The sequence below is a fragment of the Heteronotia binoei genome, chromosome 4, assembly GCF_032191835.1.
Source record: "Heteronotia binoei isolate CCM8104 ecotype False Entrance Well chromosome 4, APGP_CSIRO_Hbin_v1, whole genome shotgun sequence".
Lineage (NCBI taxonomy): Eukaryota > Metazoa > Chordata > Lepidosauria > Squamata > Gekkonidae > Heteronotia > Heteronotia binoei.
In genome coordinates, this window is record NC_083226.1 from 101,455,006 (window position 1) to 101,567,951 (window position 112,946).

Sequence of the window (112,946 nt, forward strand, 5' to 3'; positions counted from 1 at the left end):
TGCTTTATGGTTTTACTGTTTCATTGTTGATATTCAATGTTGTTAGCCGCCCTGAGCTCGCTTTGGCGGGGAGGGCAGGATATAAATACAAAAAATAAATAAATACTTTATCAGCAACAGGAAAACCATGCAAGCCTCCCCAGTGTGGAAACCACCATAGTTATCCAGCAATTTTAGCAGTGAACACAAGTATTAATTGGAGACTGCACTTGATAGGGAGTCCCACCACAACAAGTGAGATTTACTTCTGTGTAAACATGGACAGGATGGGGTTTGTAACTTTATTTTCTGCATCTGTCTATGTAAACAAACCCATCATGCTCAACAGTTGATATTCTATAGAGGCCAATCCTGATTTTTTTTTTTAAAGAACTGCCCTCAAATAGATCGATAGGACACTGGTTGGTTTCACAGTTATGTGCCTGATATTATTATTATTATTATTATTATTATTATTATTATTATTATTATTATTATTATTATTATATCATATCATAGAGTCGGAAGAGACCTCCAGGATCTAGTCCAACCCCCTGCACAATGCAGGAAATTCACAAATACCGTGCCCCCCCCCAATTCACAGGATCTGCTATTATTATTATTATTATTATTATTATTATTATTATTATTATTATTATTATTATTATTATGGCTGCTGCCCACACCGCCTGGAAATCTCAAAACGGGATGTTAGGGACAACTGCCGGCCTCCAGGATAGACGCCAGATCTTCAGCGCGCTTACTCAGAAGCCAGTCCCGTTGTGTTCAGTGGAGCTCACTCCCAAGTAACTGTCTCTGCCTGGGGCTGCAGACAGTAGCCCAAATGTGTGGCAAAGGAAGCCTCTTCGGGGAGAGGCGGGAAGCACAGTCCACACTGGCAAGTGCTTGCTTGGCTGAGTGCGGGGCGGCTCTCGGTTGGTGAGATCTGCTTGCGGGGTAGGAAGGGGCGGGGGAGAGAGACTAACTCTAGGCGGAGCTTGAGTATCCCGAGATGGAGTTCAGCTAATGAAAATTTCACATCCCGACAGCCTCTCATGTGGTTGCTTTTTCCGTTAGCTCATCTGCTCGCTGACCGGCTCTCAGACAGAATCCATTGCTGCAGCAGCGCCTTTTCTTCGACGCGCCCGGGGCGCTCGTCTCTTCCAGGGCAAAGAGAGGCGAGCCAGAGCCGAGGCCCGCTTAGCGAGGGACGCTACCCCCTCCTCCTCCTCGGGGGAGCACGGCCGGCGGGACTCTCTGGTCCGGCTCCTCATCGCTTTCGCGTTCGTTAAGAGACGATGTCTGAGTCAGAGGACGGGAGTGAGTTTGGTTACATAGTGGAGTTGTTAGAGAAAGGGAAGGTAAGGCAAGGCGGCGAGAAGTGAGAAACTGCAGCCTGGGTGGAAAGACTTGGGTCTGTTCCGCGGTGGCTGATCGGGGCAGTTGCCTTGGTGGGGCACAATGCAGAGTCTAGGTAGCGGCGATGGAGGGCTGCACTTGTCACGGCGGGTCGTGCTCAGAGCTGCTCAGCTATGGAAATATCACGAAGTCTAGCTACAAAGAGGTGTAGCAGCTGCTGCTGCGCTTCAGGAGCGACTCGTTTGCATTTCCGAGCGCAGCGTGCAAGGGATGGGCCGCAGTAGCAGCCAGTTGGTCGAGCGGAAGGCGCCTCTCCTCTCCTCTCCTCCCCCACCCCTCAACAGACTGGACTCTGCGAATCAATAAGCCGCTAGCCAGCCGAGTTACAGTTCCACTCTCGTCCCCTTGACGAGCCAATAAAAGGCTCCAGCTAAATTCGGAAACAAGTCATCAAGCCGGCCTTAGGCGGGCCGGCCAAGCCCAGTCCCGACCCAAGCTGGAAGACACAGGTGGCGATGCTGATTGATCTTCAGGGTGGGGGTGGTGACTGGACTGAAGGAGCTGAAGCGCTTTCAGTTACCCACAAAAAAAAAGTTATGCAAATTCCAACTACCTATCAGGATCACCATCCTTTTGCAAAAATACCGGTACCTTAATCTACCTCTCTGGGGTGAGGGAGAGTCCACCTGAGTACATATTTGTGTGAAGTGGGCACTTGATCGTTTTAAGGAGGGGAAACTGCCTGTGAAGAGGGAATACCTACCTATTGAACTCTTGTTATGCAAATGATTTCCTTCTGATTACTAGTCTATATTCTGCCTGGATCATGGAAATGCCAAAGGGGTGTTGAACATGTGTTCTAACCAGGGGTAGTTGGGGGAGGGGTATTTGGCCAGGCCTGAAGCACAAAGGTCACTTGTTAATTTATTTATTTTTTTGCATCAAATCAGTTTTTCAACTTATTTTTTTTGGTACATTATGTGTTGTTTTAAATATGGCTAGGGGCCTCAAAAGATGGAAGTGGCTCTGGTCTCTCTGGACAGACATGGTTCTTATCTATCTCATAGTATTTGTATTTATTCCACATCTGATAGGATAGACCAGGGGTGACCAACGGTAGCTCTCCAGAAGTTTTTTGCCTACAACTCCCATCAGCCCCAGCCAGCATGGCCAATGGCTGGGGCTGATGGAAGTTGTAGGCAAAAAACATCTGGAGAGCTACCGTTGGTCACCCCTGGGATAGACTATGATGTATCAAAGATTAATTTTAAAGTCAAATGAGCAACTGCTTGTCTGGAAGATTGATTTACATTGGTATGACATTGGTGAGGCTTTCTATTTCCATTTGCTGGATAATGAGCTTGTTCCTTCTGAGTTGCCTTACTGGTTTGGAATGTATATCATATGGCAACTACATAATGTTGTTCAGTGAGGGGTATGACTGACTGAACACAGAGGGTCTGGGCAAGGGGATAGGTATCATGTTGCAACAGTCTGAATGCAAGCAGTATGGCAGGGAAGTTCTCAAACAGAACTGGCAATTAGTAAAGTCATGGTTACTCACAAAATTCTTATATTAAAAGGGGCATATTTGTTGCTTATGTTAGAAGGGGCATCTATATGTCACATCTGTTGTGTGTGTTGCTTTAAACTCGTAATGCTTAAGAGTGAAGGCTTGATTATGGGATGGCATTTTGGCCCCTAATGCTAGCAGCTGAAATAACCTTTCCCAGATTTAAATGCCTAAAGGACCCAACCAATGGTATCCTCTATGCTGACGAATCTTGTGAGCAAAAATTCTACTTCAGGAGCTACTGGCATTAAGGTTGTGAACGAGTGTAAATTAGTTTGCCCTGGGGCCATCCTTCCTGAGCTAAGACAAAAATGTGTGAGCGGGAGGCTAGAAAACTGAGCTAGCTCACACCAACTCAGCTTAGAGGGAACACTGAGACTGTACTCATAGACTTTAATGGCAGATGCAATAGATTGCATGTACCTTGGTTCAAACAGAACCCCTGCATGACATAGAAGGTCCTTCTGGGAGGAAAGAACGAGGGAAAAGAAAGGTTAAGGACCCATTAATTCAGATTCTCCTGACCTTCTATATGTGGGTTGTATGCCTCAGGTTAAATGCAGTTGGAGAATGTCCACCCTCCCCCTCATTTCCCTCCTCATTGTGGTGCATTCACCGACCTCCTGAGTTTGCTTTGAACTTTTTAGAAAACTTGCAGCAAAGCCTAGATGGCTGCCATGTGGGCAGGAATGGTTGGATTTTCCCAGTTCCATCTCTGTGGCAGCCATTTTCCCTGACCCTTTCCCAGCAGCAACCATTGCCCTTCCCACCAGGAAGCTTTTTAAATATATATATTATTACTAGGAATAAGGCATGTTGTGGAGGAAAATACAAAAGGGCTCTAGAAAGAGGCTCTGCGTGAGTGCCCCCAACCTTGCTGTCTTCCCACCCAACTGAAGGCATTCACTCCTCTCCACCACCAGGGAGCTGATGTCTGTCATCTGAAGAGCAGCTGTAATTCTGAGTGATCTCCAGCCCTCACCTGGAAATTGGCAACAATGGTTCCCCAGGAGGAAATAGCTGGTTTGGAGGGTAGTGTCTATGGCATTGTACCTGTCTGAGATCCCACCCCTCCTTAAACCCCCCTTCTCCAGGCTCCACCCCTCAAATATCCAGGAATTTCCCAACCTGGAGTTGACAACTACTAAGTCACACTAAATGTCATAGGGGAGCTGCTGTTGAACAGGAGCAAGCAGCCAGGCCTAGTTAAGTCATGTCAGCCAGCTGGCAGCAAGTCACCCAGAGGGTGCTGCCAGGTCTAGGGTAGCCAAACTCCAGGTGGAGCCTGAAGATCTCCTGGGTGATCACAATTGAACTCCAGACAACAGATCTCTCTACCCATCCTGGAGAAAATAAATGCTTTGGAGGGTGAACCTGTATGCCATTCTATTCACTTGAGACCTCTTCCTTTACTGACAGAAGTTGGTTGCCTAACAGCAGCCTCTGGCTAGGGGCAAGGTTGAAGGGAGGAGGAAGAAAGAGTGACAGGAAAGGCAGTACCCATGGCCTATGAGGAAATGCTGCCAGTGGAGCCAGGTTTTGCCACCCAGTCACATTACAGCAGCAGTGGCTCTCTGGCTATTTCTGTGGACTTCAGAGACTGTGTGTGCTGGGAGGCAGTCTGTGTGGGCCATTGATGGGGTGGCAGAGGTTTGTTGCCTTGCAATGGTTTTGAGAGGCCGGTTGACAGAGAGGACACAGAAACATTGGAGATATGTCTGTCTCTGAGGTAAGAGTGTTTTAGTGGGTTGTTCAACATTTCTGGGCCTGCAGTAGGCAGGGGCAGGGGAATCAGCCAATAGGAATGAGCTGTGATGGACCAATTATTTGTCATGTGCATGGAATGCACCCATAAGCCAATGGGAGAGCTCCATTTGGCCACCACCATAGGGGAATTATATATAATGATAACAATTTATGAATCATATTCTTTGAATTTCCAGCTTTCTTTCATTTTTTTAAAGGAGCTCTCTAGCCCTTTTAGTCATAGCTTTGTACTTTCCTCCTTACATCTCTGCAATGAAAGGGGCTAGACCAGGGGTATCAAACATGTGGCTCGGGGACCGAATTAGGCCCCCAAGCAACTGGCTGTCATCTGCTTCCTTCTCCCTCGCTCTTGCTTCCTTCTGCATCTCAGCTTGGTTTGCCAGGCTTGCTCAATCACACAGAAGCTACAGAGCAAAGCCTCTACTTTCTCTATTGGCTGAGGCTCCTCTCTTGGGGAGGAAGGGAGGAGGAATAGTTTGCTTTGCTAGGCTTTCTCAATCACACAACAGAGCTACTGAGCCAGGCCTCTTTCCCTTCTATTGGCTGAGGCTCCTCCCCCTCCTGATCTCCTGGGAAAAGAAGGAAAGAGCCAGAGCTTCCTTTGCCTAGTTCCCTGGATAGCATGGGAGAGATACAAAGGAAGCACCTTTAAGTCCAATGAGTGCGCTGTTTTAAGTATGTTATATTTTAAGTTTTTTAAAAAATCGTTGTGTTTGTCTGTGTCCTTTATAAAGTTTACATATCTGCTACCTGGTATTACATTTTATGACACACATCTGCTACCTGGTATTGCATTTGATGACACACATCTGCTACCTAGGGCAACTAGAATGATTACAGGGCTGGAACACTTTCCCTATGAAGAAAGGTTGAAACGCTTGGGACTCTTTAGCTTGGAGAAACGTCGACTGCGGGGTGACATGATAGAGGTTTACAAGATAATGCATGGGATGGAGAAAGTAGAGAAAGAGGTACTTTTCTCCCTTTCTCACAATACAAGAACTCGTGGGCATTCAGTGAAATTGCTGAGCAGACAGGTTAAAACGGATAAAAGGAAGTACTTCTTCACCCAAAGGGTGATTAACATGTGGAATTCACTGCCACAGGAGGTGGTGGCGGCCACAAGCATGGCCACCTTCAAGAGGGGTTTAGATAAAAATATGGAGCAGAGGTCCATCAGTGGCTATTAGCCACAGTGTGTGTGTGTGTGTGTGTGTATATATATATATATATTTGGCCACTGTGTGACACAGAGTGTTGGACTGGATGGGCCATTGGCCTGATCCAACATGGCTTCTCTTATGTTCTTACCTGGTATTGCATTTTATGACACACATGGCCTGGCCCAACAAGGTCTCATTTATGTCAGATCCAGCCCTCATAACAAATGAGTTTGATACCCCTGTGCTTTGAAAGCTGCAAATTCAGAGAACCTGATTCACATATTGTTATAATGATTCTCAATAATTGCTGCTATAAAAAAACAGCAACAAAAAGCAACCAAGAAGTCCCAGTTGTGTAGTATGTGTGTGCCTTTGTGACTGCTGCTGGGAGACTGGGAGTAGAGAAAATGCTGAAAAACATGCCATAAAAATTCGCCTTCTATCAAGAGAGCTTCTTAAACAGATATTGTGTCCAGGCAAAGGTCTTTCAATTCAGTTTAGTTTGCCCCCAATCCATCCCTCAGAACAGATGGATAATCATGTAAGCGAAACTAACAGTTTCAGGCGTATTTTACAATTTGGAGATCAATCTTAAATAATTTCAAACCTGCTAATTCTGTAAGACTTCCTATGTTGTGCAGTTGCTCTGATATTTTTCCAGCAAGACATTAGTCGTAACAATTAAATGGAGCTAATATTTGTATGGCATCCCCAGACTGCAAACAATTGTGAAACTGCACATCATATTTTTTAATAGTTACTATAATTCAGAGAGGCAGCACCGCTTTCAAACCAAGGCTTCAGCATAAAGTCAGGAATCTCCCTGCATACTTAGTATGTAGCCTTTTTTAGAGTCACTGGGAACAGCATTACTTGGAACATTCTCCACTCCCCCATTTTGCAGACTTGCTTACCAGGTCTTTGCTCTGGAGAGGATAGAAAAAGGTTACACTGATCAGAATGAGTGGGAACAGTGCTTCAGTCACTCAGGATAACTGTATCTTGAAAGAACACTTCAGCATACCTCTGTAGGAAATATTAACTTGCTATCCTCTATGCTGAACTCTGGGAGAGGTTTCATATTTCAGCGCTTACATGGGCATCTTGCTTTTTTATTGGTAAAATGTTAGCTCTGAAAGTATTAAGATACAAAACTGCTGCACAGGATTAGTGAGTCTTTTTTGTGTTTTCCCCCACCCTCTGGTTCCACAATTGTAAAATTTCAGATTTCAGGAACCTGAATGGCTATGTGCTGTCTTCCCATCCTAGGTGAAACAAGAGGTCTTAGTTCCTCTCTGAGCTCAATTGAGCTTCTTCTTTCCCTGCCATTCTGAAGTAAGCCTGAGGGCTGACGGGTGGCATATCGATTCTCAAAGTAAATAAAAGTGTTGACAGTGACTAGGGATGCCAGCCTCCAGGTAGGACTTTGAGACTCCCTAGAATTACAGCTCATCTCCAGAGTATAGAGATCAGTTCCCTTGGAGAAAATGGATGCTTTGGAGAGTGGACTCTATGGCACTGTACCTGATTGAGGTCCCTGTCCTCCCCAGGCTCCATCCCCAATTCTCCAGGAATTTCTCAGCCTGGATCTGGCAATCCTATCCCCCTTCCTCTACTGGTGGCCAGGGGGGACCCGACAATGTGTCTCAGGAATATGTAAGAGGCATGAGAACAACCTGATGTAAGCATGTTTGGGGTGGATAGAAAGAGAGAATGTTGTTTAGTCAGAAGCAAAGAGGTGGCATAGATCTTAAGAGGATGAAATGTGATTAGGTTAGATGAGAAACTGGAACTCTAGTATTATCTCTGGGCTCAGTAATTTGATCATTGTAGTTGAAGATGTGCTCTAACAGAAGAGAAGGGGTGAAAGGACAAAGGTCTTGAAGGAAAAGGTAGACCAGGAATGAATTGCCTTCAAGACTAGCTCCTGGAAAAGGAAAAGTATTGGCCTTGCAAAATGAGATGTAGGATAGAAAAAGATAATCTCAATGAGAGGTACTGCGTAAGGCTACTGGTATTGTGAATTAGGTTCCTTTTTTGACAGCCTGTTCCAGAGGGGTACCATTTTCTGCCCCAACGGCTTTCTTTGGATGCTCTAATGTAATTTTCAGTATAGTGCATGTACCACTTTACCTTTGTGCCTGTCATGTCAAAATGCTTACAAAGGTGTCAAACTCATTTATTACGAGGACCATATTTGACAAATGTTACTTTGTTGGGCCAAATGCCTATGTGCCATAAAATGTAATGCCTGGTATCAGAGATACAAACTTTATAAATGACACAGGCAAACTCAATTAATGATGTTATTTGTACTCTTTCCCCTCAGAGCAGCATGCACAAGACAGCCCAGTTGCCTCCCAATTTACATGCCAGCCCTACTCTCTCCTTCCCTCAGCAGCCTGTCCCTTTGTCAGCAAACTGTTGCTCTGCGCACCCACTCTTACCAACTCCCCTCACCGTCATCACCGTAGTGTCATCTGCTCAGATCCACCCCGCATTTAGAGGGTTCACCAATTTTGGCTGAGGTGCAGCTGGAGGAGGTGGGAGGAGAAAAACACAATGCCCTTTTCCCACCTTCATCGCTATTCCTCCACACTATTTTATCTCAGCCTCTTAGCCCCACCACCAGCTGTTTCCTGACAGCTTTGACCACACATACCTCACCATGTGTGCCTGCTCTCCCCTCAAGTAGCCTTCTGCCTTCCCTCCCTTGCACCAGTTGCTTGTGGGGCAGACAAGAGTCCTGGATGAGCTGGTTCCATTCCCTGGACCATATGTTGAAACCCTTACATTATGTGGTCACTGACTAGCAGGATTAGTGCAAGTGGCACTATATGAAAGAATGCCTTTTGAACTGACAGGCTACTTTTTCTTTGTAATATTTCTTATCACCACCTCCTCTCCCTGCTTTTCTTTGCTAAATCATAAAATGAGCTATGGGGAAAGGTGCTGTGTGGAAAAACCCTAAATTATAGGACAAATCTCCAATTAAAAAAAAAAAAGATTTGGAGGCCATACAGGAGATACACATGCATGATTGATGCTTAGGAAATGTTTCTCTGAAGCCTCCTTTCCATGTAAATATTTTACATATATCCATTTTTTTTAAAAAGACATACCCCTCTCAATCTATTAAATGATCATTTCTCCCAGCAAATGAATCTTACAGATCAATGCATTACAGATATGGAACTGGCCAGTCCTCCCTGCTCCACCTTAGGCAAAGATGACTAAAACCTTATAGGTTTACACACTGTTCTGAAAATGGCTTTTCCCATCTGAGTAGTAAAGGACCTTTATAGGGAAAAGAACATTTATGAAATGAAACTAGTGTGGATTTTAGAAACTTTTTGTGCCAGCTAAATTTTAATTCTTACTTTCATATCTGCACACTGGTCTCAGGAGCTATACTTTGCAGGGTTAGTGCTTATCACTCCTAGAAGTTCCTTATAGCTATCATGTGGATTAGTATATGCTTAAGTAATAGCCTCATGTTGTTATACAACACTTCTAAATTACTGGCACTTTCTATGATGGATAGTGACAATAGCAGGAAAAAACTGTCATCTTTCAGGAAATGATTAAGTTTTTTAAAGTGTATGTTAAAGTAGAAACTGATGACATTTGCATCTTAAGCTCTAAAAACTCCTCCCCGTTATGATGTCACATTTGTAACTTGTGGGTTTCTTTCTTCCCCTGTTCCTCTTAAAATAGGTAGTCTGCAGCATATCACCACAGAAGAACAGTGGGCATTATAATTTTGTTGTCACTTATCTTTCTTCCCATTATTATTCAGCTGGAGGAGGAACACTAAGCATACCCATATCCATCTATTTTCTCTTCCCGTCTTCATATCCATATCCATCTATTTCTTCTTCCCATCTCCAATGTTCCCTTCTCTACTGGGATTTTCCAAAAGCTATCTCCACTCCCATAAGCATATTCCTTGTGCCCTCTCATATAAATTATGTTATTTTTGCCCCCAACTATGCATAGGTGTGCCCAGTGACAGAACTAGTATTTGTGTGAAAAATGAGAAAAGCTGTACATCTCAAATTCAGAAAAGAAGACTTAAACATTTTTTATTCACATTAATGTGCCAAGTCTTTGTACATCCTCACTAATGACCCACTTAAAGTGCCATCATAGCCAGACTTAAAGAGAGACTGTTTGTAACTGAAAAGGAATGACACTGGAACGAAGTAGTTTCAAACAAACTAGTCTAATAAAAAGCTCAAGATAGCATTTAGGGGATTGTTCAATATAATTGCATTAAGAATTTGTGCATTTGTGTATTGTACTCTATGTTACAGTATTTTTGAGTTGATCTTCCTGCCTCTCTGGGCCCCTTCCATCAAGTGGTGTGCTAACTTGTCCTTGGCTCAAGGCACAGAGATGGCTTTTGGATCAAGAGGCCATGACATTTAGCACTTTATAGACATTAGCCCTCCCCCTAATCTGCTTTGTGTTAGAGAAAACAGAAGCACATTAACATGTCTAGATCAACAGCTGCTTTGATGCTCTAGCTTTCTGATGTTAAGCTAAGTCAGGGGTGGCCAAACTTGTTTAATGTAAGAGCCGCATAGAATAAGCATCAGATGTTTGAGGGAAGGAAGGAAAATAGATGGGGGAAGGAGGGAGGGGTAGGAAAAGAAAGCAACTTTAACTTTAAATGCATTCTCTAAACTGCTGACTGGCTTGGCGAAGGGATTTAAAGAGACTAGTACCTTCTCCAAGCCAGCCAATGGGGCAGTGGGGGCTTCAAGAGCCACATAATATGTGTGAAAGAGCCACAGTTTGGCCACCCCTGGGCTAAGTCTTCAATATGATTTGAGGTGGGGGTTAAACTACTTCCTCAGCTTATTCATATACTTATAGTGGTGGTGGTGGGGAAACTTGCTTGTCTGCAACGTTCTTTAAGAGTAACATTCTTTGTCTGGAAGCTGAAGTTTTAAGTCCATACAATATGAAACGCACTGTGAAGATGACAATTCTGGTGTATTGCTGGATATTTTATTCGCAAAACTGCAAAAACACTGGCATAATTGTATAGATGTTAAAAAACCAACAAGAATTTGGCATTTCTCCTTAAAATTATTTGTATGGTAACAAAAAAAATTGGTTTGCCATATTATTCACCTTCTCCCAACACCCTTGAGACACATCTGCAGATTTGCTTGAGCTATTTGGTTCCTTTTAACAAGGTCAGCTATGGGATTTGTTATTAAAAAACCTTTAGAAAAAACTTCTCAAGGTATTATAAAACTTTTAGAACCACTTAAGAACAAACCCCAACTAATAGCCACAACAAACAAAAAAGCTTTAAAATTTAATAGTTAAGCTTCCTGCATTTTAGTTATATCTTCTGCTATTGCAATCAAGTTTTGCTCTTACTGTATATATTTTGACTCATCAAAGCCCAAAACATTCTACAGATTTCATAGAGAAATGCAGTTTGTATTCTGGAAGTCATGTATGCTCAAAGGAAACAAAGTGGTGTTGGGGTGGTGGTGGTAGAAGGAACAGTGGGAGAGCTTCTGGAGTTCTGGCCCTGCTGGTGGTCCTTCTGATGGCACCTGGGTTTTGACCACTTTGATATCCAGAAAGACACCCCTGTACTGATTCCCAAGCCATGCACCCCTGGAATGTGATATTGCAATGTAACCCTAGAATATTAATATGACACAGCAGTGCCCATTTGAATTGGAATAGTCTTTCTTGCGCATAAGGGAGAAAAATCCAGTTCCTTCTAGGCCCCAGGCAGGCTGGAATGATTTCAAGTCTGGTTCACAGGCTGGACAGGCATGGTGGCCAATACTGAACGGCTAAGAAGCATCCATCTTTCTGCTCCTGGGAATGAAGAATTCCAGGCCCAGAGAGGGACACATAGTGGGCAAAGCTGTAAAAGTTCCTTCACTTCTTTTGGCAACCTTTTAAGTCCTGTTATTAAAACATAAAAAAATAAGGGTTACCAGGACTCCTGCAACACAAATAAATGGCTTGTATATATATGTTCTCTTATTCTTCAGGGCAAGACAGCAGAAACACAAAGGCTAAAGGTTAAGTGGCCATCTTGAAGTGAATGTGTGGTATACCTGTACACTGGTCTCACATTTCTGCCAGGGAACAAAGTTTCTATTTTTCTTTAATTATTGCTAAAGCTATCAAAGTCAACCAATCTTCTGAACACTTGATGGATGCCTATTCATGTTTGACACTAAGGGAGAAATCTATCACTTTTGGGGAGCTTCAAAGGAATCAGTTTGGAAAAACAGGGCCATAAAAAGTCATTTGGCCAGTATAATTAAAATTCCTCCATTGGGGTATGGACCTATGACACCATGATCTCTGATTGGATATTCCACATATGACACTCTTGATTTTCCATTGGTGTGACACTCTGCTTCCTCATCGATTGATGTGACGTAATTTACCCTAGAAAACAGGCAATCCCACCTGTCAGGATTAGGGGAAAGAGAAAAAAGGAAGAAAAGGGAATTCCTCCATCCTCTCCTCCCTCCATCCCTTCCTACCCTCACCCCCCTTCTTAAGAGAAATCTCCCTCCAGAGGCCTTGTGTTTTCTCTGACTGAGCCTACCCTGCAAGATCTAGGTATTGTATCACCTCCCCCCCCATCCGTACTTATTCAGCTAACCACTGTATTCCTCTTGTATGCTTGAAATTGTTTGATTGGAATGTAACTATTTGAAAACCTATATTTATAATAAAATCCATTATTAACCAAAGGATTTTCAGTGGTCTATCTCCGTAAACATTGACAGAGATCCTCGCTCAGCTCACCTCTCGTAGACTCACCATTTCGAGCTAAGAAATATTAATATTCCCCAATAAAAAGTTAGTTGAGGTGTAACAACTTTTTTACACAGCTTTTTGGATTGGATGGGCCATTGGTTTGATCCAGCATGATTTCTCTTATGTTCTTCTAAAGTGCAACACTGTGTATTTAAAAAGTATGCTCCACTACCTTTAAATTTTATTTATTTATTTATTACTTCGCATTTATATCCCGCCCTCTCCGCAAGCGGACTCAGGGCGGCTCACAACATTATTTTTAAAGAAGAAGGGTCGGCGCTTGTTTCCCGCCTTTCGCCGCCGATAGGAGCCTCAAAGCGGGTCACAACCACCTCCCCCTCCTCTCCCCACAACAAGCACCCTGTGAGGTAGGTGGGGCTGAGAGAACGTGACTGGCCCGTGGTCACCCAGCAGGTTTCATGGAGTAGGAGACGGGGATTCGAACCCGGTTGATCACGCCAGATCCGAAACCGCCGCTGTTCCCCACTACGTCATGCCAACTTTAAAGACACCTTCTATAAAGTTTGTTTAAGACTACAGTCCTAATTTAAGCCCTATATGGTCAAGGACCTGCCTACCTGAAGGACCATCTCTCCCCATATGAACCCAGAGAGCCCTGAGGTCAGCTGGGAAGAACCAGCTGACTATCCCCGGGCCGAAGGAGGCAAAATTAAAGAACACCCGTACACGAGCCTTCTCCATTGCAGCTCCACACCTATGGAACCAGCTCCTGGAAGAAGTGCGGGCCCTGCGGAGCCTTGAACAATTCCGCAGGGCCTGCAAGACCTTCCTTTTTAGGATGGCCTTTACCTGACTGAATGACTGATGATTCGCCTTAAGTGATTTCGCCATAGTATTTACACCTAATAGAGTAGCACTAGGAATGTTAATTTTAATTGGAATGTTTTTAAGTGAATGTGATTTTAAAACCTGTTGTATAATTTATTGTATGGATTGATGTTGTTAGCCGCCCTGAGCCTGCTTTGGTGGGGAGGGCGGGATATAAATAAAATATTATCATTATTATAATTTGTAAGGGTCTGGAAAGGGGGGGGGGGACAAAGCAGGTATTTACTATTTGAGAATGACCTCATAAATTATGCTGACCCACACGGATATAAAAAAAAGTAAAATCCATATCTAGCTAGGTTGCATTAAAAGTAAAATCCTCTTCTCATTTTTTCTGTGAATTCCTGTCATGTTGAACTCTAGCAGTGGAATTACCAAAGGCATTTTACGTTTCCTTGCCAGTCTCTCTTTTAGATAACCAGTGATAGAAGTGCTCATGGTTGCCTGTTTTGCTTCACATTCAAAACAATGGCTAGGAGTTTTTGCACTTTGGAGAATAGAGGAATACTTAGGACGACCCCTTTCCTTCCAGTTATAATCCTTCAGGTGGGTTAGATAAAAATATGGAGCAGAGGTCCATCAGTGGCTATTAGCCACAGTGTGTGTGTGTATATATATAAAATTTTTGGCCACTGTGTGACACAGAGTGTTGGACTGGATGGGCCATTGGCCTGATCCAACATGGCTTCTCTTATGTTAAATGAACCTTTATACAACATGTAAACTTTATCAGGAGAAAAAAACCCATAAAACCTGCAAGTTACTTGTGCTGTTAGCCTAGTGTTTATTTTTCCCCACATGACAATTCCCCCTACATGGAGCTAACCTGCATGCCTTGCTTTACTGATCACTGTGCCCTGTGTTGGCTGCAGATGCTGCAAGGAGTAGGGTATTGTCTGCCTCCAACAGTGATGCTTCCAGAGCAGTAGTGCTCTGCAGTGTTGGGATGGGCAGCTTTTCTATGCTAAATGAAAAATTATTAACTCAGGACACACTAGGAGTTTTATTTAGAAATATTTTGTGCCCTGCATAAGTCTTAATACTTGATTGCGATTTCTGGAGCCTATCACTACTTATATGAGTGTTCTTACTGGGGGTTCTACACAGCCCACATAAGCTGAGGTTGGTTGCACACTTCACTAGAAATATAAGCTAAAACCTGGTTGTACAGTCAGGGCAGAAGACAATGGATTTTCGGAGGGAGTATTTAGATTTATATTACTTCATTTGCTGACATAAGATAGATAGATAGATAGATAGATAGATAGATAGATAGATAGATAGATGAATTTATTGTCATTGTTCTCAACAAAAAGAGAGCAACGAAATGAGGTGCTCTTCCACAAACATACCAACACATCAAACACACATATTCATAAACCATTTAAATTGTATCAGGGGTGGGGTGGAACCCTGGGGTATGAGAAAGTTTACAGTCCTGACTACATCCTATTTTTTCCATGACATGGCCCAGGACTGTTTACCCCAGGGGTGGCCAACAGTAGCTTTCTGGATGTTTTTTGCCTACAACTCCCATCAGTCCCAGCCATTGGCTATGCTGGCTGGGGCTGATGGGAGCTGTAGGCAAAAAACATCTGGAGAGCTACCGTTGGCCACCCCTCCACCCTAATACCTGTATAGTCAGAAACCCACATTGTACTGGTGTATTTTTGAGGTAAGTGTGTGTGGGTGTTAGTAGTCATCCAAAGCCTCTCCACCCTGACACAGGGCTTCACAATTTTTTTTCAGCCTCAGGAGTCACCCCAAAAATTTAGGAGCAAACCTTATTTTTCAGCCTTTGGCATGTTGTACTTTAATGACATAATAGTCCCTGTGGATTTATTAAGTGAAGGCTGCAATTCTCAAGTAACATACATTTTCACCAATGAGGCTGGGTCTAAAAATGCAGCGCAATGAGGTGGTAACATTGACTGTACCACTTCAAACTGTAGATGGAAGTCACCACTTTTAATATAAGGTGAGCACTGAAAAATGTTGATACTCCACTGCCTGTTATTTCATGTTGTGTGGTTTGACCTGGTATGTAGTGTCAGGAACCCGGGCTCTTCTGCTTTGCATCTTGCCGAACATGTGCATAAATTATTCATATAGAAATCAGCAGGACTTTTTGTGTAGAAAAAGGTCCAGCAAGAACTCATTTGCATATTAGGCCACACCCATGATGTCACCATTGTTTTGCAGGAACTCATTTGCAAATTAGGCCACACACCCTGCTGCCAAGCCAGCTGGAACTGCTTTCCTGTGTGTTCTTGCTCAAAAATAGCCCAGGAAATCAGAAGTGCTTCCTGCGCTTGTTAAAATTTAGCCATGCAGCTTTGTAGATCTGAGATCTTAAAACTCTAACAACAATTTTTGATCAACTTGTTCCAAGTCCCACTTAATGGCTTTTTTCATCCAAAGCTGAATATGTCTTTAATGTTTAATAATAATAATAATAAATAATATTTTAGTTCAACTGTTAAATGTACATAAATTTACAAACAAGAGCATAGACATAAAGCCTTGCGAAACAGGTTAAATGATGGTAATAAAAACAAAATGCTATTCCTGAGATTCTAAAAACAATTGTTTGTATTTTTAAAAGACAATACCAATCTCACTTCCATGTTTAAAAAGTGGAACCTGTAGGCAAAGATGTAATAAAATTCCTTGAACCGTACAGTGCCATCCTATACTGGTCTATTCAGTGGGGCTTACTTCTAGAAAAGCACTGTTAGGATTGCATGGTTAGTCACAATATGGGTAGTTGTAGAAGGAAACCAAAAAGTGTTTTGATGGCAGTTGTTTTAAAGACCTTTTTCAAAACATGTAGGTCAAGTATGAGGCAGACTCTAATTCAATTTATTTTAATTAAGACTTTAAAAATGCCAGCCAAGGACACTATCTGTGAGTTCTAGATAATATGTGTTTTAGAAGCTTAATCTTCATAACCGCAGATGGCATTGTTCCCCCTCTCTGGATGGAGATTATGTTTTGTGCTGAATATGAACAAAGAGAATGTCTGCTGCCTACTTCAGATTGATTGTCTTAAATATATTTTCTTACAACTGCTAGCTCTGCATTAATCAGGCTATACTAAGTAATATAAACAAAAACACTGTTATATTAAGTAGTTCTTCTTTTGGGCTTTGCCTTGGGAACATCAGAAATCATTTTGATATTTAAGCCTAGTGTGGGTCATTTAGCGCCATATCCATTAGTTTTGTTCAGATAAAATATGAACTTTGAGTAAGTCTATCTAAAAAGTTCTGTTTTTGCCTTTAACTAATGCTTTTTTCTTTGGTCTAGAAAACAAAAATATTAAAGAATCTGTCTTATGCACTAAATAACTTTAAAACTGTTCTGCTACTATTGTCTGATTTGAAGCTACAATAATTTTGCTTAACCGCAGAAGTAGGAGTTCATGAAGAAAGCTGAGGGGAAGGGAAGGAAGCTGAGGAAAGATAAGATTTGTCCTCTTCTTGCCTTTATTTCCAATCCTAACTTTAAGAGATAAACATTTATATGCCATCTTTTCAGACACCTGCTGAAGGCAGCTCACAAAATAAAACAAGATAAAATAATTAAAAAGTTGCTGTTAAAAAAACAAAAGATAGAACATCCAGCAATCTAGTAGATCCTCATACTAAAAGCAGATTTTTAAAAAAATTAAAAGATCGATCCCCTAGTTAAAACCCTAGGTGTAAAAAAATGTTTTAGCCTAGCACCTTTTTTGTTTAAGGGCTTGGTCTTAAAGAACACCTCAGGAGCTACCACTGGCAGTAAAGTGAGAATTCTATTCCAGTGGGTTGCTAAATTTTAGTTGGACTGGAAATCCCCCCCCTGTTGGTTTATCAAGAAAATGTGCCCTTGTTAGATTATTCTGAGAGCCTTTATTTCTGAAGGTGAAAGCTAGCTGGAAGCAGAACTAGCAAGGGAGTGGTTTGCAAATCTTGTGCTAAGGGCAAGTAATTTACATCCAGTGACCTCAGTCAGGGCTGTTTGTTATCACTGAAAGATTCAACAATGAGGATGAAATGGGTTCCTTGTTCCCCATTCCTTATTTAATACTTAACCACATGAATGTCTGATGTAAATTAATACTAGTTTTTAAGTATGATGGGGTAACACTACAAAGGGGCAATATCAATGCTTCTAGGATTTGGTATTTGCTTCTGTCCTTGTAAAAGAAAAAGGCAGTATGATATCTTTAAAAGTAGTGAATGCAGCTAGGAGCACAGAAAGCTCTCCTTTTACCCTCAGATAAAGTGAGAAGTATGCAGAATAGTTATAACAAGCTAGGAGCTCCACAAGGAATTGAAGGGAATAATAGATTGGGATCTCTACAGAGAATAGTATCATGAGATTTCTCATGGGTTGCATCCTCCATTCTAGCATGCTACTGCATCTGAAAAAGTGGGCTTTTACACCCAAGTTTATGCTGGAATCAAATTTTGTTATCTCTTAAAAGTGCCAAAAGACCTCTGGTTCTTTATGTAAACTATTAAGGGCTCTGTCCTTGGCAGCGTAAAGAATTCTGGGAAGGATGTAATTAGTTAGAATCAGGAAGATCTTACTTTTCCTCAGGAAGATTTTTACTAATCCTCATGCTCAGAACTCTTTTAGTTTCAAAGTGGTTGGAACCCTGACAGGCTTATAGCATCCTGAAATGGCAGATGGAAAGGGAATTCTGATTATAATCTTGTCTTTCAGTTTAGGGCTCCAGCAGACTGCTTCTCAGTCCACTTCCCACACTTAAAAACAAAGCCCCTCCATACTTAATCACTTTTAACACATCATATCTTATGGAAAGCTATTAATATGTTCAGGTTTGGAATCATTTTAACTTTTAAAAAGTATTTCTTGCACATACCTAAGAGTGGGGATTGTTTTAGCATGAAATAGCCTCTACTTGGTCTCTCATTTTTCTGTCCTACTGATGGTCAAGAGACAGAGTGACATATTCCACTGAAGCAGAATTTGGAGGCTAAACAAGAAACAAACATAAATACAACAGTGCTTTCTGTACTGAAGGGTTAGGGTGGAACTTCCTTTCTCACAGTGATAGTCTGTCCTCTTTCCCACTGTTGAAATCGTAAATTGTTGAGATTGTAAAATCCTCTGGGCAGGGACTAGTCCATTTTTGTAAATTAATTTATTGTATTGTTCTATAACCTGCCATGGACATTGGCAGTACTATATAAATAAATAATTCACCCACTGTAGTCTTCCACCCAGGGTTGCCATCTTTCTCCAGTCCAGACGTCAGTGGTTTTCAGCAGCTGCCAGCAACAGGTAAAGCTCTCCTTGTAGACGGAGTCTCAATGCCAGGAAACGCTCCACCTGTTGAATTTCTGCCTGGCAAGGAACTAACAGGGGAAAGGCAGCAGCAACCCTAGGTGAGGTGTGCTGGATTTGGGGGCGGTCCCGGCGCGCAGAGTCCTATTAGAAGGCAAGGAAGGGAAACCGTTTCGTTTGACTTCCTTCCTACCTTGGACATGGCTGGTCCACTCCCTCACGTTACAGAGCCAAGCGAGGAAAAGCCGCCAACGACGTCGAGTCAAACGCCTCAGCGCTGCGACAGGGGTCGGACGACAAAGGCGCCAGGTGGCGCCCCGCCTCCATTGTGTGGTGGGCGTTGTTGCCAGGCGGCCCCGAAACCCCGCCCCTCCTAGCCCCGCCCCTCCAGGACATTGCCGGAGTTTCCTTGCGGGCAGAGGCAGCAGCTGCTGGGCGCCTCGTAGCCGCTGGGCGCGCGCTCTCTTTCTCCCTTCCCTCACGCCGCACGCTCTCGGGGGGAGGGCGGACGGTCGGACAGAGCCGTTCGGGGAGTCAGCCGGCGAGTAAGAGAGTCGTGGACGCGCGCACCGGGCATCGTCGACTCAACAGCCCGGGAGCGGAGGCGGCTCCAGGATGGAGGGGGATCGTCTGGAACCCGCCGTGAGTGCCTGTGAGGGGGACTAGGACTGGGCTGTGGCGGCTGAACCTGCCGATCTCCCTTCGCGGGTGTGAAACGGGAAGCACGAGCGAGGCGCGGTTCAGGCGCTGGAAGGGCAGGTTCGTGGGAAGAATGCCAGGAGATTCCCTCCGCTGCGTGGAGTCCTCCCCCCACCTCGGGCAGTAAGGAGCGCGAGGATCGCGCCTCTCACGAGTTGAGGGAGTCTCCTGGCAGTCGCGGTGCTTCCCCTTCTCCTCTCTTCCCGTTTGAGACGGCTGTGAAAAGAAAGAGCGCAGAGCGTGTCCCAGCTCACCCCGCTCTCTCGTAGAGTTTGACTGCTCCTTTGCCCTTCCTGCACTGGGAAGCTGCCTCGTGTGCGTGCGTGTGTGTTTAATTTAGAAAAATCTCCAGCTCTTGCAGACTTGGGTGTGCCTTACTCCTACCAAAGCTTTGTGCAAACTCATCCTCCTGCTGCAGTTGTCCACTTGGTGGACTCTGCCCTAAGGAGGAGCTGTCATTTGTTGCAGCCTAGCCAGGGTCGCTTGAAATCTGTTAGGAACATTGGTGCTGCTTCTACTAGGACACACACACAGAATACTGATAATAGTGTATGTTGATATGGGTGCTGGGAAGCTGCTATTTCTGGCTGTTCGATGGGTGCTGACACACAGTGAAAATAGATGCATGTTTGTGTCACACCCAAAATTCATAGTTCACTCATGTAAAAATCAGTGGTACATTATGGAGAATAACTATGGTGCTGCAAAACTGGCTGATGTCCAGGAACACCAGATCTGGTCTGTAGTTAATATTAATTTGGAATAGCCTTGTTCTACACCCTGTGGCAACGATATGAGTTTCATTCCTTACACACAAGCATGAACATATGAAGCTGCCTTATACTGAATCAGACTCTTGGTCCATCAAAGTCAGTATTGTCTTCTCAGACTGGCAGCGGTTCTCCAGGGTCTCAAGCTGAGGTTTTTTCACACCTATTTGCCTGGACCCTTTTTTGGAGATGCCAGGGATTGAACCTGGGACCTTCTGCTTACCAAGCAGATGCTCTACCACTGAGCCACCGTCCCTCCATGCATTGGAAGAGTACAGGTTAACTGTTTTGTAAATCACAGTGATTAACTAATCCACATCAAGAGTCTTGCTCTTGAAACATGTACATTGAGTAACCATACTTCTTAGCCAGTTGCAGCTAGGTGTGGCATGAACTGGGATGACAACTTGGGATATTCTTCAGGATTGCTTTGGCAGAGCAATCTTTCCACTTAGCACAGATTTTTGCCAAACTCAACTACTAAATGCTGGAGAATTGCAGATGGCGCGATGGTTACTGCGTGGAATGCAGGCTACTGTTATAACTGTTCTGTCTGCTCACAGTTTCTGTAGTGGTTTGAAACCCATTTGATCAAAACAGCAGTTGGATCTAATTAAGGGATGTGTGTACTATTGGAAGAGATACTGCTGCCATTCTTCTGTCATCTTCTTCAAAAACTATTGTCTTTGGCTATCCTGTGTATTGGTGACTTAGACACAAAGCTGCTTCCTTCCCCCTTTCTTTGGAGGAGTGGAAAGTGCAGCTTTTGCTTCTGGAGAATGAATGGTGAGTTGATCATCACTCACTGAATTGTTAACAGCACAGCCCCACAAAGCTCTGTTCCCAAAAGGCAGGGCACTGCAGAACCATCTCCCAGTTTATTCAACCAGGCTATAACTTACTCTGACTGAACTGTAACTGGGACAAACATCTCTTCTCTCTTACTTAACAATGTGCTTTGTTCACAGTGCTTTGGAAGAGGGACAGAGCAAACTGATGCACACACACCAATGTGTGTCTAAGGTTATGCAGCTTATTTCCCATACCAGCTTTCAAAATACCACTTTTCTAAACAGTGCAAGTAAATAAAGTTAATGATGCAGTTGATCATAGCTTCATACATTAATATGTTCTATAAATAATATGTTATTTGTGTTCTACTACTTTCCATATAGTGTTTGTTTTTTGTTCTTGTCATGGGATTCACCACCCTGCTATGGCACTGGTTGAGAATACAGTTCTCAGAATAAAACCTAAATTAGGAAATTGATGTGCTGTTGTTTTTGATTAATGTGCATATGTTTAATGGTCTGCTTTGTGAAATGAAATAATTTGTGGCAATTAAAATGTTGTAACAGTGCTGTTAGTAGTATAATGTACATAAAGTTATTTAGGGGTTATGGTTTATTTAGACAGACATTTTGCAAAACAACATGCAGAGGCATTAAATAATTTTGATTTGGTTTCATATTTAGGATATTTTTGTGCCACCACTTTAGTGTCCAGCTTGTGGTGGCTTACAATTAGAACACCACCACAATATTATAAAAAAAACAAGCCCTTTAAAAAAGTTATTGGATACAACAGCATAAAAACTATTCATACAAAAAAGCAGACCATTAAACCCTTGACCTGGATAGTCCAGGCTAGGCCGATCTTGTCAAATATCGCAGCTAAGCAGGGTCAGCTAGTAATCACATGGGAGAGCTCCTAGGAATACCAGGGTCATGACATGGAGGCAGGCAATAGTAAACTACCTCAAAGGTCTCTTGCCTTGAAAACCCTATGGGATTACTGCTGTGACTTGATGGCTCTTCCCACCACCAAAAGCTGGTAAGATAAAACTCCTAATTAAAAGCCTGGGTAAAAAGATACGTTTTGACCTGGTGCCTAAAAGGGGGTAAAATAGGCACCAGGAGAATCTCAAGGGGGAGGGTGTTCAAAGGTGAGGGATCACCAGAGAAAATGCCCTTTTTCTAGTTGCCACACCTCCTCCCAGGCAAGGGCACTGAGAGCAAGGCTGGAGAGGCAGATCTTAATTGGCAGGTTGGATAGTATGGGAGGAGGCAGTCCTTTGGGTGCCCTGTCCCCAAGCTGTTTAGGGCCTTACAGGTAAGAACCAGCACTTTGAATTGTGCTTGGAAATAGGCAGCTAGTAGAAATCTTTCAGCACAGAGTGATATGATCCCTGTAACCAACCCCTGGCTGCTGCATTTTGGATCAATTGAAATTTCCAGATTGTTTTCAAAGATAGCTTCATGTAACTGTGCATTACAGTAATCTGTTGCAGCTTTGTTGATGATGGTTTAAGGTCTGCTTGTTGTATGAAAGACAGAATACTGTCCTCAAAGGGAGCATGTACATAGGAACACAAGAGAAGCCATGTTAGATCAGGCCAATGGCCCATCCAGTCCAACAATGGCCCATATATATATATACTGTGGCTAATAGCCACTGATGGACCTCTGCTCCATATTTTTATCTAAATCCCTCTTGAAGGTGGCTTTGCTAGTGGCCGCCACCACCTCCTGTGGCAGTGAATTCAACATGTTAATCACCCTTTGGGTGAAGAAGTACTTCCTTTTATCCGTTTTAACCTGTCTGCTCAGCAATTTCATCAAATGCCCACGAGTTCTTGTATTGTGAGAAAGGGAGAAAGTACTTCTTTCTCTACTTTCTCCATCCCATGCATTATCTTGTAAACCACTATCATGTCACCCCGCAGTCGTAATTTTAATGTTATCTGAATATGAAGCAGGAACATTACAGTTGATAACTGTCACTTTCGTAGCCTAACCTACTTTACAGGATAGTTTTGAGGATAAAATATTAGCTGATTGAGTTCTCATTTGGGAAAAAAAATGAGTTATAAAGTAAATTTTAAAAGTATTTTGCAGTCAGATCAAATGCATTTTTTGCTTGGAAGCAAGTCCCATTAAGTTCATTGGGCTTATATCAGGTAAGCATGTGTAGAATGGCAACTGTGGTAAATTTTTACTTCATTTTTTGTAGGGAGGGCGGAGCAGTTTGAAAAATAAGAGGTAGCTTTCTGAAGGATACCTTTTGTATCTGTATTTTGGGTTTTCTGAAGGGTACCTTTTGTATCTGTATTTTGGGTTTATTTTCTTCTATTGTGCCCCTTGCCATTCAGAGAGAAACATGTGTACAGGGGGAGTACCATCTGTCCTTTAGCAGCAGATCTCTTATTTACAGTGCAAGCCAATATACCTGAGAAGTCACCTGGAGCTTATTCATTAACTTTCTGTTTCCAGTTGGTGATATAAATAGGAAGGAGAAACTTTTATTTCTACCAATCCACACAGTTCTGAAGACTCAAGGGCACTTGTGTTCTTTTTAAAAGTGGTGGTAAGTTCCAGTAGTTCCTGCTTTTTGCTGCATCTAACTAAAAATGTGTTCCTGGCAGTTTGTAGACCCTCAGGAACAGCATAGTGGAGGCAGCAGTGAGATGGAGGGCAGATATTTACACTCTCTCTTAAGAAAACTTAAGTGCCCTTAAGTCTCTGGATTGTGATTGGGTATAGGCCACTGTGGGTCTTGATGCTTTAGTTGCAACCTTTTCTTTTTAGTCATACTAGTTCAGTACCATCCCCTCAATCTTTCCATGTAAACAAGTATGAAATAATAAAGTACCTCTGGACATAATGGGGTGCCTTTTACTCCTCCCATGTATTTGTTTAGCAAGCAGGACTTCTCTTGGTACGGGTAGTTGGGCTTCCACACAGGTCTGTGTTCCAGCACTCTCTTTTTTTAAAAGAAAAGATAATGTCTCCTGCCTTTTGACCAAATTCTGAGGTAAGTTCAGTCCCCCCCACAAAAAAAAAATAAATTAAAAACTTAATTTAATTTAAAACTCTATTCCTGGTTGCAGTTAACTCATTTTTGTTGCTCTTTGCTGCAGCAGTGTTATTTTTAGTTAGTTTAAAGTAACTTTATGTTTGAGTATAGTGAGGATGGATTCCCAGTAAACACAGATTTTTGCAATGCATACTGGGTAGTTATCAAACCTAAAAAAATTGTGGTTTGAATATAAAGCTCTGTTTGTCTCCTTATTGGATCTTATTTCAAATGTTTTTTTATGCTGGCCTTTTTCTGACCAAAAAGAGCCCCGTGCTGCAGAGTGTTAAAGCTGCAGTCCTGCAGTCCTAAGCTCTGTTCACGACCTGAGTTCGATCCCCAGTGGAAGCTGGGTTTTCAGGTAGCTGGCTCAAGGTTGACTCAGCCTTCCATCCTTCCGAGGTCAGTAAAATGAGTACCCAGTTTGCTGGGGGGAAAGTGTAGATGACTGGGGAAGGCAATGGCAAACCACCCTGTAAAAAGTCTGCTGTGAAAACGTGAAAGCAACATCACCCCAGAGTTGGAAATGACTGGTGCTTGCACATGGGATCTTTCCTTTCCTTCCTTTTTGTGACCAACTCAGGACTCAAGGTAGATAACAACAATAAAATTGCATAAAATCACAATTAAATAAAATATATCTAAAGCTACATTAAAATTGCCATTCTAAAAACATTTTGTATGCAGTTGGAGGAAATATTACCTTTGGACTGTCCCAAAAGCTGTGCAGAATAACTTACCATGGCCTTTCTTGCAGACATGGGGTAGTCACTGAAAGAGTCCAGGCTGTTGTAGAGCATGTCATAGGCAAAGGGGGCGTAGACAAGAAATCATTGTTGTGAAGAGTAAAACTGCCACATAGTAACATGTAGGGAGAGGTCTTTCTTGAGATATGGTGATTCCAGATCATAGAGGGCTTTTATGTAAGCACCGGCACCTTGGATTTCCACGAGGGGGATACTCCATTCAACAAACTGTGGATTTGAATTTGGATGTCACACCAAGCCACAATTAGTACAAACTTAAGAAACTGGCTACAAACCCTAGTTTGAAATCCTGGTTTTGTGCCAAATGACAAACTAATTTGTAGGACTGCTTGCACTTACGTATCACAATGAAAATTTAATGAGGCACAGTTTATCATAATGGCTGAATGTGTCCTGAACTTAAATCTGATTTTTTTAAAAATTTGGCAAGTAGGTTTTATTATCTCAAATTACATGGACCCACACCATTTTGGTATATAGGCTCTTTTTTATTTTTATTCCATCTTGCTTTCTTCCAGGTTACCATTAAGAACATTGAACGAGAACTCATCTGCCCAGCATGCAAGGAATTATTTACCCATCCGCTTATTCTCCCTTGTCAACATAGTATCTGCCACAAATGTGTAAAAGAAATTCTCTACTTCACATTTGAAGATTCATTCAATGATGCTGCTTCCGAGACTTCCAATCACAGTAGCCCTCGTATCCGGATTAGTTCACCTAGCATGGATAGGATTGACAGGGCTAGTAGATCAGGTATGTACAAGAAGCCCTGTTTGATCAACACAAAGTCTGAGTAGTGGAATCTGTTTGTAAATAATCAAAGCATTCTAAAAAGTATAACTTCCTTTGTAACTCATTTGTTATCATTAAGTGTTCTTAGAGCATATGTTTTGAGTGAAACAGATCCCATATAGTGTCATCAGGCCATTCTAGTAAGTTGTGATTCCTTGAGGTGGCATCACTTTGCTTAGAATATGCCTCTTTTTTACTGTTTTAATTTCTGGTTTTTTTATTCGTGTTCATTGGCATTTTTTATTTTAATTTTTTTTTCTGCCTGGAAATAAGTTCCTCTTATTTTAATAAAAGCGTGATTAAAGGACAACAATGGCTTTTCCTTTCTTCCCATCTCCCAGAAGTTTTTCTCCCTATCCCCCTATATGCTCCAATAACCTGAATGAAGAACACAATTAGCAAAATACCATTGGGGTTTTAAAAAGTTTATTGTTTTCATCTGTATTATTGTATTGTTTTTAACCTATGTATAGTTTTTACCTGATTTACATCACCCAGAGCCTGGTTTGGGCCAGGATGCGGTGATTCAGAAGATAACAGCAATAATAATAATAATTATTATTATTATTCTGTGGTTTCTCAGTTATATATGGTTTCACCACCAGTGTGGTGCTGAAACTCTTCACAGCAGCATTCTTTCTTGCTATGAACTTTACTGATGTTACTATGATAGATGCAGAATTGAACAAGAATCTTCAAAATAGTGTCTGTGAATACTTAGATATATGAGATTTTATTTAACAGAGAAATTTTAATACTGTTACATCAGCTGCTACACTGGTGTTCTGCAACTGGTTAGTTGGCATTGAATTGTTTAGTTGAGGATTTCAAATTACCTCTGCAAGTCTAATCTAATAATAAATAGTTGAATAAAGGTATCCCCCCCTCCTCCAGCTAGATACAATGAGGACTTTCTGTTGGTATTAAAGGACGTTGTATAATGAAATAGTGCTCCCTCTTATATCTTATTTGTGCTGCCTGATCTAATGCAGGTTTACTTATAAGTAAGTGTGCACAGAATTGCAACAAGTTGTTCTTCTTTTCTACTGTATCTAATTGCAGTGGGAAAGAGGGCAACTGGTGCTTTATCTTGGGTATATTGTGATAGAAAATCCTTTCTGTTTCTTAAAACAGCTCTCTGTTCATTGTTTACAGCCTCACAGAAGAGGTCTCTTGGGTGGAGAGGTAGAAATGCTTAACTTTTGTAAAAATGTAGATAGTGTAGTATTTGGATCTTATTAAATATCTTTGACCTATAGTTCTTTAAACATCTGTGGTCAAACTTAGCAAGTGGCTAGAGATAATACTATTGGGGGGAAGGGCAACTACTTCGATTTTTGCAAAACAGATTTAAAGGTGAACTGGATTCCCATGTGTTAATGTCTCTTTGTTCACAATCTAAAATAATTTTCATGCAAATAAAAAATGTATATGCGATGGTTCCATTTTCTTTTTTAACTAATTTGTTCTGATATTTTTATGCCAATAAAGGCGAACTTGAACTTAAAAATTATAGTAGCCTTTTAATTTGGCTTTGCTTTAGCAATTGTAAAGTTATAGTTTGTAGCATTGTTGAGTATTAGTGATGTAATATATTCTGATCTAGCACATCATATTATGAGAGGAAATGTATTGCAAAACACTTCATGTAATAGTACATTAGTTAGTGAAGCAGAAGTTATCAGTGGCAATTGTATTAAAATGGCGTATTGTGCACTGATTGCTTTAAACGTGTACTTTTCCTGGAAACAGAGGTGGGTCATTGCCTCATTGCAACATTGATTTCTGTTGGAGGGATTACAGACACCCCTTTAGGTTGTTTAAGAGGCTGTTGCTAGCCCTCCATTGATTGCTACTCATGTGCCACTCCTAAACACTATATGGCATCACTGTGCCTATAAACAATGTTTCCTGCTGCTACTACACCAGCATGTGTTGATTTACTACTTTTTTTGCTTTGGTAAGCCTTGGAATATAAGAATGTAAGAGAAGATATGTTGGATCAGGCCAATGGCCCATCCAGTGCAACACTCTATCACACAGTGGCCAAAACCCAGGTGCCATAAGGAGGGCCAGAACTCGAGAAGCTTTCCCACTATTACCCCCCAAGAATACAGGGCATCACTTCCCCAGACATGGTGTCACTTCCCCAGACAGAGTATATTGTGGCTAATAGCTACTAATGGACCTCTGCTCCATATGTTTATCCAGTCCCCTCTTAAAGTTGTCTATGCTTATAGCTGCCACCACTTCATGCGAATATGAATTCCATATATTAATTACTCTTTGGTTTCAGAAAGTCCCAGGTCCAATTCCCAGTATTTCTAGTTAAGAGGACCAGGATGTAGGTAATGTGAAAGGCCTCTGGCTGTGATTCTGAAAAGCTTCTGCTAATCTGAGTAGGCAATGCTGACTTAGTTGGTCCAGTGGTCTGACTCAGTTGGTGCATACACACACACTAAATAACACACTTTGCAGCTGGATTTTTACTGTGTTAATAATAGCAAAATCCACTTGCAACCAGTTGCCATGTGAATGCACCCAGTGCAAGGCAGCATAATGTGTTCAGTCTTACTCTGTTCTCTTGAAAGACCCACATAAACAGCCTGGATTCAGTGATGTCATTGTACAAATGCACAAATGTGAAAGTTTTGCACTGATTGTTCATGTCAGTTTTTTTCTTTTATGAGTGTATTTGAGAAAGCTTGGTATTGGAAACAGCTTACAGCACTAAATTGAGGAATACATTTACCTTTAAAGCAGTAGTTTGCAATTTGTGATGCAGGACCCAAAAGTGAATCAAGACTCTCTTAAGCAGTTGGGTTTTTGATTTTCAAACAATTTTTATTAGCAATATATGTGAATATATTCAATTTCTTATATCACTAATAACTACTTCCCCCCATATATTACTTTCTACCTCCCCCTCCCCCCATTACTTGACCCCCACCGGTATACTAAATTCAAAACATCATTATAAAAGGTACCCCTAATTAATAAGAACCAAAGTTCGTATCCTCTCCCCACTTGTACTTAATCATTATTAAAGATTGTCCAATGTCCTTTTATTTTCCATTCTTTTTCTACATATCTTCAGAACTTCTTCCACTCCATCTTAAATATTTCTAAATCATAGTCTCTTAAAGTTCTCATTAACTTATCCATTTCACTCCATGTCATAACTTTAACAATCCAATCCCATTTCTCTGGTATTTTTTCTTGCTTCCACAACTGCGCATACAATGTCCTAGCAGCTTAGAGCAAGTACCAGATTAAAGTTCTGTCTTCTTTTGGAAATTTTTCCATTTGTAATCCTAACAGAAAAGTCTCTGCAACTTTGTTAAATTCATATCCCAAGATTTTAGAAATCTCTTGCTGAATCATCTGCCAAAACTTTTTAGCTTTTTCACAAGTCCACCACATATGGTAGAAAGAACCTTCATGCTTTTTACATTTCCAGCATCTGTCTGGCATCTTGTTATTCATCTTTGCCAATTTTTAGGAGTTATATACCATCTGTACATCAAAACAATTTTCTTTAATATTCTGACATGTTGAGAGTTTCATAGAGTTCTTCCACAAATATTCCCAAGTTTCCATCTGTATTTCTTTATTCACATTAATTGCCCATTTAATCATTTGAGATTTCACTAGTTCATCTTCTGTAGACCATTGTAGAAGTAATTTATATACTTTTGAAATTAATTTATCATTGTCTCCAAGCAGAACTTTTTCCATTTCTGTTTGCTCCTTCCTTATTCCTTCAGTTTTAATATCATTCTCCACCAAGCTCTTTATTTGTTGCATTTGAAACCAATCATATTTATTATTCAACTCTTCAGCAGTTATCAGTTCTATTTTGCCACTTTGTATTTTTAATAGTTGACTGTATGACAACCACTTTTCTTCCCCTATCTCAGCTGTTATTTTTATTACTTCCGCCGGTACTATCCATAACAGTCTTCTCTAATCTCCATACTTCTTATATTTCATCCATGTAGTTAACAAATTATTTCTTATATAATGGTGAGAGAAAAAACCGTCCATCTTTTTTTCCATAATACAAATATGCATGCCAGCCAAATTTATTTCCATGACCTTCCAACACTAAAAGTTTTCTGTTTAACAGCGTTATCCATTCTTTTATCCACACTAAACAAACTGCTTCTTGATATAATCTTAAATTTGGTAATTGAAATTCACCTCTCTCTTTTGCATCTGTCAAAATTTTCATTTTAATCCTTGGTTTCTTCCCGGCCCACACAAATTTTGAAAATTTTCTTCGCCATTTATCAAATTGTTTACTATCCTTCACAACAGGAATAGTTTGAAACAAATACATTATTCTTGGTAGAATATTCATTTTAATTGCAGCTATTCTACCCAACAATTACAAATTAAGCTTGTTCCATTTTAGCATGTCTTCATCCATTTTACGCCATAACTTCTCATAATTATTTTTGAACAGATCAATATTCTTCATTGTTATCTCCACCCCCAGATATTTTACCTTGGAGGTGACTTTGCAGCCCGTTAGTGTCTGCAATTCTTGTTGTTTGTTTATCTGCATATTTTTACACAGAATTTTTGATTTTTCTCTATTAATACAAAGTCCTACCAACTTCCCATATTCTTGTATTTTAGCTAACAACAGAGGTGTAACTTGTATGGGGTTTTCATTTATAAACATTATATCATCAGCGAAAGCTCTATATTTGTAAGTGAATCCTTTTATTCTTAATCCTATATCTTTTTCTTCTTGTATCTGCATCAATAATATTTCAAGAGTCATTATAAACAACAATGGTGAAAGTGGACAACCTTGTCTAATACCTTTGCTGATTTTCATATCTTCTGTAAGATCTGCATTTATGCATAACCTTGCGCTTTGTTCAGAATATATTGCTTTTATCATTCTTATAAAGCTTTCTCCAAGCTCCATTTTTTCCATTACTGCAAACATAAAGTCCCAGTTTAAATTGTCAAATGCTTTCTCTGCATCTGCAAAGAATAATGCTACTTCTTTTTCTGGATGTCTTTCATAATATTCTACAATATTTACTACAGTTCTAATATTGTCTCTTATTTGCCTTTTGGGAAGAAAACCAGCTTGATCTTCCTTTTTAAAGTTTATCAAATGTTGTTTAAGCCGTTCTGCCAAGATTCTTGTATATATTTTATAGTCACTATTTAATAACGAAATTGGTCTATAATTTTTTACATTTGTGACATCTCTATCTTCCTTAGGTATCAATGAAATAACAGCTTCCTTCCATGTGTTTGGTATTTTTCCTTTTATTCTTATCATATTCATCAACTTCTGCAACTTTGGTATTAATTCCTCTTTGAAAGTTTTAAAAAATTTAGCTGTATATCCATCTGGCCCAGGTGCTTTTCCATTTTTCATTGCGTTGATTGCTGCTTCAATTTTTATTCTTTCAATTGGATCATTCAAAACTTTTCGCATATTTTCAGTTAAGGGCTCTATTTTTATCTTTTGTAAATATTCATCCATCTTCTCATTCTTTATTTTAACACCTTTAAATAATTTGGCATAATAGTTAAAAAATTATCTTTTTATTCCTTCTTGGGTAATCACTTCTCTTCCATCTACCACAATTTTATTAATAATTTTATTTTCCCTCTTTTTTTCAATTGCCAAGCCAAATACTTTCCCAGTTTATTTGCTCCCTCAAAGGTTTTCTGCTGCAATCTTTTCGAACTCCATTCCACTTCTTTATTTAACAGATGTCTCATTTGAGTTTGTAATATTGTAATTTCCCTTATAATTTTCTTTTTCCCTGGCCTTTTTCTCAATTCCCTTCTTTTTTCTTTATTTCATTTTGAATGTCCAACATCTGTTTCTCTTTTACTCTCTTGTCCTTATTATTCAAAGTAATCAACATTCCTCTCATTACTGCTTTATGAGCATCCCAGACCATCTGGAAATCTATGTCCTCTTTGTCATTCATTTGGAAAAAAGCTTTAATTTCATTTTCTAAGTATGTCACTGTTTCTTTATTCTGTAGCAAATCTTCATTCAATCTCCATCTTCTCAACTTCTTGGACAATTTTGTAATCTAAATTATTGGGTTATGATCAGCCCCAATCGTAGGTAAAATCTCTATCTTCCTTGTTATAAGACCTAAATCTTTAGTTCCCCACAACATGTCAATTCCAGAAAAAGTTTTATGTCTTGCTGAAAAAAAACTATAGTCCCAAACTTCAGGGTTAATTTCCTCCATATATCTTCCAGATTTTCTTGTTTAACCAGTTCAAAAAAAGACTTTGGCAATTTTCCTTCTTTACTATTATTTTTCCCCCCTCCAGATCTGTCCAATGAATTCTTAACTGTTTCATTAAAATCTCCTGTTATCAAAACTTGGTCATAAGTCAGTTCATCAAGCTGTTGTATAATGTCTTTAAAAAAACCATCCTTTGCACCATTAGGCGCATATAGTCCCAATAACAACATTTTCTTTCCATTTAATATTGTTTCTACTGCTACAAATCTTCCATCTTTATCCTTAAACACTAATTTGGGCTCCAATTCTTTTTTAATATAAAAAATCACTCCCCTTTTCTTCTGTTCAACCAATGAAAAAAATTCTACTCCCAATTGTTTATTCCATAAAAATTTATAATCCGTTTGTTTAATATGAACTTCTTGTAAGCAAATTATATTACAATTTTGTTTCTTAATCCAATGAAATGTTGCCCTTCTTTTTTGTGGTCCATTAACATTCCAAGACAATAATTTGTAATCCATCATGGTGCAAATTATTTTCTTCATAAAATCTATGCATTTCCTGTACATTTGTAATTGTAATTCTTTCCCCCTGAAGTTCAAAACTCAAACCTTCAGGTATTATCCATCTGAACCTTATTCCATTGTCTCTTAATTTTTCTGTCAGCTTTTTATATGTTCTATCATTTACCACTTGCCTTGGCAACTCCTTCATGATTCTTACTCTGCTGCCTCCCACTATCAGTGTCTTTTCAAAATTTTTATTCATGATCCTTCCCACCATTTCCTTTGTCATAAATCTTATGACCACATCTCTTGGTAAGTTATTTTTCTTGGCATAAAGTGAATTCACTCTGTACATATAGTCATACATGTTTTTAGTCTCTTCAGGATCTTCCTCTAAAGATTCTGCAATTATATTTATTATTTAGTCTTTTAGATCGCCATCTTCCTTTTCAGGTACTCCTCTCAGATGTATCTGAGTCTCCATCAATTTGCAGTCATGGATTGTCACTTTTTCTTGCATTTTCAACAAGGAGGAATCATACATTCATTCTACCTTCTACCTCCTGCACTTTCTTAGATGTTTCCTCTGTTTCCTTTCTGAGATCTTCCATATCCTTTTTAATCTCTTCAATAATTTCTTTTTTCGATTCAGTTATCATCTCTTTCATACCTCTCATCATTCTGGTCTCCATTGCCTCTAATTGGTCCTGCATTTTTTCCAGTGATGTAGCCCTAGTACGGGGTTGCTTGTGTTCTGACATTTAAAAAACAGCGAAAATTTGGACCTCACCAATTTCAATTTCAACTATCAGATTCAAAAGAATAGGACTTGCCTTTTATAACAAGCCTAATTTCGCTGTCCTCAGAGCTCCCAAAGTCAAGATATTTATTTTTAAAGTTTTTAAATCTTTCATAATGGTGGTCACGACTTTTTACTGCTCCTTAAATTTTTCCCCCTTTCATAAATGTCTAAAGTCCACACAAATAATATGTCCAATAATATTTATCATCCTCTTTTAAATTAATTCCAACAATTTTTAATGTCCCAAACACTTTAAAAACATTATTTTAATTTTAACCTCCAAGCAATGGCCGCTGATGTTTCTCAATGGTGTTATATTCCTACAGTAGGTTTTCCAGCCACTACTTCCTGCTTTACTTGCCACTAAGTCTCATTCACCCTGGTAAGGAGATCTTACGATACTTGACGTACTTCCTGTATTGCTTGAATGTGCTGCAGATCTGTGACGATGGTGCTCTTTTTTTAAAACCACAAGTAGACCAAACAATAAATTCCTTTCCACTTTTTAGCACTCTCCTTTATATTTACAAAGTCCAAATTTCAGCTCTTCCTCCCTTCTTCTTCCAAACTTTCTAGATTTTTATTTCCCACCTTTTAAATTTATTCCATTAAGCTGTAAATAGGCCCAGAATGAAAGATAGTAATCTGTACCTTCTCTTCCAATTATCCAAGTTCCCACCAGTCTTACATAACTTTAGATGTTTAGCAATGTCCAAGAAGGTTAGGATTCTGTCAAGCTTATGTCAAATAAATGGCTCTGAAAACTTCTGCAGATGATGAAAATGCAACTCTTCCCGGAATGATGATGAAAATGCAACTCTTCTCAAAGCCTCAAAGGAGCACCCCCCCCCGGGACTCCCTTTTAGCCAAGGTAAATCTCCTCAAAGTTTCCTGTGCATATCTTGGACTAATCTCTGACTGAGAAAAGTAGGCAGTAGGCATTAATTTGCCTTCCACTACCCCGAACAGAAGTTCCAGCCTGCTCCCATTATGAGAAGCAGCTCAGCTTGACATTTTCCTCCCCCGGAAGTCCCTTAAGCAGTTGGGTTTTGATGGAGATGGAGATATAGGGTGAACTAGGAGAGGATATTCTAGGAAGCTTGATCGTGGACTTGAATTTGCTTCTGCATAATATGAGAAGTGGCCATGTTGCTCAATAATGGTATCTAATTATGAATGTGTATTGTGTTACGCACCATCAAGTTGCTTCCAATTTATGGTAATCCAATGAATTAATAACCCCCTAATGCCCCAAATTCCCTATAACTAACAGCCTTGGTCAGATCTTGCAAACTGAGGGCTGTGGCTTCAAATGTAAACTCGTTCAGTATTAATTGGTATAAGATTTTCATGCTTTGTGTTGGAGTGGGGAAAAGTAGTATGCGGTTACATTACTAATGGGGTCCTGAAAAGTACAGTAAGCTTAGAAGAAGCATCAAAAAGTTTGAGAACCACTGCTTTATGCGAAAGCAAAGCTGAGTATCTTGGATCAAAATACAACTCACTGAAACTTAGTAAATTTAAAATTCTCAGATTGTGAACATTCTTGCTGTAGCTCAATTCTGTCTCAAAAATCATTAAGAAAAATATTTTGTCTTGTGAGAGCAAAAATGATTTATAAAGTATACAGGAATCCAGTTGACCTTAAAATGGTCACCTTTGATTTTTTTTTTTAAAAACCCACAATTTTTTTCTTATGGTCGGTCCTTCATAATGCTGGTGATATCACTGTATTAAAAAATCCTTAAGTTCAAGATTTTTAAATCTCCTTTCTAGTTACTCTGATATTTGTTCTGAGTTACACTTCAGAATGTTGAGAATTCTGTTTTTTTTGCATCCATCTCATTGCACATTTGTTACTGGCCTTGCTGGAGAGCACCTTTAGTTTCTAGTTCAGTCACAAGGGAAGCAGAACTAGGAAGGTGGTACTGATAATGTGTTTTTAGCCACTGACAGGCCTCACAGGAGGAGAGCTCCTGAACCGCTAAATGTTATTGTGCTCTTTATTTCTTAATGCCCCCCCCCCAAAAAAAAAATTGCTTCTAGGCTCCATTGTTCAAACTCCCTGTGAGAATTTTGCTGAACTCTAAGATTTGACAAACTTTCTAATATTTTTCCCCCACAAAAATGGGGAAATAACCAAAACACATAAAGCAGACAGATGGAAATCTTTATCATGTCACTGTGACCATATAGGATAACATAATTTAAAAAGCATGATGGGAGTATGGTTTTATTATGTCAATTATAATTCAAGAAACATTTTAAGGTAGATGCTGAGCTGGTATAATTTAGTACACGTTCTGATGATGTCAGGGATGTGTGGCATATGCAAATGAGTTGTGCTAATGAGCTCTGGCTCCTCTTTTTTCTATGAAATGACCCCTGGCCACAAAGCTATAAAATTGTGTTACTCAAGTTCAGCACATATACAGGAGAAAACAGTGGGTGAAGTACAGTTCTTCTCAGCCACTGGAAACAATACAATTTAAGATATGAAAGGCAAATAGAGAATAAGCAGTTCTTATTAGCCCTGTAAAGAGTATCCTAAGAAATTTGTTATTGGAATCAAATATGGAGCACAATGTGGAGGCATTTGCCTGTCCTTTAATTATAGCCTCTTTTTTTCAACTAGCTAGGATATAACTTCTAAAAACTGTACAAAAGTACAGTTCATGCATGACATAGCTGTTTGTCTGAGCAAAGATTACATGAAAGGGGATGGAAAATCTTGGATCTTTTGGATGTATAAATTATTGTAATGGTGTCACCAGTATGTATATAAAATCATGCTTTCATCATACTTTCTCTAACTTTTAAGTTACTGAAAGAAGGTGTCACAGTTCTGTGGAACTTAACTCCATATTTTAGCTTGAACAAGAAGGCTCACAGGTGTTAACACTAAGGGAGCATGCTACTGGCTAAGTATTTCAGATTGCATTGTCTAAGCTTGACCACTACACTGTTGTGCATGTATATGTGTGTGTAACTTATTTTGGATTTTGTCTTTGCTTGTGTAACTGGCAAATAGCTTGAACTAGAGTGACATTGGTTGCCTGCTATCCTAGGCAGCATTAGACTGTTTTGGTGATTCTTTTGCATGTTGCATGTTATATCATTTTTCTCCCCAGACCATTGTGTTCTTCAAATTGTATGTGGCATGCTTAAAGTATATTTCAGTAAAGGCTTTTAAGTTATTGTTTTGTATCATGCATGTGCTGCTCATATCCTTGTTGCAGGGTTTTCTGAGATTAAATTTATTTTAAATACAAGCATAATTTTAATTTATAGTTTGGGATGAATTATAAATGCATGAATCACTATAATAACACATTTTTCTGTGAATCTAAGAATAGTGAACGTTCTGAAGGTTCCTTGGAGCATTTTATGGGACAAATGTCTTTGTTTTACTTACTTGCTCTTTATCTGAGAACAGAGTTTTAAGTCATGAAATGTACATGTGCAACTTATAGAAAAGTATATTTTAAGACAATGATTTTCCACCAGAAGGATATTTCATGATAATTAAAATTGTCTACATAAACACCTTTAGCACACAGTTTTTAATTTAGGCAAAGGCAAGACTGACAGTTGTCATGTGCTCTCCTGCTGATTTGGAGTCACTTGAATGCTGGGATATTGTCATGCAAGAAAGTTTGTTTCTTGTCTCTGTGGGTTGCTCACATTGGATTAAAAACTGAAGTTACCATCTTGAGAATTCCAGTTTTTGTCTTCTAAGAATCAAATATTTGATATTTGATATTCTGTATTTAGCATTTGAAGAGGGCTCATTTCTTGGCTGGTCCAAGTAATTGATCCTTATGTAGTGGCAGCTATATATGAGATATTCCTGAGCCATCCTCTTTACAAAGATTAGCAATTTGAATGTGTTATGTAGCTGAGTAACATTTGTACAATGCCACTTTGAATGGTACTCACTAAACAGAATTTGTAATCTAAATTCCTAAAGAAGTATCTAGCAGGTATCACTTACTTGCTTCTTGATATATCAGGCCGTTTATTTTACTGTATGGTAACTCAACCAGATCTTGCCATCCAAACAGGTTGGAAACGCAATTCATTGACTCCTAGGACAACTACTTTCCCTTGTCCTGGATGCCGGCATGATATAGAACTGGGAGAGCGTGGCATCAATGGCCTCTTTCGCAACTTCACCTTGGAAACGATAGTGGAACGATACAGGCAGGCAGCAAGGGCGGCAACAGCTATTATGTGTGATCTGTGTAAATCCCCACCACAAGAATCCACAAAGAGCTGCATGGATTGTAGCGCAAGTTACTGCAATGAATGCTTCAAAATACATCATCCCTGGGGAACTTTGAAAGCCCAGCATGAATATGTGGGACCAACTACCAACTTCAGGCCGAAGGTAAGTATCTTGTAGTACCAGCATTTCTGTTTAGTGTGTGTATAACTTGTGTGTGAACTGTTGCAGAGAATTTTCCCCCCAAAATTTCTTGTTCAGTTCCTAACTATCTATTGCTTAGCTTTTGACATGTTGCTACGAGGACTTTTTTTTTTTTGAGCAGGAGCACACAGGAATGCAGTTCTCGCTGGCTTGGCACCAGGGCCTGTGGCCTAATATGCAAATGAGTTCCTGCTGGGCTTTTTTTTAACAAAATAAGCCCTGGTTACTACAGTGGTTGAGGAATGAGCCCTTATGTATGCACATACCTCCTATGTTTGTAGGGTATATTTTGGAGAGTGTTGTGTTTTATATACTTACATGTCAAAGTAGAATTTGGGTGTAAACACAGTTCTGAATTTGTTATACTCTGAAAATAGTACAAAGCTAGCACTCTTGAAATAGTCTGGGCTGGCTTTAAACTATTTTTACATTCAGATGTTACAAACACATTAAGATCTAGAGTAGCTCAAGTTTCCTTTTAGACAGGATTATTCATATAGATTGAAGTTGCAGTTTTATTTATTTTGGTGCTTGTTTATTTAGCATTAACAGATTATGACATTTATAGTGTTTGAATGTGACTATGGACTTCAAAAATGTTTAGTATCTTTTTGCTGTGTTTTACTTCTAGTTTCAATTTAGAAGTATGTTGCATGGGAAACATTACAAGTTAAAGTAAATTGAAATAAAATATCCATCTTGACACTGTAATTACAAGGCAACATAGCATTGATTGCCTTGTGCTTTATCTATCTATTTATGACAGTTTAAATATTGTTCATCGCTTTGTTAGGACTGTAATACTTCATTATAATTACATATGCTAAAGTATGCATGCTTGTATTTGAAGCATTATAAAACAGTAGTTTTTTTATTTACGTACCTGAAATGTAAATAGTTGCATTATACTTGTCCAAGTGTTGTGTGAATTACTGAGGAATGGCCTCTGTGAAATAAACTTTGAAGTGGCAATCATACTGACTGTGGCTCTGCTGCGAAGCTTGTGGTATATCTGAAGAGAAGAAAACAATTTTTTTAAAAGAGAGAGAGAGAGAGAGAGAGAGAGAAATCATCAATAGGGTACAGTAATTTAAGACTACCTGAATTCTTCTGATAGCTTCAGGAGCTGTGAACAAAAAAAATCAATGTGCAAATCTGATAATGCATTTTCAAACTATTTCAAAATGATTGAGAAGATTTTTTGCCTTTTCACAATCTTTGAAAAGGGCTTGTGGAAACACTAGTATGGACAAACTTATAAAAGCACTGAGCTAGTATTGTGTTATCATCATACACATAGCATATTAATTGGTCACGTTTAAACAGTAAATGTGTGTGTACACATTAAGTGCTGTCAGGGTGCTTCTGACTTAAAGTGACGATGAATTAATGTCCCATGAAACAATCTATTGTTAATGGCCAATCATTTCCTCAGAAAGCACTTTCCTGAGGGCACCTTCTTTGCAGGGGGGGGAAAGACCCTGTAAATCCAATTAGGCCCCATGAATCCAATCCTCACCAAATTTAGAGGGCAGATAGAAGAGAATCAGCTGGAGATCCCCTGTGAGTTTGGTGTCTCTGGCTTGCATAGGATCCAATCTATACACTCCTGAACCTATGCCTATCAAAATAACTGCAGTTCAGGAGGTTCCCCCCGTTATTTTAAAGTTTGGCAAACATTTAGACTGAGCAAACACTGGCATTGGCTAGAAACGTGCCCATTCACAAACTGGCACAAACAGCTGGAATGTTCATGGAAAGTTCATGCTGGCTGACCTTCCACAAACTTCACTTTGCGAACCATTAACTGGCCAAAATTCATAATGAATTTTCCTTTGTGAGCCAATTCATGCCCATCTCTAATGATAAGGTGCCATAACAAGGTGAATATGCCATGTGATGAAGAGATGAACACACCTTCTGGCTGCCTGTCTCATTACTGGGTTATGTTGGGTTTCTTACCAACTCAAAACCAGTTCACTCTTACATTTCTAGTTGCTTGATGATGAAAGGAAATCCCAAAATTCTAATGGATGCTGCCACGCAATAGTATCTTAATTTTTAAATTTTCCTTCTACTGTCTTCATTGACATTGTTTTTACAATAGCAGGACTGTGGATGTCCTTTCCTCTATTTTAATTTAATGTCAGAAATGACCCATACGGAGGAGGCGAGTGGGAATGAGAATTGTTCCCCTGTAGGTCTCTGTCTAATGAAGCTGGAAATTAAAATTTGCCAAGCAGTATATGTTAGCCTATGTAGTTTAGTAAAACAAACAAGGCTATTGGCTTTCACTGTTTTATTGAGGCTGTATTTCAGTTTCATTTCCCAGATGGTTAGTAACCTGTTTCTAGTTTCCAACACAAAAATAATTGTGGTTGCTCTTTTTTTAAAAAAACAACACAACTTTCTGAATTCAGTTTTCTGTGCATTCAGAAAAGCTGCCCTGTTGTTTAGAAAACCTTTTAATGGTGTATGATGTGACAACAGGAGATTTGACCTTCCCCCATGGGTGGAATTGCCCACCAGTGGTGCAAGTAGCTCTTCAGACCTACACCTATAACTGTGAATAACATAACCAAAGGTTGTGCCTGCTCTTGGAAAGGACAGAATCCTAAATGAGATAGTAATAATAGGATAAATTCACATTTGCCAAACTTCCGGAGGACAATTATTTTAAATGGTTATTTGCAGCTATTAAAACAACCAGATGGGATCCTGTAATTGCTGCTAATCCCCTTAAGTGAATCAACCTTATAACGTTAAGTTTGAGGCTGTGTGGATTTGCTATTGAAATTTAACGATAACATCTTCCAACTCAGTGTTCTGGCTAATTATAGAAATTCACTGTAAGGGTTAATGTAATCAATTAAAAAAAAAAACCCTTGTAGCACTGAAAAAGATCTGGATTAAACAGCAAGTACCCTTCTGTTAAGAAAAATACATTTTTTTAAGGAAAATAATATATTTTTGTGACATTTAATGTTTCCATTTTTCTCCAATGAGATACCTGCCTAAGGACTGTTCTGTGCAGCTTCTTTTGTAAAATAAAAATATATCGAAGCAGGTCATTGTAACTTGATGAGAGGCAAAGGCATATCAACAATTTAACTAGATAGTTTCCATATAAAAGTCTTAGAACTAATGAAGAAAATGTGTTGCCTTAGACAATTACTCCTTGGACTTAATGTAAGACACTAATGGAAAAGATGCTTTCTCATCTTGCTGTTCTGCTTGCAGTCCCACTATACATGAAGTTGTAATTTTTAGGTTATTTTCAGATGAGAAGTGATTGCTTTTTTAAAAAGCTATCCTGGTTTTTCCTTGGACTTGTATGCTCCCCCCAAGTCACACATACTGTATATCTTATTGTGAAGTACATCTTCATGGCTTGTTGCTATACTAGGAAGTTCTGTTGATATTCTGTTGTCACTTGAGAATCTTGGCCTTGCCTGAAATTAAAGCCCATGTGGCTGATTTTTCAGGGCCAAATTACACATCTGGAATTTGAATCAAATCAATGGCATGCTAGTTTATATAATGAACAAGCTAACTTCAGAATGTTATTAAAATATGTGAATTTTACCAAGAAGAATCAGATACTTTTCTGTTAGTTCTAGTGAGTCACTAACTAGACAGAATTTATTTATAGAGTTGAATGGTTATAGAACATAGCTGGTTTCTTTGATGAAAATATCTTTTTGTCATTTTCAAATCCCACCCCTCTTGTGTTTACAGATTTTGAAAGCTGATCAACGATATTACTTGATCTTTTCTATGCTTTTGAGTAGCTCTCCCCACCTCAAAAAATTAATAGGATGGAACTTAGAGATGTTTTTTGCCTACAACTCCCATCAGCCCCAGCCAGCATGGCCAATGGCTGGGGCTGATGGGAGTTGTAGGCAAAAACATCTGGAGAGCTACCGTTGGCCACCCCTGGCTTATATGATTTTTAAAGATAATATTTGCTTGCATTTATTACAAAGTAGTTATGGTTCAGTGTCTTTATTTTGTTAAAATAAATTTAATAAATAATACTGTTTGTATATGGTTATATCCTGTGGTTATGTTCCTCTAATGGCAGAGCCTGCTGCTGGTAGGAGTGTGTTCTGCTGGTGGGGGGGTGTTTGCTGTTAACAGAATGGAACTTTAGGATCCAGATTGTAGTCTGTAAAATCTGAGTATGTTAATAAGAACATAAGAGAAGCCAATGGCCCATCCAGTCCAACACTCTGTGTCACACAGTGGCCAAAAAACCAGGTGCCATCAGGAAGTCCACCAGTGGAGCCAGTAGAACCCCTCCCACTGTTGCCCCCCCCCCCAAGCACCAAGAATACAGAGCATCACTGCTCCAGACAGAGAGTTCCATCAATACGCTGTGGCTAATATCCACTGATGGACCTATGTTCCATATGTTTATCCAATCCCCTTTTGAAGCTGTCTGTGCTTGTAGCCACTACCACCTCCTGTGGCCAGTGAATTCACCCTTTGAGTGAAGAAGTACTTCCTTTTATCCATTCTAACTCGACTGCTCAGCAATTTCATTGAGTGCCCATGAGTTCTTGTATTGTGAGAAAAGTTCTTCTTTCTCAGCCTTCTCTATCCCATGCATAATCTTGTAAACCTGTCATATCATCACCCCTCTGTTGGCGTTTCTCCAAGCTAAAGAGCCCCAAGCGTTTTAACCTTTCCTCATAGGGAAAGTGTTCCAAACCTTTAATCATTCTAGTTGCCCTTTTCTGCACTTTTTCCACTGCTATAATATCTTTTTTGAGGTGTGGTGATAAGAATTGTACACAGTACTCCAAATGAGACCGAACCATCGATTTATGCAGGGGCATTATGATACTGGCTGATTTGTTTTCAATTCCCTTCCTAATAATTCCCAGCATAGCATTGCTCTTTTTTATTGCAGTTGCACACTGTCTCGACATTTTCTGTGAGTTATCTACCATGACCCCAAGATCTCTCTCTTGGTCAGTCTCTGCCAGTTCACACCCCATCAACTTGCATTTATAGTTAGGATTTTGGCCCCAATGTGCATTACTTTACACTTGGCCACATTGAACCTCATTTGCCATGTTGACGCCCACTTGCCCAGCCTTGACAGATCCCTTTGGAGTGCCTCACAATCCTCTCTGGTTCTCACCACCCTGTAATCCGCAAACTTAACCACTTCACTGCTTACTCTCAACTCCAAATAATTAATGAACAAGTTAAAAAGCATCAGACGCAGTACTGAGCCCTGTGGCACCCCACTGCTTACCATCCTCCACTGAGAAAATTGCCCATTTATACTCACTCTCTATTAATTAGCCAGTTTTTGATCCACAAGAGGACTTGTCCTTTTAGCCCATGACTCTTGAACTTACTGAGGAGCCTTTGATGAGGAATTTTATCAGAAGCTTTCTGGAGGTCAAGGTAAACAACATCTGTTGGGTCCCCTTTGTCCACATGTTTGTTCACCCCCTCAAAGAACCCTTAACAGGTTAGTGAGACAAGATCTTCCCTTACAGAACCCATGCTGAGTCTTCCTTAATAACTTTTGTTCATCAGTGTGCCTAATTCTGTCTTTAATAACAGTTTCCACCAACTTCCCTGGTATTGAAGTCAGACTGACAGGCCTATAATTTCCCAGATCTCCTCTGGAACCCTTTCTAAAGATGGGAGTGACATTTGCAACTTTCCAATCCTCAGGAATGGAGGCAGATTTCAATGAAAGATTACATATTTTTGTCAGGAAATCCACAAGTTCACCTTTGAGTTCATTCAGATCTCTTGGATGTATGCCATCTTGGCCTGGTGACTTATCAATTTTTAAATTGTCTATCAGTCATAGGACCTCCTCTCTCATCACATCAATCTCACTCAGGTCTTTCAACACCCTTCCCAAAATCAGTGGTTCTGGAGTGGGCAAACACTTATCTTCCACAGTGAAGACGGAGGCAAAAGATGCATTCAGCTTCTCAGCCATTTCCCTATCCTCCTTCAGTAATCCTTTTACTCCTTGGTCATCCAAGGGCCCCACTGCCTCCTTGGCTGGTTTTCTGTTTCTAATGTATTTGAAGAAATGTTTATTGTTGGTCTATATGTTTTTTGCAATATGCTCCTCATAGTTCCTTTTAACCTGTCTGATCACAGACTTACATTTGATTTGCCACAGCCTATGTTTCCTTTTATAAACCTCAGTGGGACTAGCTTTCCACAGCTTAAAGGAATCCTTCTTACCTTTTACAGCTTCCGTTACTTTGTTTGTTAACTCTGCAAGCCTTTTCTATACCTATTTGTGCCTTTCCGGGCTTGTGATATATATTTTATCTGACTTTCTAAGCTTGTAGTTTTAAATAGCCTCAAGCTTCCCCAAGGGTTTTGACCCTATTTACCCTTCCTCTTCACATGCCTCCTCATCTCAGAGAATGTACCCCTTTTGAAGTTTAAAGTGGTTATGTTGGTCTTTTTGGGCAACTTCCTATTTATACAAATGGTGAAATCAACATTATGCTCACTGCTCCCAAGCAGTGCAATCACTTTTACATCTCTCATCAGGTTTTGGGCATTACTTAGGACCAAGTTTAGTATCACCTTACCCCTGGTAGGTTCTGTGACCATCTGCTCCATAGTGCAGTCATTGAGAGTGTCTAGAAACTCAATCTCTTTCTCCCATCCGGAACACATATTGACCCAATCAATGTGCACGTAGTTAAAATTACCTATTATGACACAGTTTTTACATTTAGCTGCTGTCTTTCATTCTTTCATCATTTTATAATCATCCTCTACCTTTTGATGTGGTGGGTGATAACAAACTCCCAGAGTTAAGCATCCTTTTGGGCCCACTATTTCGACCCAAAGCATAATACAGGCAATAGTAAAACCAGTAAACAAGTACTCATATTTCTTGACAGTTCTTGAAGTATATTTATATTCTTTTTTTCTTTGTCAGATTTTGATGTGTCCTGAACATGAAATGGAGAGAGTAAATATGTATTGTGAAATATGCAGAAGGCCTGTTTGTCATCTTTGTAAACTGGGTGGCACACATGCAAATCACAGAGTGACTACCATGAGCAGTGCCTACAAAACACTCAAAGTAAGTATTTGGAATAGTCCATTTTTTAAAAATCTGGCTGGAAATGGGAAAAAAATATTTGCAGCCCCAGCCCCTAGGAGAGGGGAGGGGGCAGCAATGGTAAGGGATCCCTCCTCCTCCAAGTAGAAAACCATCATTCTTAAACTTTTGGAATAAAATGGCCACAGCTTTATTGGTTAAGCTGTAAAAAGCCTTGGCACAGCAGGCAAAGATGAACATGAATATAGATCTGTGATCTAAATTTGCTTTTACACCAAGAAGCTGGGGCCCTGATTCACCTGCAGGTACCATTTGCAGTCCCATGTGGGTGGGAAGAGCCAGAGGAGACTATGGCGGCCATAGCTGGCCACACTGAGAAAGTCAGAATGAACCACGCAGGCAGCTGGGGGCCTGGTAGCTGCAAGAGCACAAAAATCAAGCCTACCTTCCCTCAGGTAGGCCTATAATAGGTCTGAATTGGGCCATGGGGAGAGGGGAGAGGCCATCAGGAGAGAATAATGTGCTGTACATCTGGCCATTTCACCTGACCATGCAGGATTATATTTCTTGGTGTAAAAGCAAACTTAGATCTGTATTCACATTCATCTTTGCCAATACAAGTGATATTTGTTTAAACTGTGCGTAGGGTTGCCTTCTCAGGCTTTGTTCTTGGGCCTCAACTGGAGGCAAAGCATCCTTTGGATAGATGAGATATTTGTGCCAAGGAGTGTCTCTGAAAAAAGATACTATGCAGTCAGTAGCTGATCACTTCCATTGCTGCTGTGGTTGGACACAATGTCACCAGAGATGATGTGGTGGTGATGAGGATGTGAGGGGTAGTCACAGAATTATTGGCTTTGTATGGGATGGTTGCACAGGTTATCAGTGGTAGAAGCTCATAGGATCAGCACTGGCTGTGGCCCTTCAAATATACTGGTCAAACTTTGGTCATATCCAAGCATTTGTTCTTTCCTTGTGAGATTTTGGCTGTGAGCAGCAGACCCTTTCTCCTCATAGTCTCATAGAAACTTTTGAAAATTCTTATTAATTTATGGAAGTGTTTGCCATGAGGCAGGGCAGGACTGCTGTTTGAGGAACATAAGAAGAGTCCTGCTGGATCAGACCAGTGGTCCTTCTAGTCCAGCATCCTATCTCACACAGTGGCCAACCAGTTCCTCTGGAAGGCCAGCAACAGGGCATAGAGCCTGTAACCTTCCCCTGATGTTGCCTCCTGTCACTGAGATTCAGTGCTTTACTACCTCTTAATGTGGAGATACTGCTCAGTCACCAGGTCTAGTAGCCACTGATAGACCTGTTCTCCATGAATCTATCTAACCCCCTTTTAAAACTATCTGTGACCAACACTACATCCTCCGGCAGTGAATTCCACATTGTAATCACTCTCTACAAAGGCCTAAAGTCCCTTAGGCGCTTGTAATCAGTTGCACTGCACTTTCAATCCTGGCTGTATTTTTGAAATAGTCATGGCAACTTTGTTCTGAGTGCTTTAGAGTTAAAAGGGTTTCTGTGGGCTTTAACAGTAAATAAATAAATAAATACAGTGGGTTGGATCCTGTTAAAGAGATCTGAGCAGGCAAGGAGGAGGATTTTTGCGGATTCACCTCCCCGCCCGCCCCTCAGACAGCATGGAAGCCCTTCATACTGCTTCTGGGGTTCCCTCATCCCCAGGAGTGGCAGAGGGGGAGGGGAGGCAGGGAAGGCTTGTTCCCATGCATAGAAGTCCTGCTATGCTCAGGGATTTTTGATGAGTACTGATCCATTTAATTATTTTATTGAATATTGTCAACCCTAAGTATGACTTGTAAAATTCTCAGGGTTTTTACTCATAAATCATCTATGTTTTAACTATATTTGAGCATATGCCAGTTGATAAAGGTTTTTCTGTCACATTTGATGGAACATACACTTCAAATACTTGATAGTTTTTATGTATGAAATATATTGTATTCTAGAATAGGTGGTTTTGATGGAAGGAGTTCAGAGTTAGTACTCTGAGGCTCAAAATGCACATTATGTGTGACACAAGCCAGGTCATGGATATCTGACTCTGCTTTGCTTACATGTTCATGCTAAACTTTAAAAACCTCTCAGTTGCTCCATGCAGCTCTGAACACTGCGAGGAGGAAGGATGAACTTCAGTCTTCCCTCCAGTGCTGCTTTTGCCAGCAGAAATGGCCTGGGGTTGGGCATGTATGCCCCTTCCTTGGCCTTTATGAGTCCAGAACACAAAAGCTGGTGTTGTGTATCTTTCTTGTGATGGCAGAAAGACCTTTAAGGATTGTGTGAGGATTGAGAGAAGAACTGTAAGGGTTGAGAGAAGAACTAGGGAAGATGACTTCTTATTTCAAAAAACGTTTTCTTACCTGTGTTACCTGCACAGTTTTAGCTCCAAAACTATTGCTGGACTGGTGATCCATAAATGACATAGTGACTCATGGAATGGGACATGTTCCCTGTTGATTTATAAAGTCTATTGCAAAAGTTGTGAAGCACAGAGCATTGGAATTCTTATGTCTAGATTAACGTAAAATGTATAAATACAGTTTATTTTTTTCTCATCAGTATTTCTTATATTTATAATAGGAGAAGCTTTCAAAGGATATAGACTACCTCATTAGTAAGGAGAGCCAAGTAAAAAGCCAGATTACAGAACTTGGTCTTTTAATGAAAGAAACAGAGGTAAGAATTTGCTTACTGACACAGCCAAATTGCTTTACGACACAGCTGTTATTTTTAAAACTAAATATTAATAGTAATTTCTGCAAGATAGCTAGGTTGGGTGTTGCATTTTGTTGACCATCTGGCATGATCAATATAATGACCTAGATAATTCCAAGTGGGCAGCTGTGTTGGTCTGAAGCAGTAGAACAAAGCAGGAATCAAGTTGCATGTTTAAGACCAACCAATTTTTATTCAGAACATAAGCTTTCGTGTGCTCTCTTAAGCACACTTCATCAGACGAGGGGATCAGGTATTGTGAGTTGAAATACAAGCAGTCTGGCAAACTAACTGGTCACATAAAACAGTGTGGCTAGGCCATTTGGTCTGGATAGCCATAAAAGATAATAAAATTCTCTGCCAAATGGTGTTTCTGCAAATCTAGGTGAATCACAAAAGGACATGTATATCCAACTTGTAGTCCACCCAATCAACTTATCAACATCAATCTATACATATTAAACATCATTCTAGTCTGCCATTAGAAAACAAGAATACATGAAATGAAAATGGGTTAAGTATATGTAATAAGATAAATAGCCAATATCCCTTATTTGAGTATGTCAATATAAAACATTATTCTGATACACTATTATAAAAGAGAAATACATTGGAATACTGTGGATGTATAGCTATACTCACTGAGAATGAGTTTAGCATATGTAATGAGATAAAAAACCAATGTCCCTGTTCAGACTTGAGAGGTGTTTGTTCCAAGTTTCATAATAGATAATGAAATTTAAAAATCTAGTTTTGTCTTGAACGAAAGTGGCTATCACTAACATATTTAGTTATACATTTTGGATTGTCATAAATATTAAGTCATTTGTCATTTTGAGAGGCACATTGAACATGAAATTGTACACTTGAATTGCTGTAAAGAGCTAGCCTTCTGTAATGATGAAGCAAAATATGTAAACTTTGTTCTTAGTATGGGTTAGTATGGTTTCTGTCTTCAGATGTCTCACAACTGTTTTGAGAAACTCACAATTTCATCTTAACACAGAAACACCTCTTGGTGAATTTTGTAATATCTGAATTGCCAAGAGCAACTCTACATTCAGGCTAGGACACTTTCTTCATTTTTAATGAGGTGTAAATTAAGCTGGACTGACTGCTGTCCCCCTGTAGCTTAGAGAGTAAAATATCTGAGGCTGCAATCCTTTACAAAAGCCCCGTTGAACTTGGTGAGACCTGCTTCTAAGTAAGCATGAATAGCATCAAGCTGAAAATATTATTTGCACCAAACAGTGAGATTTCCTATTTCATTGATCTGGTAGTTAATTAAGAAAATTGTTTTCATGACAGTAAGCATTCATTTATAGTGGAGGGACAGGCAATGTCCAACACGTGTGCCAAACAGTAGCATGCCAGCCATTTTCCTTGTTCTCCACCCAAGCAGCTGAGGTGTGCTACTGAGGAACCAGCAGCACTGCTGGGGCAGGCATCATGGGAGAAGACTACAAGCCAGGCTTGTACTAATGGGGCTCAACCTGCCCCCTGTATATCTAGACAGATATAACTCCATTTTCCCCTTCCCCTCCACTGATTGGTACACCAGCATCCTCAAAAGGCATCAAAAGGCACTATATTATTTGATTGCAGTCCAGGAATGTTGCCTACCCTGATATGTATAAATAAGCTTGTGTTTATTTTTAAATAGTGCAATGGTGAAAGAGCTAAAGAAGAAGCATCAAGCAGTTTTGATAAGCTGTTTGATGTTTTAGAAGAAAGGAGAGCAACTGCACTCAGGGCTATTGAAGCTTCCAAAATCCTAAGACTGGAGAAACTGCAGTCTCAAATAGAAGAATATCAGGGACTTCTAGAAAATAATGGCCTTGTGGGATATGCCCAAGAAGTTCTGAAAGAAACAGACCAGTCTTGCTTTGTTCAGACAGCAAAACAGCTCCATGACAGGTATGTGATTTGTCTTCTCACATAGCTTTAGTTATTCTTCAAAATATGCCTAATATTAACTATGGCTTTGATGCAAAGTATGTGTGTATATTCTATGGTTTTCCTGATCCCTCTCTCCCTAGCTATTTCTGAAAGTCATGGTACCCTCTGTAATGATCTTCAGTGCACTAAGAGTAGCTGCAGCTGGGAAGGGGAAATTGATACCCTGTAATGCATTAGTGGAAATGCTTTCTGCTCATCCATAGGTGCATGGGATTCAGCCATTTGTGGAACTATTAGCTGATTATGGAATTATTGCCTTGACCTAGCTAGCCCAGGCAAGCCTGATCTCATCAGATCTTGGAAGCTAAGCAGGGCTGATTCTGACAAGTTACTTGGATAAGTGACCTCCTTGGAATACCAGCACTTGGGAGGCGGGGTCAGGCTTTATTCAGCCACTTCTCTGAATATTCTCCATGTCCCCTTGGGGTCAGTCACCAGAGGTCGCCATGACTTTCAGGTGTGCACACACAAATGCATGCACATAAAACAAATCAAAAAGATTATGGAACTCTTGTGTAGCTTATTCATTCTAATGAGAGTTTCTATGTGGCCATGATTAGAATAACCTTCAGATTCTTAATTCAGTTTAACAGTGCAGTTTTAAGTAGAGTTAAACCCTTCCTTCTAATCCTGTTGACTTTAAAGCACTTAGAAGGGTATAAGTCTGTTTAAGATTGACTTGCAAAGTGCTCAGCTGGCAGTGGTTTCTATTTAAAAAGACACATTTTGGAAATAATTACAGAGTGAGTAAAATGAAAGGGTGATGTATTTGAGAACTTTACCATTTTGAAAACTCTTTTCTGATTCTCTAAAATCCTGTGTGTATATCTGGTGAATAAAAATTTTCCATATACAGAATTCAGAAAGCTACTGAATCTCTGAAGAGCTTCAGACCTGCAGCACAAGCTTCTTTTGAAGATTTTGTTGTTGATGTAACAAAACAGCAGGAGGCTCTTACAGACTTGTCTTTCCATTCAAGTGGTAAGTTTACTAGGAAGGACTTCCCCTCACCCTGCACTTTCCAAACAGATTTGCTCTCAGATTCGTTGTTTGCCATTCTTCAAACATCTATATAATTTATGGGAATATCATAATACTAATGACATACAGAGGCATAATTAAGAATTGGGAAAGTTTGAAGGAAAGCAGATCCTGGGTATCTGAGAAGTAGACTGTGTTTCATGATCAGACCAACCACAATGTGTCAAGAGGGATAACCACATTGGTCTGCAGTGGAAGAGCTAGATTCAAGTCCTGTAGCACCTTAAGAGATCAGGGTATAAGGTTTAGAGAGTCAAAGCTCCCTTAATTAGATGTATGCATGCACAGTTGCTATGCGTGTTGGAGGCTGTTTTTCCTTGTCTTGATGAGCTGATGTCATGTAGACTGGTGATGTGACTCCAAGAGAACAGAAAAGTATTTTCATTATTTTCAGAGCCTTCTTACAAGGTGGAAGAGAAATGGCATGAACAGCGCTGCTGTTGGGGATTGACAACTTAGGGTAAACTGTAGCAGTTTTTTCATTTTGTGAAATAACAGGAACTTCCCCTATAATATATTTAGGATGGTTATGCTTTTATTAATCCTACTAAATAATTCACCTATTTTTTGCACTCTAAAACTGTTCTTATATGTTTAATTTAGGTGTTGATATTCCAGAGATCAATGAAGAACAGAGCAAAATGTATAATAAAGCTTTGATCTGTTGGGATCATCCACAGAGAGCAGGTTCAGCTGACACCTACATACTTGAATACCGTAAAGTTAATAAAGAAGAGGCAAACCCAGCATGGCAAGAGACTGAAGTTTTCAGCAAGAGCAAAGTAATCTCTGACCTTGACACTAATAGCAGCTATGCTTTCAGAGTCAGAGGATATAAAGGATCTATCTGTAGCCCTTGGAGCAGGGAAGTTATCTTGCACACTCCACCAGCTCCAGGTACAGTAAGTCATTTAATCAATTTCTGAACCGCTAATGCTGGAAGGTTACAGTTCTTTTTAAAAAGCACAAGCAAGGAGTACATAAGGACTTGTGGGATCACTTCATTTTCCTCTGTATGCCCTTCCTGGTATCCCATTATTTCCTCCTGGGAGCCCTCATATTCTCCTTCCTTTTCCTGCTTCCTTCCTATTTGCCAGCCAATCTTTCCCCCACATCCCAGACTTCAGTTTTATTTGCTTAATTTATACCCCACCTTTCTCTCAAATGAGGACCCAAAGCAGCTTACATCATTCTTCTCTCCATTTTATCCTTACCACAACCCTGCCAGGTAGGTTAGGCTGAGAATGTGTGACTGGCCGCAGGTCTCCCACTGAGCTTCCACAGCAGTAAGGTGATTCTGATCGGGATCTCCCAAGTCCTAGTTCAGTACTGTAGTCATTACACTTGTTTTTTGGAGAGCCGGTTTGGTGTAGTGGTTAAGTGTGCGGACTCTTATCTGGGAGAACCGGGTTTGATTCCCCACTCCTCCACTTGCACCTGCTAGCATGGCCTTGGGTCAGCCATAGCTGTGGCAGAGGTTGTCCTTGAAAGGGCAGCTGCTGTGAGAGCCCTCTCCAGCCCCAACCACCTCACAGGGTGTCTGTTGTGGGGGAGGAAGGTAAAGGAGCTTGTGAGCCGCTCTGAGACTCTTCGGAGTGGAGGGCGGGATATAAATCCAATATCTTCTTCTTCTTCTTATGTGGTGGCTGCTGTTGAATAGTAGTCAGAAGCTAAGTCCTGGGTGAGTCATGCAAGTCGTAGTCTCCAGTGGTTGCTGCTAGGCCTGACCCTAATGAGTCTTTTGACAGAGGACAAAATAGCCCCGAAAAGTGTCCTCCCCCTGCCTTTTGCTGACAACCAAGGCTATATGGCTTGATGACTAGCAATACTGTTCCTTTTTTTAAAGGTACAGACACTGCTTTTATTATTTTGGTTTTGTTTGTTTTTAACTCTCGTATGTATTTTATTTTAGAGTTCAGATATGTCTGCAAGCTTGGGGCTTTTCACAAGTTTGTAGAAAGATTTGTTCATGGCTCCAGTTTCCAGATTTAAGTATCCATGGTGGGACCACACTGAGGATTAGATATATTTATACTTCTCTGTGTACATGTGCTAAGGATACGCTTTTTCTGCCCTCTTTCATATCAACCTCAAGTCCTAGACATAAGACCAAATTAGTTGTTCTTACCACACACCTGAAATACATAGAGACTTAGTAGGTTTTTAAGGGGAGTTCCCAGAGAACTAGGAAAACCATCAACAATTTCTCTCTCTGCCCTTTGCTATCTGGACCTGAGGCAAGAGTTGTCATTGAGTGGGTGTCCTTGGTTGATCATTAGAGAAGACTATCACTAGCTGTATTTAGCCTCAGAATGTTTATAGAGTTTTTTAAATAGATTAAAGCAAACAACTGGAATTGTATCCTAAAGAGAATTGGAAGGTAGCACAGAAATCAGATCATTAGTTCATTGTGCTCCTGGTGATTCAGCCTTTGTTAAAGAATGAGCTATTGCTTTCTATGCTAGTCAAGACTTCTGAATAGTTTTCAAAGCAATTGCCATGCATCAGCCTAAAAGTGTCGGGGGCATGAAAGGTAGTCGCCAGGTCTTCATCACATAAATTTGTAGCCTTTTCACCATAGAGAGTTGAAGTAAAGTGATCTTGGCTTCTGGCTGGAGATCGAAAAGCATTCCATTTAAGACGAAGGAAGGTGGGGTATAAATGAAGTAAAGGTGGCAGCAGGGGTGACGGAAAAAAGGTTGAGTGGTTGGTGCATGGGAAGACAAGCAAGGAAAGGGGAAGAGAGTATATGGGGACTGCCAGGAGGAAGGATAGAATAAATATTTGAAAAGGCGATATGGGGGGGAAATGAGGTTATCCCCATTCAAGTTCTTACAGGTTCCTTGCTTATGTCCGCCTGGAGGACTTCAGCACCTGGGGAGCATGGAGAGGATCTCTGTCCCCTCCATGCCCGCTGAGCTGTCGACTGGTGGAGCTGACCTGGCCCAGGTTTGAAGAGGTGCTTGCACTTTAAACATTATTGTCATCATCAAAGCACTTTAACTACCAGCACTTTATTCCCATTACCACCTAACCTAAATGACTTATTGCTGATTATGAGCTATTTATGTTTTACCAGCTAAATTTAACTGAACCTATCATATTAGTGGTTGGTTGAAGTTGGGGTGAAATAATCTGGGGGAATTAAATTCAGGCTTAATTTATTATTATTGAATTAATTAGCTATTAAGAAAACTGATTAATATTGACTGATTAAATTAGGAGTGCAAATTAGGAAGTAGGGGGGATTTAGAATTTAACTAGCTTTAAGGGATAATTTGATTAGCTAATTGATCAGTGGATTAGATTAAGGGGTTTTAGAATTAATCAGTCATTTAGGGGAGGTTAAATTGGCAGGGTTGATAGAGTGATGGGGGGGGTGGGACTCCTAGTTAGCAAGGGCAGTGGTGGCAGAGACCAGAACTGGAATACAGGATTATAACAGGGCATCCTACATTAGTTTGAGGTGACTGTGGAGACCAGTGGGGTGGGATGACTGGCCTGGGGATTCCAGTACTCCTGGGGAGGGGAAGATATGACGGTGGGAACAGATATAAATGTAACGAAAGGCGGTGGAGACGTGTGGGTACTCGGCCCCCTTCCAGTCTGTGTCCCATCCCAATGGTGACAGGGGGTGGGGCCAGGTTGAATTACTTGCCTCCATCACTGGTGTTATGCAATGCCAGGCCCATAAATAAGAAGACCTCAATCCTTCGGGATTTCCTGAGTGAACAGGATATGGACCTGGCATGCGTGACTGAGACCTGGGTACATGATGGGGAGACGGTAGCCCTCTCCCAAGTAGCCCCCCCAGGATACTCAGTCTTTCACCAGTCACGGACTAGTAGGCGGGGGGGAGGAGTGGCACTATTCATATGGGAGGCTTACTCCTTCCGGGCTCTGCCGACTCCAGAGATCGACGACATTGAATGTGCAGGTCTGAAGTGGGATGTAGGAGAGGGTTTGGTGATCTAGGTTTTTAAAAAAGTTTTATTGATTTAAACTACTACAGGACAGCAGCACTGCAGATTATACATAAAAGAGAGGGAAAAGCAAGAAACGGGAACATACAGAATGGGAAAAACAGAAACCAGAAACCAGTACGAATATATCAATTATAACTCCAGCTCTCAATATAATATAATGTTTCTACCTACAAGTATAAACATCTCCATTAAATGATACCTACCTTTCTTCTTTTACCAGGACAAAGAGAAAAAAAAAGAATGGTTCTTTTAGTAAACTAGTAAAGCATTGTACAACTAAACAATTCTTCTTAAACACAAATATACCTGTCTCATCCTTTAATTTTACTAAATTAACTTGCAGTTATGACAAGCACAAATTAGATTATTAGTTTAACCAAAAGCCTAACCACAGAAGCACATGAATATCTTTCCTCTATTCATATGAAATTGCATAACATATCTCAAATATAGTCAAATACTATATAAAATGTTTCTCCTGCAAGCATGTTAAATCAATTCTACCAAATTACCAAATTGTTCAAATTCCCCTTTGAGGGTGGGTCTCTGAAACCATTGTGTTATCTAACTTCTACCATAAAACCTATTTTCACCCCTTAGCAACAATCTCTCTGAAAAGGCAGACTACCAATATTTACCTATTCACCAGGGAGAAAAGCAGAATAAAGAGAACAAAACATAAAAAACCCAAATTCCGAAGTCTTTCTTCCCCAGAATTAAAAACTTTTAAGTTCCTTTAGTTTCTACATCCAAGTTATATCCAAGGCAGCCCATTTGTCCATAGCTTATCTTCTAATGTCATCTTACATTCCTTAGTCCAAGTTCCTTATTCAGCCGTTCACCAAAGCAGAAAAAAAGCTCCAAAAATCTTTTTACAGATTGTTTTCCAACACCAGATTAGACAATTGAAATGCAGTTTTCTTCTTCTCGACATGGCCCGCCTCCTCAACCACCAAAGAAAGAGTTCTTCGCCATATCCCCTTCTCCAGTTGATCTTGTTGACGGTCAGCATCCAGTGAAGAATTTAAAATGCGTCAGACGTGGCCATTTTCTTTTCCCTTTGTTTGTTTCGCATAATCACCATTTCCCCTTCTGTTTTCACTGCCACTGATTCACTCTTATTAATGCAGGGCTCCTATAGAGTTGCCCTTTCGTTAGCTGTTAAATCCTCTTTGCTCAAATAGTTAGCTGTAAACATGAAGTAATCCTTAAGAAGCTGCTTAAGTGAAATAAAATCCTCCTTTAAAGATCTGAAATCTGCACTGGTAACTTTTCCATGTGCCATTTCATTAAATGATGCCATTTTAAAACTCAAATTGTGCATAAACTCAGTCTCTCAAATCAGATTATTTTTCACTTCTCTCTTGTAGATTCTTGTTCTACAGCAACTTTAACAGAAATTGTTAAGAGACATTCTGTCAGCCTCAGACAGATAAAGGAGAACTCTCTGTGTTTCCCTTTTATAGTCAGATCATTTTGCAAATTCTTGATAATCTTTGTGCTATATGTCCAATTAAGGTCCGGGTCAACTTTAGTGTTTATATTCAAGTCAGTTTGAATAATTAAGACTGCTCATCATGTTGCGAGGCCTTTTGAAGTAATCCGTGAGCTAGTCTATTGACGGTATGTTAAATGGCCCATCAAGGGGTAGAGTTGAAGAAGATAAAACACCTACTTGTTAGGCAGAGCTGTCATTTTAGATGTGGAGAAATGTTGCTTTAAAAAGCGTACTGTAGAAAAGGAAAGCGGAAGCATTCGGGAGTCTTTCTTTCTCTGCTGATTCAGTATTCAAAGCCGCAGAGTCTCAGGGGCTGTTGCCTTTAGCCCCCTCCCACCCGTGGAATTCCCATGCCAAAGAGAAGGATCAACAAGCACTCTCTTTGGGGGTATCACTTCAGTGACACCCCTCCAACGATAAGAATCAGAATTGCTGTGGAGAGCATCCTCAGGCAACTCTGAAGCCAAGATGACGGATCCTGGATGTCAGGTTTGGCGATCTGGCTGGTGTACCAATCGCCTAACACACCAGCCAGCGCCTTATCGTCCCTGATGGAGGCCGCAACAGGCTGGGCGTTGGAACACCCAAGGCTTTTAATCCTAGGCGATTTCAGCGTCCATGCTGATGATGAGAACTCCAATTGGGCGACGGATCTAGTGTCATCCATGGCTATGCTAGGACTCTTCTCAATTTGTAGCTACACCCACACATCAGGCCGGGCACATGCTGGATTTGATCTTTGCGTTGGGGGTTACAGTGACCCGAATTGCTGCTGATGCAGTGCCAAGGTTGGACCACTATGTCCTGAAGGCCCATATGGATGTACCACCCCAAACCCGTTTAGGTGACGAGTGCATTTTAACTCGCCCAAGGAACCTAATGGACCCAATAAGATTCCAGAGGGAACTGCAGGATCCCTGGCCCCCTGGCGACTCGCTTGATGACATGGTTAAGCTATGGCAAAATCAACTCACCATGGCCATTAATGAGATCACTCCTCAGCGCCCTCTGTGTCCCCGTTCAAAGATGGCACTGTGGTACAACATGGATCTGCGATTGATGAAATAGAGGCTCAGACAACTGGAGAGGCAGTGGCGGTGGACTCACGATGAAGCAACCAGAACATCTTATAGAGAGTATATGAGATCCTATGAGATGGCAGTCAAAGCCACAAAAAAAGTTTACTTTGCGGCCAAGATTGCATTACGCCCGGCCCAATTATTTAGTATCATTTGGACTCTTACAACTCTTACAAGGCAGACCAAATCATAGGGAATCGGAGATTGGCTGTGAGGCCTTTGCAACATTTTTCATGGATAAAGTCTTGTTGCTCCGCCGCAACCTCCCTGCCACAATTGAAACAGTAAGTGAGCTCAAGGCTCCGTGCCTGTTTTCTGGATCAGCCCTAGACAGTTTTACAACACTCAGCTTGGAGGAAGTTGACAGAATCCTTGCAACTGTACGCTGAACAATTTGGAGAGCCAGTCTGGTGTAGTGGTTAAGTGTGCGGACTCTTATCTGGGAGAACCTGGTTTGATTCCCCACTCCTCCACTTGCACCTGCTGGAATGGCCTTGGGTCAGCCATAGCTCTGGCAGAGGTTGTCCTTGAAAGGGCAGCTGCTGTGAGAGCCCTCTCTAGCCCCACCCACCTCACAGGGTGTCTGTTGTGGGGGAGGAAGGTAAAGGAGCTTGTGAGCCGCTCCGAGACTCTTCGGAGTGGAGGGCGGGATATAAATCCAATATCTTCTTCTTCTTTGTGATTTGGACCCTTGCCCATCCTGGCTGATTAAAGCATGCCAAATGAAGCTTCAGTATCCTGTGCGGGATATTGTAAATAGGTCCCTTTCGGATGGGCTTCTTCCAAAGAGGTCTCAAACTTACCCTTTTTGGGTAAAATTATCGAGAGGGCAGTAGTGCTGCAGTTGCAGAGCTTTCTGGAGGACGCTTCCGTTCTGGACCCACACCAGTCTGGCTTTTGTCCGGGCCATCGGACGGAAACAGTGCTGGTTGCCTTAGTGGATGATCTTCAGCAACAACTGGATCGAGGCGGGTCAGCAGTACTGTTGTTGTTGGATCTGTTGGCGGCGTTCGACATGGTTGACCACCAGTTGCTGGTTCACTGCCTCACCAACGCAGGGATCCAGGGGTTGACTTTGCAATGGCTTTCCTCTGTGGTCGGGGACAAAGGGTGGCGATCGGGGGACAATCGTCCCAGAGACATGTGCTTAATTGTGGGGTGCCTCAGCGGGCAGTTCTCTTCCTGATGCTGTTTAATATCTATATGCGCCCCCTTGCCCAGATTGTCCGGAGATTTGGACTGGGTTGCCATCAGTACGCTGATGACACCCAGCTCTATCTGCTGATGGATGGCCGGCCTGCCTCTGCCCCAGAAAATCTGGTCCTGTCGCTACAAGCCGTGGCAGGGTGGCTCAGGTTGAGTCATCTGAAGCTGACGAAGACAGCAGTCCTTTGTCTGAGCCGCGGTGGCCTGGGAAGGGAAATCCCTTTACCAGCCTTCGATGGGACGCCACTGATATCGGCGCCCAAAGTCAAGAGCTTGGGGGTGCTACTGGAGTCCACATTGGCTATGGAGGCCCAGATAGCAGCCACTGCGAGATCCGCCTTTTTCCAGCTTAGGCGGGCAAGATAGTTGGTCCCTTTCCTAGAGCACAGCAACTTAGGAACAGTGATTCATGCAATGGTCACCTCAAGACTAGACTGCTGTAATGCCCTCTACATGGGGCTGCCCATATCCCAAATCCGGAAGCTGCAGCTGGTGCAGAATGCAGCAGCCAGGCTGCTATTGGGTCTCTCTATTCGGGACCATATACAGCCGGGGCTGCGGAGATTGCACTGGCTGCCAATAGTATTCCGGATTCGCTACAGGGTGCTAGTCATTACCTTTAAAGCTTTATATGGCCGAGGACCTGCCTACCTTAGGGACTGTCTCTCCACACATATTCCCCAGAGGGTACTTAGATCTGGATCACAAAATCTATTAGCAATCCCCGGGCCGAGGGAGGCGAGATTGAAGGCTACTAGAGAAAGATCCTTCTCTATTGCAGCCCCCCACTGGTGGAACCAACTCCCAGACGATGTTAGAGCCTTGCAGGACCTTGCCCAGTTCCGCAAGGCCTGCAAAACATCGTTATTTCGAATGACCTTCAACCAAAGTACATAAATGTCCAACACCACTGAATGTATGGCATCAATTTTAGCACCAAAACTGTTGTTTTAAAATTATATTAATAATTTCAAACTGTAAACTGTTTTAACTTCTTAATTGATTTATTATTGTAATTGTTTTTATTGTTTTATTGTTGATATTACAGTGTTGTTAGCCGCCCTGAGCCTGCTTCGGCAGGGAGAGCGGGATATAAATACATTAAATAAATAAATAAATAAATGTTTACTAATTGCTGTATATTTAAGGAAATGTATATCCTTTGATACTACTCTTTCAATCTGAGAAGCTCCTTCCTCTTGCTAGTTAGTAATGCAGCAGAGAAGTCATGGTTACAGTAAAGTATTGTAGTGGTAGTATCTGAGAATGCTTGGTAGTCTGTTATGTAAAGTTTTGTGTACAGTCAACCAAAACCTGTAATATTTTGCTATCTGATCCCCCCCCCCTTAAGAATTGAATTATAGCTGAGTATTAAATGTCATTCTAACATGCACACCTATTTTTTCAGTTTTCAGTTTTCTTTTTGATGACAAATGTGGCTATAACAGTGAGCATCTCCTGCTGAATGCAAGGAGGAATGCTGTGGAAAACAGGGCTGGGTTCCCTCTGCTTTTGGGAGCTGAACGTATCCAAGCAGGCTGCTATACTACCTTAGACTACATTGTTGGAGACACTGGCATTGTGAAAGGAAAACATTTTTGGGCTTTCCATGTGGAGCCCTATTCCTACCTTGTGAAAGTAGGAGTAGCATCTGACTCAAAGATCCAAGAATGGTTTAACAATTCTCGTGATCTTACTAGTCCAAGGTAAGTAATACTATTGTTTTCATTGAATGTTATTTTCTAATATCAGAAGTCTTTGAGAACAAAATAGTTTTGAACTCCTTGGCACCAGGGCCATAGCCACAAAGAGCCTCTGGGTGCCCCACCCCCAACTTCTTGCAGAGGCCCCCTAACTCAGGACCCCTGAGCCGAGCAGGATAGCGAGAGGCTATGAGAAACAGGAAGATTGGGCCTGCCAGCTCCACCTCTCCCCTCCCATTCAGCCTAGCAGGATGGAAGAGCTAGTGGTGGTGGGTCTCCATGTTTCTTACAGCCCCACCTCTCTCTTCTCTCCTACTCAGCAAGTAGGATGGGAGAACAAGAAGCAGTGGGTCTCCATGCTTCTCACAGCCCAATGAGAAGCAGGAAGTCACGGCTTGCCAGCCCTGCTTTTTTGGGGTGGGGGCTTTAAAATTTTTTAGAGTGCCCCCCCCCCCAATTTTTAAAAAGCCCTATACCTAAAAAATCTTGGATACTCCCCTGCTGGGCACTAGTTTAGTTTACATTAACTGAATGCTGTGATTGAAGCAGTATATCCAGATATTGGCATGGGACCAGAAACCATATAAATGCTTCCACAGACTTAAGGAAGCTTTTGATTTGTATGTCTGAAACTGCAACCCCTATGCTGTGAATGTCTTTTCATATTGAGCAGTTTGTGATGTGAAATTGTTAGGTGAAGATCTGCCATTCAAAGGAATAAAGTGGAAAAGTCCACTTGGCTTACCATTTGGCTAACTCAGATTCTTGGGCATTATTATACATGTGTATTATACATGTAAAAATACTTGAGGCCAATTCGGTTGTTTGTGGTGGATATCAAAATGACTGGGGTATTTTCTGACAAACCAGACTTAGAATTTAGAGCACATGTGGTCCAAGACACCATGATTATGAGGAAAAGTGCAAAAATGGGACATTGCTAATTTCTGCCTTCCAAACAGGCAGGGTTTTTTTTCCCCAGCAGGAATGCACAGGAATGCAGTTCTAGCTGGCCTGGTGTCACGGGGTGTGGCCTAATATGCAAATTAGTTCCTGCTGGACCTCTTCCACAAAAGACCTGTCTGAAACAATGGTGATATCAGGGTGTGTGGCCTAATATGCAAATGAATTCCTGATGGGCTTTTTCTACCAAAGAAGTTCTGCAAATGGGGGGAAATATACACCAAAATAGTTATTGAATTGCCATTCTACTTTGAAATTTCTGTTTTATACTCTTGTTGGATTTTTAATGGTGAGTTTTAATTAGTAACTTTTATTACAATGTTTTATTTTGTAGACTATCTTTCCAAAGGTGACATAGAAGTTTCCCAAATAAATGAAACTTGGTACACATGTAGCTGAAAAGGCCTTGATTACTAAAAAAAATTGGGATATGTTTAACTAATGGTGAAATCAAAGGACATGAATTTGGATTGTTGGCTTGTGGGTATTCTGTTAAATCAAACTTGGATGGGGATTTTGCTTAGCCAGGAACATGTATGTATCTGTGCTTGCAAAATGCAAGCTGTATTTGTGTGAGTAAAATGCAGTTTGAATTCTGCAGGTATAAGTGTGTGTCTGACTGCTACTGAAAGTCTGTGTCTTATGATTTCAAAACTTGCTGATAGCATAATGTCCAGTTTACCGGCCAGAATTTAGAAAGGGAAAGGTTTATATTTTGCTGTGTGTCAACAGAGCATGACTGTGCCAATATATATATTAGTAACTTTTTTTCACTGATCTACTAAAAATTCAGCATTCCTCTGGTTAGAAACAAAATGTTCTGATAAAATGTATCTAAACTCTAGTTTTTTACTTAGGACTGTTTATTAATACTTGCAGTACAGATAGGACAGTACATAAGAAAAGCATCCCTACCTATAAGACACCTCATTCTCTCTCTGAATTATGATTAGTGTACATAAATTGCATCTCAGCACCTTGATTTTTCCATCCTTCGCACAAGTGTTCTGCTTACTTTGTTTTAGAAACAGGCATCAAGAAACTCCCCCCAAAATAGAGGGTGCTAAATGGAAAACTGGTCAGCGATTCAAAAAACATGGCCTGTTTCTTAATAGAGGGGTTTCAAGGAATCCCAAACCAAATCCCATGGGTCCCCAGAGCAGTTGTATGCAAGTAACCAGAACATTGTTTAATTTTTAAAAAGTTTTATAAAGTTTATTTCAATTTCTATCACTATGAAAATTTATTCTATAATGAGCACATTACTCTAAAATCATGCAGAAAGAAAACTAGCTTAACCACCTGATACTTCTTAGACTTTGTGTTAGATGGGACAAATCTTAAATGCAAAAGTCAAAGGCCAGACTGCAGGTGTTCTCTATGTTGCTAGCAATTGCAATTCAAATATGTGATAGTTCAGGCATCTAGTCTGTCAAAATCCTAGCTAGTTTCTCTTCTTCAGGGCCCTTAGCTCAATTATAGTTTTTGGGCTCAGCAACATCAGGTGAGGATGACATCCAATCAGGGAGGCTGCTGGAGACAGGTGGCTGCTCCTGGGTGCCCTCCCGGCTCATGCATGTTTTACACAGCCCTTCCCCCCCCCACTGCCACCTCCTCCTCCTGAGGGGCCATGGAGGTGAAAGCTAAGTGGGTGGGGGCTGCACCTTCCCTCCCAGGTGATTTAAATTTCATGGAGGGCACCCAGGAGCAGCTGCTGCCCTTCCTACACCAATGAAAGGGCCTACTGATCAGCAGAGCTTTTAAATCACATGGGAGGCTGTCGCTTGCTCCTGGGTGCCCTCCCGGATTATTTAAATCTCCTGGAAGGGAGGGGGCAGCCCCAAAGGCAGGCCCTTTCATTGGTGAGACAAGGCAGTTCAGTGTTTTCATTTTTCTGATTGAACAATACTAAATCAGCGCTTTGTGCAATAGAAACATATTAAATTCTCCAGGTATGTTGGAAGTGTTATCCAAAAGAAGATTATTGCAGATAACTGTGCAATGGCCTGGAACAGCTGACACAAGAACCAGATGAAGAGAACTTTTTACTGCAATGTAAATATAATTTAAATTGAAATGAGATGGAGGGTCAGGCAGATTCACTCGTAACTACCTGCCGAGCTCAACCAAAACTGTTCAGATCAGTTTCTGTATCTGGAGAAAGGTGAGAATAGGTCAGACCTAATAGCAGTGTTGATCTCCATCAACATCTCATCATTCTGTGTCACCTCTGGTGGGGAAAACTTATGAATTCTCATAAGAAACAACATGGGAATATTGGTTTTGGAGGGCAAAGGCATGAAAGGGAGAATTTAAATAGTTGTACCATTTTCTTCCTCCATAGTGTAGTGGTTAAGAGTGGAGGACTCTAATCTGGAGAACCAGATTTGATTCCCTACTCCTGCATGTGATATACTGTGTGTCCTTGGGCCAGTCACAGTTCTTTCAGAACTCTCTTGACCCCACCTACCTCACAAGGTGCCTTTTGTGGGGAGAGGAAGGGAAGGCAATTGTAAGCTGCTTTGAGACTCCTCAGGATAGAGAAAACTGGGATATAAAAATCAACTCTTCTTTTAAATCACAACCTCCAGTATAAAAAAAAAGGGGGAGGGAATATCATTGTAAGGTGGAATTACACATTAACCCCAGAGGAGAAAGATTGCTATTTTGCCTTAGATTAATATGATAGGTATTCTGCCAGTAGTGTTTGCCAAAACTTGATCCCCCTTTTTGCCTGGAAGGAAGACTACATTTTTTCACACATACTCTGTCAAGAAAAGGAGGGAGTTATCTTAAATCCACATACAGGTCAGAGTTCTGTACAGTAATAAAACAACACTTAGCATATAACTTTTATAGCAGGATTGTGTTGCAGGGTCATCTTCTGTTGGGGTAAATATGGAAATTATTTTGTCCATAGTGCTTTTTAAACTAGTATAGATAAGTGCCATTTTTATATTTTAACGTTAGAGTTGCATGATGCTGTCAGGGAGAGAAATATCAATGATCTGGAAGAAAAGGGGCTGAAACAGGAGAAGGTGGGAAGAAAGGAGAAAAGGTGGAAAACTATTTTTTTAAATAATATAATTTAGAATTGCAGATATACCTTTTTTTTTAAAAAAAGTTCTTACTGGAGGCATACAGTTCTTTTCCAAGCGGGTATAATATTCTATGTCTGTACTGAACCAAAGATGCTGTTATTTTACAAGTAGCTATGAACCATTTCACCTGTCCACCTGAAACTCCCTTTGTTGTGTCAGTTAAAACTGCTCATGAGACTTAGGGTGTGCTCTTCAAAAGCGATAATTTTAATTCCTTATTGGAAAGCTGGCAAAGGAATTATAATTTCCATCAAATATCAGGAGTATTGTTATTTCCAGACAGTGGTATGGGGGGGGGGATTTCTATTTTAATAAATATCAAAACAGAACTCCCAGCTGAGGAAAATAATTGTGTCCTTTCAGAACTTGAAGTTGCCCCACTAGGGGTTGTATGTAGGGAAAGGGAGGGGAGGCTGGCCCTGACTTCTCCATGGCACACTGGCACAATAGCAGTACTCTTAGTAGATCTGCCCCTAGTTATCCTTGGGGAAGCTCAATTGTTTTGATTCTACTCTGTGAGAGCAGAACTAAATGTTACTTGGATATACTGTTACTGGAATTGGGGGGGGGGGGGAGTGTCTCCTAATATTTTGGCGGAATATTAGCTCTTAAAGAGACTTTGGCTTGTGAGAGGCAGTAACAGAAAGCCAGTTTGGTATAGTAAAGTGTGTGGATTCTTATCTGGGAGAACCAGGTTTGATTCCCCACTCCTCCACATACACCTGCTGATGTGACCTTGGGCAGCCACAAGTTCTCTCAAGTCTGTTCTGCTCAAGAGCAGCTCTGGGAGAGCTCTCTCAGCCCCACCTATCTTACAGGGTGTCTGTTGTGGGAAGGGGAAGGAAGGAGATTGTAAGATGCTCTGAGGCTCCTTTGGTTGGTGAAAGGCAGGGTATAAAACCAATCTCCTCCTCCAACTGTATACCAGGATTGTTCCTTTTGAGGACTCTCAGAATTAACCAGATGGTTGCTTAACAGAGAGGTTGCATTAAAAGAAAATAATAAAATAACACATACAGATAATAAATGCAGACAGACAAACACACAAGCTTAACAGAAAATACAGGGGTGAGAGGGATATAGCAGGGATTTGGGGATATTATAGTTACCGTTCAGAGTTCTAGGAGTCCATGAAGCAGAGGATGTGAATATGGCCCAGTATGAGAGTGCAAGTCTCTAGCAAAATGGGACAAACCCACAATGGAAAGTACTAGTCTCGATATAGGCTAAAACATTACCTGGGGGCATGCTGATGTACCTGTCCACTAAAGCAGTGTACTGATGAAATTGGTGTAAAATAATATGATGGGGAATGCCAAATGGGGCTCCCAGGAAAAGAGAAAGAGGTTGCCATATTTGCCTCTGTGTAAGGAGATGGTTTCTGGGTGTAAATGTTTCTGTGGGAATGTGGCTAGGAATGTGAGAGCTTAATGATCCACTGATGATCCTTGATTGCTGGAGAGAAAAGTCTACCCAGTGATGGGAATAGCTCATCAATTAAGGTGATTGGATTAGGAAGGGAGGACCCAAGGTGTTGGGGTGTGATGAAGAATCTTTTAAAAAGGTAAAGGTAGTTCCCTGTGCAAGCACCAGTTGTTTCTGACTCTGGCATCACGACGTTTTCATGGCAGACTTTTTACAGGATGGTTTACCATTGCCTTCCCCAGTCATCTACACTTTCCCCCCAGCAAGCTGGGTACTCATTTTACTGACCTTGGAAAGATGGAAGGCTGAGTCAACCTTGAGCCGGCTACCTGAACCCAGCTTCCACTGGGATCAAACTCAGGTCGTGAGCAGAGCTTTGGGCTGCAATACTGCAGCTTTACCACTCTGTGCACGAGGCTGCTAAAGGAGAATCTTACTTTTCATCTTTTGTTTTGGATGGGGGGAAAGCTTGTAGCCTGGAGACATCCTAGAACCATCTCCCAAAATTACAAGCACAGACTTGTCCTTTGCTGCCAGGACATTTTGCTTGGTCCTACTTCTTCTAAGTTTATATTCCAGACCTCACTCTGGCCCACTCCTGGTCCAAACAAGGCTGGCACTTGTACTGTGAAAGAATTGGGGGTGAAAGATGATGAGGGACATCTTTTTCCTAGTGTGCCTTCTGCAGGGGTACAAAGGGGGCCAAACAATTCCCTCCCATGTAACAAAGGAAATTGCCTTTCTGCATGGACCTGGAACACCTGTATGTAGGAGAATGTCCTAACTATAATTAACCTTATAAAAGTACTATAAAACACTTCTTGTGATTTGTATCACTGTTTGCCTTCCTGCAGATAGTAGGCATGGGCTGCAAGGTTCTTGAATTGCTGCTGTATCTATGTAAATTTATCTGGGAGCTGAATTAACAACAACAACAAAAAGACACTGACCTGTCTTGTGACTTTTGCAATGCTGAAATGTCAATGGTTCAGTATCAGGGGTCCAGAACTGGCAAAGGTTATTAGCCAGCCTTTGGTAGTACTTGCCACCAGGGCTTTTTTTTAGCAGGAATGCACAGGAACACAGTTCTGGCTGGCTTGGCATCAGGGTGTGTGGTCTAATATGCAAATGAGTTCCTGCTGGGCTTTTGTGCAAAAAAAGTCTCCTCCTTGCCATCATTACATTATTTTACCAACTTCTCTGGCACTTATAAAGAGCATGACAATTTTTCTCATTTGTGCTGGGTATGAAGAAGGTTCAAAACAGAAGTAGGGGCTTTTTTCTCCAATCCACACCACAAGTGTTAGGTTAGGGAGAACTGTAATACTGAATGTCTTCTTTGTCACAGTGCCAGGGACAGTTTCCCTCAGTTGAGTTACAACCCTTGAGAGGTGCTTAGAATTTGTAACTTATTTGAGATAATAAATGGTGTTCTAAATCATAGGGGGTTTGTGTGGGTGGGGGTCCACAGGAAAACCTGGTCAGCAGAGATGTTCCATTCAAATGAATGGAGCAATAACGTGTATTTCATAAGGCATATTTGTATTTAACATAGAGGAATGTTCTTTGATACCAAATCTCATTTAATTTAGCTTCCTCAAATATATCACCATTGAAATTGTCTTATGAACTTTAGGATTTTTTCAGGTTCCTCTTTTGATTTGTTTGTGCATGTTTTGGTAGACATTGGTGACAGACGTTTATCCTGGTAATGGTAATATTTTCCTTGAAGTCCTAAATAAGTTGAATTGCATAAGCATGTTTAGGAACTTTTGTTTTCGACATCCAAACTCTGAAGGAAATTTTGCAATGCCATTTGTTATGCTATTATATCTCAAAGGTGCAAACCTCTCAAGAGCTTTAAGAACTCTTTACTCTGTTACATTTCCTTCCTGGTCTTCATCAGAGAAGTTCAGAGCAGCATTTAGCAATTACAATGAACACTCCAAGCTCTGCACTCTTATTTTCATTTCTACAAAGACACAGCAAGCAAATATGAAACAACACTGGAGTTTTGTTTTTTTTAGATACTCTCCCTTCCTTGCAATCTGTAGCAGCATATGTAGGGCAGATCTAAATTAATAATCTAGGATAGGGGTGTTGAACATGCAGTTCAGGGGCCGAATCAGGCCCTTGGAGGGCTCCTGTCAACCCCCCGAGCAACTGGCTGTCATCTGCTTCCTTCTCCCTCTCTCTTGTTTCCTTCTGCGGAACAGCTTGCTTTGCAAGGCTTGCTTGATTGCATAGGAGCTATAGAGCAAAACCTCTATTTTCTCCACGGCTGAGGCTCCTCCCTTGGGAGGGAAGGGGGGGAGAAATAGCTTTGCCAGGCTCTCTCAATTGCACAGCAGAGCTACTGAGCCAAGGCTCTCTTCCTTCTATTGGCTGAGGCTCCCCCCCCCAGTCCCCTGGGGAAGGAAGGAAAGAGCCAGAGCTTCCTTTGCCGAGTTCCCTGGATCCCATGGGAGAAAATGGAGGCCCAGATAGCAGCCAGTGCCAAATCCACTTTTTTCCATTTTAGGCAGGTGAGGCAGTTGGTCCCCTTCCTGGAGTGCGACAACCTGGCGACCGTGATCCATGCAATGGTCACCTTGAGATTGGACTACTGTAATGCCCTCACTTGGGGCTGCCCCTGTGCTGAACCTGGAAATTACAGCTAGTGCAGAACATGGTGGCCAGGCTGCTATTGGGGCTTCCCAGGTGGGAGCACATACAGCCGGGGCTGCGGAAACTGCATTGGCTACCAATAGTATACCGGATTTGTTACAAAGTGCTGGTTATTACCTTTAAAGCCCTATATGGCCTAGGACCTGCCTACCTTAGGGACCGTCTCTCCCCACACATTCCCCAGAGGGTACTTCGATCTGGATCTCAAAACGTATTGGTAATCCCTGGGCCGAAGGAGGCCAAATTAAAGACCACCAGAGAGAGGGCCTTCTCGATTGCAACACCCTACTGGTGGAACCAACTGCCAGAGGAAGTGAGGGCCTTGCGGAACCTTGCTCAGTTCCGCAAGGCCTGCAAGACTGCTCTCTTCTGGTTGGCTTTTAACTGACGCGGAGCCTACATTGTAGGAAATGCCGCCACCACTGAAAATATGCATCTAATGAGATTAGCACCAAACCAATTCTGATTGTTTTAATTGTAGAATCTGTAATTTTATAATATGTATTGTTTTAATTGTTGCTGTGATTTTATACACAGCCTGCTCTGGCAAGGAGGGCGGGATATAAATCAAATAAAAAATTTAAAAAATACAAAGAAAGTATCTTTAAGATGAATGAGTGCTAACGTTTTAAGCATGTTTTAAGTTTTTTTAAAAAATATATATTTGTGTTTGTGTTCTTTATAAAATTTATCTCTGCTACCTAATCTTAAATAAGTACACACATGGCCCAGCCCGACATGACTCAGCCCAACCTGACATGGTCTGGCCCAACAAGGTCTCATTTATGTCAAATTTGGCCCTCATGACAAATGAGTTTGACACCCCTGATCTAGGATGAATGTAATTTGCTTTCAGGATATAACTCAATTTCTGCACCACTGTGCTTGCAAACTATGCTAGCAGCTCTAGAAGAGAGCAGTATCCACACTGAAATGTTATTGACATGACCTTACACTGCGTTGCCCATGAATTCTTATTTAATCAGGCCTTCTCTTTCCTGCCCTTCCTTGAATATTGGGTATTATACACATCTGGATTGGGTCTCCCTCATGCAACCCCATGTGGGGATGTTTTTGCACCTGAAAAGGCACGGACTGGGGGAGGGGAGGACAGGAGGTCCTGAGGCCACCAATGACCCAATATAGATTAGAAGATGATGATGATATTGGATTTATATCCTGTCCTTCACTCTGAATCTCAGAGTCTCAGAGTGGTCACAGTCTCCTTTACCTTCCCCCCTCCCCAACAAACACCCTGTGAGGTGGGTGGGGGCTGAGAGAGCTCTCACAGAAGCTGCCCTTTCAAGGACACCTTACGAGAGCTATGGCTGACCCAAGGTCATTCCAGCAGCTGCAAGTGAAGGAGTGGGGAATCAAACCCAGTTTTCCCTGATACGAATCTATGCACCTAACCACTACACTAAACTGGCTCTCTTGCAACAATTTTTAAAGAACTGCAAGTACTTTTAAAATGGTGTTGGAAGCTATGGGATAGATCTGTGCCCACTGTTAGTTGTAGCTTGGCTCTAAGGGGCTGGTCCTTTTAACATCTTTTTTTGTTTTATACTCTACTTAGTTTGAATGCTGGGTTTTAATAACTTTTATGAAGTTTAATCAGGGGTCATTTCATAGAAAAAGAGGCACCAGAGCTCATCAGAACAACTCACCAGACATCACCAGAAGGTGCACTGAATTATATCAGCTCAGCATCTACCTTAAAATTATTCTTGAATTACAATTGTCATAATAAAATCTTACTCCCATCATACTCTTTACATTGCTTTCTTCTATGTGGCCACAGTGACGTGATAAAGATTTCTATCTGTCTGCTTTATGTTTTGGTTATTTCCCCATTTTTTGTGGGGGGAAATATTAGAAAGTTTGTCAGATCTTAGAGTTCAGCAAAATTCTCACAGGGGGTTTGAAAAATGGAGCCCAGAAGCAGGTATTTGCGGGGCAGGGTAAGAAAGAAGGAGCACAATAAAATTTTGAGGTTCCGGAGCTCTGCTCCTTTGAGCTCTTGAGGCCTGGGTTTAATGTTCGTTTTATGTTTTACTTTGTAAACAGTCTTGGACAAGTTTCCTAGAGAGGTGTCATAGAAATTTGCCAGATAAATAAATGTTAATGTGCCATACTTAGTTGAAATTTGTAGCTAATGTGACAATAATATAGCACTTATAAGGAAATGTGTGTGTTGTTATTCTAGATATGAACAAGACAGTGGTCACGACAGTGGAAGTGAAGACATCTTTGTTGAGTCCTTGCAGCCTTTCACACTGGTAACTCTAGGCATGAAGAAGTTCTTTATTCCTAAGGCTTCCCCTGCTCCAGTTGCTCCCAAAGACTCTGTGAATAGAATTCTTCCCATGCCATCATGCATAGGAATCTGCCTTGACTGTGACAAAGGCAGAGTTGGATTCTATGATGCAGATCGGATGAAGTGTCTTTATGAGCGTCAGGTGGACTGCTCTGGCAAAATGTATCCAGCTTTTGCATTGATGGGGAGCGCAGGAGTTCATCTGGAAGAAACAATTGCAGCAAAATATTTGGAATACCAAGATGAAGACATGTGATGCCCAAGGTTCCATCTTTAGCCTAATGTCTTAATTACATCATATCTCCTAGGTGCTTCGCTGCACGACTGCTGTTGAGTCTTTCTGTTTTTGTTATAATTGCAGAGAGAAGTTTCTGTCTTTGCTAACTGTCTAGTACCCAGGAAGGTCTTTCTGCACTCACTCATTCTGCTTTTTGGCATGCTGTGACCTTGGATACTGAAGAGTTTTAGAAAACAACATGGGATTAGCAGCCTTATTGCCCTTTCACAAGCTGGAAACCTGCCTGTCTAATTTAAATCCTTTCTTAGCTGGCACTGCTGGCATTCACATCTCTTTTTTAAATGGAAACAGGATCCATACAATGGTGCATTTCATATGGTTATACATTATGTACACTCCTCACTTCTAAAGGAGTCTTATTTTGTCTACAGTGAGTGGTCTGATATCTCAATAAGAATCCCTTGCGTATTAGTACTGGATAATGTATTTTTCATCCATGCTATGACTATGTGCTGGTGACATCTGGGAGAAGTATATTGAATATGTATTGATACATGTTTCTGTCTTCAGTACTGTAGATTATTTCCGATATAATGTATATTTAACTAAGTGCAATTTATCTTGAAACATCAGCCCTTGATGTTTAAAACTCTGTGTATATAACAATGTTTAGTCTTATGGGAGGAATAAAAACACAGGCACAAATAGGAATATATAGGGTTTTTTTAAAAAGGAATGGCATTGTCTGCAGTGTGATGTTGATTCATTTTATAGCATAACTTTGTAAAACAAAAAGCCCATAAAAATAAATAAATTTTAGTGTGTTTAGAATAAAGTGCACTGATAATTAAGTGAGAGATTTTGCCTTAAGGCGTTAACATCTGTTAGCTAGAAAGCAATTCATCCATCCTTGTCTAAAACTCCATATAGTTTTTTTAGCTTGTGGGAAATGTTCAAAAACAGACTGGAAGCACTATTTGGATAATTTTCCTTTAGAAACAAATGTGGTTTGTTTTACTAAATATTTAGAAGAATGTTGAACATGTAAGCAGGCTTTCAGAATTTGGTAATCATTCTGGATTATAAACTACAGCCCCAATAATTTTAACTTCTGTTAACTGATAAGATACTGACTTTGCCGTAATTTATTTATTGTATAGTGAAATGGTACTCCACTTGAAAGAACCTGTGATCATAATGTAATCTCCAAGTGGCTTTGGACATGTTTGCTATTTCTGAATGCTACTGCTGGAATTAAATATGTGACTAGTGCTGAGAGTCCATGAACAAAGTGGTGCTTTCCCTTCAGTTTAAGGGACCAGAGAACAGTCTACACACCGGGCTTTGAAGAGGAGATTACTGTCCACCCAAACATAAACTTTTTCTCAGTTCAATTATGCTGAGCTAATCTGGAGGGGTTTTTGTGTGTGTGATTTTTTAAAACAAACAAGGTTCTACCTAAAGAGTGAGCACTTTATATACAGTCTAAGCTAAAACTTGTTAGATCATTCACCCTGTAGCTGCTATAGCTAATGAGCCTCTTGGGGTGACTACTGTGTGATATACAAAGCTCTATACACATGTACATCATATCAGCAGTTTCCAAAAGAATACTTAAAGCTTTAATACAAACCACAAGGCCTTGTTTGGAAAGTATTAAGTTGGGATGTAACTTTCTCAATACTTTTTTTTTAAAAAAATAAATGTTAAAAATAAAGTTTGTATTATTACACTTACCTTTTATTGCCGACAAATTGTCCTCAATTGTGGTTGATTGCTCACTTGCTAATATGGACAAACTGATTGCATCTTGTTTTCTGGTTGCAAAGTGTTAATCTTTGTACAAAAACTTGAAAGTTATTTATATAATTTACTTCATTTATACTCTGCTTGTCTTCTCAACGGAGACTTGGAGGGGCATACAATGTTTTCCCCCTTCTCCATTTTATCATCACAACAGCCCAGTGCGGTAGACAAAACTAATTGTTTATGTGACTGGCCCAAGGTCACCCAGCAAGCTGTGATGTAGTCCAGGCTGTTCAGCCAGCCCCAGATAACCCAGACAACAGGTTCCTGGCTGAGGAGGACGGGGGGGGGGGGAGGGGAGTCTGAACCTAGCTCTCCCAAATTCTCCCATCTGTGGCTCATTTTGTGGGTTGTGGGTTGAAGTTCCTTGTCTGTAAACAATCATTGCATGGTTACATCTAGCTTAGATTACTGCAGGGTGTTCAGACTTCAACTTGTCCAGAATTCTGCAGTCAGATGGTGACTGGAGTGGATTGTAGGGGCTACATCACTTCAGTCCTGGCCTATCTACCTTGACTTCCAATCTGTTTCTGGGTGAGATTCAAAGTTCTGGGATTGGCCTTTAAAGCTCCATATGGCTTGGGACCAACCCTGCTCTTTTATGAAGCTACCTGACTACTGTAGTTCTCTTCAGACGCCCTCACTTGATATTAAATGAGTGGCAACTTGGGAGAAGGCCTCCTTGGTCATGGCAGAAAATTCTGGAACTGTCTCTTTCTGTTGCCATTTTCCACAAGTAGGTAAAGACATTTTTGTTTGGTTTGGTGTTTCTTCAGTGATGACTTTTTCTTGCCCAATTTTTAATTGTTGTTTTTTATGTGTATGAGCTCTGGTTTATCGTTTCAGTGATTTGTTTTTGTTGGTTTTAATGGCTTTTAACATGGGATTTTATTATGTATGTTTTAAATCCCTTAGCTGCCTTTATAGCCCTTATGAGGGCAGAAAGGCGGTATACATTCTGTAAATAAATAAAGATTAAAGGAGGGGAGTGGGATCCTTCAGGTTCCAACTGCTCAATGGTGCTTTGATCAGGTCCTTTTCAAAGAGCCTGCATGTGATCTGGACATGGACCATTTGTGAACATAGATCCTCTGCAGATGTCCCCATCAACCCATAAATGTCTGGAGGTGTCTGGACTGTTATCAATATGTTCCAAATATAACTTCACTTCCAGTAGTTAAGACAGGCAGTTTTATCTGGTTTCATATAGGCATAAGGAAATGGCATTTTACTGAAACAGCCATTAGCTGAAACTGAAACAGCCATTAGCGCAAGCTTTTGAGCTCCTCTGAACGCTTGGGCAGGCAGTATTCAATGCTTTAAAAAGCATGCATTTTAAAAAGGCATTTTCTCTTTTTCAGCAGACAAAAAGCTTGACATGGTTCTTGCTAGTCTTTGTCTTCAGTGGTGGTTTTGCCTTCAGGCTCATACATTGAGAATCATAGTCATGCAAGTGGTAAGCAGGAATGCCATAGCCAGGTTCATAGGTCTTTTATGGGGTCAGGGCGTTTTTTTGTAGCGGGAACTCCTTTGTATATTACGCTACACACCCCTGATGTAGCCAATCCTCCAAGAGCTTACAGGGCTCTTAGTACAGGGCCTACTATAAGCTTAGGAGGATTGGCTACATCAAGGGTGTGTGACCTAATATGCAAAGGAGTTCCTGCTACAAAATTCCTTAGTGCCTGTGCCCCTTGAGACTCCTATCCCATAGATGTATCCCCTTTAAAAAACCCTGAATATTCATTTTAGCAGCAAAAGACCAGCAACAATAAAATTAATTCATACCTGTAAACGACTGATTCAACCAGTAATGGATGTTCTCTCACTCATTCTGGCTATCCAGGATTTTAGGAGTGATTCAAACAAGCATGAAGTTGACATGATCAGAATATTTCCAGGTCCTTGGCTCTGTGATGAGGGCCTACTGTGTACTGACTGCCAACTCCAAACATTGCACCAGGCCATTCCAACTGTTTATGAAAGGATCTGTTTGTTTAACTAGATGGTTTAGATGGACACATCTCTCCATCTCACCTGTCTTAACCCCATTCCTTCTCTGTTTGCTCAGATGCTTTCTTTTGTTTGTCTTGAGGATTCTCAAATTGCAGTTTTCTTCTTCCCATCTCTCAACACACACACAGTCCTTTGTTTGCTAATCTGTGTCTGACTGTCAACTGGACTGTGATCTAGTCATAAATGAAGTTGTCAGAACATCGTCCCTGTAAGTTAGTTCACAATGACAAATTTTCCTTTGTCCTCCTGAGAAGCTTCTTTTACCAAGACAATCAGAAATGCCACATTTATTGAATTAATGTTGTGATAGCTGGTTCTAGAAAATATCCATATCATATGAAGTCACCAAGGTTAAGAGAAAACACTGCAGGTCTATTGGCAGCGAACAAATAGATAACAGCTTGCCTAAGGCCTCTGAATGGAAATTGGAATTTGAATCCTGCTTTTCCTATTCAAAAGCTCCTATTTTATGAGCCAAGCAGAATTCTAAATTTGCATCTCTGTAACAGTAAAGGAACCAAGAGGCAAATTGCAACAAATAAAAAGATAAGCAGAACCCATGTGATGGGGAAAAATGTAATTTGAAAGCCAATTTTATGTAAAATTTCCCAATCATTTGTGTGCTTGAATATTTGTCAGATACAAAAATTAAAGTGAATCTTTTCCCTGATGCTTTATTCTCATAGCAGGCAAGGTGACTATCTAATTTTTCCATGTCAAGATACTGTTTAAGCCCAGAAGCAGCAAGCATAAAAAAGGTACAATACATTGTGTAATCTATCTATGCACTATGTTTATATTTTGTTTAGCATATATCATAACATTTGGTGCTCACCACTGTGTCAAGGGCATCTCCTTATACATTTCAGTAATTTTTATGTCACCTTTCAAATAAACACAAACCCAGGGAGGAAATTTTTAAAAATCTGAGCTTTTAAAAATGAATTTAACAATTTTCAGACTTATTAAAAACATGCCTTAAAATTTAAAATGTATTAATTATTTTAACTGTTTTTATGCTTAAATCTTATTTATATGAAATTTTGTGTTGTGAGCCACTTGTTGGGAAGGGCGGGATATAAATCATAAAATAAATAAATAAATGCTATAAAATTATTTTTAAAAGTCATCCTCTTCATTAAAAGCCTGGGTAAATGCAAATGTTTTGGCCTGGGGTCTGAGAGAAACACAGGTGCCAGGCAAATCTCAAGGGCATTTCATGAGCAAGGTGTCACTACTGAAAAAGCCCTGTCTCCGATTGCCACCTACCTCACCTCTGAAGGCCAGGGACATAGAGAGCAGGGTGAGCTGTAATGGTATTTGATGGTTTTTGGACTTCACTTTCAGTCAGATATTGACATTTTGGTCACCTATTAATAGGATGGATCTGTTTTGATATCCTTTGTTAACACTTTAAAAAAAAAGATAAGTTCAGTACATTTTCTGAAAATGCGTGTCATAGCTGAAAATGATATTGTTTGGAGCTGTCAACTAACTTGCTCAAAATATCCTATAAATGCACTATTTAATGTTGCCTAAATGAAGAATGATTTTCAAAAATATAAAATTGCATTCCATTCTCTTCCCTTCCAAGATGGATGAGATGTTTTCCCTGATAAAGAAGAACAAGCAGACAGCTAAGTCCCTAGCATCTCACATTCATCCACATCCCAATTTAAGCAGAGGTCCTTTGTGAGACAGCCCTGGCATCCATATCAAAGGAACTATCACTTTCTTGATCCTTTGGAGTCTCAGTATCCTATCCCTAAGGCATTTTTCCCAGAACAATGTTACCATAGGCATAAGGGGTCCAATATACCAGATCAAATCAGCAACCACCCTCTTCTAGAGAGGTATCTTCATCCCAGAAGTCATCCTGACTAGGATCATTGCTAGTCCCTGTTCGGGGACAAGCTGGCTCAGTTTGCTGCAGCCTGGAAGGCTACTACCTCTGATGAGTGGGTTTTGTCCATTGTTAAATTTGGTTACAGATTAGAATTTAAATCTATTCCTCCTTGCTCTTTACCTTTAAAGCAGCTTTGAGTCTTGCCCAGGCTTTGGCCTCCGTAATTGACAAGGGCATCATATAGGAGGTTACAGTGTCTCAAGCACCAGAGGTTTCTTCCCTTGTATTGTTCCTAGTGGATAAGAAAGATGGGAAAGTTTCATATTTCAGAGTTCCATGTGTCAATTTCTTTGATTTTACAATTATTAAAACTTAATTGTTTCATTCTTATTGATTTGAAGAATGCCTAGTTTCATGTTTCAACCCACCTTCAATATCGCAAGTTCTTACATTTTTCATTTCAGTACACTGTCCTATGCTTTGGTCTAGCCACTGGACCCAGAGGGTATTCTCTAAACATTTAGCACCAGTTATTGTTTACCTCCATATGCACTGTTGCCATATATTCCCTTACTTAGATGATTAGTTACTGGTGGCAGATTCCAAGGACCATTTGTTGAGTCATTGCATTCTTGTCCTGGAGATCTATCAAAGACTAGAATGCCTGGTAAATTGGGATAAATCACAATTAGTTCCATCTCAGAGTGCAGTTTATCAGAACTATGCTAGATTCTCTAGTGGGGTAGGGTTTTCTACATCCCAAAAGGGTAAAGATAGAAAATCCTCTGTGCAAGCACCAGTCATTTCCGACTCTGGGGTGATGTCGCTTTCACAATGTTTTCATGGCAGACTTTTTATGGGGCAGTTTGCCATTGCCTTCCCCAGTCATTTACACTTTACCCCCAGCAAGTTGGGTACTCATTTTCCCAACCTCGGAAGGATGGAAGGCTGAGTCAACCATGAACTGGCTACCTGAACCCAGCTTCTGCCAGTACAGGCTATCTTTGCCTCAGTAAGGCAGTTCAGATCTCACCAGTCCCTAATGGTTCAGAAAATTCTTTGCCTTTTGGGCTATATGGCTTCTATCAATGCAGCCCAGCCTACAATTAGGTTACATATGCAACCCCTACAGCTCTGGTTTCTATCTTGTTATAGAGCTGGGGTTCATGTTTTATGCCACAGATTCTCTATTCCCAGACCTAGCATACATTCTTTTTTCTGGTGTTTTTCTATGGATAATTTATCCTGAGGGATTTCCTTCAGTTTCTGAACGTGAGGCAGTCTTTACTATGAATGCTTCACTCTTGGGTTGGGGCATTCACTATGAGGGATTATCAACTAGAGAAGCTGCTGTGCATTAACATTTTAGAATGATGAGCAGTTCGTTATGCCCTTAGTTGTTTCTCAGATATCCTTTGGAACTGTTCAATTCCTGTTCAAATGAACAATACAGTTACAATGTTTTATTTAAACAAGCAAGGGGGTCCAGAGATTTATTTCAGGGAGCTACCCTTGCATGGGACATGGCAGTGAAGTGCAATGCTTCCATTCAAGCTATCCACATCCCTGGAAGTTTAAACACGGAAGTGGACAGATTGAGCAGGGCTGGCACACTCTACCATAGAAGACACCTAGAACAGCTTTTTACCCTTTAGGTTTAGGGGGATCCAGATGTTCATCTGGAAGACATGAGAAAACAAGGCTGTGAGGTTCTGTTCCCAAGCAGGAGTAATAATTGGTTCAGCTGTGTTGGCAGTGAGCCCTGTTTTGTATGTTCCCTCAGTTCACACTCCTTATCAGGACAATAGAGAACGACAGGAGGGACAAATCAAACATGATCCTGGTAGCACCTTTTGGGCCTCACTGAATATGGTTTCCAATCCTTATGGAGATCTCTCAGGGCCAGTTCTTTCTACCAAATCAACCAGATTTAATTAGCATCACGATTTGAACCACCTCAACTTGACATCTTGGAGGCTTCAGTCAGAGACCTAATATTTTACAAGGAGGTTAATGACATTCTCCTGCAGTCATGCAAGCCTAACATTAGAGATACTATTTGTATAAATGGAGGCAATTTTCCCTCTGGTGTAGTGAGAAGATGTTACTGGATGGTGTCCCTTTGCAGGCCATATTTGATTGTTTATTACACCTGAAGGCTAAGGGCCTGGAATTTTCTTCTTTGAAGATTCAGCTGACAGCTGTCTCCTATCATAAGGAAACTGAGGGAGGATCAGTTTTTGCCCATCACTTGCCTGAGGTTTCTTAAGGGGTTAAGTAATCTCTGCCTGCCTGGGATCCTTTAGTGCCCTAATGGTCTCTATCTGTTGTGTTAGCACAGTTAATGCTCAAGCCCTTTGAATCCCCTTGCTACGTGCTCTTTGTCAGAATTTTCTATGAAGGTGTGTTTCAAGCAGGAAGATGAGTGAGCTAGCAGTTCTTCAGATATATCCCTTGTTTTTGAAGTTTTTTTCCAGAAATTGTAATCCTTGACCTAGTCTTAGGTTTCTTCCTAAGGTAGTTTCTAGGTTCCATTTATCCCAAGACATTGTTTTGCCCATATTTTTTTTCTTGTACCAAGCTCTGAAAATGAGCACTCATTGCTTTCTTTAGATGTTCGAAGGACATTATTATTTTGTCTCAAGAGAGTTTTGCAGGGATAGAGTCCTATTTGTGTTGCTTTAGTGGCCCTAAGAGAAAGAGGAGAACATCATCTTAGACCTTGTCCTGATTGATTGTCAGAACTCATGACCATTATGGAGTGTTATGATAGGGCCAGATTGCTGTGCCCATTGAACATTCATGCCAATTCCACTAGGCAATGGCTTCTTCTGAAGCTCTCCTGAATGAAGTGCCTTTGATGGAGATCTGCAGAGCTGCCACCTGGTCATCGGTAGACACATTTGTATGTCACTACACTTTGGATCTGCAGGTGAGATGTGAGGCTTAAGTGGGCAAGGCAGTTTTTCATTTGCTGTTTACGGGAGAAGAGCATGCCCCACTTCCTGGTGAGTAGCTTGCTAGAATCCCACATGTGACTACACAGAAGATAAATGATGAAAACAAAGTTGCACTTAACTGTAACTATTGTTCATTGAGTATCTCTGCACAGGCATGCTTACCCTCCCTCCTGCTCTGCTGCATGCTCTGGTTTTGGTGGCTCTAGAGGTACTGAGGGTTAGGGGGGCGCTGCTGCACAGGAGCATGTGGTCCCTGGGCAGGAACAAGCTTCTGACACTGGCACACAGTACTCCCTGGAGACTTTTAGCTATAAAGACCTATCCAATGGGAGGCCTGCTCATGTGCAGTCTTCATTTGTGACTGTGCAGAAGATACTTTTTTTTGCAATATAATTTTTATTAATTTTAAATAAAAGTTTAAATAACAATTAACAGTCTTTGTTTATATGTACAGCTTATATATTCAGTCTATGAATTAATACCATTTAAACTATTGTTTTACAAAATGTAATTAATCATTATATTATTAACATTAAAGTACCACACATGTGGAGCCCCGTGGTGAAGAGTGGTAAAGATGCAGTACTGCAGTCCAAGCTCTGCTCATAACCTGAGTTTGATCCCAGTGGAAGTTGGGTTCAGGTAGCCGGCTCAAGGTTGACTCAGCCTTCCATCCTTCCAAGGTCAGTAAAATGAGTACCCAGCTTGCTGGGGGGAAAGTGTAGATGACTGGGGAAGACAATGGCAAACCACCCCATAAAAAGTCTGCCATGAAAACATTGTGAAAGCAATGTCACCCCAGAGTCAGAAACAACTGATGTTTGCACAGGGAAATAGTTTTACCTTTACCACACATGCAAAGCTTCTATCACTTTTGGTGTCTAAGTATGCTCTTGTAAGAATTGCGCAGAAGATACTTGATGTAAGTACAGGTAAGTGCAATATTATTTTTTAGCATAGTTTCTTTAGCAAGAATGTTTAACAAAGTGAATTCTAGAAGAGCAGCTTTGAGTCTGCAGAAACAAGATTAAACAAAAGCTGGGGGCTCTTGGAAAGTAACTGAGTTTTGATTGGCTTTTTGGAAGGAAAGTAGGAAAAAACTGCTTCAGCATAGGGTAAATTTATATATGATCAGATTCCTCAACATCTAATTTGGTCTCGAGTAGCCTGAGAGAGGGGATTCTGGTGAGAGTCACAGCATTGGGGTGAGTGGGTGCTGACTCTTCCTCCCTGTGCTGTTTTTCCAATTGACACAGACTGCCTGAAATATTTTAGCTCTGACCAGGGTGGGGCAGGTATTAAAATAGCCTTTTGGGTGTGTATGTGAGATTTCTGACTGCGAAAAGGGAATGATGGGGAAGAATCAACCACTAGTGCCATGGCCCCAACCCATATTGGTTTTGTGCAGTTTATTCATGAGTCAGGGAATCCAGTCAGATTTCTCCTATGTCATGTGACATAGCTTTTCACCATGTTCTTCTGCCAGGTTTTAAGAAACAAGATCTCTCCTATTCCATCTCAGACCATGAGAAGCCTGTTCATCTCAAGTGACCCAGCTCTGGTCAACACCTAATTTAATTCAGTCCTCCTATTTCTCACATTCTTCATCTGAGCTAAGTACAGAGGCACAGGTGCTTTCCAGAGGTGGCTATCTGACCTGAGGGCCAGCCTTGTCTTTGTGATACTTATCATGCTGCTGGTAGCATTGCTATTCTTTATGGCACATGCATTCATGGTAAGGCTCATTGAACAGCCCTTTTGGGAAATGTTTCTTCTAGAGAAAGCAAACCTAGGAGAATTGTCATGGCTCTCCTGGCTGCCAGTCCCTTTGATGTACACACAAAACTGAAGAAGGGTTCATGTTGACAGTCAACAAAGGGTTTTCAGGAATCAGAAAACCAAAGGGGAAAAAAAGAAGAGATGGGTTCTTCCTCTTCACTTGTTTGTTTGATGCTGTTTGCAAAAGAAACTTTGTGTTCAAATTTTCTTTTTTCTTAGGGCAGGGTAGTTGGGAGCACAAACCAAACCAAATATTTGCACATGAATAGTTTTTGAAAATAGATAATAGTTTTCTAATGGCTTTCAAAACTGGTGTTACTGAAGATGAATCCTTTGTATCAGGAAAGTTGAGCAACCACCTAAAAAAATAATCTGGATTGCACTTTGTCATATTCAGCCTGGCAAATAATTAAAAGTAGTAGCTTTTTTTGTAAAAGACCAACATGATAAATATAGCATGTAAAAGAGCTTTCTGCTCTTGAGAGTTATTTGGGTTGTTGTGTGATGATAGGCTGAGTACTGGATATGGAGCTGGAGTACAGGGTCCAAATTCTCATGCAGCCATGAATTTCACCGGGCTGTTCTGGGTCAGTCTCCACTGTTCAGCCAATTCGGCCTCATAAGGTAAAAATGGAAGATCCATGAGTGTAAGGGCACTTACAGAAGTGGATATTTCCTGCCTTCCTCCTCCCAGCAGCTTCTGTAAAAATGTCAAGGCATCTTTGTGTAAATAAAGACAAATTGGATGAGGGTGTAGGGTTGCCAACCTCAGAGTGGAGCTTGAAGTACTTCTGAATTTATAATGGATCTCCAGACTACCGAGATCAGGTATTTTGTCTGAAGCTTCAGCTTCAGAGGGCAGCCTCTAGGGTCTTTTATGGTCAAGTAGGAATAGAAGTCCTGGGACGTCCGGGCTTTGGGCATGGAGGATTGAGCTGCTTCTCAGCCGAGGAGCAGACCAGAACCTCTGTTCTGGGCAGAGAAGGTGATCCTAACACCTGCTGCCTACTTCTTCCAGGCAGGGAGAAGGCCAAGACATGCATATGAAATTCTGAGGGGATTTACTTTGGCTGACGAAGAATTCCAGTGGGGTTCCTTTTTGGCTTTGAAGAGTCCCCAGAGAAGGATTGCATTCCAACGTATACAAAGGATTGCTCCGGTCATTAAATTGACTTAAATTCAGGATTCAAAGCTTTTTTGGAACTGATTAACATCTATCTTTGAAAAGAGCGGTGTTCAAAAGGATAGCGGCTTTAAAGGTAAAAGATCTTTATCTATCACTTCAGAACTAAAATAAGATTAATTTAAAATAAAGACAAAGGTCTGAATCCAACTATGTCATTCTAAATTAAAGAGGATAAAGGAGGGGGTAAATTTGGGACTATTGAAATTTGAGAAATAATGTTAAAAGAGGAAAAACAACTTTTGTTTTGAATACCTGTAGTCGGGTCAGACAACCCCCTCCAAAACAGAACTGCTGACTTGGTGAAGACATCACAGGAAATGGCATCATAGAAACAATGCAAGACTTCTTAACCATTGAAAATGAGACTTCGTGGCAAGCAAGGAAGGAGGTAGCCATTAAAACAAGGGAAAACTGCAAGCCTCCCAGCCCTCTCTAGGATTATAAATCATAGAGAATTACTGGCAGCCATTAAAAGAAGGTCAAAACTTTAAAAAAAATTTAAAAGAAAACGGGACTTTAAAAAATAGTGGAGCTGGCAGGTATCATCATTAAAAGGTGAAAACTATTGGATTATATTATTTGAATCAATTTTGGTGCACTCTAGGAGAAAAAAGGAAAAATTTTAAAAAAGGGACAGAAAAGCCATGGACACCATTTTGAAGCAAATAAAACTTTAAAAAATCAACATCTCGATTTAGGAGCCGCTGGGAATTGCGATTTTGGGCTCATTTAAAAGGGCATGCTCCAATCTATAAGACTGTGCAACTGGAAACCTAATTTGAGAGGTCAACTTTGGAGCAGGCAGTGATGTCTGTGCAAAAATCATGAGCAAAGCAGATTCGTACAAGGGCTAGGTCACTTGAAGCAAAAATGGTTAAATGGCAGGAGGCAATTGAAGCTATGGAGGCAAGATTGGTAAAAAAAAATAATAAAGGAATCAATAACAGAAAGTAAGAAGGAATTTTTAAAAAGACATTGAATCCAGTGCAGAGGGGTTAAAAAAGAAATTAAAAAAGAAATTGAAGATCTCAGAAAAGACTCCCAAGCAGCGTTAAAGAAAGTGCAGGAGGTGGAAGAAAAGGTGAAAGACCAAGATTTGAGAATTGATACAGTGGACTTCACTATAAAAAAAATGCAAGAGAAAGCATTGCTACAAGACTGTAAACTACAGTCAAAAGATTGACTGAAAAGCTGAGAGAAAATGAAATGAGATATAGATGAATACTTCCAGAGGATCTAAGTTTTGAATACAAACGAAAGAGATTTACAATTACAAGCACTCAAGAAATGACAAAGTTTTTGGATGAATATAAGGAATTTGGGGGTACAGACTAAAAATAAAAAATCATTATACCACAAAAAAAGGGCCAATCTTTCATTGGATTGGGAAACAAAAATGTAATATAATCTGCCTACAAGAAGTACACATTAAACAAACGGATTATAAATTTTTATGGAATAAACAACTTGGTATGGAATTTTGTTCCTTGGCTAAGGAGAAAAAAGGGGTATTGTTTTTTATGTCATACAATAATTAGACCCAAAATTGATTTTTAAAGACAATGATGGCAGATATATTGCAGTGGAAGTGATGTTGAACTATAAAAGAACTTTGTTACTGGAATTGTATGCCCCAAATAGAGCAAAAGACTCTTTCTTTAAAGACATTATGCAACAATTAGATCAAGTGACGTATGAGCAAATTATGATAATGGGAGATTTTAATGGAACAGTAAAAAATACTTTGGACAGATCTGGGGAAAAAAAGGTAATGAAGGAAAACTACCAAAGTCATTTTTTGATTTGGTAAAACAAGAAAGTCTGGAAGATATATGGAGGGAATTTAACCCTAAAGAACTTTTTTCTCAGCAAGGCATAATTCTTTCTTGAGAATTGATATGTTATAAATTACAAAAGATCTTGGACTTATAACAAAAAAATAGAGATTCTTCCTAAAATAGGAGCAGACCACAACCCATTAATATGGTCTGCAAAACCTGTGAAAAAGACCCTAAGATAGTGGATAAATGAAGATTTGCTACAGAAACAGGAAGTAGTGGTGTCTCTGAAAAGGGAGACTGAATTCTTCTTTCAAATAAGTGAAAAAAGGACACTCAATTTCAAATTGTGTGGGATGCATATAAACGGTAATGAGGGGCATCTTAATTACATTGAACAATAAAGATAAAAGAGCCAAAAATAAGCAAATGGACATTAAGAAAGAAATTGGAAAAAAGGAGAAGGAGCTTAAAAAGAGACCTGGAAAAAGAAAATTATAAGGGAGATTACAATACTACAAAGTCAACTGAGACATTTGTTAAATAAAGAAGTGGAATGGAATTTAAAAAGACTCCAACAGAAATCTTTTGAAGGAGCGAATAAACCTGGAAAATATTTGGCTTGGCAAATGGAAAAAAAAAGGGAGAATAAAATTATTAACAAAATTGTATCAGGAGGTAAGGACATTGTTGACCAGGAAGGAATAAAAAGAGAATTTTATAAATATTATGCCAAACTGTTTAAATGTCAAAAGGTGGATAGGGGAAAAATTGATGCATATTTACAGAAAATTAAAGTAAACCCCTTAACAGGAAATATGGAGAAGATATTAAAGGAACCAATTGAAAAAGGAGAAATAGAGGTGGCAATTAATCCAATGAAATTAGGGAAAGCACCCGGTCCAGATGGCTTTACAGCCAAATTTTACAAAGTCCTTTCAGAGGTGCTAGTACCAAAACTTCAGAAATTGATGAATATTATAAGAATCGATGGGAAAATACCTAACACATGGAAAGAAGCAGTAATTTCATTGATACTGAAAGAAGACAGAGATGCTACGAATGTAAAAAACTATAGACCAATTTCATTACTCAACAATGATTATAAAATATATGCCAGAATTTTAGCAGAACGCCTTAAACAGCATTTGAACAATTTTATTAAAGAAGAGCAAGCAGGATTTCTTCCCAGGCGGCAAATTCGAGACAATATCAGAGCAGTTATAGATATTATTGAATATTATGAGAAACATCCTGAAAATTATTTTTTGCAGACGCAGAGAAAGCATTCGATAATGTGCATTGGAATTTTATGTTTGCAGTGATGGAGAAATTGAGATTGGGAGAAGATTTTATAAGAATGGTGAAGGCGATATATACTAAACAACAAGCAGGGCTCTGTGTAAATGCAGACTTGACGGAAAAAATTATAATTAGTAAAGGAACAAGACAAGGTTGCCCTCTATCTCCATTGTTATTTATAATGACTTTAGAGGTTTTGCTTATGCAAATTCAAGAAGATAAAAAGATAGAGGGACTGAAATTGAAAGTTTTTTTCTTATAAATACAGAGCATTTGCAGATGATGTAATGTTTATAAATGAAATCCTCACTCATGTAACACCATTGTTGCTTCGTAAGATAAAAGAATATGGAGAATTGGCAGGCTTTTATATAAACAAAGAAAAATCGAAAACAGGAAGAACTACAGAGGCTAACAGAGTGTGAAGTTACCCCCAAAGTAAAATATTTAGGTGTGAAAATTACAACAAAAAACATTGACTTGTACAAAAATAATTATGAGAAGCTTTGGTGTAAGATTGATGGAGATTTGATAAAATGGAACAAGTTGAATTTGTCTATGTTGGGCAGAATTTCTGCAATCAAGATGAATGTCTTACCAAGAATTATGTTCCTATTTCAAACAATTCCAATAGTGAAAGATAGCAAGCAATTTAATAAATGGCAAAGGAAACTTTCAGAATTTGTATGGGCTGGGAAAAACCAAAGAATTAAAATTAAAATTTTGACTGATGCAAAAGAAAGGGGAGGTTTCCAACTGCCTGATTTAAAGTTGTACCCTGATGCAGTATGTCTGCTGTGGATCAAGGAATGGATGATGTTATTAAACAGAAAACTATTAGCATTAGAAGGTCATGGAAATGTTTTTGGCTGGCATGCTTATATGTGTTACAGAAAAAATAAGATGGATGGTTTTTTCCCACATCATTATATAAGAAGCAATTTGCTAAATACCTGGTTAAAATATAAAAGATATGGGGATGAGAGGAAACCGCTCTGGATTGTGCCAACAGATGATGAGTATCATTACAATATATTGCAGTATAATAAATTGGTTTAAACACAAAGTAGGAATAGAAGGCCTAGAGTGATATTACATTCTTGCTGAGCTCTGTCTCCAGGCACCACCTCTAAAGCTCCAAGAATTTCCCATCCTGGAGATGGCAACTCTGGAGGCTACATGTAACCAATGGAGATTGTTAGAATTTTCTTGTTTCTAAAGTTCTGAAAGGCCCATTGAGAAGCACTCAGGCAGACATTTTTGGGACACTCAGAAGCACACAATAAAACAGAGTACATGGCAAGAAAGAAGAAGAGGCTCTCAAAATGGCAGGGGAAGGTGAATGGATATGAACAGAGTCTGAACAAAGAATGTGGAAATGTTAATATTATTTGGCTTCTGTCTTCAGCATCATCATTTCCAGTGCTATAGCAATCTTTAGTATGCTGTTCAGATGTGTATTTGTAAGTTGCAAGCCTACTTTTGATTTATTGTCATTCATTATGGAGATCTCATCGTCAATGCTTTGAGCCTAAGACCCAAAGGAAAATATGAAATGGCTGGGCATTGTGAGCTTTTGTACATAAGTTGCTTCATGTACTTGTGAAGAACATGTGAAGGCATCATGACATAGGCTGAGGGCTATGTTTTTGTCTACAAAACTATAGTTTTCCCTAGATAAATAACTACAATTCCTATGAGGCAGTGCAGGAATACAGACAGCAATGTACCGTGGCCAGTATCAGACAACTTATATGAGAAGCCTAGGTTCAAAATCCCCAGTCTACAAAGGAAATTTGCTGGGTGAACTTGGTCTGGACACACACTCTCAGCCTAATCCACTTAACTGGCTTGTTGTTATTCCTAATCTAAATAGTTCACATTGCTTTCCTACTGAAAAAGACTGGATCACAAAGGCATGAATACGGTGAAAAGGGAGAGGCAAACCCAATTGCACTCCGGGAAGCCCTGGCATAAGAAGCCAACAAACACATTCACACACACTCTGTACCTTGAATAAAACTTTGTTGGCCTTAAAAGTGCTTTGTATCTCTCTTGTGTGATTGAGGGAACTGAGTAAAGGAAGCTCTGGCTCTTTCCCTCCCTCCGCAGGGGATGAGGAGGGGGGAAAGCCTCAGCCAATAGAAGGAAGAGAGGCTTGGTTCAGTAGTTCTGCTGTGTGATTGAGAGAGTCTGGCAAAGCAAGCTCTCTCTCCCCACCTTCATCCCCATCAACCAATGGAGAAGATAGAGGTTTTGCTCTGTAGCTCCTGAGTGATTGAGTAAGCCTAGAAAAGCAAACTGTGACACAGAAGGAAGCAAGAGTGGGGGAGAAGAAAGCAGACTTGCTCGCAGGTCTGATAGGAACCCTCTGGGGGCCTGATTTGACCTGGCTGCGTGTTTGACGCTCCTGGTTTAGTTGCTGATCACTAGTCTGAGCTACCTCTATTGGCCTGATGGTGGCAGTAAAGAGTGATGTTAAAATCTGAGGGAATGGTAGCATAAAACTGAAGAGGTGAATGCCTGCATATCATGTAGCAACTTGGCACTTGGCACTCTATGGCAGAATCAGGTGCCGTCAGTGTCCACTTTACTATAGTGTAGTGTAGTGGTTGTCTGCGAGTTCTGTTCAAATCTCAGCAGTCATGAATGTTCTGAATGAGTCAACGTTTTCAGACTCAAAGCCCCCTAATGCATATGTGGATAACATCGGCCTACAACAGCTGATTTACGGATTACTAAAATAATGTATGTGAAATACTTAGACCACTTATAAAATGCTATATAAATGTTTTGAACTACAGGAGGTGGTATATTTATTGTATACGTTACAATGGAATGATTTCCCTCTGCTATTTTTGTAAGTTGGTTTAGTTTAATGGTGTGGGGTGGAGTCTTTGCTTTGTTTGTTCTGTTGAATAGCTAGAAGTATGGACTGAAGAGCTCCCTTGTCCTGAAACCAGTTGTTCACCTGTAGCTCTTTGTTAATAAATGAATGTTGTTTTGAGCACACTTGTCTCTGCTGTGTGAACCTATGATCAGGAACCGAAGTGAGCACCCTAATCCTGATCAGGGAATATTGCAAATGGAGGAGGAGAATTCAACTGAAATCACCCTCGCCTTGCTCCAGCAGGTAAGACAAGGGTGATTTCATCCAGTTACACTGTACCCTGAGGGCTGCCAACTCTAGCTTGGGAAATTCCTAGAGACTAGGGGAGAGTGCCTGAGGAGAGCAGAACCTGGGGGATGGAGGGAGGTCAGTGGGGATAGGATGCCACAGAGTTCATTCTCTTTAGCTGTCTTTTCTTCCAGGGGAACTGATCTCAGACTCTGTAGACTGGAGATTGGTTGCAATCCCAACAAACCATAGGCCCTGCCTTGAGGTTGGCACTCCTATCTGGCATGGATGCAGGCCCACCAGGGACAAAATCTACAGTTTATGCTGCAGGCTAGGACTGCAGAGCAAAGAAGTTATCAGGCACATAATAGACCAAGATACATGGCTGCAGGATTCTGCACATCACAAATTATACATGCCTGGTTTAAAGGAGAGACAATTCTGGTTGAAGTCACTAAAATAATAATAAAAAAGAGGTCCTGGAAGTTGTAACAGTTTAATCAATCAGTCTGGGGATGGTATTTAGGGACCAGCATGGCTGACTGAGGGGATCTATTTGTCCTCCTGTTCATATGTAAAGGGGACGTTCTATCTTTAAAAAATAAAATAAAATTGTGCTGAAGAAAGGCACTGCTTCTCATCTTTTGCCTCATGTGGTTTCACTCCAGTGCTTGAAGTATTTTTGCTTGACCATGGCTCCAGTACTAGAAACAAGTGCAATAAAGGAGTGAGAAGGATCTTGGATGGGGGAGGGTGGGAGGACCATCACGCCACTATAAGTGAGCTGATGGCCATGTGACTAAATACATGTAAATGGATCTCCTGTCATGCCATGTTTACCCTAAGAAACAGCTGATTCTTTACGTGTTCCACATCTTGTATAAACTAGGTGAAGAAGAATGACATTCTCAATACAGCATTATTACAGATTAGATTGGAAAAGGAAGAGATGCAGGAGAATGTTGCTGTCTGCTCCAGCTGTAAACAGTATTGGCCTGCTTGTTTTGGACCATATTGCAAAGTCCTAACGTGCTCACCTCTAGTGTTGTCAACAGATTGCAAGTGATGTCAAAAAATCTCAGTCCTTGTCTTCAAATAATCTCCAAGTAACACACCAAGTAATGTTTGCTCCAGAATTGTATGTTTTTCTTTTGCTGTTCTTCAGTCTTACCAGCAGATGGTAACCATTGACTGAACAAAAAACTGAGGTAATTTTAATTCACAGCCCTGACTTGCTGCTTAGTAGACTTCTCTTTGGTGTTTATTACAGAGCAGAGGGAAAGCAGTGTTTTGGGGTTTTTGCTTCTTTGTGCCCTGGGGTAACTAACTATCATGTTGGGGCTGGAGTTCTCCCATAATTACAACTGTTCTCCAAGCTACAAAGATCAGCTCCCCTGGAGGAAAAGGCAGGTTTAAAGGGTAGACTCTAGGGCATCACATCCTTGGTGAACTCTCTTTCCTCCCTAACTCTGCCCCCTTGTCTCTAGGAAATTCCCATACTGGAGTTGGCAACTCTATAGTGCTCCCAAAGTTAATCTCCAATACCTTGCATAAAGAAATTGTCATACACAAATTCTAGTAATTGAAGCCTTTAGAAAAAACTGGAAAACACGTTATCACACAGAGATTTATATATATATATATATATTTTTTTTTTAAAAAAAAATGCTTTTGGAATTCTGGAACTTTACAAATGTTTGATTTTCAGCAGTTGATGAGATCCAGGTTTGTCTGGATCCCATGCTTTAGACCTCACACCATAAGCTGCAAAGGTACCTGTGGAAATCTCAGGCTCAGAACACTTTGTAGCTGAAACTCTGAAGAATTCTCATTGTCAAAACTAGTACACAAATTGACCAAGAGAATAATTTTTGTTTCTTACTGGAGTCTGGGATTAAGTGCTAAAGGGAACTCAAGTTATATTATATTTCTCTTTACTATTCTGTGTTTACATGTTGGCACTGTTGAACACACCATCTGTACCGAGAGCTGAGTCTCTCCAGCCCAAATTAAGAGACTCAAATGCCAGAGTTCCAACTGAGTTGATCCAGAAATTCCTTTATTGCCACTAGTGGCAGGAGGAAAAACCGTATCTCTCTATACCAACATTCCTCCTGCGTTTTTCCTCCAACCCATCTTTACAAACGTGGCGTATTTATATAATTTCTGATAACAAAGCAGGTCTCATTGATTGGTTACAAATCCTGACTCTTAGCCTTTTGTGGTGTCTCATTGGCTTAAAGAAACCTGTCTCTACCAGGGTGAGGTAATTCCTTAGGAAGTTCTTTGTTCTCTACTCCCAATCTGCCGTCTTCCTGGCATCCCGGTTTCTAGTTTCGTTCCAGAGGATGTGTCAGTAAATACAATCTCTACTGTGTGGGTGAGATGGCTCCTTTCAGACTAGGAGGTCCTTCCTTGAGGCAGGGAGGAATGCTTCCCTTATCAAAGGGTCCTAACAGACCTCTGATAACATTCTCTTGCTAGGGAAATGTGTTTCCTTTCATATATATATATATATATATATATATATATATATATATATATATATATATATATATATATATATATATATGCTGGGATAGAGAGAGATAAAGCATTATGTACTTTTAAAGCAAGCCCTGCAAATATAATACTTTGAAGGTAACAGCTCAAATAGTTCAACAGTAGTGCAAGGTAGGTTAGAGCAAATGAGTTCTGTGATCTGGAGTAGTGCAATTCTATTTGGCACTCTATCAATGCTCTAAAGCAAATCTGAATCTGCGTCCTACAGCTCCCCCCTTTTTGATTTGAAAATGCAGGGAGATATCTACACTCCATAACGTTATTGACATTTAACTTTAAAAGGAGTAAATTCTCTGAGATGAGGAGGCATGTGAAGAGAAAGAAAAATTGAAAACAGGAAGAACTACAGAGGCTTGGCATTGGCGTTGGCAGAATGAGCAAGGGGTTATGGAAGCCCAGGTGAGCACCCAGGGCACTGCACCAGTTGAGTGCAGGCGATCGGCAGGAGCGGCAGATGGGCTCCACGGCTCAATGTTGCATAATGCCGATTGTGTGATGCCTCCCCACAAGACTGGCTCTTCCTGGGTGATTATGCCAGTGTGGGGTAGGATGATCTGGCCTGGCCGGCCTACCATGAGCCAAATCTGTGGCTCATGCCAGGGGCAGAGTGGCTCACCCACACCTGGACAAGGAGGGGTCATGGGATTACTCTGGGGCCTGTTCAGCTTTAGGTAATCCTTGTCGTACAAGTTACAATAAGGTTATGTTCAATAAAGTGGCCCATTTTACCAAAATACAGTGTCAGCCTCTTCATTCCGACTTGGGGGGCAAAAGAGAAGACCAAAAGAATAATTATGATGTTGAAAGATGAGAGCAACAAAGAGAAAAATCAAAAGCAAGAAATATGTCAAATTGTGGAGCAGTTTTATAAAAAATTATATAAAAAGAAACAAGTTCAGAAAACGGAGTTAGAAGAATATATTAATCAAAATAATCTCAACAAATTTACAGAGGAACAGCAAAAAATTCTAAATGAGCCAATAACAATAAGGGAACTGGGAGAGGCAATAACATCTCAAAAGAATGGCAAAACCCCTGGGCCAGATGGTTTACCTGCAGAATTCTACAAAACTTATGAAGAATACCATTTAAGCGTCTTATTGAAAAGATTCAAGATGAAGGTCAAATACCAGCTTCATGGCAAGAAGTTACAATATCTTTGATTCCAAAAGAAAATACTGATTTGAAAGTTATCAAAAACTACCGTCCAAGTTCCCTTTTAAATGTGGATTATAAAATTTTTGCTGCAATATTGGCACAACATTTAAAGGAAGTTTTACAATCTATAATACACCATGATCAAGCAGGATTTCTTCCTAAAAGATACTTGAAAGACAATGTCAGAACAGTTTGTAATATTTTGGAATATTATGAGAGTCATCCAGAGAAGCAATTGGCTTTAATTTGTTTAGATGCTGAGAAGGCTTTTGATAATGTTTGTTGGTATTTTATGTTACAACAATTGAAAGGTATGGAGTGTGGTGAAAATTTCTTGAGAGTAGTAGAAGCAATATATTCCTCACAAAATGCAAAGGTGACAGTGAATGGTGATCTAACAGATGTTATTAATATTCAAAAAGGTACAAACAAGGCTCTCCATTGTCACCTCTACTCTTAATTTTATCTTTAGAGATGTTGAATAATCAAATAAGGGAAGATGCAAATATAAAGGGAACTGTGATAAAAGATGAACAATATAAACTCAGAGCCTTTGCTGATGATTTAGTCTTTATACTAGAACAACCGATGGATTCAATTGACTGTCATATAAAGATTAAGCAATTTGGCTATTATGCAGGATTAAAGATTAATTATCATAAAACAAAATTTCTGACAAAGAATATGATGATGGAACAAATGCAATCCTTCCAGCAAAAATCAGGATTTTTGTACAAAAAAAGAATTAAATATTTAGGTGTTGTTATTTCAAATAGATGTAGCAACTTAAAAGCAGACAATTATGATAAACTACTCAAAGAAATTTAAAAAGATTTGGAAAATTGGCACCATTTGAACTTATCTTTAAAGATGAATATTTTACCAAGATTATTATTTCTGTTTCAAACCATTCCAATATTTTTAAATAGTGGATTTTTTCAAGAATTGAACAAGATGGTTGCCAAATACGTTTGGCAAGGCAAACCTAGAATTTAACTAAAGACACTGCAGGATGCTAAATTAAGAGCAGGCATGGGCCTGCCAGATTGGCAGCTCTACTACAAAGCATCTGTACTTTTATGGGTAAGAGACTGGATACTTTTGAATGACAATTGATACTAGGACATGATTTGACTATGGGTTGGCATGCATATTTATGGTATCAAAGACTTGAAGGCCACTCCTATTTTAAGAATAATTGGTTTCGAAAATCCTTGTATCATACGTGGTCGTGGTTAAAGACTAGAACTTACCAAAAGATTCCAAGATGGGTTTCCCCAGTAGAAGCATTTACCCATCCAAATCTCCTAAAACTAAATCAGAATTATAGGTATGACGACTTGTTGCAAAAAGATAACTAATTGAAAACCAAAGAAGAACTGGAAAATGTGGATATTAAAATGAATTGATGGTTGAGAATGCAAGTGGAATCTAGATATGCCAAAGACAAGGTGATAGGTTTTAATACAGAATAATATGTGTTTGACAAAAAATTTTTGGGCCCACAAGAAAAGTTAATCTCCAAATTATATGCATATCTACTTCAAATGAAGACACAAGATGAAGTGATAAAGGATTGTATGGTCCAATGGGCAAAAAACTTTGGTTACAATACTGCATTAGAAGACTGGGAAAGATTGTGGAAGCTTAATGTTAAATTAACTAGGTTAGTAACTTTCAAAGAAAATCTATATAAGATGTTTTAAAGATGGTACCTGACTCCACAGAAATTGTGTAAGATTTATACTAATATGTCCAACAAGTGTTGGAAATTTATTAAACACATTGGTTCCTTTTACCATATGTGGTGGACATGTGAGATTGTGAAAGACTATTGGAAAATGGTACATGAAATGCTACAAAAGATCATGAAGACACAGATCCACTTCAAACCAGAACTATTTTTATTGAATATATTTCCTGAGGACTATTCCAAAGAAATGAGACACTTGTTGGCGCATTTTAACACAACAGCTAGGATTTTTTGGGCACAGAGTTGGAAATTGCAGGAAATCCCCATGAAAATGAACTTCCTGTCCCAGCTGTTGGCTGGGAAATCTAAAGAAGAAGCAAGAAAATATTGGATGAAATTTTATGCCTGGTTAGATAATCAAGATTCTTAAGATTCTCTGGTGTGAAGTTATTTTTTTCTTCTTTTTTCCTGTATTATATACTATAAAATTTACCTTTATTGAAATTGTCAAAAATATTAGATAACTTTAACAAAAGGTGTATACTATAAAATTTGAAAATGGATTATGTACAGTTGAGACAAAATAATAGAGGACAATTTATGTAAAGAAAAATTGCAGAATTAAGCTTTTTGAAAGTATTTTTATGCAAAATAATACTAGAATGTATTGTGCTTTTTATTTTCCTATTCCCCATCCCTATCTTTTTCTGAAACTAATAAAACTTTTTGAAAATAAAAAAAAAACTTGGAAGAGAAGCTGAGAGTCCTGATTTTCCCAGTGGGAAATTCCGTACAAAGGTCAGGTGGTGGTGGTGGTGAGTTACACTGAGAATGGAAGAGAAGCCCCTCCAGGTGTGGAGCAACACCTTGGAGAGCAGGGCAGAATACGGCCTGCAGACCAGAGCAATAGGGTTGCCAAGTCCCCTGCAGCCTCTGGTGGGGAACTTTTTTTTGTGCTCACAGCATGCGTGGCATGATGACATCACTCGCAAGTGATGTCATCGTGCTGGTGACATAGTGCATTGGCTGCTCTAGGAGCTTCCACAGGAACTCTATGGTACCATAGAGTTTTGCTCCCATGTTGCCAGAGAGTCCTGGAAAACCATAGAGTTTTCCCGGAAGCTCCTAGAGCGGCTGGTGCGTGATGTCGCTTGTGAGTGACATCATCATGCTGGCAACATCTGGAGGGGATCCCCCTGCTGGCCTACTGTGGGCCGGTGGGTTGGGGACCTCCAAAGCGGGAGAATCCCTGCCCCGCCTCTGAGCCTGGGAGCTTGGCAGCCCTACAGAGTGGGCACATTCTGACAAACATCCTTTGTCTGAAAAAGGTCTGTAACTTTGTTAAATTTGCTAATCAGAGACAAATATCAGAAGGCAGAGACAAATATCAGAAGGCAGCCATATTAGGCATTAAAGCAACATTGAAAAGCAACTTGCAGTCTAGAATGCAAACAGAAGTCTTGCATCACAGCTGCCACTTTTTTTTTTTTAAACACAACATGGTTGGTTGGACTCATTTGTCTTAATGTCACTGTAACACATTGTTCAAATCTAAACATGACAAAAAAGGAAAGAATAATAGTACTCGCTGTAAGCTATAAACCTCAAGACCTTTCTAGAGCTGCCACTTACACCGTTCTTTTTTTACTGGATATTTCTATATCATTTCATGCTCAGTCTGGGAATGAAGGCAATTTTAAAACAATCACTGCTTCTTTAATCTTTCCACAATTCACCTTGTTATACTGTTTTTTATTTTCAGATTTCACTAAAAATGTAGATTGTCCACATCCATTTATTTTTGCTCGAGTTCTTTTAGTGGATGCATGTTAAGAAATAAATTAACTATTATAACAAATTTATATTGAAACAGGCTGCAGTCCTAGAACTGGTAAGCAAGCGCTAAGAGTCTGTTCACAATAGCACCCTGTTGATCAATGCCTGTCTGCTTGTGAAAGCTCCTTACTTGCAGTGAAGGGGATGTACAGGTAGTTTGCTGGGATGAGATGTTATAATTCTATATACCATTATAAACACTTTTGTGTATTGAGAAAGTGGCTGTAAAATGTTAACTATTTCCCATAAGAATGAAAAACTGCTTTCTTGGTACAAAGTAGGATCTATCCAGCCCCGCACTCTTTTCCCAGTAGGACCCAGTCTGTTGTCTCTGGGCAGCCACAAGTAGGGCATGGAGATATTGTCTATCTGTGTTGGCTGTCTTCCACATGTGATACTCAGAATTACAGTACTTCTGGGCATGTTCCATTCTTAAATAGGAACTGATCAGTCTACCCTATAGTGCATGAAAAGTTCTGCAAAAAAGTCACAGTTTGCAGAACAGCTGTGTACAGAGTTTTTCTTTGTAGGAATATGGGTTAAATCTTGTATTTTGTGCATGACTTGAGTGCTTTTGTTATTAATCTCTGTAGGCTAAGATCCCTAATTTCTTCTCGAGGGTTAGCATGAATATTAGAAGGTCTAGTTCTACTCACAGGTGTTTGTGATTTCAGTGTCCCTGCAACCACCATGTCTTTTTCAATGCTGGACACATGAATGTAGTAATTGGGCAAATCGTGAAAAACGGTGCTCAGTTGTATAACCAGATTTGGGGGGGGGGGGGAGGATTAGGAGCAGTTGCCAACAACCTCTGGAAAATTCCTGAGAAAAAGATTCTTGATTGGATCTGAGAGACCATTTGATGCCATTGGGCAAAAAAAAAAGCTATAATAAGGGTATAGGCCAGAGATAGGCCATAATAGTTATGTTAACACCATTCTAGTATGCTTAGATATGTTATGCTTCATCATAATGGAATGGTACATAAAGGCTGGTTATAGACGGGTGGTTTAAACCGCCCCGGGGACAACAGGCAAGCAGATCTAAAAAGTGTGTCCAAATGTTTCCCTCCCCTGCCTGCCATCCCGTATCTATTGTGGCTGGGAGTAGGCGTGCCAATCTCCAGGTTCCAGAGGGGGATTCCCCGCTTTTGAAGCCTCCTTCCCACCCCCCGTCAGCTGGCCAGCAGGGGGAAGCCCCACTCCCACAGCCAGCACCTGCCTTTCCACTTTAGAACTAGAGCAGGGGTGGCCAAACGGTGGCTCAGGAGCCAAATGTATGTGGCTCCTTAAAGTCTCCTCTGTGGCTCCCAAAGCTGTCTCCCTCCCCATGCATCCCAGGACCTCATTTTGAAAGTGGAGAGCTAGTAAAAAAATTTTAAAAGCAAAAAGGAGGGTGGGTGGGCAGGCTAGAGCAGCTGGTGAAGAAAAATCTGGTGACAATGTGAAGCTCTGTTCATGGACAGCTAAGCCCCACCCCCAGCTCCAGCAGCCCCCAATCCTGCCAGGACAAGCCCGCGGTACAGCTGCTATCTCTTCTTGCCGCTGCTGTGAGTTGGAAATGACTACCAGAGAGAGGGAGAGAAGTCTCTTTCCTACCCATCCTTAAAATCTGCAACAGGGAAGGGGTGGGGGAGGCAGGCAGGGAGCAATGTTACTCTTCTAGGTGATGATGTGAAGCTGCACTGATCCAAAGAGAGGGAGAGAACAGTCCCTTGTAGGTTTTCCAATGTGCCTTTGCTTACTAAGAAGTCTCTTTCCCTCTGAGTCAGGCAGGCTTCTTAAAAATCTCTGGAAGAAGAAAGTGGGGGTGGAAGCAGGCACGGAGCAATGTTGCTCTTCTGGTGTGAGGCTGCAGTGATCCAGAGAAAGAGAAAACAGCCCCTCTGTAGTTTTTCCAAGAAGTCTCTTTCTCACCCAGCCCAGGCAACCCCTTTAAAATCTCTGCAAAAAGAAAGGGGCAGGGGAGGGAAACAGGCATGGAGCAAGTCTCTCCATGGTTTCTCCAAAGTGTCTCTGTTTATTGTGTAAATAGGGTGTTGTTTTTTTAGGGGGGCAGAACACTGTATGGAGAAGAAAATAAAAGCCTTATTTTTGCTTTAAATATAACTTGGGTAGGAAGTGCCTCTTTGCCCTTGCTTAAGGTGCTGTGCTGAGCACGCTGGGCGCTTGCAAAACTGTGTTGCAGATTAATTGTTTATTTTGGCGGCAGTGTGTGTGCCCCGTAATAAAGCCATGCTTGGAAATGCTACCAGACCTTGACAAGGAGCTTGTGGATGTGGGATACAACAAATGACACTTTCAGTTAGTGGAAAAAGCAAAAAAGAGGAGGAAGTGAAGACTGGATTCAAGGAATGGAAAAACTCTTATTTGAAAATATTTATTTATTTTGGGAATGGGAAAGTCCTAACTCCGTCCTAAAGTCTTGTGACTCCACCCCCAAAGTCCCCAGATATTTTCTGATTTAGACTTGGCATTCCAGGGGCAGGCCACACTCCATTTGGATGTTCCTGGGTGCTCCTCTTTCTGCAGGCTCACTTCTGGGCCAGCTTGCTGCTGCCCTGAGTCGACAGCATGGACTCAGCCGTAGAATGCTTTTATGCTACTGCTTGGATTTTATACTGCAAGAGATTTGCCATCTAATACCAAGGTTTGCCATGTAATATATAAAAGATTTTGCTTTTTTGTTTTCTTGCTGCTGAACCAAAGAGACTGTACTGCTTAGTCAATTCTTGTAATAATTTAATAAATTTTATACACCTTTAAAAGATCGGGTTTTCTTGTATGCATGTATCCTCAAGGACTCACAGGTCTGGGAATTTGTTCAGGGGTTCCAAGCAGGGGGCAGTCTTACAATTTCCAAGCAAAAAGTAATCCACCCGCTTGATTCTGACCTCGTGCTCTGAGATTTAGTCATTCCCCTAGAGGTTGAAATGCTGAAACTGTAAGATATTCTGGGGCAGAACTATCATGTTTACTTTCCCTTTAATGAGAAAACACTGGAGATTTATGGTGTTTTTGCTTTATTGACAAATATACACAGAAAACACGAGTGCAGGATAACTAGCTCAAGGAAGAAGATTACTTGCCTGAGAACATATTGTGCGCATTCTTCAAGGCTGCACCTCTAGTTTCAGCCTGCTGTGGGTAGAAGCCCTCTCTTCCTCCCTGCCTTTTAGCTGTCGGATGTCACCTTCTCCATTTTATGAGAGATATCTCTAACACAGAGAACTTTTAGGAAACCGTTTCCTATGGGTTAGGTTCCGTTACAGAAACAACAAACACTCATTTTAAGGTAATAACCACTATTACGTATGTGTTAAGTGCTGGCTAGTTGCTTCTGACATATGGAAACCTGTGACTTAATGTACTCCAAAATGTCCTATCATTGGAACATCCATCCTGATAAAGAATCCTTGAGAACTTGCACAATGTCTAACATTATTTTGTTGTGAAATGGCCTTGGCTTTTGCTATGGATCCAGGGTTATTTAGTGTGTGTTTGTGTTTGTGTATGTGTGCGTGTACAATGGGCATGCTAGTACTCAAGATTCTTTTCTCAGATTTGCACTTTTGGTGTTTTATCATGAATCAATTCTTCTTACACTTTGGCTAATTTGTTATTTACTGTTCTTATCTTTGCTTTGGTACCCAAACTGAAACGCAAGATACTGATAGTCTATCAATATAGTTCTCTGGCTATCTGGAAAATATGTTTTCTTGGTGTCACTTTGGAACGTTTTCAGTATGACCTAAAACATGCATTGTTTGCAGTGTCAGAGGAAAGATTTGCTAAGAGGAATCCCATGGTATTTTAACCTAAGCATCTCTAAAGAAGAAAAGGTTTTTCTACAGAGCCAGCAGGGTGAGAGAAGAAACACAAGAGGGCACTTCAGTCCACTTATGAAGTACAGATTATTTCTGTATCGGTTGTTGCTTTCCTAGCAGTAGGGGGAGGGCAAAGGGCCTTTAACATCAACATGGAAAGCAGCCCAGTTCAGCTACTTTGCAGGGAAAAAGATACCAAGATGAAACACCTATAAGTACTAGGAATGTGGCTCTTCAACCAAACTGTGCTCCATGAACTGATATATTTGCCTGAGTTATTTTCACATATTCAGTTAAAGCTGACTTTATCCCCAAAGGCCCAGGATCTTCTCTATCTGTTGATTCCTTTATTTTAAAAATCCAAATTTTAAACTACTTATTGACTTTAACTGAAGTTGCTAACCCATCCAAAACAACAAAACACAAAAACTTGGTCAGGAAAATTTCAAACCACTCAGATGGCAAATCTACTTTTCTAACATTTTTGCCACAAAATTATATTATTGTCCCAAACAGGTGCAGAATTGACTCTGTCTAGTAGAGTAGATTTGTATATGTACACATGTCTCTGAGTGAAGATTATCTTGCTAGACTGGGTCCTGCACATGGAGTCTGTAATGTACTCAGTGACGAGACGTGTTGAAGGCAACATACTTTATTAGCGGGTTCATCACAAGAGGGAGAATGGCGGGCCGGGTCCCGATTATATACATGCCCCGGAACAACCCTCCGTGAGGCCAGGTCCAATCCTGGTCAGTTAAACTTCCCGCCACAGATTTTGATTGGCAGTGCATATTAGCGAGCTACATCCGGGGACCAGTGGGGTTCCACTGGTCGCCTCTGTAGCGTGCGCTTTGCTGTACATAGGGATTAGAATGCAGGACATAACAAAGTCCATATTTGTGATCCTTTTGTCTGAATCAGAACTAGGAATACCCCACTGAAGAGGTTATTGGCACTTACAGCTCAAAAAACCCCAGTGCCTCTTCCAGGGAGAAATGATATGGATGGAAACTAATTCCAGACACCTCCACCCATCAGTGGATTGTTAGCTCTGTCAAAACTGATAGCAATATATATTCATCAGGGAGATTCTTTTCTGCAGCCTGCTGTGGCCAATGAGATTCTCTATATTGGGGGATTATATATTTAGACATAAGTACAAAAGAAGCCCAGTATTTTGCCTAGCCTGGTCTAAAATGTTTGCAGTTATTCCAAGTGAGCAGGAACTCAGACAAGGTTATAAATTCCATCTCAAAGATAATAATTACGAATAGATTGAAAAGATTCTGTCATTTTGTAACTAGAAAAATGAGGAGCAGCATCAATCTTCAACTCACAGTATATTAGATAGTAATCTTTCATTGGTTATATTAAATTAATAGAAGCCAACAGTTCACTTGCAGAATCAAATCTTTGGCCCTTTATTATCCTTTGAGGGAGTTTTACATTGCTATAATCCATTTGGGGCAGCTAGATCCACAAATCATTGGAATGGAAGGACATGGATTCATCTGCCCTTACAGAAATCGATGACAGTGTAGGATTTTCTGTATGATAAAAGTATGGCCAAGTTACATGGTAATCTTTGTGCAATATTTCCACAAACTGCCTATATAGCAAACATAGCACAGTATGGAAGCAAATGAGCACATCTACTCTAAAGTAAGACCAATTTTATTAAATGGCGCTTACTTCTGCAAAGGTGTCTTTTATGTTTTTGGTTTTTTTGTTTTGTTTTTGGCCACTGTGTGACACAGAGTGTTGGACTGGATGGGCCATTGGCCTGATCCAACATGGCTTCTCTTATGTTCTTGTGTCTTTAGTATTGCAGCCGAAGTACTCCACCTGCCATGGGTGGGAGGGGAGAAACATTCACAATAGTGGTGTGGTTCTTTTCCATCCCTTTTCCTCAAGTCTGTGTGCATGTGTGCTCTAGCATAGGCTCTTTAAAGAAAATTAAGTTTAAAAGGATATTATGTTTGTGTGTGAGAAAGAGAGAGAAGAGAGAGAAAACCTTGCTATTTTTGACATTTTCAACGTATTGCTGGATGAACTGTGCTGTGGAATACACCATTTTAAAAAAATGAAGTAAGGTTTTAAAAGCATGTTTGTGAGTATAGTGGATATGGAGTCAACTGTGTTACTTATAACTTATTGCATAGCAGGGAATATCTAATAACTAGCTGTGCTATTTGTAAAGCTACATTCCAAACAGCAGTCACAATAATGACAGGTGTCCTGTGTGAGGTAAATACAATCTTTTCCTAGTTCACAATACTGCTGTTTTGAGTGCTGAGACAAAGCAATCACTCTACAACAGAAAGACAAGTTGAAGAGAAGATGGGGAGGGGGGGAGATGCACAGCAAATAAAAACTTATACAAAAAACTGATTGTGTGGACAGGCCTTACAATGGTTAAATCCAATACCTTTGATGCTATCTATGAAATTGGTTTAGTTTAATTCACCTGGTATTACAGGTTTGTGGACTGGGCTACTAATAGTTCAGTTAACAGAAGTGTAATTTTTAAGAACATGATTAACTTTATATTTCATGATTTTTTTTTTTTTTAAATCAACATGTGGAGCTCTGTTCTTTCTAGCATTTTTGGGTAACTGCAACACTGGCTTGGAAAGAATTCCTTCTGACAGTTTTCAGCTGCCACTAGCCACAAAGCCAAGCCAGAGAAAGAAGTACTTTTCTCCCTTTCTCACAATACAAGAACTCGTGGGCATTCGATGAAATTGCTGAGCGGACAGGTTAAAACGGATAAAAGGAAGTACTTCTTCACCCAAAGGGTGATTAACATGTGGAATTCACTGCCACAGGAAATGGTGGCGGCCACAAGCATGGCCACCTTCAAGAGGGGGTTAGATAAAAATATGGAGCAGAGGTCCATCAGTGGCTATTAGCCACAGTGTGTGTGTGTGTGTGTGTATTATATATATATATATATATATATATATATATATATATATATATACACACACACACCGGTTTCTGGGGCCCAATGCCCCTGAAACCCAACAATCACCGGGCGGAGACTTTTTGCTCAAAAATCCAAAGGTTTATTTGTAAAAGAAGAAGAAAAAGCACATTTGCAAATGGGAGAGAGATCTCAGGCTAGGCTGTTCCTCTCTCTCAGTCTTGTTAGCATAAGCTGCTGGTTTTAAAAGCATTTCCCCCCTCCCCTTTCCTTCTCTGCTCCTGCGGCCAAAACTGGCCAACAGAATTCACAATCTAGAGCAAAGCAACAGCCCCCTCCTCCCCTCACATTCTGCATTCTTTTCCCACGAAGCAGTAGCCTTTTGCTATCCGTCTTACCAAAGCACAAAGCCTCCCGTTCTGAACTTTTTATCTTGAGTTGTCAGCACATCTCCTCCTATGACTCATCCCCAGACCAGAGCCAAACTCCCTATAACCCTATGTGCACAGATAAGCAATATACAAGCAATTCCAATACATCAATAATTATGAATGAGCCAGACGTGGGTTTAATTATATATATATATATATATATATATATATATATATATATATATATATATATATATATATATATATATATATATATATATATATATATATATTTGGCCGCTGTGTGACACAGAATGTTGGACTGGATGGGCCATTGGCCTGATCTAACATGGCTTCTCTTATGTTCTTATGTTCATATGAAATTGCCGACTGGGGAGCACCAAACCACTGAGGAAGCCAGTGGCTTTCAAGCCCTAATTTCCTGGAGACATCTGGCACGGCTGTGCTGGAAACAGAATGCCAGCCTAAGTAGAATTTGGATTTGTTCCAGAAGGTAAATGCCTATAGCCACAGTACAATATTTTATTTTTATGTTAGTAAGGAAAGGACCTTCTGAAAAAGGCAGAGGTCAAATAAAAAGCAGAGGGAGAACCACAGAATCACATTCTGCCTAAGTTCACAGAGCCAGCATTGCTGTCAGATGGCCATCTATCCTCTGTTTAAAAACTTCCAAAGAAGGAGAACCCACCACCTCCCGAGAAAGCCTGTTCCACTGAGGTACCACTCTAGCTTTTTTATTTTTATTTTTTTATATTTATATTTTCTATTCTTTTAGCAACAAAATTAACATATAAGACAAAATCATAATTCATACAAAATTAGAAAACAAATCTGCAATGAAAAGCATTTCTACTATTATTAATGACATCATAGGTGAAATCTCTAATATTAAAAATAAATCGTTGTCTGATACAATGGGTTGTTTGGAATTATATTTTTGGAGCTAAGTAATCAAATACTGGAAACCAAATTTTGCTTCATAATTTTTGGAGACAAATTTGAACTCAAATATGCAAATATGCAAGTTTTGACAGAATAAAGTAATCCCATAATTTTTGTAACCAAAAATATTGAGCCATTTTGTTGCGATTATATTTCTTGCTATTGAAAGTTAAATAGAGATTAATTCTTGTTTTGCCCCATCTATGTGAAGATGAGTTAAATTTTCTAGTAGCAATATTTCAGGAGTAATTGGCAGAGATATATTAATTATTTCTTTTATCATTTTTACTACTTGTGACCAAAAATCTGTTATAGCAAGGCACTGCCATCAACAGTGGAAAAAATTTGCTTCAGACCCATATTTTCATTTATTTTGTTACAGTTTGGAGAGAATTGCTTGTCAATCTGGGACATTATTGAGGGTGGTAGATACCACCTGGTCAGGATTTTAATCATTTGTAGTTTCACAGCAACGATTTTGGAGGTAAAATTGGGAGATGTTCAAATTTTTTTCCACTCTTGATTTGACCAGTTAATGTTTAGGTCTGCCTGCCATTTCTTTTGATATGTCAGTTGCTTTTTCTCTCCTGTGCTGTTAATAATTTGTAACCCTTTGTGATTAGTCTTGGTTTTTGTGTTTACCCATTTTTTAATATTGTTTCAAATTTTGTTATTGGTTTATACACTAAGTCTTGTATTTGCAGCAATTGAAGAAAGTGTTTAAGTTGTAGGTATGTGAACCTTTGTACTTTTTGGTTCAATATTGTTTCTAATTGTGATTATGTTAAACTTTTCCCTTTATGTAGTATGTTCAATTGTTATTGTCTTCAACTCAGTCTGTGATGAGAAGATTTATTTACCTTGGCCTGGTATAAACCAGGTCTGACTTGTTATAGATGCCAATTTTGTCATTTCTGGAGTTAATTTCGGTTTATGTTTTTTTCAGACTTGTGTTGCATTGCCCAGAAATGAGTTGTCTATAATTGTTACTAAGTTATTGACATTTGGACTCCACAGTGTGTCATATAAAGTGTATGGGAAAGCTGGGTGGGGTGGCATGAGAGCGACCACTATTAACCAGCTGCGGTCAGCAGCCCCCGCATTTCACTGCCCGTGGGAGGAATGGTGGCAGACAGAGTGGCATCGACTCAGAGTCACCGCCAACCGAACTGAACTAAGGCAGAGAAGGTGCTCCACTTTGACTTGGTGGCCGAGAATGCTGCGGTGGCGCTCGCTGCCACAAGAACTGGTGGGGAGAACTCCTGTCGGCGGGGTTTCTGGCATATGGTGGCAGAGCAAGTGTCCTCTGTAAGCCAGGTCCCCTGCACAGAGCCGTCCACCCTGAAGCATTGTAATGACTCATTCGGCCCTGCCAAGAAGCGGGTCCGGTATGTCATTGCTGAGAGCTCGACCTATGAGGAGGTGGTGGCCCAGGCTTTGACCAGCAGGGCATCTGTTGGTCTCAACAGCCCCATGCTGCCACTCGTACAGGGCCCCTCACAGCTCCAGCGGTGTCTGGAAGCTGTGGTGGAGCGCATCGGGGTGGCAGCACGGGCACCGCAGCCCGTGCCACATCGCGCAAACCATGGGGGCCTTTGGAGGGTGGTGCCCCCTCATCCCGCCACCAGAGCCCCTCCAAGTGTGGCTGCTGCACATCCTCCCCACTCTCTATGTATGGGTTGCACTGTGGCGGTGGAGTGCACTGTGGCTTTGACCAGCTCTGAGGCAATCATGGGACCCCTCATCTAATGCTGTGGCTGGCCACGGCATTGAGGTGATCTGCGGAATGTTGGCACCTTCTCCCCTCCATCCTCACCACCGTGGGACTTCCAGGAATAGTCGTGGGCTGACTTGCGCTCCACTGTGGACTCAGAGGCGGGAGTGTGCTCTAGCGAGACAGCCAAAGACTGGGCTGGCTGCCAAGCATCTGCGCGATGGGAGGTTGGCAGGTCTAGTGCCCCCTGCCACCCCCAGAATGTCCGGACAGCTGTCAGGAGGCACCAAATCAGGGGGAGGACACATGGAGTGAGGAGGTCATGGATGCCACGGTGGGTAACCTCTGTCTGTCCACAGATGATGAGCAATCTGAGTCCCCTCAAGTTGCGACAAGGAGCGTGGGGCGTCCATGACTAGCCGCTCATGTCAGCATCTGACCCCTGTCCCATTCTGCAGGTAGCCACACCATGACACTGATGGCTGATGTGGTGGAGAACCTACAAAGGGTGTCCCCACGCAGACGGTCGGCCCTAGCTGCCTCCCTCATGCTGCAGACCCTGGATCTGCCCACATCCCCTCCCCATGCCCCAGGGGCCAGGAATCCAGGGGGGCTGGCCGTGGCAAATTTGAGCGCAGGGTGGCTCCTGGCCCCCCTCCGGCCCCAACCCCTAACCAGGGGGAGCCGCTGGAGGATCTGGAAGGTGGCAACAATGCAGAAGGCTGTGCAGGTGGCGGGGACCCGGGACCCAAGGCTCCGGGACCACGGCCAGCTCAAAGAATTCCCGCCACTGTATCCTCCATGGGGTCAGCCATAGAGTGGGACTGGCTGGAGGGGCACCGGGAATGGCGGGAGGCCACGGTCGCAGGCCAACACTGGATGGCAAGGATGGAGGGGACCATGTCCATGGCCAGTGGCCACCTGTCCAGTCTCCTGGAGTGGGGCACAAGGGTGGAGCGGCTGCTTGCCAATATCAACCAGTTTCTGGTCAGCAGCAGTGGGGCTGCTCCTGCCGGTCCTGAGGCGGCCCTTCCTGTTGAGGCAGGCAGGGAGATGCTGCATGCGGACTCCATCAGGGACGCCATCTGGGACGCCGTGCCAGCCCCTGACAGGAGACCGCCTGCCCCATGGCTCCGCCCCTCAGCCAGCCAACTGTGCTCACCGCGGCTTGAGGCAGCTTCCTATGAAGGGGCCGGGCAGCAGCCCCTCTGCAGCCCGACGCTTTAATAAATCTTATCCCTGCACATTGCGTTGAGTCCTTATTCAAGGGGGATCTGGGGGTGGGGGGAGGCGAGTCCTGCACATGGCACTTTGAAACCGTCTTGCGCCCCTCATGGGTGTCCGATTCTCTAGGGGTGGGCACGAGCACAAGCCACCATGGGGACTGTCACCAGCACCTTTGGTACATGGGTGCCTGCAGTGAGTGGCCTATTGTGTCCTGGCAGGGGGCCCCCGCAGCATCTGGGATGCCATCCGGCCATGCAGCCCACAGGAGGGACACTGACAGGGGCTCGGCTTTGCCCCTTTGGCGGGTAGGCTGCTCCATGGAGCTAGTGGTAAGTGCTGACTGGATATTTCCCCAAGGATTACACAGCCACACCATGGGGCTGGGTGTGTGTGTGAGGGGAGTGGGGCATGCGGGCAGCCTACGACCAGGGAGCACTCTCTCCGCCGGCGAGTGTCACATGGGCTGACTCCCTGGCCGCCGCCAGCCAATTCCTGCCGTCCTTGTGGAAGCGCCCCCTCTTGTCCCTGCCTTAACGCAGCTCAGGGAGGCCATGCTCCAGCATATTTTACACATCTACAGGTAGCCGAAGCTTGGCCATGCTGTGCTCTGACGCCCCAAACCCCTTTGGAAGCCAGCAAGTGGTGCTGTAGATCCTCCCATGCCTGAGCGGCCAGCTGCCACTTATATCTGGATTGGGTTGGCCGAGAATGTGAGCTTGCTTAAAGAGGTCAAAGCCTGAGTTGGACTCAGAAATAAACTGAAAATTGCAACAACTTGAACTTGATGTAATAATTTTAGCGCATTTCCTTGAGAGACCTTTAGTCACATTTTGAACTAACTGCAGTTTCTCAACACTGGAATAGCTGGTTAAAACTGTTTAATGTGGATGTTACCAAGGCACAGACAATAGTGGCCAAATTGGCTTTCTCCAGGAAACCTTGAAATTGACAAACTTTGATGATGTAGATAAAAGGTGTTCCAGGCAACTTTGGACACTTGCTTTCAGGGGAAGTGTAATACCTCCCTAGAACAAAGGAAATACTTTTGTATGTTTGAATTAAGTACCAATTTACTGTCACACAGTTTATTGATGTCCAAAAATGAACTCAACAGCTCAGCTGGAATGAGGGAAGAGAGAGCTGCATGTCATTGCCATATTGGTGGCACTGTATCTCTGGTGGTGGGGTGGTGGAGTGTGTGTGTGTTACTTAATCTCTAAGGGTGTTTTTATCTAAAAGGGAGTTTTAGAGTCTTCAAATCGCCTGCCACTGTTCCGTTTTAATTATTTTCCTTTTACATTGGTGGACTTGCTCTGCTCATTTTGCATATCCAAACTTCTATATTTCCTACTGAAAGCGTTTCAGTTTTGGGTGTGTGTGTGTGTGTGTCTCTGATCAGAGGGCAGACGGAATACCAGTGCCTAGTTAAATGTACACGATTGCTTGGAAATCGTGTAAACACTGCAAAAACAATACAAATTTAAATTACAAGATGAGACAAGCAACGATGTGTAAAAAAATTCAAGTGCTGTCAGTTCTCATGCAAATTACTGCACCTTGTGGCTTTTGGAGGAGTCTTTTAAAATGCATGAAAACTTCTACAATACAAGTTTGAAACGCCTGTAGAGAAATGACTGGATCAAAACTAGTTTTGAGAAAAACGTTGCAACAGTAGCGCCAGAACTCATCTCACCGAAACAAATATAGATGCTTTGGGCAGCAACAATGCAAAACAGTTGTGAGAGGGGATGGCCCTAGACCAGAGCCTATGACCAACCCAAAAAATGATCATTCCAGTCCTTGGTGATTCCCAGTAAGCAAACATCAGGAACTACATCTATCCCTTGCAGTCACTTTGCCAGCAGGCCAAATGAGCAGGCAGGACTTTTAGCAAGCTTACTCTTCTCTGGCCTCAGATAATGCAGTAGCCTAGTAGTTCTCCCAGTATTAGGTATTGCCCACGCTCTTCCTCCCCAGCCTGTTCCATGCCTGTTGCTTAAGAGCTCTCCCTTGAGGCAGGATGTGACTGAGCTCTCCAATTTCCCCTTCCCAGGTGGGGCTTGTGTAATGGAATCCTTTGTGCTCGGTGGAGCTCTTCCTCTTTGTCCCCACCCCCTTTCTTACCCTTGGTGTGGGCTGGGACTGCCAGCCCAGCCTCCACCCTGCTGGTGTACCAGCAGCTGTCAATGCTCCTGCCTGCTCCTTCCTTCCCCCCACTGCTGTTGGTTTCCTCTGTGTTCTGCCATGGCTCAGGGAAGGCCAGGCACTCCTGGCTTGCTCCCACATTAAGTGAGGGATACCCCAGTGGTGCTGGCGACTACCCCCTATTCCCTGGAGTTTTGCAGCCCATTCTCTCCCCCAGTGCCTATCTAGTCTCCCTCTCTGCTGGTAAATTCAGTGGTAACCACTGCCCCAGACGCCTACAGTATCTTTGTTGTTGTGAAATAAAATAGAGGATATAGCCATCTGGTAAGCTGCTTTGGGTCCACACTGGGGAGAAATATCTAAACAAATAAACTCATAATAAGATATGATGTAATATAATATGCAATGCTAAAGTCATTGTGGACTTCTTGTGTTTGTCATTGAAATAGAGAATCATAACACTACTATGCTAAGTATGAAAATAAAGCCTATTAATTTAAGTGAAACTATTTGATACAAAATTGAGTAGGATAGTAGTCAGTGTGCTACCTCTTCCATGTTTTAGTGGCACCCTGAGAACTGTTGTTCTGTGACAGGGGCTAGAGATCCCTAAGAGATTTCCAGGAGAGAATTCTCATCACTCTCACAATATGACTCCCAGGATCTTGTATTTGAATGTGTGCATGTGTGTGTGAGAAAGGGTGTCATAACAGCTGAAATAGCATAAAACTAGTGTAAGTCTGTAATGCGGATATACTCCTGGTCACAGACAGACAATGAAGTCTTACAGTCCAGGCTACTCCAATGTGTATAATATAGATAATGTGTATAATATAATATAGATGTATAATGTAGCAACTTTAGAGCAGTATGCAGACATTCAAAATGCCAATGTATTTTGGAAGATATTCTGGTGTGAGGGAATTACTAACCATCCTGCAGCTCTCTAGAGCATAGAATTATACTGCAAGACTCCATGCCCAAACACACTTGAAGTCACTAGGCCTTTCTTCTATGCAAATGAGTTTAGGACAGGGTACATGGTTTTGGTAGTAATGAGCTGTGTTCCAGCTGCATGGAATATAGCCAGTAGAGATTTACTAACTGATCTCAATCACCTGACCTCAGAGTAACATACAGGCCATACTTCTGAGGATAACAAAAAATATGTTATAAAATCCAAAACCTGGCCAACATTCATTTTGCTTGATTAAAATGTCGTGTTCTCCTGGGGTGAGTATTAACATGGAATATATTTGAGGAGGATGTTGAACTTGACAAGACACCTTTTAATCTGGACATATTTGGCATCTACCCAACCCAAAGTGGAATGAAATTGCACTGTGCAGTGATTCCCCTACCCTGGGGTTTCAGGCCAGCTCCAAATAGCCACAGGAGCTGAAAGTGTATTTCATTTGTCTGCGATTCTCCAAACAGCAAGTTGTTTTCACATGGATGACCTTATAGGCACTGATCTCCTTTGCTGGAGTGAGGAGTCTGCCTCTTATTATCCTTCATATCTGACAAAGTGATCTTTGACTCACGAAAGATTATCTAGGGATGCCAGCATCCAGGTAGGACCTGGGAATCCCCTGGAATTACAGCTCATCTCCAGGTTACAAAGATCAGTTTCCCTGGAGAAAATGAATGCTTTGGGGGGCGGACTCTATGGCACTGTACCTGATTGAGATTCCTGTCCTCCCTAGGCTCCACCCCCCATTTTCCAGGAATTTCTCAACCTGGATCTGGCAATGCTATTCCTCTTCCCCTACTGGTGGCCAGGGGGAACCTGGCAATGCTATTATACCCTGGAAATCTTTTGTTGTTCTTTAAGGTGCTACTGACACAATTCTGTTCTGCTACTACAGACCAAGCTACCCCCTGAAACTATCTTATATAACCTATATTATAAAAAATCCATTAACTCCTGCTTTAAACTTTAACTAAAGCTGATGGAGTGAAAAGAAGGCACCCATCATTTTAGAGTAAAACTGTGCTGGAAAATTAATTGCATGGTATCCCAGCAGCATTCTTTTCAGTTACTAATCACATTTTATTTAATTGAATTACAACTTTGAAGAAAATAATCTTTCTTACTTTTGTATGTCATTCTGATATTTTAATAGTTGAGGTGACTCATTCAGAAGAAATGGAGCAAGAGAGATCCGTTTAATTTCATATCATTCATTCATAGCTGGAAACAATTTGAGTTTCTGAATTTGGAAAATTATTAAGAGAAAGGGGGAAATCACTTGTGGTTTACTACTGTCCTTGAAGGGTTTCTGTGAAATTTGCTTTCTAATAAAAATCATCACTCTTTTTCTGAAATAAAGCAAAACCTCACATGAGATAATTGTTTTCCTGATTCTGATTTTTGCTTAATTATCAGTGCAATTCTAAGAATACTTCCCTAAAAGTAAGCCACATTGAATAAACTTGAGTAGGACTCTGAGTAGACCTGCTAAGGATGGCACTATATGAATAATGTTTGCCCCCCAAGGTCGGAATGAAGAGTCAGACACAATGCATTGGAATAAAATTTGGGCCACTTTATTAATTAACAGCATAAACAGCAAGGGAACCCCACCAGCGGCCTGGCCAGGGCTAGGGGTCACCGCGACCGCTCCCCTGCCATTAACGGGCGAGAGACCCAGCCCCCCAGCCGGAGCTGAGCAACTCAGCTCCCTCCAGGCAGGCCCAGCAGGGAGGCCCGCACCAGAGGGCCCAAACCCAGACGCACGTCTCGGCGGAAAGGCACCCTCTAGCCAAGCCTCCTGGACAGTCTGCAATCTCCAACCCGGGTCTCCAAACCCCAAGGTTGTTCATGCCAGACCCCAAATCCCCCAAAAGGGGGATGCTTCGCAGTCCTCCCCTAGTCGCATAGTGTCCTAAACCCCAAAAACCTGCCACTACTAAGGCCAAGTCTCTACTTAGGGCTTAGCGCCCACCGGGAGGCCCAAAGCCACCCGCAACCCTTGCTGCAAATCTCTCAGGAAAAGCATATTACCCTTTTCCGAGAGATGGACCCCATCCCCCCTGTAGAGGTCAGGACATTTCACCGAAATGTCCGGATGGGGCAAAAAGTGGCCCAACCCCCTTTCCAGCGCCTTTTTAATCTCCTTGTTTGCCTTATACCTGGCCCTCTCTATAGCTGCAGGGTCCAAAGCACAACGCCACACCAGGCGGGGCAGCATGGCTGACCACACAATGATGGTCCCCGGCCATCGCTCCCGAATGTGCTGGAAATCATCTCGGGCTTGCCAAACTAAGGCCTTGCCCTTCAATAACCCCAGATCATTACCACCCAGATGAACAAGTAAGATCTGAGGAGGAGGACCCGTTCTATCATTAAACAATAAAGACAGCAGGCCCGGCCACTTAAGGCCCCGACGCCCCTGCCATTCGATAACAGCATGCTGACTGAGTCCCAGCTGAGAGCCAGCCGCAGTTCTCCGTGCTTGAAGAGCACCCCAAAACACGTGGCTATGGCCGCAGATGAGAACTCGGCTCCGGCTCCTCTGGCCAGGAACAGCAGCATCTAAAGAGAAAGAAACAGTTAAACACAACCAGAACAATAAACTTCCAACCCACAAGCCACTCACGGCCTGAAAAAAGGTCGCACATATGTCTTATAGGCTGAAGAATGCCACCGGCCCAACCTCTGAATAGAGGTGGAAGGATACCCCATGGCGGCCGCCGTAGAGGCCGCCCCGATCCTAAAGGAGTGGGTCCCAAACCGCACTCCTGACAACCCCAGCTCACCCAAAGCCTGGGATGTCACGGCCCAAAACTGATGTCTTGTTAATGGCTTACCATCCACATGCATAAACAAAAACCCATCCTTGGGGCCCCTGACTGCTAAATAAGCAGCCAACGCGGTAACCGGGCAAATCTCAAGCTCGGAACAACTACCAAGCTCGAGCGTAGTACCACGCTGCCACTGATCCGTCTTGGAACGACGGACAGTAATGACTGCCTTACCCCCAGACAGCTGCAAGTCCCCCAACCGCAGAGCCCTGCCAGAGACATCATTCCCAGACTGAGCCACCAGCTCACTTACCCTAA

At 41.0% G+C, this 112,946-nt stretch overlaps 1 protein-coding gene across 4 annotated transcripts; it reads left to right on the forward strand.

Moving 5' to 3' along the window:
• The first annotated feature begins 1,074 nt into the window (after positions 1 to 1,074).
• TRIM36 (tripartite motif containing 36) lies at positions 1,075 to 72,383 on the forward strand. Of its 4 annotated transcripts, none has more exons than XM_060235585.1 (10): positions 1,075 to 1,340; positions 25,414 to 25,651; positions 37,311 to 37,636; positions 44,619 to 44,765; positions 47,349 to 47,444; positions 49,147 to 49,400; positions 50,299 to 50,423; positions 51,087 to 51,380; positions 59,661 to 59,958; positions 70,318 to 72,383. In XM_060235585.1, the coding sequence occupies exons 1-10, from the start codon at positions 1,278 to 1,280 to the stop codon at positions 70,682 to 70,684; spliced, it is 2,208 nt and encodes a 735-aa protein (XP_060091568.1). In that variant the 5' UTR covers positions 1,075 to 1,277; the 3' UTR covers positions 70,685 to 72,383. The 4 variants fall into 4 exon arrangements, with proteins under 4 accessions (XP_060091568.1, XP_060091569.1, XP_060091570.1 ...); XM_060235586.1 differs by lacking the exon at positions 1,075 to 1,340 and adding an exon at positions 19,205 to 19,446; XM_060235587.1 differs by lacking the exons at positions 1,075 to 1,340; positions 25,414 to 25,651 and adding an exon at positions 25,685 to 25,703.
• The last annotated feature ends 40,563 nt before the right edge of the window (positions 72,384 to 112,946 follow it).

Excerpts from the sequence above, each read along its gene's own strand:
- TRIM36 (XM_060235585.1), top strand. The coding sequence starts at position 1,278 with ATGTCTGAGTCAGAGGACGGGAGTGAGTTTGGTTACATAGTGGAGTTG. Across the intron at positions 1,341-25,413 it reads AGTTGTTAGAGAAAGGGAAG|GTTACCATTAAGAACATTGA; the intron begins GTAAGGCAAGGC and ends GCTTTCTTCCAG. Across the intron at positions 49,401-50,298 it reads GCAAAACAGCTCCATGACAG|AATTCAGAAAGCTACTGAAT; the intron begins GTATGTGATTTG and ends TTCCATATACAG.